Below are 144,179 nucleotides of genomic sequence, written 5' to 3'. Positions count from 1 at the left end.
CGAAGCAAAAGGCTCATCTCCCTGACCTGCAGAACTGAAAGATTGAAGAGGTCATTTGTTCCTGCTGCAATCGTTTTATATAACACTTGTTAAAATGTATTTTTGTGTTCATCTTTTTTGTCATTGGGTACGTTTACATGGACAAATTCAAACGGTTTCAGAAAGGTTTGGTTTAAATCAATCTATTTGAAGATTTCAGCTTGAGCGTATACATGGGTTACAAAGTAAACTGGTTGGGTGTGTTTACATACACCGACGAAACAAACGCTTCGAATGTGCCCGCAGCCGTGAGTGATTGGTTACTATGGTTACAACAGTATTGATTATGGAAGTGCTACAGCTGTGCCGAAATACATCGTTTGTTGAGCGCAGTCTTTGCTGTTATAATATTTCTCTGTATTAAACAGCAGCGTGGCATGTTACTAATTTTAGCAGGAAAAGAAGAGAGAGCGTCTTTCCACTTGATGTCCGAAAATTCACGCAGAGAGAGGAGGAGGAGGAGGAAGCGGTGCGCCGCCGGTGTTGTGCCAAAAAGAGACTACCTGCAGAAAAACGACTGCCCGGGCAGGTAGTCTCTTTTTGGCACAACACCGGCGGCGCACCGCTTCCTCCTCCTCCTCCTCTCTCTGCATGAATTTTCGGACACCAAGTGGAAACAGAACTTCCGTATGACCCGCCAGTCCGTTATGAAATTTCTTGCTCAACATTTTCCCATATTACACGGACATTTTCACTTGAGTGACAGCCAGGCAGGCACGGCTCGTACGTGCTCAAGCGTGTCCTGAAGTCCTGAACGAACACAGCCAGGGATCAACCCGTTTCAAGTGTATACATGACAGACAGATCTCTTTAGAAAAGGTTTAAACCACCCCCTTCAATCTGGTTGGAATTTCAACCCAGGGCTCCAGACTAACTTTTTTGACTAGGAGCACAGTGGCCCCTAACTTAAAATTTTAGGAGCGCAAACAAAAAATTTAGGGGCGCACACCGAAATCGACTTGCAAAGTAAATTTTCACTTTTCCTCTAATTTTCACTATATTACTGATAAATATTGCATAAATGCATATACTATAATGTTTTAAATTCACGTTTTATTGTGAAACAGTTTAAATATTGAAAATATAAAGTTAACGTTGACACATCACTTGTGGTGAACTCATCCTAGAACCCACCCCCCCTTCCTCCTCCTCCTCCTCCTCCTCCTCCTCCTCCTCCTCCTCCTCCTCCTCCTCCTCCTCCTCCTCCTCATGGGGGATAAGGTGCCTGCCTGTGTAGGCCAGCCCTTGTTGGCCTCCTTGTCTGTTGACCCTGACTGAGCCACATGTGCACGGACTCCTTGGCATCAAACTCGTCAACACCCCCGCTCCCCCGCACGGCCAAAAAAAAAAATCTATCGATCAACAATCAATCAATAATCGTTTCCGTATGGGAACCGCTCTGTGCAGCGCTGTTCTGCAGCGCGAGTCAACCTGCTTCGTTGCCTTGTGACGATTTGAGTACCGCTGCTGAGAGCGCGAGCATATTATGGGATGTTTAAGGTTTGTAGCGAGCCGTCGGAAGAAAAAAAAATATCGAGGGTGATGTTCAGCACACACACACGTGCAGGTCACCGGTCTGTGTGTCTCCTGCTGTTTCACACGGAGCTCTGCTGTGGAAAGACGTCTCCTCCGCTCCGAGATGTAGAGAAGAGAAACACAAGTTTCTTTTCACACATGATGAGCCAATCACAGTGGTCATTAAAAAAAAAAAAATCGGCAAATTTACTGGTCGCACATGCGCGAGTAGATGAAAAATGTACTCGCATTGTATCAACTTTTAGTCGCAAAATGCGACCATTTAGTCGCAGTCTGGAGCCCTGCAACCGGTTTGGTGTAATTGAAACGGTTTGAGGTGTTTACATGAAGTATTTTCAATCGGTTTGGTCTCCCAAACCTTTCTGAAACCGATTGAAACTGTCCATGTAAACTGTGTTGTGTGAGCTACTGGACTAACTTGAATTTCCCTGCTAGGGATGAATAAAGTATTCTCTATTCTCTATTCTATTCTATCTATAAATAAATGTGTTACTGTTTATATTTGAATGTACCTCCCTGATGACCTATGAGCAGAATGTGGGAGCAGCTTCAGAACAGTGACACTGTGACCTCACAAACAGGGTTCCACTTTAGAACCCAAAACCACCCAGTCTGAGCTCAGTTTCTCAGTCTCACTTTGTGCCAAGAGGATCAACCACGTTGTTCTCTCAGCCTTTTTGTCGTATCGACCGTTGTGGACTTTCGTTTTGTTGCTTTGCCAGTTTGGCTTGTTCTGTATTGTGACGTACAGAAGTTGAATATGGAGTTTGTGGAGGGAAGCAGAGGAATCTACAGACCCATCAGGGTAAGACAGCTTGTTGGTTTGTTTCTACTGGACTTAGACTGTTCAGGTGTGTTTCATCAATTTAAAGCTGATGACTAACATGATATTGTTTGGTGAACAGGTGTTGTTTGACACACCAATCTATGATCGGGCTCTTCAAATCTGCTGGAATATTAAAAGCTACAAGTGTCAGGTAAGAAGTGCAATCCTTCACAGTCCACACAGACACAGATACACCAGATAAATCCTGATGAACTTTGAGTTGTCCTGCTTAGAGGTGACATTGCTCTTCAATGGTTTCCAGGTTGCACTTATGATGGAGCTCCTGAGCCTCCAGCAGGAAAACCAGATCCCATCTTGGGTGACTGCTGAAGACATGATCCAGCTCATCTTGGAGAAGAGCAAAAGTACTCTGAGAGAGCGGTGAGTGGCCGATACCTAAACACAGTCCACCGCTGCATCTTCAGCTCTTCTCACGTCACACCAGTCTGTCTGTAGTGATACAAAGTAGAAGCTAAAGTTTGTGTTTGTGTGTGTTTGAAGTCTTTGGGAGTATAAGCTGCAGGGCTGTGATGAGGATGATGATGAGGACGAAGCCAGGCCACTGCTGACACTGGTAAGACAAGAATCCAGAGTCGACTAGAGATAGATGCTTATCATATCATGTCCATTTTAATCTCGATTTATGCAATAACTGCATTTCATATGTAATTTGTTGTTTCAGTTGTGGGCAGTGAACGTCAGTAATAAAATGAGGGATGTTGAATTTGAGGCCAGAATGCTCCTCAAGTCCCCAGAGGCTGCGCCTCCTAATTTCCGGTAACATTATTTATGGACAGCTAAACTAAATTGGTTTGAATATGTCTGTGATTTTCTGAGTGGTTGTAATTTGAATGTTATTGTTTTCAACCCAAAGACATAATACAATCCTCAACGTGGCACAAGAATATGCCAAGATCCTGTGTGATGTGGAGGCCCCCGGCTCCAAACTGCTGTGTCCACAGGAAGTGGTGCTAGAGGTGGTTCCCAGAGTCCTGCAGGGCTTCTGGGTGCTCCCCCCTCGAGCCCTCTTAAACATGCCCTCCCAGCTGCTCAGCAAACTCTCTGTTGGTGTCGCCAAGGCCACTTTGGACCGTGTTTGCCATGTCCTCACCGCTGTGGGACATCAGGCCGACTGCAGCCGCTCCATCAGGGACGACATGGTCCTGTCCATCCAGACAGAGATCAGGCAGACGTGGCCACATGATGTCCTGGTGAGCAGCATCAAGAACTTCTCTCCAGCTCTGTTGACTGAAATAGCAGATGTTGCATCAAGGCACATTTGCGAGATGTTTCAACCTAGGAGCCGTGAAGTAGCGGCTCTTCTGATACCTGAAGTTGAAACGCCCGAGGAGCAGCAAATCAGCAATCCAGAGACAAACTCTGCTGAGGTTGAAGGTCCACCATCACCTACTGCTGAACCTGCAGCCAGCATCCAGGCCAAGGAGGATGGCAGCGAAGAAGCCAGCCTTGAAATGGACAACTCCACTGAACTAGACACTGCTGCTGTGGTGACACCTCTGCTGCCACAACCTGTTGAAGCTACAGCCAAAGTTGAGGCCAGAGAGGACGGCAGCAGAGATCCCAGCCCTGAGGCGGAGCCACAAGTTACTACAACACCAGATTCTGTTGTAGTCCAGAAGTTGAATATGGAGTTTGTGGAGGGAAGCAGAGGAATCTACAGACCCATCAGGGTAAGACAGCTTGTTGGTTTGTTTCTACTGGACTTAGACTGTTCAGGTGTGTTTCATCAAGTTAAAGCTGATGACTAACATGATATTGTTTGGTGAACAGGTGTTGTTTGACACACCAATCTATGATCGGGCTCTTCAAATCTGCTGGAATATTAAAAGCTACAAGTGTCAGGTAATGTGCAATCCTTCACAGTACACACAGACACAGATACACCAGATAAATCCTGATGAACTTTGAGTTGTCCTGCTTAGAGGTGACATTGCTCTTCAATGGTTTCCAGGTTGCACTTATGATGGAGCTCCTGAGCCTTCAGCAGGAAAACCAGATCCCATCTTGGGTGACTGCTGAAGACATGAGCCAGCTCATCTTGGAGAAGAGCAAAAGTACTCTGAGAGAGCGGTGAGTGGCCGATACCTAAACACAGTCCACTGTTGCATCTTCAGCTCTTCTCACGTCACACCAGTCTGTCTGTAGTGATACAAAGTAGAAGCTAAAGTTTCTGTTTGTGTTTGTTTGAAGTCTTTGGGAGTTTGAGTTGGAGAGCTTTGATGAAGACGAAGCCAGGCCACTGCTGACGCTGGTAAAACAAGAATCCAGAGTCGACTAGAGATAGATATTTTATCATATCGTGTCCATTTTAATCTCGATTTATGCAATAACTGCATTTCATATGAATTTGTTGTTTCAGTTGTGGGCAGTGAACGTCAGTAATAAAATGAGGGATGTTGAATTTGAGGCCAGAATGCTCCTCAAGTCCCCAGAGGCTGCGCCTCCTAATTTCCGGTAACATTATTAATGGACAGCTAAACTAAATTGGTTTGAATATGTCTGTGATTTTCTGAGTGGTTGTAATTTGAATGTTATTGTCTTCAACCCACAGACATCGTACAATCCTCAACATGGCACAAGAATATGCCAAGATCCTGTGTGATGTGGAGGCCCCCGGCTCCAAACTGCTGTGTCCACAGGAAGTGGTGCTAGAGGTGGTTCCCAGAGTCCTGCAGGGCTTCTGGGTGCTCCCCCCTCGAGCCCTCTTAAACATGCCCTCCCAGCTGCTCAGCAAACTCTCTGTTGGTGTCGCCAAGGCCACTTTGGACCGTGTCTGCCATGTCCTCCCCGCTGTGGGACATCAGGCCGACTGCAGCCGCTCCATCAGGGACGACATGGTCCTGTCCATCCAGACAGAGATCAGGCAGACGTGGCCACTTGATGTCCTTGTGAGCAGCATCAAGAACTTCTCTCCAGCTCTGTTGACTGAAATAGCAGATGTTGCATCGAGGCACATTTGCAAGATGTTTCAACCTAGGAGCCGTGAAGTAGCGGTTCTTCTGATACCAGAAGTTGAAACGCCTGAGGAGCAGCAAATCAGAAATCCAGAGACAAACTCTGCTGAGGTTGAAGGTCCACCATCACCTACTGCTGAACCTGCAGCCAGCATCCAGGCCAAGGAGGATGGTGGTGCAGAATCCAGACTAGACCTGGACCCTCAACCCTCCTCTGAACCAGACACTACTGCACTGACAAACCTGCTGTCAACCCCTGCTGAACCATCAACCCAAGATCAGGCCAGGGAGGATGGCAGCGAAGAAGCCAGCCTTGAAATGGACAACTCCACTGAACTAGACACTGCTGCTGTGGTGACACCTCTACTGCCACAACCTGTTGAACCTTCAGCCAAAGTTGAGGCCAGAGAGGACAGCAGCAGAGATCCCAGCCCTGAGGCGGAGCCACAAGTTACTACAACACCAGATTATGTTGTAGTCCAGAAGTTGAATATGGAGTTTGTGGAGGGAAGCAGAGGAATCTACAGACCCATCAGGGTAAGACAGCTTGTTGGTTTGTTTCTACTGGACTTAGACTGTTCAGGTGTGTTTCATCAAGTTAAAGCTGATGACTAACATGATATTGTTTGGTGAACAGGTGTTGTTTGACACACCAATCTATGATCGGGCTCTTCAAATCTGCTGGAATATTAAAAGCTACAAGTGTCAAGTAAGAAGTGCAATCCTTCACAATCCACACAGACACAGATACACCAGATAAATCCTGATGAACTTTGAGTTGTCCTGCTTAGAGGTGACATTGCTCTTCAATGGTTTCCAGGTTGCACTTATGATGGAGCTCCTGAGCCTTCAGCAGGAAAACCAGATCCCATCTTGGGTGACTGCTGAAGACATGATCCAGCTCATCTTGGAGAAGAGCAAAAGTACTCTGAGAGAGCGGTGAGTAGCCGATACCTAAACACAGTCCACCGCTGCATCTTCAGCTCTTCTCACGTCACACCAGTCTGTCTGTAGTGATACAAAGTAGAAGCTAAAGTTTCTGTTTGTGTGTGTTTGAAGTCTTTGGGAGTTTGAGTTGGAGAGCTTTGATGAGGACGAAGCCAGGCCGCTGCTGACGCTGGTAAGACAAGAATCCAGAGACGACTAGAGATAGATACTTATCATATCGTGTCCATTTTAATCTCGATTTATGCAATAACTGCATTTCATAACTAATTTTTTGTTTCAGTTGTGGGCAGTGAACGTCAGTAATAAAATGAGGGATGTTGAATTTGAGGCCAGAATGCTCCTCAAGTCCCCAGAGGCTGCGCCTCCTAATTTCCGGTAACATTATTTATGGACAGCTAAACTAAATTGGTTTGAATATGTCTGTGATTTTCTGAGTGGTTGTAATTTGAATGTTATTGTCTTCAACCCACAGACATCATACAATCCTCAACATGGCACAAGCATACGCCAAGATCCTGTGTGATGTGGAGGCCTCCGGCTCCAAACTGCTGTGTCCACAGGAAGTGGTGCTAGAGGTGGTTCCCAGAGTCCTGCAGGGCTTCTGGGTGCTCCCCCCTCGAGCCCTCTTAAACATGCCCTCCCAGCTGCTCAGCAAACTCTCTGTTGGTGTCGCCAAGGCCACTTTGGACCGTGTCTGCAATGTCCTCACCGCTGTGGGACATCAGGCCGACTGCAGCCGCTCCATCAGGGACGACATGGTCCTGTCCATCCAGACAGAGATCAGGCAGATGTGGACACTTGATGTCCTGGTGAGCAGCATCAAGAACTTCTCTCCAGCTCTGCTGACTGAAATAGCAGATGTTGCATCGAGGCACATTTGCGAAATGTTTCAACCTAGGAGCCGTGAAGTAGCGGTTCTTCTGATACCTGAAGTTGAAACGCCTGAGGAGCAGCAAATCAGCAATCCAGAGACAAACTCTGCTGAGGTTGAAGGTCCACCATCACCTACTGCTGAACCTGCAGCCAGCATCCAGGCCAAGGAGGATGGTGGTGCAGAATCCAGACTAGACCTGGACCCTCAACCCTCCTCTGAACCAGACACTACTGCGCTGACAAACCTGCTGTCAACCCCTGCTGAACCACCAACCCAAGATCAGGCCAGGGAGGATGGCAGCGAAGAAGCCAGCCTTGAAATGGACAACTCCACTGAACTAGACACTGCTGCTGTGGTGACACCTCTACTGCCACAACCTGTTGAACCTTCAGCCAAAGTTGAGGCCAGAGAGGACAGCAGCAGAGATCCCAGCCCTGAGGCGGAGCCACAAGTTACTACAACACCAGATTCTGTTGTAGTCCAGAAGTTGAATATGGAGTTTGTGGAGGGAAGCAGAGGAATCCAGGCCAAGGAAGATGGTGGTGCAGAATCCAGCCTGGACCTGGACCCTCAACCCTCCTCTGAACCAGACACTGCTGCGCTGACAAACCTGCTGTCAACTCCTGCTGAACCATCAACCCAAGATCAGGCCAGGGAGGATGGCAGCGAAGAAGCCAGCCTTGAAATGGACAACTCCACTGAACTAGACACTGCTACTGTGGTGACACCTCTACTGCCACAACCTGTTGAACCTTCAGCCAAAGTTGAGGCCAGAGAGGACGGCAGCAGAGATCCCAGCCCTGAGGCAGAGCGACAAGTTACTACAACACCAGATTCTGTTGTAGTCCAGAAGTTGAATATGGAGTTTGTGGAGGGAAGCAGAGGAATCCAGGCCAAGGAGGATGGTGGTGCAGAAACCAGACTAGACCTGGACCCTCAACCCTCCTCTGAACCAGACACTACTGCGCTGACAAACCTGCTGTCAACCCCTGCTGAACCACCAACCCAAGATCAGGCCAGGGAGGATGGCAGCGAAGAAGCCAGCCTTGAAATGGACAACTCCACTGAACTAGACACTGCTGCTGTGGTGACACCTCTATTGCCACAACCTGTTGAACCTTCAGCCAAAGTTGAGGCCAGAGAGGACGGCAGCAGAGATCCCAGCCCTGAGGCAGAGCGACAAGTTACTACAACACCAGATTCTGTTGTAGTCCAGAAGTTGAATATGGAGTTTGTGGAGGGAAGCAGAGGAATCCAGGCCAAGGAGGATGGTGGTGCAGAATCCAGCCTGGACCTGGACCCTCAACCCTCCTCTGAACCAGACACTGCTGCGCTGACAAACCTGCTGTCATCCCCTGCTGAACCATCAACCCAAGATCAGACCCGGGAGGATGGCAGCGAAGAAGCCAGCCTTGAAATGGACAACTCCACTGAACTAGACACTGCTGCTGTGGTGACACCTCTACTGCCACAACCTGTTGAAGCTACAGCCAAAGTTGAGGCCAGAGAGGACGGCAGCAGAGATCCCAGCCCTGAGGCGGAGCCACAAGTTACTACAGCACCAGATTCTGTTGTAGTTACACCACCTGCTACACCTGCATCAGAGGTCCAGGTCACAGAGGAGCTCCTTGAGGAACAGTTCCAGGAGAAGGAGCCTGAAGCCTCCAGTGAACCAAACACACAAGTTCCTCTTGAACCTGTGGTGATTGTGACGGAGCACTCAGTCGTCAACTCGTCTGTGAGGGAGAGAGTGAGGCGCTTCCTCAACCGGCTTCGACCCCTCTTCTGTTGTTTCCCACAACAAAACCGGAATGACTGAATAATGAATAATGATAATGTGATGTGTTGATGTGCTGAAGTTAATTAAAAAAAATCTAATGTATTAAATGATTGTGATGAGTGAAATTGATAAATGTTTAAATATTTATAAAGACCAGGTGTACTGTATCAGCAAAATGTAGGCTCCATCATGTAGCCTATAATGCACAGCAAACTAAATTAAAGCTGCTGAATGATCTTTTTTTAAATCTTGTTCTGCATTATAGTTCATTTTACAGCTTCTTTTTCTTTCTTCCTTTTTAAACATTTCCAGGAAGTCATATTATTTTCTGCTACATTACAAGATAAATAGCAATTTCCCTGAATGAAAACACTTCATTATATAATTTCATATTGGTGAAATTGTACTCTGTCTTGTTGCTTATTTTACATTATTGCATATTCCCCTGAACTCTCTGTGCACTGACTCACTGCGTTACACTTGCAATTAATTGGTAATTTGATTTAATTGATAAGTAACTTAAATGTGTGCCAACTAGACCCTTTCTTTATTTCCCCTAAAGTGGAGCCAAAACACACAGTTCCCCCCTGGAAGCTTCTGTAGCTGCTGCTATTGTTACTGCTGCACTAAATATAAAATCTGCTCTTAATCACAATGCAGTTGTTACATGTTATGAAAAAAATGAATCGGGGAGAAATACATTGTGGCGAGGCCAGCAGGAATCAGTGACTACAGACCAGTAGCCCTGACTTCTCATATTATGAAGACTCTGGAGAGACTACTACTTCGCCACCTTCGACCTCAAGTACAGCATTCTGTGGACCCCTTGCAGTTTGCATACCGGGAGAACATTGGGGTGGACGATGCAATCAGCCTAGCGCATGTTCTTCACACCGTAGACCAGTCAACATCAGACGTGTTACCGCAGAATAAACAACACGAGCAGCTCCGTGTTTCCACATTCGGAGTTTTTTTTTTTACATTCAGAGTTTTCTCCTCCACTTTCTTAGCGGAGTGACATCACGTTGCTCTAGCTGCACTCTGCTCTACTCCTCACAGCAGCAACATGAAGCTGCTGGAGCCTCCTCTGTCTCCCCACTGACCTGCTGCTCTACTGGACACTCAACCCTCCGCCTCCAACACTAATCAGAGTAGCCTACGTTGCTGGGTGTCCGGTGCAACGCTTCAAACACATGACGACCCGACACAGGCGAACAGACCGGGTCGGACTCGTCTCATGTACCGCTCCACACGCACCGTGTTCTAGGCTACTACACAGTCGCGACAGGCGGCGGTGTGTCAGACAGCAGACTGACAGGCAGCTGTCGCATTAATTTCTGCCGTGTGATATCAAGGAAACATGTCCATAGCTGATAATCATAATCGCGGTCCCGATTAGAGATCGTTTTATCGCCCAGGCTTATTTTTTATACATATAATATCTTTAAAAAAATATTTCCACAAAAATCATACTATTTTGAAAATGATTTGGCGGCCCACTTGCAATACCGTTGCGGCCCACCAGGGGGCCGCGGCCCACAGGTTGGGAATGACTGTACTAGACTAAATACAGAACATCTTGAAAAAATGGCCGCCATTTTGAATTTTTGCATGGCCAACATCTTTTTCCCAAAAAGTGACCCTTAGAGAGTATTTGTGCCAAATTTCATGCTTTTATACCAAAGTGAACGATTGTCTCACTAATCTGCTGCACTATAATGTTGATTTCATTAACATTCAACTGAAATCTGAAGGCCATCAGGATCCACACAGCTCTGACAAACAAAGATAAAACCTTGTTTGGACTAAATCCAACTTAGACTAAGTGTAGTTAAAGCAGCTCAGGTCTTGTTTTCCTGCCACAGATGTCTTGTCTATGTATGAACCTTATAAAACTGGACTCTGATGGGCCGATCCTCAGTGTCTGCTCAGATTTTGTAGAAGGTTATAGCCTCGTCCTGTGGTAGCACATAATCAGAAAACTAATGTAAACTTTGTATTCTATGAAATGTCAGACATGAAAACTGGATGCTCTGTTAACTGTACACTAGACCTGAGCTCTGGCTGTGGTGTTCGGGTTGAAGAGGCTGGAGGTGCGCTTTAGCTGATGTAGTATAAAGAATGACAAAGTCAACAATGGAGGGTGACGTCAATAGATGGCTCAACAGAAGACAGCAATATAAATTGTGTTCAGTTCACATTTAACAGTAGCAGGTATTATTGTAACCATGACAACAAAGATCATGTAATGTTGAGGAAGTAAGTCGACTTATTCTAACCCAAATCAAAATCCTCTTCAATACAGTCTGCGCATTCGTTACTGTAACCATGACAACTGAGGTCAGGTGTGCCTGCCACCATGGCGGTGCTGTTCAAGAGACACTCCTATGTTGTTTAGGCTACAGGAGTTGTTGGACTGATCCTGACTTCCTTCACTGGAGAAAATGTTGGTACTGAACAGTATAAAGTTTTCTTTTTAAAAAGTATGTGACAAAATCAGAAAGAGAGAGACATGTTTTCTATGGGACTGGGTTTAGATTTTTCCATCCATCAGATGGTAAAAATACGAAATATTGTGACTGTAAAAATCTTTTTAAAGTGACTACAACGACTTTCGGAAAGCGGAAGTGTTTTCACACTACATTTCCCATGAGCCTCCACACGCACGGTGAAATTCTTGGACCGGTGCAAAACGGACGAAAGCAAAAGCTTTTTGTTCTTGATTAATATTTTCATTAATCAAGAATGAAAGTCGGAGGTTCGAAGACGATCAGATACCGTTGTAGTTCCAACCATAAACGATGTCAACTAGCGATCCGGCGGTGTTATTCCCATGACCCGCCGGACAGCGTCCGGGAAACCAAAACTAGGAAATGCTGGGTGAGCCGACCACTAAATAATAATACTGTATCAAAATAACTATAAAGACAAAACGATATATTTATAGAAAATGGACCCATTAACAAGTGTGGATAATATAGTTTCATCCACATTAATATGAGACTCTTTTATAACTAAAGCAAACTCCTCGCGGTCTCTTTAAGAATGTTATTTGTTATTTCACAGGACAGAAGTACATGGAAGACACTAATCCTGATCAGCAGTTTATTTTCTATCTTTATATACCTCTGGTAAATAAAAATACTTCAAGTTGACTGATTGCCTAACTTTGAACAACTTGTCAGCAGACGACCAGAGGAGCGCTCACAGCGTCGTCAGCTGTGTTAACGGCTTCACGCTGCTGTTATGGATGGCAGCTAAAATGTTGCAGCTGAAGGAAATGAGCAGCGGCTGGAGGTTGATAAATGGACAGATCGTTTACTCTTTGGCGACAACGCGCCTAAAAGCCCATGATTCTCAGCTGCACTAACGGCCCGTGTCGACATAGCAAAGTGGATGGAGGGAAATTAAACTGATGGATATGCTAAGTACCAAGAGACTAAGATGGAGATTACAAGTGTTTAACGTGTGGCCACCGAGCCAGAAATCATAGAGGAGTCATTATGGTAGGAATCATTAAGAAAACTACACTTTAGTTAGATGCAACACACTTAAACGACAACTAAGAATGACCTGCTGTTGATGTTGTTGCAGGGGAGGATGGATGTAGTCGACCCCCGCCACCTGTTTTATTGGAGCTCTGCTTTTAACACACTAAATAGAGACTAATCTTTAGTGCAGGTGAATGCTGCTGCTTCCTCAGAGGCAACCAGGCAGCACGGTGACAAGCCGGATTACAACATCATTTGTATCTGCTTTAGGCCGGAGAGAATGCCTCTTGACATGAACCAGTCAGTGTGGTGGAAGCGGGGATGATTCTCACGAAGGTGGAGATCTCTGTGGATGAGTCAAATCTGAGGAGTGGGCGGATGGATCTCGCATCTGAATGAAATCGTTTGTCCTCTAGTTGCAAAGCACAATTTTGTGTAATTTTCTGGCCTCATCGTGTCGTTAAGTGCAGATGAGATTTCACACTGTATTGACACTGGAGATGTTGTTGCTGTGTGGAAAGTGGACTAATGCCACATAATGTGCTCTTCCTGCGGTCTGAGTGACAGAGGTGCTCACAGGCTGTGGTTACATGGTGTTTTATGAGGACTGTGGTCACGTGTGACATCATTTGGGTGGCAGGTTTTTTTCGTAAGGTGCAGGCAATTTTTTCTGGTTACTGTCAGGACACCACTCTATGGTATATTTCACCCAAAATCAATAATTCACCAATTTTCTACTCACCATCATGCCAACGAAGGGTTTGGAGAACTTTCAGAGTTATCAAAACGCTTTTGGACTTTCAGGGGGGGGGGTCCGGCTGGCAACGGATTTTCATATAATGGCAGTGGATAGTGCTCACCTTTGAATTGTCCATAACACACACTATGAAACATCCAAATACCTCCATACTGCTCGTCTGTACTGACCCAAGTGTCCTGAAGTCGCCACATGAAAAAGTTGTTTGGAAAAAATTAATTTGATCTCTGTTTTTAGCCTTGTTGTAGTAGTAGCTCCCAGTGGCTCTGTTGATGTTTGTGCGCATGTGCGAGATTTGCTGCAAGATGTTTGTTTGTCGTTGTAAACCATCAGATGTATGATGTTAACATGGAAGAACATATTGCAGCAAATCTCGCACATCTCGCGCAGCCACTGGGAGCTACTACTGCATCAAGGCTAAAAACAGAGATCAAATTCATTTTTTCCAAACAACTTTTTCATGTGGCGACTTCAGGACACTTGGGTCAGTACAGACGAGCAGTATGGAGGTATTTGGATGTTTCATAGTGTGTGTTTTGGACGATTCAAAAGTGAGCACTATCTGCCGCCATTATATGAAAATCCGTTGCCAGCTGGGCCCCCCCGGAATTGCAAAAGCGTTTTTGATGACTCTGAAAGTTCTCCAAACCCTTCCTTGGCATGACGGTGAGTAGAAAATTGGTGAATTATTGATTTTGGGTGAAGTATCCCTTTAAGTTTCCTGTGCCTGTGTGTAGATTCTCTGTGGGTTCTGCAGCTTCCTCCCACAGTCCAAACCCAGTGTTGTGCCACTTCACACTTAAAAAGACCTGGTTCATACGGATGAAAATTAACTTAATCCCATTCAGAGTTCAATAACTTTGAAATTTTGGACCATGTTCACAGTTCCAAAAATAAAATGGTTCACATTTGTCTCTTTTTTTGGGGTTTTCTACTAAATAGGCTGTCATTCTTTTTCAACAGAATTTCCTCCCATCGTCCATCACCAGCCCAAAATCACCACCACTCCCAAACTAGATGAATTATTGTTCCACTAAAGCATCACCGACATGAGTCACAACATACTGAAAAAAACAACAAAAAACTGTGGTAAGATGGAGAATGTATTTTAACACTTGAACAATGTGTCATATTCTGCTGAAAGTGATAAAAACAGGTGCAGGTGCATGGAAAGACCTGCTGGTGCAATTTGCATAAAAACACGTCTGTTTTTTCACTCGTCTTCACTCATTTGTTCATAAAATGGTTTCAAATAAACGTCTCCTTCATCAGTAGATCTTTCTGTACTGTATGTACTGCAGCAACATACTGTTAATGCTGAGCCGTGTCTATGGAGATGTCATGTGACGTGCAACATTTAAAAGCAATGTGTATAATGAGCTTTCTCCGACCTTGTTGTCTTTGTGAGCAGCTGTTGTGCCGTTAAGTTCTGCATTTTAAAGCTGAGAAATCTGTGCTCTTACTTTGTGCCGTCGCTCGTCCTCATCTGTTAAATATTCTGCAACTAAGCAACCGACTGTAAAGTAGACACGTTGTCCCTGGTTACACTGGCCAGTGAATATAATGTGTTAGTATGGAGATTTTTCTTCAAAAACACTCATTTGTTTTAAATCTGTCTAACATCTGATCGACTGAGCCCTCGTTGTGTGTCGCATTAACTTTGTGGAGATGTCACCGTGTTCCCAGATGTCTATAGAAGTATCAACTACAAATATCATATAATTTTCGAATATATCCGAACGAATTACGGGTCATTCAATAATCGTTCGAACCTCATTTTTCTAAAAACTGACAGCCCTATGAGACAATAACGGAACGTTACGAGACAGAGTTGTTTTTGAGGTAAATTCATGCAAAACAGCTGATGCGGGTTCACGTCGGGGGCAGTTTTTTTTTTTTAACTGCATCTTTAAACCCAAACCTCTAAAAAGCACAGTGTCTGTCTTCATCGTCTCCATCTTTACCTCTGTTTTTCACTTGTTAGCTGCTGAAACACTAATTAAATGTAGCTTGCAACCTGTTGTTGAAGTTTGTGTCGCATAGCAACAGCAGTGATGCAAAGCTCCCCGCAGCCTTGGGGCTTCTCAAAGTTTCTAATGATGCCAGTTTTGCTTTGTGCCGGAGCTGGAAATAAAGCCTCCGATCAGAGCGCAGCTTTATCAGCCAGCGAGACCCTGCATCTAAATGATGTCTATGAATTCACTTTTCATTACCAGGAAACTGAAAAAGCAACTCCCTCTCCTCTAATAAGGAGTAGAAAGCAGTGAAAGCAGAGCAATAGCTGCTGTGTATATATCAGATCAGATAAGAACCCAGCTGTGCATGGCTCGCTGTGCTCAGCTCCCCACCAGCAACAATAGATGGCTAAAAGACTGCTAAATTGCCCAGTGATTGCTTTTTCCCTCCACTGTCCTTTTCCATAAATGGGGTGTAAGCGTTGGGTGACACACACTGTAGCTTCTCCCTGACAGTCCTGGTCGCTCCTCACACTCCCACTGGCTTTTTCTCCCCATCCTTCCTGTTGTCGTGTTGGCTCAGACAGCAGCTGACAACAACAGGAAACAGCAATAATGTGTTAAAGTCTTTGTCCCTCTGTCTCTGTCCGTACCTCACCTCTCTGTCAGTGTGTCCAAGTGTCCTTAGAAAAGGTTAAAAACCAGTAATAACCAAGCAGCTTAAAGGTCCAGTGTGTAATATTTGGCAAAATCTGAAGTTGTATAAGTGTATAATCGCTCTAAAGAAAAACTTGTTTGGTTTTCGTAGCCTTATAACTCTTCTTTTATAGCAAGAGTCTTGCTTTAGACGGCATAGCCATCTTGCACTGCCATGTTTGTACGGCAGCCCGAATGGAATATCCAGGGAACCAGAGAGCGTGTTTCATAATATGATACGTGGTCGATAGAAAGTCGACAGGTTTCATTCATCCATGTTTTGTCAGACAATAAAAATAGACATTGATAATGAGAGTTTAGCTGCACTGAACCAATCATGTGGCTGCAATAGGTAGGTTAGGTTGACGCATACAGCACAAGAAACAACAACACGTGCTATTGTTTGGGCTGCTGCAGAGGTACAGTACACTGCCAAAAAAACGAATAAATAAAAAAAGCGAGAATGAGTGTTGCTTCAAAAGAAAACGTGAAGGAAAACTCGGACAACTGACCGTGAAAAGACGCGTGGTACGTCATGTTCACATGACCCCCGGTTGATGAAACTCTGATAGGCTACTGTACGTAACAGAGACACCGGGTAGATTGAGTGGACCGATTAGCTGCGTTCACACAACAAACGGTAACAGTTTCTGTTTGTAACATTACTTTATACACAGCATAAAATCAGTGAATGTTCTCAAATGAATGCATATGTAACACAAAAAGACATTTTTTTATTTTGGCCGGTAAAAGATATGCTTTGCCGGTGTATCTACCAGTCCACTTGGCCAGTGAGTCAAAAAGTTAAAGGGGAACTATGCAAGTCCGCTCGCTTTTCTGCTGTTTTGCTAACCCTCCTCTCAGCCATGTGCATTTGTTTACAACAAAGCCGGCGAAAAATCAGTAAATTGAGCGGTGGATAACGTAATATACCATATACAATGTTACGACGTGTGTGTTTGTGTAGTTTTAACCATCATAAACAAAAGATTACGGGTTACGGAGTGTGTTTATGTCGTGGTGCGCAGAGACGAGAGCTGGGACACCGGGGCGGCGACCGAGTAACTACACTGATGTTGCAAGGTTGGTTTTCAGCCGTGAGACAGGTGGAAGACAGAGAGCCTCCGTTCTCACTCATAACAAGTCACAAGTCATGTAGTTAAATCACAGTTACTCTGGAGCTTTTTAATTAAGGTAAAAATGTAGCATAGCCACGGGAGAAATCCTGCTTAGTTCCTCTTTAATTTCGGACACTTGCTGTAATATGTATGCCAGGCCTGTAGTGGTGCTGTAACACTGCCACAACAATACACTAAAAACAGAGAAGAGTGGAGGCTTGCACACTGTAAATCATTTCCAGAAATGAAATAAGTCGACTGAAAACGAGAAGTTGTGCCAGAACAAATATGCTGTTCGATGCCGCATGGACGCGTTCCAGGCGCGGTATCTGAGGGACTTAACGGAAGTCCGCCATTACTGTGAAGGCACAAGGCCTGGTGATAACAACATTTTCAGGCAAACTTTGCAATGTGTTTATCGTGCATGTTAGGATTTTTGCATTTTTTGTTTTCGGTTTTTTCTGTTATGACATAAGTGAGGGTCATTGTCTAACTGACGAACCAACTGTGATATTGTTTTTTTTTTTTAATAAAAAATTGAGCTCATTTGTAAATTATCATCTTATTCTTTTAAGTCACATTTCTGACCAACTTCATACACACATTTCTCTGTGTTGGCCTGTGTGTATGAAGAAGAAACTAGTGTTGGGAAACCCAGGTGAAGGTGAGCCTCAGTCTTCCTCCTTTTATCCTCCTTCAGCTCGGTATTTCACATGTTCAAAGTCTTTTCTGAGACACTTTTTTCAGAGAGACTTAAATCTGGCCACAGAAGATTAGAGAGCCACTAAATTTCACCAGGAGTTTTCTCTTCCTCTGCATTGTATTTCCCCCTTTCCCACCTTCACACACACACACACAGACACACACACACACACACACACACACACACACACACACACACAGCCTGACTCGGTGCCAACTGGAAGAGGCCCAGATTATCTGAAGGCTCTCTGCGAGGCAAAGTTGCTGCTCTCAAAGCGATTATGTTTCATTACAGTGGAAATGAGAGAACAGGGTTTCCTGGCGCCTAAGGATCAATAACCCCACCTCCCCCTCCCCCTCACCATCACACACACACACACACACACACATATACATAAAGCTGCTTTACCTTCATGTCTGGCTCCTTGATAGTCTGTTTATAGAGCCCCCCCCCCTCCCCTCTGCGGTGAGGAGAGGATGATGGCTATTGTTTACTCTGTGCTCATATTTATGTGTATTCATCATCTCCTTTCATTTGCATTACTCATGTTTACTGATTGAATTTGTGACTCTTGTGTATCCGTTGTCTTGTCATTAGGAGCTGCAGGCATGAATGTGTTGTGTATGTGTGGACGGAGGCAGAGTTGCCTTGTTGATCCAAAGGCCCGCGGTGACTCAGCGTTTGTTTTGTTGCTGCTTGCATCTCATTCTGTTTGGACTCATTGTAGGATGGAAGCTGTGTGTGAGGCCAAAACCGGAACCCACTGGGGAAACATGTGCATTAGACATTTAAACATACATGATCTGTTTTTGTAGTTTTATTAAAATCAAGTTTTTTATTTCAATTAAGTTACTTTTTTCCCACTATTTGAAAAACTTTCCATTTAAAACTTGTTAAATAACACCTCGTCTTCTTTCTATCTATCTTTTTCTTTGTGTGTTGTGTGTCCCAGTCTGGTTCTGACCTGAAGTGGGTTTGTGGGTGGGACTGGGTTCAGAGGATTTGTTGACATGCTGTTGTAAATGTCTTTTCCCCACTATTGTAAGAAACCACTACATGTCATTTTGTTGGAGAATCTCAATAAAAAGATTTGGGGGAAAAAAACTTGTTAAATAACCTGATAAAGATCAATAGATGAGGACTGCACTGTATCTCGGCTTCCAGTGAGTTTATAGTTGTTTGTCTACACAGCCGTCTCAATTATTCACTGCTGTGGAGGTTGAGGGTGGTGAGGGTGTCTGTGTGTGTGCTGTAATTAGCGCTGTTCTTTAACCCACCATAAGGCTCCGACCGCCATTGAGTACATTAGGGTTTATCTCCACGCCTGCTTCTGGCGATAATCCAGCAGATAATTAAGAGCAGTAAAAGATGGATTCTGTGAATCACAGCTCTTACACTTTTAATTCTGTATTAAACATCCGTTTTCTTTGCACTTTATTTCCCAGACAGGATCTGACTAATGAATGCTGCCGAGCTGAGAGCCTGTGAAACGTCGTCTCAGGGCGAAGGGCGCGGCGCAACATGGACGTGACATCTGTCATGTCTGCACGAGGCTGCGGAGGGGATGTTTTGAAACTTTAATTTGGGTTAAGTGCTCAGCATCTTTTTCACTTGGTGGGAGACGGAAATTTCACCAGAGCTGCAGGTGACAGGCTGAGACACCTGTCAATCAAGCAGACACACCCACAACTATTCCACTTGTGAAGGCTTAAAGGGATAGTCCAACATTTTGGCAAATTGGCCCATTGCCATAATCCCTATAGTTTTAGTTTTTAGTTTGTTACCTTTAATTGTCGGTGCAAGCTATTTTTAGAACAGCAGAGCAGAGCCGTGAGCTGCTCAGAGCTACGCTACAGAGGCTAATGGGATTTCTTGGTTTCCCTCATCAAACTCATACACAATCCAACAACTCCAAAACGTGAGGCAAACGCAGAGACTACTTGCCAAAAAACTGCCCCCGACGAGAACGCGCATCAGCGGTTTTGCATGAATTTACCTCGAAAACAACTCTGTCTCGTAACGTTCTGTTATTACCTCATAGCGTGGTGAATGTGCAGGTCACAACTTGACAGCGAGAGCGTTTTGGAGTTGTTGGATTGTGTATTGATGATTTTGATGAGGAAAACTAAGAAATCCCATGAGCCTCCGTAGCGTAGCTCTGAGCAGCTTGCGGCTCTGCTCCACCGTTCTAAAAATAGCTTGCACCGACAATTAAAGGTAACGAACCTACTCCTGAAACTATAGGGATAAAACGCATCGGACTCAGTGTGTAAGGTGTCTGTGCGTAACAGTTTTTGTCAGGTGACGGATTATAAATACGCATACGGACAAAAACAGACTTGGTGTGCAAATTAAAGGTGTTATGTAAGGAGCAGCTCATGTAGCTACACTTCACCTTTTTCAACCTCTAGACGAGAGTTTGTTCATTTTCAAACTTGAAATCTTCGACTCTGACAGACGCCAACTCAGGACACATCATCTCTTGGGGAGATTTAACATTTATCATATTTTAGCCCCCTCTGGAGCTTCAGAAGACTTTATGCAACTTTTCACATAGACTACCACATATACTGTCAGATTTTTGCAGAACCTTACAGGGTCAACAAACAGAGCTGATAAAGCATTTAAAGTTATAGTTTGGAGTACCTTGTCAGTATTCTTCCTTTTAAATGTTTAACAGAAGTTTTCCACTCTGAGCCTGCACGTCTGCTATTATGCAAATGATTATCTGCTCTCTTGGTTCCTGATTTATTTAAACAGACCTTTGTCCTGACACTCTTTAAAAAGTTGTCAGTCTTTCATCTCACCGTTTCTTACAATTTCAGGTCAATTATCTGTAGCTAAGGTTCCAGAGAAGGTAGCAGCAGATCAACAGCTATATCTATCCATGAAAACACATTTCAGTGTGTTTTCAGAAAAAGAGGAAAAACTAGTAGAGAAATAAATGACTTCTCCAACTTATCAAAAACTAAGCTGCTAAGACTTTAGTGTTTTATTTTGTGAGCCAACATAAATCCACCCAGGCAGAAAAAAAACTCAATTTTCTCTGAAATTTCTCTGAAAGGACGTCAAAACTTAAATTACAAACAGGATTAAATAAATTACAGCCATCCTGCAGAGTCGATGAACGTGACCTACCTATGAATAATTTCATCACACAGTCAATTACAGCTCTTGACTTTGGGATGAGGAGAGATGCCAGTACCAGGCTATAGAGTAGCATATGTGTTCCAACAGAGGAGCCTCTTCATACACACTATAGCTGTGTCTCAATTCAGGAGCTGGGTCTTTCAGAAGACTAAGCCTACACCATCTACGTAGGCAAGTTAGGCAACAGCTTCGGAGGCATCGCGATATCAGCCTTATCAGACAGGTTTCCAGGGTGCCAAGTAGCCTACTCATTTCAATGTAACAATTGCCGATGAGAACCTGTGTCAAAAAGGGAAAAAAAAAATTTATCACGGACTTCATGATCGATTAGCAAGGCAACAAACAAGGCTCCGAAGCTTCGATTTTTTTGGGTCAGTACACTGAAAATATCTAAGCCTCAGTCCACAGAGAAATGCACACATTCCTGTATTCAGAAACCAAGCCTGAAAACCTGCTGTCAGGACTTGTGTGACTTTGTGATGTCACAAAGTGGTATACTTAATAAGAAAAGAGTTATTACAAAGTGAACAGAAAGGCATGTGAAGAAAAACAGTGATGCAGATGACAGCAGGCTATACGAGTCAGGATAATCCTGTAAGTGAGAGCAGCTAGAGTCTGTGCCGACTGTGTTATAGTGAATACAGATTGTATCTACCACAGGGACAGACTGAACAGAGACACTGGTCTGAGCTTTGTTGAGCAGATATCATCAGTGGCTTTGAGACGTGAAGACATGGAAGTGAACAGTGTGTTTTATTCAGTCTGTCCCTGCTGGGTAGCTAACATTAGCTAGGGCCTGTCTGCTGACATCAGGTTGATGTCTTGTCAACACAAACACAGCGGATGAATTAGTGAGCAGACTCAGTTTGTGTCCTGTTTGTGCTCAGTGATCATTAAAGTTGAGTCTGCTGAAGCAGCTGCTGCTGATGCTGTGTGTGTGTTGCTGTTTGACAGCATTTGTTTTTTTTAAATATGCAAAATGATGATGATTATGATAAGTGGTACAAACTGCATTTCATTAATCCTGCTGAACTGTTTTGCACAAGACGGCCTGAAAAATGTGGAGAGTTTCAGTCATTTGCTGCACTCTGTTGAACTTGCAAGAACAAATGTATTTGCTATGTTTCTGTACTAGATCTGGATCAGAGAAATGTTTTCTTACAACGAGGGAAATCGGAGCCTAGATCCAGCCTGTGGCTCCCAAAGTGTTTGCATTATTATCCCTCCAGATAAACGTATTGGAGATACTCTGCCAGGATTGATTTTGTTTAAAATGGATTTATCATCTAAAACATCACGAAAGGAAAACTGTGCCAACCCTAGTCGCCTGTCTCTCTTTCTGTCTCTGCCTCTCCTCACATCATGTCGTTTCCCTTCAATGGAGGGAAAATTGAATTTGGGCTGAAAGTTTTATTTACAAGATTAAACTGAGTGTCTCTGTCTATCGATCACGCAGCACCTGTTGACACACGCACACACACACACACACACACACTTAACACAAAAAACAGTGCTGTCCATGGTGCTGTGACCCTCAACCCCTGAAGTCGGCTACAGGCAGTTTTCATACACACTCGTTAATCACAACACAAGCTCATTTTGGCTACGTTCACACTGCAGTTACACGTGACCTGAATCTGATTTTTCTGCTCAAATGGGACCTATATCTGATTTGCTTTTGACAGTGTGAACAGCACAAGTCGCATTGACTGACATTTTCGAATCAGATTGAGGCCACTTTCAAATGTGGTACTGAATCAGATTCAGATCCGGATTTGAAGTGACTTTTACGTCACTTTACAATGTTTACTCTAGGCTCAATAAAACGGTGTGTGTTTACCGACAACAGAACAGCTGTAGTCAGAACGTGAGGCTGGAGGAGAGGAGATTATAAATAAAAAAGGACACGTGGTGTTAAACTTTGGGTTGTAACAACCTTGTTGACGTAATGTTTCTTAATAAATCGAACGCTGTCCAGCGGGTTGAGACACTTAAGGAGGTTTATTCCTATATAGGTACAAACTAAAGTAATGGTAGCCTACAGTAAATGAAACTAAAATACAGAGTTTGGCTCTTTTTCTTCATTCTTTTCCTCCTCAGCAGCTGCTCAGACATTTTCCAGCTTCCATTTCACAGACACTTCGAAATAAAAGAGATCAGCAAAAGGGTGGATGGAGAATGTCCTGTTATTAGCTATCTTATGCCAACTGAAGAATTAAATTAGTTGATTGGGGTGTTCTGGTGATTTTCTCCATGGTCGAAAAAGATGCAAATGAGGTCATGAATTGATGAGGGGGAAAAAAAACTTGATTCCATGATTAGTCAACGAATCAGATTCAACTAAGTCAGGGACCCCCTCATTTATTAGCCTCATTCCCATAAGTAGCCTAAATGATGTATGAAAGCCTGGCTGTGTGAAAATCTGTTTATGAGACTGTAACTGATTTAGTGGAAACACTCAGACGTGGTGTCCACTGATTAGTTCACTCCTGATGTCTAGTTGTATTATATAAAAACATTATGGATGTTTGCGTGGAGACATTTATTTCCATCAGAGAGGACCTTGTTTACCTGCGACCTCTCATCACATTCTGCATGTCAGGTAGTTGGGATGAGTTTAATTTTCCCTGAGGCCTCATGAGTCTTATCTGTTGATTTGTACGTGCTGGACGAGCAGCTTTCATCACTATGAGTGGGGGCCAGATTCATGTTGTGACCTGAGAGCCCTCCACAGACTGACATGCTCAGACTCGCCCTGCCAAACAGCAGTTTTGGACATGACTAAAACATCAGACACTAAAGGGGCTGCACAGGTTCGCTGGCCGCCGTGCAGAGGCTTAACTGTGACATCACTGGAAATGCTCATCAACCTCGGGCCAGATCAGAAAACCGCCATGCTAAATTTTGTTCACTCTCACAAGGGCCACTCGCTACGCCTGATGCAACGGTGAGCGCTGGCTTACCTTAGCCTGACTGGCTCATTAACACACCGCTGGGCGCGCGCAGCGTATGATCTCCCTCCGTGTAATAACACGGAGGCAGCTGAGCTGGATAAGAGGCTTCAGCTGATCAATGGAAAACGTCTGACGTAAAATATTTAATACTCCCCCTCTCCGTCTGCTTACCATCAGGACTTTATGGCTTAGCATGCAAAAGTGTTGCACTTCGCTGGAAAAACTCTGGATACCTGAAGAGTTTGGAAATTACTCGGTGTTGTAAATCTGTCCCATTTGGTCAGATGCCACTGAGCTCTGGTGCTGCTCAGTAGAGGCAGTGAAAAGTCATCTCCACAGCTGTGAAGTGAGGGGAGCTCACGTGTGAATTAGGTGATCTTCTGTCAAGTGACACACCTGACTTCATTACACAGACATTTACCTGATCATAATGTTCCTGTTCTGTCTGTTTCTCATCTGTGTTTACAGTCACAACGACACACAGCTCAGATCTGGCAAAGTAAACCTCTGCATATAAACCTAAAGTATGAGCTTTATGTAACATAAAGCTAATCTGTGTTTGTAGAGCTCGATCTACCCTAACGTGAAGCTGAGTATTTTCAGATACTGTGTGACAACAGGCAGAGACACAGCTGCTCTGTAGACACAGAATCCTGCTGCACCGGGATCCATTCAGACAGTGTCGCCCTTTCTTTTAAAACAATAGCCTAAGTCACCACATTTGTTTTCAGTCAGACAGGTGGACTGTAGAGGTTCTGATTCTGGTTCTGGTGGAGCAGCTGCTCCGTTGGAGGACGGTGGATTACACCGAGACTTCTGTAGCCCACCCACTCAATTCAGTTTTGAGACAGGATTGTGGTACACACCTTTACACCTGTATACTATAGTCTATTTTAGATTGAACATTGGTGGGAGGCTGAAATATAGGCTAATACTGGGATGTGTCTACAAATGTAGGCATATGACACTAACTAGGCTGCAGAGAGGCCAGGCCAGCTGTGAACAGCTGTTGTGAGCTTTCACTACCATGCATACACTGCTAACCAAAACTATAGCCCTTGTTTTTAACCATACATCAAATCACTGTCACATTCGTTAGGCTATGTCAAACTGCAAATTTATATGCAAATAATGTAAAAAAAAAAAAAAAAAAAAAAAAAAAAAACATTATGAATGAGCTCATTTGTAAACCTCAATGGAAATGTTTCTGTACTCACTGTGCCTCTGGAAACAGACGGTTGTCAGTAACAGTCAGTTGGTCAGCCTCTGTCCAGCCTTTAGCCAGGTGAGGAAGACACGTCCTGGTCCGTGTGCAAAAACACAGGTTCCTCTGGCAGCAGGAGTGGCAGTGTCCAAAGCACACTATCAATGAAATTTGTAAACTCCAATAAACTATATGTTCACCATAAATATTCATATTATTCCACTTTTCAGGTTTCAAACTCACCCAGAAGCTTGGTAGAAAAGCGTGTTCCCCGCGCGCGCACATCCAGTCTGTTTTCCAGTCAGCAGGGGCTCAGCTAGCTACGTAGCTAAAAACAGGCTGTGCTAATTTAACAACATTACTGACAGACAGCCCATTCCCTATTTCAAACACGGCTCACGTCTGCTTTACATGGTAGCTACACGAACTGTGCCGGCTGTTAATCAAGATGAACGACAGTAACTTAATTTACGTTAGTAATGTGTAACTACTCCATATTTTTGACCAGTGTCCTTCTTTGTGCTTTTGTGGCAATTTTTTCCCACTCTGTGATTATTAGTCCCGCCCTCCCTAGAATCCGGTAGGCTACCATGCGCACCTTCGACTGGACTCTGATTGGCTGCCTGACACCTGGCCATAGCACCTGGCCAACCAGGAAACAAACATGAGAAGTTCATGGTCGACCTAAAACAGAGGAAATTTCTACAGTTTACCAAAATGACACATTTCTCAATTTTAATGCAAAAACAAATTCCAAAGTCACATTGACCACAAGGTGACATTTAGACGGGAACTATTCATTCATATTCACAGGACTGTAAAGCTTTTATTCAGATACAGGTTGTTCGCTTTGAACACAAAAAGCAGCTTTGAGTTCAACTCCTATGTCACCATCTTGGCAGCTCCCGACTCCGCCCTTTACTGAATGATGCTGAGACTTCGGTGCATGCAGTTTTTGCACCAGGCTGTAGATAGGTAGGCTATGTCTATTTATAAATGGCAGTGGCACAGCCCCCACTGCACCTGTACATGTTTAAAATAAAAACATGGTGTATCATTTGAATAGCCTATTGAATGCACAACAAGGTACTGTACATTAGGCCCAGTTTAATATAAAACACAATTTTATACATATGGGTCCCTGCTCCATCTCTCCTCCAGTTAGGGGGTCCTTGGTCTAAAAAACATTGAAGGCCCCATTAGACAATAAAAGCAAATTTGGGGAAATCAGGAATGGATTTAAAAAGCTTGTGTGTGTGTAGAAAGCTGCCAGAACTGCTTTGGTATCCATGCACACATGGAATACAACCATCAACACTGGCGACACTGGCACAAGCTCTGTGGTGTTTGAATTCATGAGTCTGTGGTTACTGACACAGAGAGATGTTCTTTCAAAAACCTGAATATCAAATATGTTTTTTTTGTTTTTTTCATATCTTTGTGGAGCTGCCTTGTGATTATTTAGCTGAGCAGCTTCTTTATTTCCTTCCCACAGCTCCAGCTCACTCATGAATCAGGCATGTTTGTACTGCGCATAATGGGTTTTATACATTCTTCAGTTTGTCAGCGTGTAAGTGTGAACACATTACATATTTACATCCGCTCAGAGTCAGTTGAGTATTCCGGGAATTGTGACGTCAGTAAACGCAAACAACCAGGACGGCAGCATTGGAGTCACATTATTTGATAATGAAGCTTCTCTCTTTTCTTCTTGAAGGTGTTGTGGTCCATGTGTGTCCTTCCTGCAGCTAATGTCTCCAACAGCAGGAAAACAGGCAACTCTGGGTTGTTTACTTGCTTTGTATAAACCAGCTGAACTTCACAGTCTCTTCTCCAGATTATTGTCTATTCACCATGTTCTGAGCTGTGAGTTGCAGGGACCCATTATCTGAGATGACAGGCGCTTCACTGTCTTGGTACCTGATATAACATACAAGCTGTATAGATTTTAAGAAAACTTTCATTGCCTCATATTAAAGCAGAAGTAAGCGATCCGGTCGTTTTGGCTAATGCTGCGTTCCAGGCACGCTTTTGAAACCGTAAATTACAGCTTCAAGTCACAATACGACTTTGTAGCGTTCCAGGCAACCCACTCGTGTTTTTCCGACCTGTTTTACCTGTGAAAGTCACTATAACGGCTACTCGTAACTTCCGACCCGTGAACTCGTACCAGATCGAACTGGTACGACTTCACAGGTCAGAAAAACACGAGTTACGGGTTGCCTTGAACGCACCATAACAGTCCTCGTCCCTACGTCACCACGTTCACGGCGTCCCTTGGCTGCACACACAGCCCTTCATGCCGTTCTCTCTCCTCATTGGATACAAATTGTAGGATACGAGAAAAGTTTTCTCCTCGGCTCAGAGCAGAGCAGAGTGACTGACAGACCCATGTTTCGGTCCAAACACTCTGCTGTCGGAAGATATAACTATTTAAGACTTATACTAACACAAAATATTGCTTAATTCTGCTTGAAAGCAGTTGTACAATCTCCTTCCGTGCCGCCGTGAAAAACACGACTATGACAATGACTATAAACCAACATTATGAAACATCTTTAATGTGGCGGAGAACATTTGCATACCAGATCCTCCCTCAGTCCCTCCACTGCAGCTAAATAAAGGATGAAAACTCAAAACCATGGAGGAGTACACATCAGTATCCCACATACTTACAGCAGTGAAGTGGTGGACAGGATGGCTGAAGGGCCGGTTTCCTGTGCAGGCGATGTGTGGACTCACTTCCTGCTGCAGTTGGAGAGTCTTTCCAGTGTAATCCTCCTCCTCTCACCTCTGCTTTTTTAATTTCTTTCTTTCTTTCTTTTTTTATTTGTTTGTTTATATGTTGTTTAGTGTTTGTCTGTTGTCAGTCAGAGCTGACATTGGTATTTAGAGCTCTTGTGCGTCCCGGCACTTAGCACGCACCACTACAGGCTGCCCTTCAGGTTGTCAATAAGGGGCTCCATGTCAGTGTGTGAGTAATTTAGAGCTTCCCTGTGGCTTTTTGAGTACGTACCTGGAACAAAGCCTGTAAACGGAGCCCCCTCTCTACCGCCTGACTCACTCTGCCCTCGTCAATGACGCCAGTCTCATTATATGGCACTTATCAGGATTTAAATGCCACACTGCAGTATGACAGCTTCAGGGCATCTTGTTTTCATGAATACACTGTGTATAAATATACAGCGGTGTCATGCCAGGTGTGCTTTTATTAAAACATCTTAAAGGGGCCCCGCTGAGCTGATATATATATTTTCATATAAATATATTTTAAGTGTCTCCACTCAGAACTGGACCTTTAATCCTGTCACTTTCATTTGAATATGCCCCGTATTTTCTCCAGGCTGCATGTCTCGGTAAAATTGTTCATGTCACATCAATTTCTGTTTACTTCTTATAGGGACTTTGTTGGTTTGAGGAGTTTTATATAATGGAAGAAGTTCAGTTGCAGGAGCTGTTATAATTTTAGTCAATGTTTTACAAAAATTGCTTCCTTTCCAAATGTAATGTGAGTAGACAGTTGCATGCTGGGAGCTACTGTAAGTATGGTACAATTTGTCAGTGGGGTTGTGATTTGGTGAGCCACCCTTAAGGTTCAGCTTCTGCACAGACAAGGCAGGTAAGTACTCGAGGCCCCAGGCGGTTAGAGGGACCCTGAGGGCCGACAAACTTTACCCCATGGCAGTGTCACAGAGACAGAGGTGAGGTTGACATGATGTCTCCTGTGGACGTTCAGGAGATGTTTTTTTCATATCTTTGTGGAGCTGTCTTGTGGTTATTTAGCTGAGCAGCTCCTTCATTTCCTTCCTACAGCTTCAGCACACGTATGAATCAGACAAGTTTGTTTTGTGCAAAATAGATACTGTACATACTTGAGTTTGTCAGTTTATGTGTGAACACATAACACATTCACAACCTGCTCAGAGCCAGTAGGTATTCTGGGATTGTGATGTCGTTCTTGAACTCTTGACCTTTCGTCTGGCACCACCACCCTCAGGCCAAGGTTCGACCACAGAGTGAAAGTTTTTCATCCGTTTTTTTCTGTTTTCTTCTGGTGTCAATTTTAAGGCCAAACTTGACATTATTTATTTTTTTGCTCTCTCGGTCATCGAGCGGCCCTTTCCTGCGTGTCATTCCCTCCCTCTCTGCCTCCCCATTTCCTGTCTCTCTCTCGACTGTGCTTTCAATTAAAGGCCAAAGAAAAAAAAATCCTCAAAACCACCCGTCAGGACTTCCTGTGACTTTATGATGTCACAACAAAGCAGTCGCTCAGTCATGCTTTAAGCCCCGCCCACCTCAATCCACCATCCGACCCAACAGGTGTGTGTTCAACTGAAATCAGTCACATAAACATTGATCCAATCCGAAGAGACACTCAGACGCCCTTCTCTTGTGATTGGCTCACAGAACTGCAAGTACACTGAAATAGTTTTGCTTCTTAAAACCCTAAATGTGTCTTTTGATGGATCAATACTTTAAATCTAACACAATAGACGAGGGAAACATGAGACTTTTAAATGATATACGTGGTCTTTGTTTTTACAGTGGGAACTAAAAAGTGAAAAACACCTTCTGATGTAATATTCATGTCACGAATTTGGTATTTTGGATTTTCAGCAGCTGGCACCATGCACCCCCCCGCCCCCCTCCCCCAGGCAGCGAGGTGGAGGGTGGGTGGAGAAAAGGAAGGAGAGAAGAGGGGGGGTGGGGGGGCTCTGGCTGTTTACATCTCTTTGGCACGTCTGTGGCTGTTTCCATGGTGATGGGAGTAAAGATAGTTGGGATGTCTCAGAGACTGGTACAGTGTGCCGAGCGCCGCTGATTGCCGGACGTGAGCTGAATGAGCAGAACACGAGAGTCTCGGCCTGAACCTGTGGGAGACATCAACACCGGCCGCCAGACAGATGCAGCTACTGTTGTCGGCAGCGGCTGCTTTGTTTCCCCTTTAGTCTGGATGAGAGAGGACGAGCTGGTCCAGCTGCACCAGGCACCTGCTTTATTAGACGACATGATAAAGAGCAGCTGAATACATCACCTCACTGCTAATTGAGACGCTACACGTTACTGCAGCAGTCACTGTATTCTCATTCCTAATCTCAATCTGCTTTCTAACCAATAAAATGAGATTACATTTTGTGTCCAACATCTGGTTCGGATCTGTTGCTATAGGCAACAGCACCGTCCGTGATTGTTTCACAGATCTTCTTCTCTAAATCATAAATTCTAAAGGGGCTGTGTGTGTGTTGTTTTCCCCACAGGTTGAGCAGGCAGAGTTTTTTTAAAAGACCAATGGGAGAGATCAGAATCAGAGCAGGGCAGCATGTTGACGCACACACACGTGCACACCTTGCAAACATAGCCTTGTTGTTGACTTCCTGTGAATAAGTGATAACTGAGAGGTTCAGTTTGCATTCAATTCTATTAATTGCTAATGTCACCTGTCTCCTTTCATAACAGGTAACACAGGTCAGCTGAAACTTCACATTTCAACACAACGTACTGTGTGTGTTGAATCCATCTTCCACTATGCATGTGTGTGGATGGTTGGGGAATTTTCTTATTACATTTTTTTTATGGAGCCGTTTCTCATGGAAATCATCAACTGACCTGGAGCCAAACTAAACATAAAAACTGTGTCAGAGGTTTGTTGGGGAAATGGTTTCTTGGAAATTGGGTTACATTTTCACAGTGCTCCAAAATGACATTCAAAATTGCCCAACTGTTCTCTGAGGGATCCAATAAAAACATACAGTAGCAGATTTCTGATAAACACTCAAGGAGAAAAAGATCCCGCAGGGTTGGATGGTGAGTTCAGGAGGGCGGGGCTTAGGACATGTCTGAGATTGTTGTGACATCACAAAGTTACAAAGGTCCTGACGGCTGGTTTTAAGCCAACATTTCTGAACACAGGCTGTGCTCATTTCTCTGTGGACTGAGGCTTTGATACTTTTGATACTTTCACAGTATTAATACAGAACATAGACCTGATTTATGATCAGACTACACATGATATCTACATTGATACAATACAGGACCTTTAAAGGGATAGTTCAACATTTTGGCAAATTGGCCCATTGTCATAATCCCTATGGTCATAGCAGTAGGTTTGTTACCTTTATTTGTCGGTGCAACTATTTTTTGAATGGCAGGGCTGAGCCGCAAGCTGCTCAGAGCTACGCTACGGAGGGCTTTCTTGGTTTCCCTCATCAAACTCATCAAATACACAATCCAACAACTCCAAAATGCTCTAGTGGACAAGTTGTGTCCTGCACATTCACTACACTATGAGATAATAACGGAATGCAACGAGACAGAGTTGTTTTCGAGACAAATGCAGAGACTGCTTGCCGGAAAACTGCCCCTGACAGGAACACACATCAGCTGTTTTGCATGAATTTACCTCTAAAACAACTCTGTCTCGTAACGTTCCATTATTATCTCATAGTGTGGTGAATGTGCAGGTCACAACTTGTCCACGAGAGCGTTTTGGAGTTGTTGGATTGTGTATGAGTTTGATGAGGGAAACCAAGAAATCCCATTAGCCTCCATAGCGTAGCTCTGAGCAGCTTGCGGCTCTGCTCCGCCATTCTAAAAATAGCTTGCACCAACAATTAAAGGTAACGAACCTACTGCTATGACTATAGCGATTATGGCAATGGACCAATTTGCCAAAATGTTGAACTATCCCTTTAAGATATATTTGTGAAGCTGGACAGCGTGTGACAGCTTGTTAAATGCAGGCAGATGTGTTGATATTAGATTACAGATGCAGAAATACACTTCATATCACAGTGAGGAAGAAAACGGGTCAGACGAAGAAAAGAAGGAAGAAACAACCAGTTAAAAGATAAATAGTTTATGTGAATCTCTCACATAGTATTTACCTTTACTCTATACACATTGTTTTGACTGTGATATACAGTACAGTATGTCTTTTTTTTTTGTTTTGCTTTTTTTTTTTTTTTTACAATTTGACATAATGTTTTTTTTTTTCTCTCAGCATGCACTTTAGAATGCCAACAAAAGGCTCCACAAATACAGACTTCAAACTAGAATTTTCCTCACAATAAAACATACAAAACATGAACTTGGATCGAAAGCCTGACAGTTTGAGGACACAATGGAGAAGCACAGCATCAGACTACCATGACTTTTACAGGTAAGAGCAAAATACTCAACAATAAGACACAAAAATACATGTTCTGGATTAAAAAAAATAAACACTTTTTTTTTTCATTAAGTTACAACGTCATCCTAGAAATACACAAAGAACGGTACCCCTTTGTAGATTCAAAGAGTAAAGCAGCGTGTGTACTACACGAGGAGGATTGTGGGTACAGGGTGACATTTGAACAGCAGGCCGCAAACCAACGCACAAGTTGTGCCACCTGCCCGTCCTTTCTATCAGCGCTCACCGGGTTTTCTCTCTGCTGCTGAAATCACAGTGTGGATCGGTGCTTTTTGTTTTTGGGTGCTTATTGCGAATCCGATCTGATTGTTTGGGGTCATGGGGGTTTGCTACTGTGCAGACGTAGCCATTCTAGAAGTCCCGCTTTTAACTTGGTAAACTTCTGCTACACTTTTGCTCCACGCCCCCACGAAGGGGAAAAGTCTGGAAGAATCAAGTTATGCAGTTTTTTTTTTAGCCACCAGGAGTTATGAGGAATAGTTTGGTCAGAATAATTTGGTTTGTGTAAAGACAAACATCTGCAGCACTAACGCAGGGTAGTTGCATGTTCAATGCACGGCTGAGGGAGGCGGGGACTTCTACAACGGCCACTGCATCACAGGGGGGAGGGGGGGGGGGCTCTGTCTCATTCAGGTTTGTGCTAAAAACTATAGAGAGTGACAGCATCAAGTCTCGGCTGACCTGGCCTTTTCAAACTGCAGATCTTACCCTGGAGTTTTTAGGATACACACACACATTAACACACAGCAGAGCAATTAACCTACTGAAAATTACCAAGGGAAACGAAAGCAAAGATGACCATAATGTCACATTTATTCAACTTAGCACGTTTGTCTCTCTATACGGTATATACTGTATGTAGAATTTCATATATGAATACACTCCATTTTTAGAACACAAAGTGCCTCAACTGATACATTTTAATACACTTATTGCGAGGAGGGATACCACAGCAAGAAAAGTGACTCACATTGAGTGTCACGGCGCAACTTAGCAACCAACCACCTTGTTACCTGACTCGCCATCAAAAAGACAGATGTGTGGACGGAGCCGCTTTGGCCCAGATGTGCTGTGTCGTTTTTATTTACAGGAGCGGTATCTATACAGTAGATAGTCTCTGTTTAAGGACACGTCCAGTTTGCTTTGCTTTCCTCTTTTTTTTTTTTCTCCAGAGTTTCAGAACAGGAAAACAAAAAGGAGAAAATCAGGAGAAGGTAAATGCTTATCAGTCCTCAGTGGAGAAAGTTGCTTTGCGGCACGCAGAGCCGCGAGCCAGGCGTCTGTCTGTCAGTCAGTGTTTTTTTTTTTTTTTTTTTTTTTTTTTACGTGTGTCCTCGTCCATATTGTCCTGAAGCAGTGGACTTATGGCTCCAGATGGGGTCCTCCCACTGCAATAGGTCCTCACACTGATGACAGTCTTATCCCACCGTCATTCAAATAGGAAATGAATTGTCTAAATAAAATATAAACACATCTCTAAATATCAGAAATGCATCATCTGTCTCTGTTGAGCATCATTTCAGACGACCCGGCCATGCACACACTGGCTATTTTAAATAGTATATACACAAAAATGACAACATAGTACAAATCTATGGTGCTCTTTAAGTATATCCACAATTATAAAAGCTCTGTTGTATATTGCAGTGGTTCCAGTGTGGGGTGATTCAATAAATCAGTCTACAGACAAAAGAGAAATGTTTGCGAGAGCTCTTTTTTTTTTTTTTTTTTTTCTTTTTTTAATTGTTTGACTTTTTGCCGTGCTATGTGTAAGATGCATCTAGCTGGGAGCCAGTTGCTAGGCAACCCTCTGCTACTGGTATAGACATACTGTAGGGATGGGTGAGGCACATCGCTGCATGGTTACGTCTGCTTTCCCCACACCTGTTGCTTGTTTCACAGAGGCAGTTTGTGGCCGTCGTGAGAAAAAAAATAAAAAAAACTCATCAATAATAAAGAAGGCAGCCTCTCAGCACAACAAACGGGGGCTGCTTCAGTTTCATCAGAGATTCACAGACGCTGTTCAGGACAGTCTGTTTGGTCTGGGGGATGTGAGAGCAGCTAATAGCCCTTGGAGACGGCTGATGTGAAGTGAAACTGTGCAGAAAGGAGTTATGTATCACTTGCATAAGATAACATAACACAACTAACAGCTGCAGCGACGTCTGGTCTCACTGCGCCGCAGCACTGAGAGGTTCAGGAGCTCCGTTGTCTCCACTGCCACCAAGGGCTACAACACCTCAACCAAGGGAAGTGGCACATGACCTGCACTATTGAACTATAACTACAACTATACTTGAGCTGCTGGACAATTGGACGATTAAAGTATCGATCTGTCTGACAAGATAACAAATCTGCTTTTTCAAAATTTGGGGTGTAAATGCAAATTAGAATCAGTATCTGGCAGCATGGCAGGATGGACTCATTAGTTTACAGTCATTACACTTATGTCTTCATGTGAATGTAGTGATCCACTGATTACAATGCTACAAGCAGCACCTTCACTGGTGCCATCAAGAGTCTCTGCTTGTGTGTGCAAGCATGCACAGGTGTCTGTCAGGATTATTGAATAACCCCATTTCTGAGTACACGCACACAAAAACACAAATCACAATTCATTACCAAGAGGGTGAGAGGTTCCTGAACTGAAATCTGACCCCTCACACCCGGTTCAGAACAGTTACCTTTCCGCCATGGCGGCGCCTTCCCCCAAAGCCATTAAGATAGAACGCTGCTCTCTGCTTGTGTGAAACCAGTAAAGACAACCTCTTTGCAGTTATCTGTGAGTAAACAACCAGAGACACAACAGCTTTGGTGGCGCTTGGTCAAAGAAGAAAAGGAAAAAAAAATACATAAAGGGGAGGAGGGAGAAAGTTAATCGCAAATAGCAGAGACATGCAGAGAGAAACCAACACCCAGATGGCGTTCTGTGTTTTTAGTCTCCTCGGTGGATTGTTGGTGAAGCCAATGGCAAAATGAGACACATTACAAGTTGAGAGTACCCCTCCGAAGCCCATTGTTAGAATAATTTAAGAAATAATCCTTCATATATTCAATGTATATATATATATATATAAAAATGTATTTTTTTTATAGCCTTAGGTTCTCCTCACTCTGCCTCGTCCCTGCTCCCACACTGCTCCCAGACGATGGTTACAGGATGATCCATGCAAAAACATGAGCAGGCCCAGCAGCCGGTGAAGAGTGACAGACTGTACGTGTGCTTGTGTGAGTCAAAACACAGTCCTGAACGACAAAAACCGTCCGTCCCGACAGTCATCCCTCCGGTCTCCGTCCCAAAAAATAAAAAGTAGCAAAACAAAAAAAGACAAAGTCACAGTTGTATGAGGTTCAAATGAAGTGACATCTCTCGTTCTTTCTTTTTTTTTTTTTTTTCTAAATCTTTTGGAAGCACGTCTTTTTCATGGTATCTAAATATAGCGACATCTAATATCCCTGATTATTAATATGTCCTTTATTAAATGTTATGGCTGCTACTTCTGAAGCCACCAGTCAAGAGTCCTTTTATTGCAAGTCTCAACAATGTCTAAGGGGAGCTCCAAGTGACACAGGAGAACTGATTAGTTACTTAAATGTTAGCTAAGCAGGTGTAAGGTGAGGAGAGGGGGGGTAGGTGGGAAGGGAGGGGGTGGGGGCCCAAGCCACTAACATTAGTCTTAGCTACAAGGTTAAGCACTTATCCACTAGCCACAATATCTAGAACAGTTCAGATATGACACCAAAGGGAGGAGGAGGTGGGGGGCTTGTTTGGGGGTAGGATGTGGGGCAGTTTAGGGCCACAGAAGACCCGGGGGGGGGGCCGGACGTCTCACAGGATGGAGGGGATAGGGGAGCGAGAGCGCCGCAGCGGGCAGGGCGATCCGTAGGGCGAGGTGACCGGGGACAACCTCAGGGCGTTACCAGCCATGCCAGTCAGGCCCGCTATGTTGTTTAAGCTCCGGGACTTCTCATAGCCTTCAGATGAGAGGAGGGGGGGCAACAGAGAGGTGGTGGTGGTGGTGGTGGTGGAGGTTGTGGAGGTGGTGGTAGTGGTTGTGGTTGTGCAGGAACGGGACATGAACACACACAGGCAGGCAGGCAGGCAGGCACGCAGGCACGCACGCAGGCAACGATCCGAGTCCGAGCCAGCCGAGTGAACCGAGACAGGAGACAGGAGTGAGATAGAGCAACAGTAACATACTGTATGGAGAGAGAGAGCATGCACACTCTGACAGTAAAGGCCGGTATTTTAGCTGGAGCTGCTCTGGAGGGAGAAATAACCCCAAGAGGCTGAGCAGGTAGAACCAGAGAACCAGCGTTTTTATGGATTATGATGCATCAACTCTAGAAACTGGAGCTAAAGACACATAAAATGATACTAGTAGTACTACACCACGTGGTGATATGGACTATAAACCACCTCAAAACATAAAAACAGTGTGTTTCTTCCAGTCCCTGCAGCATTTGTCTTGTACAATTTATTCATTAGTGGTTTCTGTCTTTACTTTGCATGTGGATGCAAAAACAGGGAAAATACGACCAAGTTAAATTTGACCTTTAACAAAAAGCTCAGAGCAACAACTTCAACTTTTTTGGCTCTCTCCAGTTCTCTAAATTCAAGATACAAAACACACAGACACACATCCAGGAGAGTATTCTGGGTGGGTGGTAAAGTGTGTTTGTGACACCAATATTCTAAGTGCTAAGTCTTGTTTTCCCAGCTGTAATCACTAGTTCACATGATTGACATTAGTTGGAGTAAGACGGTGATACATATAGCTGGCTAGGGTTAGCCTGATAGCTAATGTACGGATGGTCTAACATAACTAATGTCAAGGTTATGAATCATGACTTTAACTTGTAATATTATTTCATTATTTTCACCGATGTCTTTGTCATTTGATGTTACCAATCTGCTAACAACGGTTCTCTGGCTCCGCCCCCCTCATTTCACCACTCAACTTTAAACTCCACAGCGGCTCTGCCTCTGAGAAATTGCAGTCAGTAAAATTTCACTTCAGTCTGCAAAACTATTAGTCAAATAAACAATATTGTTTAAATGAAATAGTCCATTAGTGGTTATTCATCTTGTGGCATCATCATCATTACTATTTTCTCTAGCATGAAACTTTTTAAACGCCATAAATACTCCAATGAATACTGTTGAACAAATGGTCAAAAGTTTAAGAGTGTTTCCATAAATTGTGCTTTCACATTGAGACACATGGTTCAAATATATAACAGTCATACAGAGGCAAGTGTACAGATTAAAACTACCAGCATGCACATCATCGTTCAAATGTGTTTTGTATGTGTGTGTGTGTGTAGAAATCCACGCTGTAGGCTGCACATACTGATGATGATGAGGATGATTAAAAAAGACCGCGGTTATTAATGCTTTAATAATCCCCTAAACGTCTAAAATGCAGCATGTGATGTACAGTATGCTGGCAAATTAGCATTCATCACTTAGTGCAAAATAAACAAGCAAGCCAGAGCAGCCGGATCATTAATGGAGCATGCCAATCAGCTGGCGAAGACACTGATGAGGAGCGGCTAATGGAAACGTGGCCTCATTACAATAGCCGCATACGGCACCCATTTGTTTCACCGAGAGGAAGGGTGTAAATGAAACCAGGGGCTGTTTCAGAAGCAGCCGAGCGGGCAGAACAAAGGACGGCCTGGGTCCGTGCCAACAGGTAGCAGAGGACTAGAAAGGACCCTGATGTTTTATGCATCAGCGTCGGCGCGGCGGCAAACTGCAGCAGAGACGGAGGCACAGCTGCTCAGATGCCTACGTCAAGAAAAACAAGGCTGGTGAGGTGCCTCGCTGCGAGGGAGATCACCATCATGGGGCTCTCTGGAGAATCTGGAGCAGATGTCTAACCTGCTAGATTATCTCAGGAAAATCATTAACACCTTATTTTGATTTTGTCACACCACTGAGTGAAGCTCGGCGGCGGATTCGTCGCAAATGGGGGCTGAAATTCAAATGAACGAAATCTTCAATTTACAAGTGGCACTCTAATGGTGCGATGGCATTGATTTACCTGCGCTGGAGTGAGTACAGTGGCGCTAGGAGGCTGTAGAGAATATTGAGAGCAAGACTTTTAGATAGCCTCCTGAAGAGGCAGTTAACTTCTGATACGAGGCAATTAGCCGAGGCTTAACGCTTACACATCACAGTTCCGATTAACACAACATTAATGCCTCAAGATGCTCACGATAAAACTGAGGAATTAATCTAACAGACATGCTCCGGGCCTTATGTGGCGCCTCAGTGTTACTGTACTGGGTCAGACAGAGAGTGTAACTGAAAGTATTTCCACTCTCTAATCAGCTGCAGCGTGATCTCATCTCCGCTGTGCGAGCTGCTCCCTCTCCACGCTGTATTTCATGACCTTTTCTCATTTTGAAATCACATGGAGCGCCAACAAGGCTCTGGAAGTTCAGCAGATGTGAACTTCACCGCGACCTTTAGCCGGGGTCAGAGCGTCCGGAAGGTCGCGCCTTGTCTGAGTCTGACCTTTCCACCGCTGCACTGTGACGGGACTCAGGGTGACCACCGACTCAACTCATAATGTGGGCAAGTTGACTTCTTCATCATAGAAACATTGACTGATTATTGTTCAGCCATGGCAGAGCAGGCCTGTGAGGTGCTGGAATAGATTCACCTCTGTGTTAATGTGTTATCATTATCATAGAAGCAACCTAACCCAGCCTTACTGACAAAGGTTATTTATTAAAGGGATAGTTCAACATTTGGCAAATTGGCCTATTGCCATAATCCCTATAGTTATAGTGGTAGGTTAATTACTGTACCTTTAATTGTCGATGCAGCTGTTTTTAGATTGGCGGGGCAGAGACGTGCGCTGCTCAGCGAACACAATTTTGAGTTGAACGGTACGGGTCCCCTGTCCCTCAAAAATCATCAAATAGACAATTCAACAACTCCAAACGCAGTTGTGACCTGCACATTCACCACGCCATGAAAATATAATGTAACAATATGAGACAGAGCTGTTTCCGAGGCAAACATATAGCTGGAACTTCATTCCACACGGCTGCTGGGCGGAGTGATTTAAAAAACACAAGTAGTTCCGAGTATTTGCTTCATGTGTCATAATGTTACGTAATTATACGTTATTGTTTCATAGTGTGGTGAATGTGCAGGTTATAACTTCTTAACAAGAGCATTTTGAGATTGTTGGATTGTGTGTTTTATGAGTTTTGAGGGAAAGGTAAAAGTACTGTTCCGTGAGCAGCTTGTGTCTCTGCCCCGCTGACCTAAAAACATCTTTCACCGACAATTACAGGTAATGAACCTACCCTAAGATTGTAGGGATTATGGCAATAGGCGAATTTGCCAAAATGTTGAACTATGCCTTTAACCTCTCCCACGACTGGCAGCTTGCTGCTCCTCTTGCTCCATGAAATGTGGGCGAATTTACACTGAATTGATTTTTGGGTGCTGTAAGGCATCAGTGTTTTGTTTTCAGGACCGTCTGAATTACAAAGTGACAAGACTGTTACACATAGTTTCCCAGTCGTGTGACTCAGATGTTGACAGGAACGCCATTCACAAGTGGGAAACTGGTAGTTATGGTAACTCTGATATGACATAATGAGGCTGTAGTTGGTGAACAGGGCTTATGGGAAATGGTGTTTGCTAAAGGCTGTTAAAGTCTTAAATACATAAACAATCACTGTTTTAGAAACCGACAGCCTTTATCTAAACATGTGAAGCCTCGAGACACTTGACGTACTGGTGAGACAGCTACAGTAGTCAGATGTGCAGCCTGGTGATCAAGATAGTTTTAAGTGAAGAAAACTAAGATTTCCACAAACTGACAGGTGACAAATTGAAGGAGAAGCCTAAGTGGAGAAACAACACAAAGCCCCGCCCACAGAGAACAAGGGGTTACTGGATGAGTTGATGAGTCTGAAATTATATTAATTTTATGATGTGGCCTTAAAGGGAGAGGAGAGTTCAACATTTTGGCCCATTGTGATAATCTCTATAGTCATAGCAGTAGGTACATTACCTTGAATTGTCGGTGCAAGCTATTTTTAGAACAGCGCAGCAGAGCCGTGAGCTGCTCAGAGCTACGCTACAGAGGCCTAATGGGATTTCTTGGTTTCCCTCATCAAACTCATCAAATACACAATCCAACAACTCCAAAACGCTCAGGTGGACAAGTTGTGACCTGCACATTCACCACACTATGAGATAATAATGGAACTATATGAGACAGAGTTTTTGAAGCAAATGCAGACTGCTTGCCGAAAAACTGCCCCCGATGGTAGCACGCATCAGTAGTTTTGCATGAATTTACCACGAAAACAACTCTGTCTCGTAACGTTCTGTTATTATCTCATAGCGTGGTGAATGTGCAGGTCACAACTTGTCCACAAGAGCGTTTTGGAGTTGTTGGATTGTGTATTTGATGTGTTTGATGAGGGAAACCAAGAAATCCCATTAGGCTCCGTAGCGTAGCTCTGAGCAGCTTGCGGCTCTGCTCCGCCGTTGTAAAAATAGCTTGCACCGACAATTAAAGGTAACAAACCTACTCCTAAAACTATAGGGATTATGGCAATGGGCCAATTTGCCAAAATGTTGAACTATGCCTTTAACAGTCACTGAATCTCCACATCACCCAGAACAGTTTGTTCCCCCAGTACAGTTAGAGACACACTGGAGGTGTCACCTGCCTGTTTGTGAGATCTTGCAGCTTTTTCTTAGTTTGGTGTGTGATGTAACATGAAAAAATCAGTAGGTACGTATATTCATTTGATCAGAATGGAAATGAATTCTCTGTATAAATTGATGATTAGTTCAGACATTACTTTCTACAAATGTGATCCTGCTACGATGTTACAAATGAAGAAGTCAAAATGCATATGAGTTGATGGGATTCAAATCTATCACTTTCACCATTCTGATTAGTGCATCATCGTCACCCCACAGAGGCAGATGATGCAACGGGCAGTTTATCTGGGAGCTGTAGATGGGCAATGAACCTGGCAACAGCCGGGAAAAGTGAGGCACAGGGTCAGAAATTTATTCAAGTGTTTCCAGGCAACAAGAAAACATGAATAAATTGTGAAGAAAGCAGCAGTTCTGAGTCGGCTGCATGGACACTTATGACCCTCAGAATTGCCCAAAAAAAAGAAAAAAAAGAAAAAAAAATGTGTGCGTCGTGCCCGAGCAGCACGTCCACAGGTTACGTTACCTTATCTGACTAGGCCTGAACAAACAGCTTTCCCCCTTCCAGGGATGTTGGTGTCCCCGTCACTAAGGATACGGATCAGCTGATGAGGATTTTGACTGAAGGCTGTTTTTAAGACCTTTTCTAAGAACATGTTCTGACATTTGTGTTTTTCTAGTGAAATACCTCACTGCTTCAACTGTTAACTCAATTTATTACTTATGACTTTTCCACACATACAAAAAAACAAAAAGATGGCTGTCAAGAACTGATGGCTAATTATCAGAAATGAGTCAATGAGTAACAATGCACAATAGCAAGCATGAACTTCAGAATGATTCTTTATGCCTTTTACAGAAATAAAACATTGATGAAATGACTGAAATAATAGGTTCATCCGTACTCTCACATATCTATTCAAAGTCAAAATAACTGGCATGGTGAAACTGTTCAATTTCCCCCATGCAGTTACCTGTTTTTCGTAACGCTCCGTCTGCAGGGCAGGTGTAGTCACTAGCAGCGAGCAGGAAGCACGTGCCCCCGCTGTGACGGTCCTGTTCCCTGGTGCTGGACCTTCGCATGGGGACCCTCTCCTCTGGAGACATGGTCACGTCACTGCCCACGCTGCAGTCCGCTGACAGAACTGAGAGAGCAAGTTAGACAGAAGTGGTCAAGACATCCAGCTGCTTGTTTGTTTTTACTGGTTCCAAATAACACATTTTACAACAAGTTTCTATGGTTCACAATTGTTTTTTTAAATGTTACAGTCTGACATAAATTTGAAGTCTTGAGTCCTGAAAGTAAAAAACTGGATTCATGAGTAAATAAATATCTCAACAGCAAAACCTGGTATGTACCTACTGTGGTACACAGTTTTACAAGTGGCTTAAATTATTTTCAACTGAGAGTAATTCATTAATGTTAAAATATATATGTTAATTATTTCTCTCCCTTCATTTGTCCAGTCAGTTTTTTTTTGTTTTGATATTTAATTTCCTTGTGTCTCCCCATCATATGTTGTATGTCATATATCAGTTTAATGGTGTATAAATCAACTACTCTTGTCTTGTTTTGTTAATTTTTTTGTAAGGTAATTGGATCTCTTTTCATCAGCTTCATCAGTTAAGCACAGAATGAAATAAAATACAGCTACAACATCTAAATAACAGATCTATATTTAAAGAAGAGCAACTTTATCTATCTTTGTACTAATACCAGGTAAAACTAGGATCAAAGAGGAAGACTGCATGTATAATAATGTTATTTAACAGACGTCACACCATCTTTTGCAGTAGCTAACAAAAGCTTAATGCTGTCATTGCACTAAAAAAATTAAACAATCTCACATGTTAAAAGCCTGCACCAAATGCATAACAGAGGTCAAAGGTGTCAAAGTGTGTGGAGCTCCAGCAGATAAGAGTCACCGTTTCCTCAGTTAGTCTTATACTCAGGAAAACAGGATTGCTGGTGCCTATGAATACTGATTTGTATAATGTCAAAACGCTGATAAAGCCAGAGAGAAATCCATGGAATTGTATTTGGAAGAAAAATTCCTTTATTACAACAAAGGAGGCAAATATAATAGACTCCTGTGGATCTGCTTCCCTAGGCATTCTCTATTATACATGGTGTTACTGAGCACAGATTGAAAATGTAAACCGTTGTCCTTTGTTATGAACCAAATTGACTATTTTTGTTGCTACACCTCTCATGAAGAGTACTGTATAAGCAGTTTACAGTGATAATAGCAGCAGATTAACTACTGAAATTCTTAATAGATTTTAAACCAGCAGGATTTAAAAAAGCAGCTCATCACTACTAGGTGATGACCGTTTTGAGGATATGACAACCGTTACCGTTATTTTATGTTTAAACTAACGTTCGCTCCATAAATTGAAAACCCCATCACTGGCTGAGTTTTAATGGTACCATCTGATTTAAAATGACAATCTTATTGTCTTCAAGAAGTTGTTTCAGACATTGTACTGTACAGTACTTGTACTGAAAGGCTGAAAGTAGATCTCATCCATTTGCTGAATAAGGCTAGTTAACATAAGATAAGGTAGAATAAAAATGCAAAATGAGACATTTAATTTCAACTCGGCTCCTGGCTCCTGCTTGTCTGTTCTTTCACTGTGTTAACATTAAACAACAACAAAAAACAATCATGTTTGATACTGCAGCCTCATGTTCACCACTTTAACATCCTGATAAATCTAAAGCTTAACACTGCTGCTGTGACTGGTCACCTTTGTTGAGGTGACATTGGGCAGATTTGTGGTTTGAAAATTGCCAATCATATTAGAGAGACACTAACATAAAACTATATAGTAATTATACAGTTGAGTACCATTAAATTGCAATAATCATACAGTGATGCTGAAACTATAATTTATTTCTCTACAGAACACCCAATGGCTGAAAGAAGTTAATTTCTTCTTCCAGTTACTGTAAAGGTTTTTTAATAAAAGGTTTTATATTAGTCTCAGTTCATCTAGTCCCAGAACACTAAAACACTAAACACTGGTGTTCCCTGTCACATGTGACTGAAATGAACATCCAGCCTATGTTGAATTGAACCTTTCACACTGCAACATGAATCATGAGGTAATCTAAAGGACACCGAGGAGGAACACAAGCTGTGTGTTTTGAATGACCTCTAAGGAAATCACACAGGCAACTGAAGCAGATTGACCGTGCATTCAGCTCAGGCATGAATTATTCCCTGCCTATTAAATATATAAGGTTCTGAGACCTAATAAACAAACAGAGTGTAGGGAGCTCAGAGAGCGCACCTGCCCTCAGGAATGTCTGCGCTAGAATTCAAAGAAAGTCAGTATTCAGAGGTCGACACTAATTTCCATCAATATCAGCTGTGTCAGAGTAAATTACTAACATGGGCCTAGAGGGAAAAACAGCCACCTACGGTCTTTACAGCAAAAGAACAATCCCGACTCAAAGCAAGACTCGGACATGAGGACTGTGAATTTCTTATCTAACCATCTCCTACTCTTGTTGTCTGTTGTGTAGCCTTCCTCATCATCAGGGTGGCATCTGGAGATGAAGGCTACAAGAAGAAGGAGCTCAGTCTTGTGTAAAGGGGGTTGCCGTGGTGCTGGAGAGTCTCTGAGGGAAAACCATTTTTTTGGTCTTGAGGGGAATCTGTCAAATGGCTACTGCTTTCTACCTGAGATGAGCTCCCTTATGGGTTTTTCTCGCTGTCACTTCATAAATAATGCCCTTCAGTGTAGCATGCATGAACTTTACTCCTGAGGTAAGGCTGATGTGAGTTGGCCTGGATTGACCACATGGACTTACCTGAACGGTTGCGTTCTAGGACCCTCCCTTTGACGTGGCACAGGTCACCTTGAGTGCTGTTGCAGGTGGTGTTGAGATTGGCTTTGCAGTAGGTGGGAGACCCTCCCTGCACCGCCTGAGGGATGTGTTTCTTCCTCTTTTTGGGCAGCTTCTGCTTGGCCATGGCAAGAGAGTAGTACATCCCAAAGTTATTGACGATAACGGGCACAGGCATGGCTATCGTCAGCACGCCGGCTAAAGCACACAACGCGCCCACCACCATGCCCGACCAGGTCTCTGGATACATGTCACCATAGCCCAGCGTAGTCATGGTTACCACGGCCCACCAGAAGCCGATGGGGATGTTCTTGAACTTGGTGTGTTCGCTAGCGGTGGGGTCATTGGGCTGGGCGCCGATCCGTTCGGCGTAGTAAATCATGGTGGCAAAAATTAACACTCCCAACGCTAGGAAGATAATGAGCAGCAGGAATTCATTGGTGCTGGCCCGCAACGTGTGGCCCAACACCCTTAGCCCCACGAAATGACGCGTTAGCTTGAAGATACGCAGGATGCGTACAAAGCGCACCACCCTGAGGAAACCCAACACATCCTTGGCGGCCTTTGAAGAAAGGCCACTCAGTCCTACCTCCAAGTAGAACGGTAGGATAGCCACAAAGTCGATGATGTTGAGCACACTCTTAACAAACTCCAACTTGACTGGGCAGAAGGTGACACGCACCAGGAACTCAATGGTGAACCAGAAGACACAAACGCCCTCCACGTAGGTGAGGGCAGGGTCGGTTTCAATCTCGTACTGAGGGCCCGACTCCAACACGCTGCTGTTCTTCATCAGCTCAGTCTTGTTGATGATGGTGTTGAAAGCCTCATGGGTCTCCAGGCAGAAGGTGGTGATAGAGACCAGGATGAAGAACAAAGACGCAAAGGCAATGAACTACAAGAGAAGAAAACAGAGAAGGAAAAAAAACATGTTACTATCATGATGCCATCCCAGAAATTCATTAATTTCAAGCATGACCTTCGATACAGTGGCTTATCAACGCGCAACCACCAGGCTCAATCAGTTCATTTACTCTGGAGGAGGAGATTTAACTCAAACAAGTTTAATTAACTTGCATCAATTTGAATGGACTCCAGAGAGGGGAGCAATCTATTAGCAAGAACAACAAATAAACACACACTTCCCTGTGATCCTGGCAGAAATGTGGCATGGGAATGCAGATGCAATCAGATTTAATTTACCGCTGCTGGTATGTTGGACAGTCAAATAAAGTGAACAGGAAAGAAAGCAACTGAGCATAGGCAGGAAGAACACTTCAGAACAGCAACACAAAGAGTGTTTCACACCTTTTTGGAATATATACACTGTACACAATATATTGTGTTTTTGATCTATATCAAATGTTTTACTGACTGTTAGGATATAGTATTTTTTTTAGTCTTTTGTTACTTCCTTGTTCCCCACATCATTATTTTGCAAATAGAACCAACAGCGGATGGCAAAAGTAAGAGAACACTTGTTTTTCTTAGCAACGCTTCACACACAATATTAAAAAAGGTCATGATTGTGTCAAACCCGGTTCTCTCAATCAAAATACAACAGGTTCTAACTGTCAAATTTCTGATATTGTGACATCTTACACTGTTATAATGTTTAGATACAAAACCTCACCTCTGCAAAGGTTGCATGGTTGTGAACAGGTCAATAAATCAATGACTTTATGCCTCCATGCTGGTGTCCACCATGGCTGGAGGCTTTATGTTTGCAGATTGTCCTTCCCTATACATTCCATTTTCATGCATGGTGATACGTATGTCCCAGGAGACACCTCGAGGGTTTCTTTAAATGTGGCACAATCATTCACTCAGACTCGACGGTGAACTAATCGGATTTTGTTGATCAAAAGTCAAAGGCACAATGACTTGTGACCTTTTGTAAAACAAAGATTCCAAAATTCAAGAATGAACTTTCATACTCTACTTAGAGATTTCCATCAATCAGCATTACCATGAGTTACTCACTAATTAACTTACTTGAAAGTGCATCTAACCACGATTTTGAGTTGTGCACATTTCCACAGTGTTATGGTGGTATATTACAGAAACTCTTCCATGTGTTTTGTTCTATTTTCTTTCTTCCCTCACCTTCTTAACATTGTGGGTAGAAAACAGAAAACAGCTACTTGGGGCAGGGGGGTGGGGGGAGTCTGGACCATCCATCAGTGCTTTGCAGTGCTGCTGGGCACAGATGGGTTTTCACCAGCGCAATCAACATGTGATCATCTCTAACTCTATCTGCAATCACTTATGAGCGTCTCAGTTTACAGCACCACACAGGGATTACACAATGCCAACTGGTTTAAAAATGAAAACCATCTTTTCTCAGTCGTTGCCCTTGTCTGTGGGCAGCAGTGTCTAAAGGCAAAGTCAGCCAGTCACACCTAAATACTGTAATCCTCTGGAGAGCCATTTTCCAGGCCACTGTCGACATGAAAAAATGCATAGAAATAAAAACTTTTCATTGAGGTGCTACATACTCACCTGCTTTACACAAGGTGATGGCATAACATTCACTTTGTTAAAACGTTATTGGCAGCAAGGGAAAACAAGAGACATTCAGTGGTAATAGGAAATGACAATAACAATTCCAGAGCAATGATGAATCATGATACAGTACAGAGCAGGAGGCATAAATATCACACACTAAAACAGTTTAAATTATAGAAAGTCAAAGTGAAGTAACTTCAGTCTTTGGCTGTAAAATGACAGTGTGTTGCTACAAACTCAATCTGTATACTAACTGTATTAAATAATGAGCCACACACAGATTTTATTTTGGTTTTTTTAGCCTGACAGGTCTGGGAATGGAACCACCTGTCAGATGCAGCGCCGACATCCAGATATTCCACTTCCCCGGAAGAAGCTCAGGCTGAATTTGCAAACATCCATGTTTTCTTTTCTTTCTTTTTTTTTCTATTTCTTTCTTCCCCAGAGCTAGACGGAGCAGATTTTCACACATGCAGCCTACTATACTCTCTCTACCTTCCTCCCACAGTCCATCCACTGGTGCGCTCTGCCTACTGAGCTCTGAAGAAGTCGTTTTACACCCTGCCTTGTTTCTGGATTGTATGACTCACACACTCTCAAAATATTGCCACTATTTGGGTCACCCTGCTCCTGAACTGTGTGCTTGTGTTTGCGTGCATGCGTGTGTGTGCGTTCTCTCTGCTGTTGACATGCACTCTCTTCATTATACACGTCTTCATCATCCTGTTTATTCACTGACTCTTTGTAATACATATTAGACAATGACAACTTCAGTTTGATGAGCTTACCCAGCTGTCACTGAGCACCATCAACACCATTTCTTTTCTTACTGTATGAAACAAACATTATATGATAACATAGAACATGTTTCTGCCGCTTTTCTCTCATCTTCAACACAGACATTTCTCATTCCACCCCTTTTATTACAGTATGTCTACCTGCATTTGCTGTTCTGCAGCACACAGCAGGGATGTAGTGAAAGTTGGAGCTTATCAAGTGTAAGAGATCCAGGTCTCCATGTTTCCAGCTTTAACATGGCTTGTGAGTGGACTGCACTTGGTCTACAGAGGCCAAATCGAGCTTTATTTCCTCCTAGGCAGCAGCATCTCACAATATGACTACTGTAGTCATAATGTAATACCGCAGCAATATGACCACAAGTTGCTGCAGAACCTGTTGCATGTCAAAATGTGACTGAACTAAAGCTGAAACTTCTCACACACAAGAGGAAGAGACTCTATTAAGTCATTGTGGCCTCCACTACCAACAGGAAAAAAAAATGTCTACTTATACAGCAGATTTATGTCCTCTTATCATCATGTGGAACAATTGCTTCGGGATAGCGCTGGAGAAATGAAGGCAGGGCTGCTGAGCTGAATGCGCGGTTGAGAATCACGAATGTCACACCGGATCCATGCACTAAAATCACACATAGGTGCACAACACATCACATGAAAGCAGCTGTTATTACAGGAAGGTTAGAGCGAACCACAATCCCACATGGATTTGTATTTTCCGTCGAGCTGTGATGTTCAGCCTATGTGTAAATGTGTATACTTATGGGAAATAACGCTTGGTAAAGGCTGCTAAAAAAGATTAAAGGTCCCATATATAGTACAAATGTACATTCCCATGTGTTGTGATCATAAAGCAAAAAAAGAGCTAAAATAGAATAGGTTTTATATTAATACTGTGAAGCCTCAGTCCACAGAGAAATGCACATACAGTATCCTGTATCAGAAACTGAGCCATTAAACTACCTGTCAGGATTTCTGTAACTTTGTGATGTCACAACAAAGCAGTCAGCACCCTCAGCCATGCTCCAAGCTCCACCCACCTGAACCCACCAGTTACTAGAGCTCTAGAGAGAAGATGTAGATTGAGATCGAGAGGATTTATCTTCTTATGACTCAACACATAAATCACATCTCTGTAAAACCTCCAGTGGAAGTGCCTACAGTACAAAAATGTCTGACAACCTTTAACGCCTCAATTTAGTCAGAGGCTTTAATTCAAGGTGCTTAACCACAAAAAATGTATACATTGTGATACAGTGCAGAATTTTTAGCTTTAGTTTGGAAAATATACTACATAGGAATACTCTTCATCTCTTTCAACCCCATAATTTGTTGAGTTACTGAGTAGAAAAGGAAACGGTGCACTTCAAAAAAGTAGCACATGTATTAAAGGGCGGATTTTCCTTTTCAAATGCAAAAATTCTGCTCCTCCGGCTCAGTTCAGACTTTCCCTCTGTCTCACTCCTCTCCGTCTTTATCTCCATCTCCCTCCCATCATGACATTGGCTGAAGCGAACAGCAGGACTACCTGAGCCGTTTCCTTCGGCTGCTCGGATGCTGCGCCGGCTAATGACAACTGCCGTGTCGTGCTGGGCTGTAATTTCGTGGCGTTCACGTCTGCAGAGCGGGGATATATCATCTCCCCCCGTGCACACCAGCTTGCAACGGTTGAATCATGTCACATTAAACTAGCCAGACACCAAAACGCACAAGCATGCGCTGCGCAACAACATGCAGGGGTGCGCCCGCTCGTACCCGTGTTTGTACACACACACACACACACAGCCTTGCAAGGTTATTTATGATAGACATTAAAAATGCAAAGTTGCTACCCTACCATGTGATTGCAACAGGCACATGCTTCTTGACATGCTGATTTCCTGCACACTCACTCTGCATGCTAAATAAGGCCCGTACTTCCATAAATGGCTCTTTGCAGGCAGAGCAGCAGCAGGGCGGATGTGGAGGAGACAAGACATCTCCGAACAATGCCGATCTAATTTACCCCGAGGACGCACCTCATTCTTCAGCCGTCTTTTTCATTATGTGTGAGGCTTTTAGCATTAGAGTTTCTCACAGCTGATAAAAGCCAAGGTGGGTGCCACAGAGGTAAAAACAACCTGAACGACCTTCATGTCAGATTCTCTCAGCATGTGCTGCGAGGAGCCACGTGCACGCGGCTTTTCATTGGTAAACAATCATTACAGCAGCTGATTTCGCTGATTACCACAAGCTACAGGAGGAGGCTCCGCAATCTGTTATTCACCCGTGGAGACGAGCGAAGCGGCTGACAGACTGTGGGCGGGGAGGTGGGTCACCGCTGCTCGCCCTTGCGTGGAATCCGAGGGTGGAGATGTGCTGGTTGGTAGATCTGACATTTTGGTCCAGAGCAAGGTAGAAATACTAGTCAGATGGCATTTAAATTAGCCGTAGATATCAATGGTCCCCCCTGAGGATGAGAGCCTGATAATCAGGTTGGAATGCCACATCGTTTTCACGGCCAGTGTGGCGCAGGTCTGCGCGTCACGAGACGCTCTAATTAAAAGGGCAGCGTTATTTTGCTGAGTAGTGACTCATTTGAAATCCACAAGAGAGGTGTTAACTGACATTTGTCACGTCAATCAATGAAGGATTCCAGTTTTAAAGATCATAGGTTGGTGTCGTGACAATAACATCTTGGCCGATCTCTGAGACGCAGGCACGTCTTGGTCTTGCATTGGCAGACACAGGAACCGTGGACTTGATGTTCTCACCATGTGAAAATAAAGATATAACCTGCACTTTGCTCTTAAAGCCGTATTATTTCTGTCAGCTTGTGTTTTTCCAGCTGTGGAAACATTCATCAGTGGACATGACACCAGATCAACATCAGACACAGAGTTTGAACTGGACCTCTTGAATACTTTCTGGTGTTTCTTTGAATTTTCTAGAACACAAAATATCTAATAATTTAATTGGAGGTTTGCCGTGAAATTCATTGAGCAGATTTATTGCTTCCAACTCATTTCATATGAATGACATTATTACCTTTCTGTTCAGTGCATCCCTAAAGGCACGGTTGGTCAGTTTCAGAACGATAACAGTTGGGCGTCTCGTCTAAGTTGTGTCCTTGACTCAGTTTTTTGTGGCCGGGTTCGAGCCGCCTTCTGTGCCATACTTTGCCGTCCCTACTGTTGTGCAGCAAGCACACATGCATTGTCCAGTTACAGTAGGATTAAAGGGATAGTTCAACATTTTGGCAAATAGGCCCATTGCCGTAATCCCTATATATAGGTACACTACGGAAGCTCATGGAATTTCTTGTTTTCCCTCATCAAACACATCAAACACAGATAATAACAGAACGTTAAGAGACAGAGTTGTTTTCGAGGCAAATTCATGCAAAACAGCTGATGCGCGTTCCCGTCCGGAGCAGTCTCTGCATGAGACTCTCGTAACGTTCCGAAATCTCATTAGCCTCCGTAGCGTAGCTCTGAGCAGCTCACAGCTCTGCCCCGCCGTTCTAAAAATGGCTTGCACTGACAATTAAAGGTAACGAACCTACTGCTAAAACTATAGGGATTATGGCAATGGGCCAATTTGCCAAAATGTTGAACTATCCCTTTAAGGTGTATACATGCAGAAGAAAACCAGTTTCAAATTGCATTATCTGGGCGTTTTAGTCAGATCTGAAGAAGTTCAGTGTTAGTCGGACTAATGCTCTTTAGTTGTTCAGTTATAGATGGATTAACGCCATAATTTGTTTTTTTCAAACGTACTGACTGATGCAAACGCTAATTAACATCTAGTCCTTCAGATATTATACTGGCTGCAATATTAAGGATCCTTTTCTCACCTCATTCACTATAAGCAACAGCTGTCGAAATGCTTCAGAGTAAACAGAGGAAAAATAAAACCATCATTTTGTCTTTCTGGTGACTGTTTCACTGTTATCTCATTGTGCCTGAGGTGAGTGTTTTCATATCAGCGCTGCATCACATTCCTATCAGTCACTCCACGCCCACAGGAAGTCTCTTCCAAGAAAGAGTCCATCATGAACACAGTTCCCTGCACACATGATTATCACATCCATCCTGTCTCAGCCCTCGTTAGCCAGGAGAAACCAGGCCGAATGATGGCACATGACGTGCATTTCAAAATAAAAGGGGGATGTGTAAAGTAGATGCAGACACCAGTAAACAGCGCATAATTCCAAATGACAGCAAAACTCCTCCGATGTAACACACACAGAGTGATTTATTGGGTCTAAACGGATTCAGTCAGCAGTCATGTGACCACTCCAAACACTGATGGGATGTGATCACTGTACGGTCCTCAAGCAGGAAGACCTTCCTCTTAATCACATCATTTTTCACAAGACTCGTCTCCCACTCCCTGGAAGTCAGCCTGTCCACAGCCGGGGGAAGAGACGGGAGGAAAATGCCAGATCAAACCGTTTCCATCACACCATCCCCCGGCCGATTACATCTGCCACTTGGCCTGGAGTCGCCGGCGCCGACAGGCCACGTCGCAGACACTGGAGCTATGTAGCCTCAGGGTATAAACAGTACACCGGCACAGGCAGCACATTATGATCTAATGGGAAGGAAAAACTTGGAGGGTTGTTGGGAGAGGACTGTCAACAAGCAGTGATACATCAGAAACAAAATCTATTTATTTATACTTTATCTTCTGTAACGTGTAGACGATGATACACAATGCTCTGCGCAAGCACTTCCACGTTTCTCAGGAAGCAGAGATAATAATGTGAGCATATTTCCTGCAACGTGGCTGGCTGGTGGAGGGATACAACCGCAAGGTGGTGGTGGAACTAGTTTCCCTCAGAGCTTACCTAGTTCACTTTATTATGTCAAACTGGCCCAATCACTAAAACTGCCACAAGTTCAGCAGTTTAGTCATTTTGAGCAGCAGTATCCAAAATGTAATATCTCTACAGTACAGCTCAGTGACATACAGTATTATTTCACTGAGGGTACAATCTGCAGCAGGGCAGAGTAGACAAAAGAGGGAAAAAAATATTATAATAATAAGGATGTTCAATATTCAATGTATTATATACAGCGGGGAAAATAAGTATTGAACACGTCAACATTTTTCTCAGAAAATATATTTCTAATAGAGCTATTGACATGAAATTTTCACCAGATGTCGGCATCAACCCAAGTAATGCACACATACAAAGAAATCCGAACATTAATGTCCATAAATTAAGTTATGTGTAAAAAAGTGAAATGACACAGGGAATAAGTATTGAACACATGAAGAAAAGGAGGGGCAAAAAGGTATGGAAAGCCAAGAAAACAGCTGGAGTTTGTCAGTATTTAGAATGTAATCCTGTCTCCTATCAGTACAAAGTAATATCTGCTGGTTTAGTCCTGATTGATGCCTTTTAAAAAGGTTTCTCACCACCAAGGTGTCAGACAATAAGAATTGCATGGTGGGCAATGGCAAAGAGCTGTCTAAGAGGTGTCTAAAGACCTACGCAGCCAAAGATTTCAAACAGAAGAGTCAAAACAATAATCAGAAGGGTTCCCTAACAGTCCAGGACACTGGTGGAGAGCTTCAGAAAGATCTGGAATCAGCAGGTACAGTTGTTTCAGAGAAAACAATAAGTAATGCACTCAACCATCATGGCCTCCATGCACACACACCATGCAAGCCATGGCAGTTGAGTGCATTACTTATTGTTTTCTCTGAAACAACTGTACCTGCTGATCCCAGGTCTGTCTGAAGCTCTCCACCAGTGTCCTGGACTGTTAGGGAACCCTTCTGATTATTGTTTTGACTCCTGTTTTGCAATAGTAAGGTTGTGTAGGTCTTTAGACAGCTCTTAGACAGCCCTTTGCCATTGCCCACCATGCAATTCTTATTGTCTGACACCTTGGTGGTGAGAAACCTTTTTAAAAGGCATCAATCAGGACTAAACCAGCAGATATTACTTTGCACTGATAGGAGACAGGATAACATTCTAAATACTGACAAACTCCAGCTGTTTTCTTGGCTTTCCATACCTTTTTGCCCCTCCTTTTCTTCATGTGTTCAATACTTATTCCCTGTGTCATTTCACTTTATTACACATAACTTAATTTATGGACATTAATGTTCGGATTTCTTTGTATGTGTGCATTACTTGGGTTGATGCCAACATCTGGTGAAAATTTCATGTCAATAGCTCTATTAGAAATATATTTTCTGAGAAAAATGTTGACGCGTTCAATACTTATTTTCCCCGCTGTATATTCAAATATATAATCATAGCCCAAGCCTATGAATGGTTCTGATCCAACATAAACACACAGAACGTTTTTGCTCACTTGACTTGAAAATGAACATTTTACTTTATTGTGTGTCCCCTTGTGTGGAGTGACATGGATGTTACAAAAAACACTGATGATTTTAATTTTAATGTTGCTCACAACACTTAACCACATGAAATCCTAACCAAATCACTCTTCGTGATCTGGGATATCATGTTTTTAAATTGTTTAGAAGACGTGTGACAGAAATTAGCCACTAATCTTGGAGAATTTGATGTGCCCGATATTTAATCTCACATTTAATCCTCAGCAGAATCTGAAACATTCAGTGGTCAGCCCAGATCGCTCCAGCACTAACTCAACAAAGCTAAAAACAGAGCGACCCTTGATGGTCACACATATTTCCATACGTCCCCTCATCTGTTGGCACGGCAACACGTTGGATGGGCAAACCTTGGCATCTTCCCATTGAAGAATCCCCCCCCCCCCCCTCCACTCACACACAACCAGTCAGCCCACCGCTCCACCCAGGCTCCGTTTCAGCAGCCGCCCTGCTGGCTCGGCCAATCAGAGCTCTCGCTGCACCCACCTCCTTGGGACCGCCACCATCTGTTTGACACTATGAGTGGAAGCTGTGCGCTCCGATCTTGGCCTGAGACCACAGTCCACCGTCGAGGCGCTTCGGCCCTCTGTAAGCCACCGTGACATCATCATCATGCTAAGGGGACCCCGGAGGTGCTCGCACAGACCAACAGAGTCTCAGAGATACACTCAACACACACACACACACACACACATCCGCAGCTACACACCAACATAATTAAACCTGAGGGGTTTGGGGGTTTGAGCTTGTATGTGGCTCGCCTTCTGTTTCTGCTCGATTGCTCGGTTATAATTTCAATCTGGATTTAGGGCTTTTCCACTGTGTACACACATGGAGTCTGCAGACGTGTTGGAGCGCACGTCCACAGGAACGCTGCCATCACTGTTCACTATGCAAACACAGCACATACTGTATGGAATACTGTGTGGAGATGATCCAGTATGAATCATTTGATACCACTTTCCAATAACTCAATTCTTTGTTATTAATAAATTGTTTCCTAATGCTTTAAAACTATGGATCATTTTAGGTCAGCAGGTTATTAGTATTTATAACCCTAACCCCGACACTTTGTCTTCAGCTCGCTCAGCTATAGGCTGCACCAATGACCTTCTGAAAAAGGTCGTCAGAATATCCAGACCATAATCCAGGCATCATGAACAACTGAACTGAATCTTTAAGCACCTTTCAGCTTCTTGTTTTCTTTTGATGACCTGCAGTTGTTTTCCTACGCGCTCACAGCTCTCATCAGCATCATGTCTCCATGCATTAGCAGCTGCTCCACAAACCCACTGCAGACAACACGTCTCTGAGTAATTGCCGATTTTGTCGTGATGGATGTGTAAATACAAAATCATTTGCTGACTCATTCGTCAAATCAACTTTTTCTTTTTTCTTAGATGGAAATATGTCAGTGTTGTGTTTCCACTTTGTTGCACTGCAGCAAGCAGCCAAACAAGTAAATGAGTGTAGGCTAGATACATTAGTTTCCGCTCACAAACGAGGTCTCATTCGATCTTTTATTTGTCATATTAAAAATGAGGTCTGTAAATTAAAGGGATAATTCAACATTTTGGTTAATTGGCCCATTGCCATAATCTCTATAGTCATAGCAGTGGGTCCATTACCATTAATGGTTGGTGCAAGCTATTTTTTAGAACGGTGGAGCAGAGCTGCGAGCTGCTCAGAACTACGCTACGGAGGCTCATGGGATTTCTTGGTTTCCCTCATCAAACTCATCAAATACACAATCCAACAACTCCAAAACACTCTTTCACCACACTATGAGATAATAATGGAACGTTAGGAGACAGAGTTGTTTTAGAGGAAAATGCATGCAATAACGCTGATGCGCGATCCCATCGGAGGCAGTTTTTCGGCAAGCAGTCTCTGCATTTGCCACGAAAACAACTCTGTTGTCTCGTAACGTTCTGTTATTATCTCATAGTGTGGTGAATGTGCAGGTCACAACTTGTCCACGAGAGCGTTTTGGAGTTGTTTGATTGTATATTTGATGAGTTTGAAGAGGGAAACCAAGAAATCCCATTAGCCTCCGTAGCGTAGCTCTGAGCAGCTCGCGGCTCTGTTCGAAAAAATAGCTTGCACCAACAATTAAAGGTAACAAACCTACTGCTAAAACTATAGGGATTATGGCAATGGGCCAATTTCCCAAAATGTTTAACTACCCCTTTAAAGGAAAATAAATTCATTAGAAACTAGATAAATGATTAATGTTTCCATAGGTCACAGGTCACGCTTCTTTTTTCATGACTACATCATGTCTGGTTATAAATGTATACAGAGATAAGGATGCAACAGTCAGAGCTGTCCTCACTCGGTCTCTCCCACAGACTCAGAGCTCAGCTCCAGCTGGAGGCAGACCCCCTCCCCGGGCAGAGATATCCCTCTGTCTGTCACTCAGTGGTGTTGTGTCTCTTCAAAGTAACACCCCCCTCCGCCTTGCTGCCACCAACCCATGTTAGTGTACACACACCAGGGAGCGACACTGATCAGCTACTTAATGATATGAGCTCCCACCCCCCTCCCTCCACTCTTCACAGTATTAACATAGAACTTGGACCTGCTTTATAATCAAAGCTCAGCCAAGCTTGAAATTCAATGTTGAACCAAAACATTGATCTGTGTCTGAACCACAAGGCTCTGCACTCTGTTCAACCACCCTCCACCTGCTATGTCCTTCATGCCACTTATCAAAATCCAAAACAACCACATTTCCCTCAAAATGCACTTGCTACTGTAAAACAAATGAGCAGTGTTTTATGCACTTTTTAAGAGGCAGTATATTGACTGAGGTTTGTTCACAGCCTCCTCCCACTCTTCTACACAAAGAAACACACTGACATCTGTGGTCACATGGCAGCTCCTTCTGTTGTCTTTGTCACCTGCATGTGTCTTACACTCTAAGGAGGAGAAGTGATGAAAGCCACACACACACACACTAACACACTCACACATACTCACACAGTCACTCTCACACATTTTATAAATAGCTTTAAATCCCTGAGGCAACCACTACATACTGTATCTACATGCTCTGCAAGTGTCGTTCACAATCAACGACATTCAACAGTGACACATGAAAATACAATTGAGCCCATCAGCAGTGGCAGCGGTATCCCAGAATGCCAAGCGGCAAGACTTGACAGGTAAATAGTGGATCTTTTTCACCAATTCCACATTATCAGGTGTGGACACAGCCAGGGAGCAGCACAAAGGTCAATAATAACATTTCTTTGATTTTTACACGTGTCAGCCATATAGATCTTATTCACTTATTTGACCTTTGTGTGCGAGTGAAGCACAACATGGCTTTAGAAGTTTGATATTGTTTTTCTTCTAATGCACTCATCAACAATGCAAAGGTGCCAAAAACTGCAGTTCCTCTGACGACCACTAGAACCGAACTGCAACAGTGTCGGTCCTCATAAGCCGCGTTTTTACTACTATTGCTAAAATACGTCTTTAACCATTTTATTCTCTATTTTCAGCTTTGTAGACTTTTATTTAATAATGCTGAGTTTTAAAAAATGCTGCTTATTTCGGGGCTTTCTCTTGACATTACATCCCTCTTTGAGTATACCCAATCAGCAGAGAGTAAATCTCAAGCCCCATCCGGGAGTTTTTCAGGGCCAGGGTATCGTTTGGCCTCTGTAAAAGTTCCAGGAGATGGTCCTTTAGGGGCAGTTCCTGCAGTGGAGACACGCACCAACGGCCCTGGCCCCATTAAATTACCCAGAAGTTCCTGCAGTGGAAACGCCCCCATAGATCCATATAACAGAAATAAATATACAGTTTCCTACAAAGCTGGTTTGGCTTGAGACTTATGCATGTGTAGCTGTTAGCTGTGTGTTAGGCATCACTTAAGGTAATTCAAGTCACTGACCATGACCTCTGAGCCATGTTTGACTTGCTATACATACTGAAGCAGCAGAAGTCAATATTTTAGTTGTGGGTTAGCTCTTCAGCTCTACCCAGAAGCCCATGTGCTCACCATAGTAACCAAAACAGCAGGTTTTAACTCCACACACGCTGTTTATGGATCAGGTGGAGTCAGGCACTTCTTGGAGAACCTTTTGATGACGCTCTTCTAAAGACTCTGGGCCATTAGCTACATGTACATCCTGTATCTGCTCAGACATGCTGTGTGATAACTGAGCCATCCTGTAGGAGGAGAGCAGTGCATGCTGGGAAACAGCCATGATGTCTACATTTGCAAGTTCTGTCATATCAAGCTCCCCATTCTAAAATTAGGCTGCGGTTAAATCAACATTATGCAGCGTAGTTAGCTGAATGGCTCATTTAAAGACCTTCGTAGTGCATACATAATTAAACCACCAAGTAATTGATTTCCATCTCAGTCTTATTCTATAGAGACGGGGCTGGATGATATTTCTTTTATTAAATAAAGCCAGATAAAAATAAAGTGGGTGCCTGGGAGGACAGTGATGAGTCCCAGGGAATATAAGAGACGGGGAAGAACAGAGTGCTGCTAATGAATTGCCCTACATTACAATGAAGTCCCCGAACAATAGCATGTTTTTGTCATGCACTTTTTTTTTCTTGATCAGCTGCCGCCATGGAAACAGCACCTTTTCCTATTTTTTTTGACAGCTCAAGATGGTGAATCGCACGTGTGAAGAGGGAGAGTGAGGTGGAGGAGTGGAGGAGGAGGCAGCGGGGGGGAAGATGAGTGGTTGTGCTCTTTGGCAGGAAAAAGGGTTTCCCCTCGCTCTCCCTCCCAGTCTCTCCCTCTCTCTCTCCCTCCCTGAACATGATGAGAGGATGACGTTTCTGTTGTCTTTAGCGCAGACAGATGACAAAACAAGAGCAGGATTTGCTGTCACTTGCTCAGCTGAAAGAATGGGTTTCCAAAAATTATTTCTATGGCTAATTTAGAATCAGCAGCTGCCAGAGGACGGATCCAGGCGGGCAGCACCCAAAACAGATCCCCCACTCCCAAACCAGAGAGAGAACAAAAACACAGAAGCCTTTCCACATGACGGGAGGATTTGCTGTTCCCCTCGTTCTGTCCATCACCGTCTCCCCCGCTTACACACACACACACACACACTTCCTAACCATCCTCATTATACAGCTCGTTGTGACATGGCAGCCAGCTCGCTCGGGGAACCCGTAGCTTCTGGCAACCAACCAGATGCTGGGAGCTAAAAATAGCCTATCAAAACTTCCCAGGCGTCCTAATTTGAATAATTCATTGTCACTTTAAGTGACACTGAAATCAGTGTTGGAGGGGAGGATGAGCTGCTGAGGTACAGACTGATGAGTCCATGCCAAGCCACTGTCGTCTTCATTTAGACGAGGGGAAGGCCGATTTAAAAATCATGAACTCCACAGCTGGGAAAGTTTGACATTTAGTTTAGTATTGATGACTGCAATTACATAAGTAATGAGTGTACTCACATGGTGTGTGTGATAGCTCACAGAATGAAATGCAGAACTATTCATATGATGAAACCCTGCTTTTTAAATACAAAGTAGTGAAAATAATATAAAGAGGAGGGGGATATGAGTCATGTGACTGGAGTTAACTCACACTACACTGGAGGAGCTGAGATTTGTTTGAACACTGACCAGTTACTGGCACCGACTTACATTGAAGATATGGTGACTCAGTTGGAAACTGGCAACCTACTGGGACAAAGTATAGAGGCTGACACACAGCAGTAGTCTTAGTCTTTTTTTTTTTTTTTAATGAGTTGTCTGTATTTTTTCTTTTCTTAAATCTATGTCATCTTGATACTGTTCCCTTGATTTAACTAATTAATTATTTACTCATTCTAATACTACTAGTATGATCATATATGCTGTTCTGTTCTGGGGCTTGATGTTTAACTTGATACATACAGTATCTGGGAGTTGTGAAACTGAGATGTACATGCCGGAATGAATGTATTTAGAGAGAGTTGCCCTCTGGGATAACATAAGTTGTATTGAATTGAACTGCTCAGTCCAAAAACGCTAAAATTAATACTAGAGGAGGAAAGAGGACAGAGCACAGTGCAGGATCCACTCAGAGGTGTGTAGTAATAATAATAGAACGGCGCACATGGTTTATATTAACCCATCCCACACATTTAGGAATCTGATACAGATTGTATTAACATGGTCCATGGCCTGCGGAGTTCAGTGTAAGTGGTTTCTGTAGTTTCTGGGTAATCCTGTGGAAAATTAAGCTAATATGGGTAAAATCATAATCTCCTTGGCAGAGCTAATGATACTGCAGTGCTAACACTAATAATCCACAGTAGATTGTGCTAATGCACTTCAAGTAGCAGAGATGTTAATGGAAGTATTTCCAGGGGACACTAAACACACTTGTTCATGAAGACAAAACCATTGAACAAGTCTTGTCCGTCACTTTTAACTATCCCCTGGAAACACCTTTGTTGATGTCTGTGCTACTTGTAGGGCACTTCTGTATTTGCTTGTGCTGTTGTGTGTATTTACATAGTCACAGTGTGTTGCCAACTGATTAAACTGTGTCAAAACGCACGTTGGAACACTTAGAGATCTTGTTCTTGCTGCATTGATTGTGAAAGAGTGAGGATGCGGAGGGGGATGCGGGGCAACGTGGATGAGTAATACTCGTAACTAACAATCCACAAGATGCGTGTTAAGTATCCGTCTCCTGTCTCTGGTCCTGTATAATTCAGAAAACTCCTCAGCTGGTGTTGGCTGTCAAAACTGTCCCAGAAAACCGGCTGGTAGAACAAAGAGTTGAAGACAAAGATTAAAGTGAGCAGCAGCTTATCGTAACATCACTCAAAATAAAACAAAAGCTGTTTTCAACCTCTCCAGTCTGACAAAAATAGTCGCGCTTGAAGGTCCCACGGAGACTGTGATACTAAATATAACACCACGCCTCTCTCTCTATCTCTCTCTCGCACTGCCTCTCTCTGTCATCTGCCCATCAATATTTCAGCTCTTTGCCTATAGCTCAGATGCCACTGACTCGTGAAAGCTGATGTTTATGAAGGGACGTCTACGGCGCAGCAGCATAAATATTGGCGATGACTGTGCTGATGCCTTCAGCGAGCCTCCATTCATAAAGAGTGTGTCACCACCAGGATGTGACAGGACAGACTGGAGGGTGGTGGTTTTATATGGAGCTCTAAAAGTGACTAAATGTGGTTACAGGTCATCACACAAATCCAGCATCTGCCTGTGTATCTAAAACAAAATGTATATTGTTGTTTTTTTCTCATATTCTGGCTTTATCCTGTTTGAGTCTTGGCACATATTTAATCATCGGTGTAGTCCCTGTTTTATCCACACTGCATACATTGTTTGGCTCTCAACCTTCACCACATTGCAAATATTCCTGATGCACTTATAGAGGAGATGGGTTTATTTACACTGAACTCCATTTTCATCTTTGATGAACATACAGTAAGATGCACTTGAAGATGATGTTAAAAACAGAAGCACAGTGTTTCTGAATTCCCAGCTACCATTAGCTTGTAGGCTAGAATGCAAATGTATACAGTGATACAGAAGTATTACACAAAGTTAAATATTGTAGAAACGTTTAAAGCCATTAATACAATACAATATTATACCATCTCAACAGCAACTGTACAGCTGTTAGCTAGAAGATAGCACCTGGTGTATACGGGAGTCAATGTGTGCTTGTTGTGTTCAGTTTATAGCCTCCATGAAAGCAAAATAAAACTGATTCTTCGGCCCAGTCCATAAATATGGGTCGACGACTCTGACTGTTATCCCACAGTATTCAAGATTCAATATTAAACAGAGACTCCAGCTGTGTTGCCATATATTGACCAGATCTGGTTGGGTCTGGGATAGCTACATACAAAAGATTTGATCATTAATCACATTGGGGGCATGAATGTCATGAAAGTTTGTGAAGCCACTTCGTGTCCTAATGCATCGTCATCTTAACTTTGTATGTAACTGCACTGGGGCTAATTTGTTTCCATTTTTGGGGGGCACTAATATTATATTCAACAAACAGTACACAAACTTTAGACCAATGAACTTACAGAACATACCCATTTTATGATTAATGAATAAATACAATTTGAAATGTGGTAAAGAGAAAAAAAGGGAAATGTTTCCTTTAGAGGAAAAGGGAAAATTTGTAAAGACCTAAAAAAAAAGAAAAAAAAGAAAGAAAAGAAAACGGTCACTGATTGAATCCAAAGCACTGGAATAAACTGCTGTAAATGTTCAGCAAATTATCTTCTGGATTGTACCAAACTTTAAAAGTTTAACATCAGCAGACAGGAAGCTTTTATCCCTCCTGTCCTAAATATCACAGAAGGGATTGGAGCATCCATCCTCTGTCCTCAAGCCACCCCAGTCTTTAAAGGAACTTGTCATGTCATGCAAATCATCGTTAATCTTAATCGCCCCAAAGATGCTATTCCCCACTGAGGACACTTACTGTATATTCCCTATATTCCCAATAAAAGCCACAATTCTTTGTTTCCTTATTTAAATCCCTCTCCTAAATCATCAGAGACTAAATGTGACATTAATCACATTTCAAGGCTGCGACACATCTGAGCGTCCAAAACCAAAATCTGAAAGAGAGGAGGATCAGAAAGACGAGGCTGAAATGGACGACAATTTGACTTAACAGCCTCGATATCTCCGTGACCCCATGACATGTTGGATTCGGCGCGGCACACATCGCTCTGGGCGCAGCTGTCTCTTAAGCTGAGGAAGTCGGGTTTGACACCAGGATCAGGAGAGGTTGTGTCGGCTGAGGTGGAGAGTGAGGGGGAGACACGGAAACGTGTGGAGCAGGTTTAGTTTGTTTCCAGTGAGATGCTCAACACTGACTGCCTCTGTCAGGAAAATATTGACAAGCTGAATAACCAGGTGGCTCAGACACGCTGTGAAAATCAGACATCCAAGAAGATTGATTTTGGCATAAATCCCCATTTCTCACTACTTTGACTAGCTAGTAACTTGAAAAAGCAAACAGAAATAGCTCTGACAGATCCAAGCAAGAGTCTCAACAATACACAACAAAAAATAGAGAAGAGAAAAATATAGACATGAAGCCCACCTGTGCCATGTGATTAACAAATAAACAGGCTTATTCAGTGAGCAGCGTATTCATGATCTATCAGTAAGTAAAGGAAAATACAAACACTACACAACAAGAGGAACGCTGCACACTCCAGCTTCTCACCACATCTTATGATCCTGCTTCAAGGTCACAATCAGAAAAACATGTGGAACAAGAAATAATAATGAAGACAGTGACAGGCAATGAAGGCACACTACTTCAACTCTACACTATTATAATAAAATATATAAACCGATGCATTAACACGTCTTGTTTTCCTCTCTCTGAAAAACAAAACACGCAACAACAAAAAAAAATAATAATAAAAGAAACATTTATTCCGTCACTGTCGGTTTAATGACGGTTTAATGACCTTTCTACAGGATCAGGATTTCACTTTTCTTTCCTTTGCAAAAGCAGCTTACATTTACAGTAGCTGTATCTGCAGCAAGTAGCAGCATAATACAGTGCGTCCCGTATTGTATGTGTGCGTTTGCGTAGTGATACAGTACGTTACCTCAGGGTCATCCCTATGTTCTCCGGGTCCAGTATGTACTCTGCTTTGTATGTAACCGGGGAACATGGGACCCTTCCCCGCTTTTCCCCAATCAGAACCAGGGAACATGCAATTTTTGGTCCCATACCTGGAAGTGGAGTTGTCCCATTGGTTGGGTTTAGGCAATGAAGAAAGGAATTGGTTAAGTTTAGTAAAAAGACCAGGTAGAGGCTATAGACAGGCCAGACAGATAGAAAGAGTCCATCGACCGGCAACAGCGGGCAACAAAGGACCCGGGGAACATAGGTACGCTCCCTGTTAGCTCAACAGGTGGGAAAATGTAGTTCCAAAGGAAGGGGCCGCCTGAGGCTGAGATGGAGCGGGTCATATACTGAATATAAACCCATGTTAAATAGGCCAAACTTACACTTTAAGAATTGCTATGAGTTTTCCTCTGTCATTCTCGTTGACGAGTTAAGATCTTGTTTATATTCAGTTACTTAAAACTTTCTTTTTCCATCTGACTGCTTCAACCTGCACTTATAAGTTTTATATAGGTACTGTACACGGCTCAGTGACAGGAGGCAGAGAGACAGGAGGTCCAGAGTGAGACACATTTGTTAACACAGCATCATGTGATGCACACTGGCTCAAAAAGACTTTTTCCCACAATCTCTCTACCTCTTGGTTTCACCAGGGTTGAAGTGATAGTAATTAATTCATATCTGTCATATCCAGGGGAAGTTTTTAATGTAACCCTATAAGCCCACAAACCCAAAGCCCATGGATGCCTGAATAATTCACAGCAAATGAATGTGCTGCTAACTTGGACATACTATTCTGCTCTTTTCATACATCCATTAATGGAGCCAGAGCCTTGGGAATATCAGTCCAGCTCAGTCACGTTGGGTCAGGACTGGAGTCTACCCAGAACTTTGGATTTGCCTCCACTGACTTCAGATTCTTTAATTGCCAACATTTGCTCGCATAAAGAAGACGACCATTTGAAATGTTGTGAGTCTGTGTCGTTGGACGTCGGGAGAAGAACGAGCTGCATGGTCGTATATTCAGCTTGGTAAAACACAGATGCTCCATCCTCCTGTCATCCATTTGTAGACAAGTAGAGAGGAACATATGATTTGTGTGTGTGCGTCTGTGGGGTGTGTGTATGTGTGTGTGCCTCCGTGCTGGAGTGTAAAAATTGATGTCAGTATCCGGGCTTTTTTCTGTTGTGATTAAAAGCCTAGTTGGCAGGCATTTGCTCAGCCCTCCCAAGATTTCCTGAATACATGAATACATTATTGTCATTTAAAAGAAACAAACATGCAATTATATGGAGAGTGGGAATAAAAGAGAGAAACAAGCCTAGTCAAACCGCTATACATACCCCCTTTGTGTGTGACAGTCCACACACACACACACGTTACTTCCCGCTGAGATCTGCAGCCAGTCCCTTCAATCACTACTGTACCTTCACTGCTAAATGAGTCTGTTATGTGTCACAGTGCTGTTATATGTGTGCTGCTGGTGAGCTTCCTGTTCCAGATTTCATCTTCAACTTAAATTTGCCAAAAGCTGCAACAAACTGGGTCACACACAAATAGCTGGTGGGGCAGGGTCCAAAGCAGAGCAGTCTGGGTAAAAAAGTTTTCCCCTCGTCATAGTGCGTTTAGCACCGGCAAGAGTTGGCTGTAAAGTTTGCTGTCTGTCAAATCCAGAGACTGTACAGGCTCTGATGAATTAACCATGGGGGTGTGATGTCTCACACTGGTTCCAGGTCAAAGCTGATGGAGCAGGGGGGGCAGCTTGATTTCATTTAAATCGTCTTCGCCTGAACAGGAACAGGAACAGGAAGCAGTGTGAAGTGAAGTAAGGAGGGTGGAGCATGGATGTATAATAGATCCATGGGGTGGAAGTGAGGGAGTCTTTAAACACCAAGAAACATCTCAGTGTAGTTTCACATCTCCTCTCTCAAGCTTCTCTCAGGAGGGCTCGTAACAACAGGTCAGCATCAGCCAATCAGAAGAGAGGAGGCTCTGATTGGCTGACTGTTTTCTGAGCGATCTAATACAGCAGATTTCAGGTAAGACTCGGAAGCTGCTGCAAAGCTCTTTCAAATGCAGTCGACTGCTCTTTCCCACAATGCACTTCAATCCAACGTGCAGAAATGTCAGAAGTGGAGACGATGTTAAACGTTAAACTCCATTTCCATGTTTTTTGTGTTTTTTAATTAGTGTTTTAATTTGAGTCCGTTCTAAATGCATCGGTCTAGTCTGCCGAGAGTTCCCACTGAGTGATCACCTGAATGAGCTGCGACTGTTACGGTTGCTAGGCAACAGGAGGGGCGCTCTGGGCAGAACCAGAACCACAGTGGACACTCACTGGACACAGATCTCATTGACCAATACTCTGTTCCTGTCCACATGGTCTACAGAGGACAAAGCCTTCATAGACCACCGTCCACAGGTACAGGCCCTGAACAGAGACACAGCTGGAGACGCTAAACCCTGCTGGTTGGATGGTGGGTCCAGGTGGGCGGGGCTTTGGGCATGGCTGAGGGTGGCGACTACCTTGTTGTGACATCACAAAGTTACAGAAGCCCTGATGGAGTGTTTTAAGACTCCGTTTCTGAAAGGGGAACTATGCAGGTCTGGTCGCTTTTCTGCTGTTTTGCTAACCCTCCTCTCAGTCATGTGCATTTATTTTCAACAAAGCCAGCAAGATAGCAATCCATAGCGCAGTAGATTACATTATTTATCATATATGTTTTACAATGTGTATATTTGTGTAGTTTTATCTGTCATAAACAAGAGATTACGGATTATGGGATGTGTTTGTGTAGCGGTGCTACAAAGCTGAGAGCTGGGACACCGGGTCCGAGGCTCTGAAAGTTGGTTTTTGAGAGATGCTATATGTGGAAGGCAGAGAGCCTCCATTCAAGTCATTTATTTAACCACCACAATTACTCCGAAGCTGTTTAACTAAGGTAAAAATGTAGTATATTTAAGGTAAAAAACCTGCATTGTTCCTCTTGAATACAGACTGTGAAAAAAAAATGGCTGTCAAACTTTTTGTATATGAATTCATGTCAGTCCAGACAAAGGCTCTGTACCTCCATACAGTAGGTCCACAAACACAAAGTCTGAATAATGCACAGCAAATGAATGTGGTGCTTTCTTGCTGCTATGACCACAACGTCCACTTAGCCACTTGCTTTAAAGCTTGTGAGTCACACAGTCCTCATGAGCTGCTGTTTCCAAGGTCAAGACTGAACTGTGACGCACATCGTGTCACGGAGGGCAACAGATTTTAGGTGCTTGAACTGAGTTGGTGCAAAACATAACATGTGCTCTTAATGTGCTCTACAAGTGCCTCAGAGGTCAAAACAGGGACTATGGAAACTATACAGTAGAAGATACATTAAAGAAACATAATCTGTTGTAATCTCAAAATGCATTAGAATATGATGAAGGTCAACAGTCTTCCTCATAATAGTGGAGCTACTGAACCAGGCTCAGATACTGAATTTTGGTTGCATATATATAATATAATATAGTTTGACTATTTGAATTGAACTACTGAAATAAAAAATCAACTCCTGATGATGATGATATTCTAATTTATTGAGATGTGCCTGTGTAGTACAGTATTGCTGTAAGCAGCCTACTCTATTCTTAAAGGATTTGGACTTGTAAAGCTTTCTGAGTTCATAATGTGAACTTTTCATGTGCTGCATCCCAGGGCTCCTATCTGTGCATGCACCATCACCACTTTCACAACAAAAGGCTCGAGTCACATGCAATCAATCATAAAAGAAGCGTGATGAATAGAAATTAATCATGTTGAATGGTGGATCTCTTATTTTGCTCCGTTCTCCTATTTCCCACAGCAGTTCGGCATTATTCACCATCTTCAGGGCCTTGGCTCTCAGTGAGACACGAGGTAGGGAAAGCCACTGTTGCTATGGTGATGAGGAATGTGAAAGTGGCGGCTGAGAAGCGCTGTGACAAAAGACAAGGCCAGATTTGACAACACAGCGCTGATCAGCCCTGAGCTGAATGCTGATGTGTTTTGACAACACGACGGGCTCGAACCAACGTTCAAGCAGAGACTCGTACCTGAGACGGTTCACTCTCATTATGTCTGGCAGCGCTCGGTGCCCATTATCATCACCACAAACACACAGCATTTAGACATGCAGACAGAATACAGCGGGATATGACAGTCTTTACCAAAATAAAAGTCCCAGAAACTAAATCAAGATATCTGCAACACACCGGCACTGCTGTGTGGAATCCTGGGACAGCGCAATATTTCATTACATGAAAATATCATGTGCATATGTACAGATGCTCTGATGCTACATGTACATCTTTGCTCAAATTTTGTTTTTTTTGTTGAGTATATAAAAAAGTATGGCCTGTTCAGTCTTAGATGAAAGTATGTGGATTTTAAATTGTCACAGACTGTAAATAAAGACCCACAGGTTTCTGAGGAATGGTTTTGAAGCTCAGAGTGAGCTTCTCTACTGTCACCACCTTGGCAGTGGCTGGCTCCGCCCCCTAACTCCCAGATAATCCAAAAAAGGAGTGCAATCTGTGGCACCTGCCACTGAAAGCGATCCGCCCTTAATTATGAAAAATTCTATGCTTTGATAAAATGTAAATGGATGAGTTATAAAACATCAGCTTTTACAGTCAAAGCTGTAAAGGCATTTTAATACAGGAGTCTATAGGCTCACTTTTGGAGCCAGTCAGTTGAAGAACTGTGGTGCAACTAGACTGAACTAGAAATGGATCCCTCTTCAGTCCAGTCTACCCCAAGAAGTATTGCATGTCAGTAATGAAAATGATATGGCAGTAACAACACCAACAGAATCTGAGTCTCCATCCATCCATCCATCCATCCATCCATCCATCCATCCACCCACTGTCTATACTGCTTATCTGTGCAGTGTTGTTTGGGGGGTGGGTGGAGCCAATCCCAGCTGACATAGGGACGAGGGCGGGATACAACCTGGAAAGGTGACCAATACAATATGTAGAGAATGAACAAGAGACACATTACTACAGGCCTAACCCTACAGGCACAGGGAGAACATATGAACTCCACCCTGGACTGGGGAATTGAACCTTCTTGCCGAAAGGTGAGGGTACTAACCACCACACCACCGCGCCACCCTCCTAAACCTTTACTTTTTGTAAAAAAAAAAAAAGAAAAAGAAAAAAAAAGTAAAATCTTGTCAAGGTTGCCAGGCGACAGGAGCAGCTGATGCTGCAGCAATGCAATGGTAAGGACAAGCACAACTAGTCAGCAACAGTCCTCTGTAGGCCAGAGCCTGTCATTGTGGTTCAGCCCTATGATCTACACTGTGTCCTCTGAAGGACGCTGCACTTCACTTTAAAGGTATAGTTGAACATTTTGGCAAATTGGCCCATTGCCATAATCCCTATAGTTTTAGGAGTAGGTTCAGTACATGCACTGTATTTGTCGGTGCAAGCTATTTTTAGAACGGCGGAGCAGAGCTGCAAGCTGCTCAGAGCTACGCTACGGAGGCTAATGGAATTTGTTTTCGAGGCAAATGCGGAGACTGCTTGCCGAAAAACTACACCCGACGGGAACGCGCATCAGCGGTTTTGCATGAATTTACCTCAAAAACGACTCTGTCTCGTAACGTTGTGTTATTATCTCATAGCGTGGTGAATGTGCATGTCACAACTTGTCCATGAAAGCGTTCTGGAGTTGTTGGATTGTGTATTTGATGAGTTTGATGAGGGAAACCAAGAAATTCCATTAGCCTCCATGGCGTAACTCTGAGCAGCTTGCGGCTCTGCTCCGCCGCTTGCACAGACAATTAAAGGTAATGAACCTACTACTATGATGATTATGGCAATGGGCCAATTTGCTAAAATGTTCAATGATCCTTTGAACAGACAGGTTTTCATACATACTCTTATTCTAATGTTATTTCTTTCCAAAGCCTACGTCATAATGAGTGATATGAGACTTAATAAACCCCTCACTAACATATGCTCTGCTAGAAAATGCACATTAAATCACCAGGTGGACAGGACTACCCATGATCCTTTGCTCTTTGATGTGATCTCCAGTTGCGAGCATACATAATCATATCCGTTCAAAAGGACTGGGAGCCATGTGTGTCTATCTGCTGTTTTCCCATGTGGTCAAATGCCACTAAAAGAAAAACCATCTGAGAACAGGCTCCTTATCAGTCTGATGAAACCACTCAGCGTGACCTGTGTTATCGCCTCGCTCCCCCGTGTTTCTGCCCCCAGCCGGACAGCAGGGGGGGCCCTCCTAAAGTCAGATTGCAGGGCAGAGTAGGTGTTGGTGTGTAACCATCTCTCCCACCCCTCAGGCAACTTGAAATTGCAGGTCCCACTTTGCTATTATGCTCAGCAAGATGGGCGATTGGGCGCCCACAGGCAAACTGCGAGCACGCCATATAGAGCAGTCTGGCCAGGGATATAATCCTTCGTGGGATTTACTGTTGACCCACTAAAGGTCACACAGAATGTAATACAGGCAGAATATAGAGTGTCATGATGGGCTTGAGTTTCAATATTGATGCCTGGGTGAAAATATGGGTCTGAACAACGTCCAACATTCCATGCGTGTGTTGTTGTTGGTGTGGCAGACTCCCTGTGTTGGACACAGTACAACATTATGAGCTTATAACATTTACACATGTCCATTCTCTAAACAAGCAAAGAGGGTTGTGCTACTGCTAATACACACACCCCTCTATCCACTCTGACCTATCACAGTGCTGTTCTCTCCACACGACCATGTTCCACTGGTTTACATGTTTGAAAAGTCACTGCTCTGGTTTGAACCAATGGGTGTAAGGGTGTTTCATGAGCGGTGTCCAACTTCTCAATTATCAAAAGTATAAATACCATCTCAAAAATATGCATATGGAGGGTGTTTAAGTTTAAATACTGTCATCCATTCACTACCGATAGACAAAATCAACCTTTATACTTTAATATGATACCAAATTAAATGTTATCAAGATTTTGCCACTGTGGTAACTATCCCCATCTGTGGGATAGCTAGTTGTTTTGGGCCTATCACCACAAATATGTTTTCATAATTTCATAACACATTCATCATAATGAAGTCTGAAGTCTGAGTCTCATGTTGCTGCTTAGACAACTGTGCACTGTACATTGGCATGTGATAAATAAAACTGATTATACCTGATTTATACCTGAAACACTCAAAAATATAATTTTTTATTATAAAAAAACAAACAAAAAATAACTGACATATCACAACAAATACGCCCTTTGTAATATTGTCCATATTGGGGATTTTATCCATCAACAAATTCTCAATTGCCTTTCCACAACTTCTCCACAACATAATACACTGAGTATTTTCCAAACGCAGGCCCTTGGACAGCGAAGCCACTGTAGAGTTGCCTCCCAACAACTCCAAAGTCTCCACACCCACTCACCATGTCACCTGATTTCAGTCCTCCCATCTAAATCACATGTCTCACCTCATTTCCAACAATTCACTGTGACGCTGCAGGGCTCACAGATCCAACACAACACGCTGACTCCTGCATGTAAACCACAGCTAATGTTAGCAGGTGAGCTACCAGGGCACAGGTCATGTGTTGAGTTTCATCAGGTGTATCTCTTCCCCTCCCCTGACCTGTAACCCTGATACCCACACCTCTGTACTGAAGTCAGACTGCGCTACTGGGATTAATAATCTCTGCATTTCAATTTGCAAACCCTACCACTATATGCATAATCAAATGACTCTGACACTGTATGTGTTAAAGGTCCTCTCTCAGACTGCTTAAAGGTCGTCGTTCACACCCAGACACAGCCGCTGTAACGACAAAACCATTAGCATGATCGGAATTTTCACTGTCAACCGCCATGAATCACGTTTTCCTCTAAATTGGAGTTTGATGTCTCTGCCAAATGAAGAGGAGCGGGGCTGATCCTACAGGTCTCCTGGGCTCCACGACCTTAACAATGAATAAATTCATCTTACACACTACCCTCTCACCCCTGCCAGCCCCTGGGACTCACTCACACACTAACAGAGACAGGAAGCCTGAATGTTAATGCAAGTGAAGGTCAAGGTGATGGTGTTTTTTTTCTTCCCCCCTTCTTCTTCTTCGTCCCAGGCCTGTGCTGGTCTCCGATGTGGACCCTGTGACTGATGAGAGGCCCCCGGCTAAATGTGAAACACCTTCTTTTACATCTGACACACCTCGTTTCCTGTGTCACAGGGAAATATAGCATTCGGTTTGTCTCACCCATGGGAGCAATGTGCAAAATAATTGGCCTAGAGATGAATTATTTATCTGTTGTGCTGTCTTAAGACCTTGTACTGAGGGTACATATCCTTATATTATAGTAGATGTCTTCCATTGGTATGCACCAGTTCACCATCCTGTCCGTTTAAGTGCGATATCCTGGTGATACGCTTGGAAAATTTCTGTTGTAAAAGACAAAAATTAAAGAGTGTCTTCAGACAGGAATCATTAAAGGGATAGTTCAACATTTTGGCAAATTGGCCCATTGCCATAATCCCTATAGTTTTAGGAGTATGTTTGTTACCTTTAACTCATTGAGTGCCGCGCTCCTTTCCAAAGTTTTAGTCAAGTGTACCGGCAATTTAGACCATTTTTGACGATTTTTGTAGAGCCACAGTGTATTCTATATTATTGCCACCAACACATACTGTGGCTCAATTGAAAGGTTTAACTTTATGCTTCAAGTGGCCACAAACCGTTTGTTTCTACGTGCCTCCGTTCCTGAGAAAAGTCAAGCTAAACATGGCTGGGTTTCACCAAAATCCCTCCTTTTTTTCTAGTTAAGGAGATAGAGCGTCTTTTATGAAAGCTGCTCTGTTTGTGTCTGTCGCTCTTCTGACACTCGCATTTCTGGATCAAAGGGCTCGTATAAGATAAATATATACAACAATTGTTGTTCTATTCACAAAACCACCATCGGGGGCGGGGGGGGCGCCACTAAACAACAATAACACAGACGCACCGTGCCGTGTCACAGCTTCTCCCCGCGGAACGTGAGGGTCAGTCGGCCACCGCGGCTCGGGAAGACCGGTCCCGCCGGTGGTCGCGGTCCTTCTGTGGTACGGGTCGGTGATGCCGCTCTGCTTTGGCCCAGAGACCATCAGATTTTACCGCGGGAGGACTTTGGGGAGGACACGGTGTTGCTCCAGATGAAGACCGGGCGGACTGTCGGCTGAGAGCTTCCTGTTTCTGCTCCGAGCAGCTCGAGCAGCTGGAGCAGCAGCGCAGGTGAGAGCAGAGCAGCTGCGCTGCATCTGCATGCAGAACTCCGTTTGCAGAAGCCGAGTTATGATAAAAACTTCCAGATCATGAGCTGTCATGTGACTTTGATCGTCATCTATTTCAGTTCTCCTCGTCGTAGAGTCCCCAAATTTACATATAATGTGTATTAAAGTGTCTATTTTCATAATTTAAAAAAAAAGCAAAAAACGTAAAATTACGTTTTTGGCACTCAACGCATGGGAACGAAAAACGAGAAATTACGTGGTTGGCACTCAATGAGTTAATTGTCGGTGCAAGCTAATTTTAGAACGGCGAAGCAGAGCCACAAGCTGCTCAGAGCTATTCAAGGGAGACTAACGGGATTTCTTGGTTTCCCTCATCAAACTCATCAAATACACAATCCAACAACTCGAAAACGCCCTGGTGGACAAGTTGTGACCTGCACATTCACCACGCTATGAGATAATAACGGAACGTTACGAGACAGAGTTGTTTTCGAGGCAAATGCAAAGACTGCTTGCCGAAAAATTGACCCTGTCAGTTGACCCCGTCAGCTGTTTTGCATGAATTTACCTCGAAAACAACTCTGTCTCGTAACGTTCTGTTATTATCTCATATCGTGTTGAATTGCCAAAATGTTGAACTATCCCTTTAAAGTGAAGTGCAGCGTCCTGCTGATCTGTTACATTCTTGGATGTCTGATGCAACAACCAGGACGTTTTTTTTTTTCTTGCAGCTGCTTATTCTTCAAAAAGGATCAAAGCTTTACGTCTACTGCCACTACAGTAAATCTATTTGTGGCTCGCCTGCTGAATTATTCATATCAGATGTGTATTCTGGTCCTGACTGATCACGAAGGAAACACTGTCATGTTGAAGCTCGTGCTGAAATCGCAGAAGTGTAAAGGTGAATTTCGGGATTTATTTTTAAATACCTGAAGTACTATTGTTTTGTTGAGATCAAATTATTAGCAGAACTTCTGTCATATGAACCGTATCCCAGCATTTCTGCAAACACCTTTTATTTTCAAGTGGCATGATATTTTATACATTTTGAAATGTCTTCCTCATTCCCAACTACTGCTGAGGTTTTGTTTCAAGTTGCCCATTAGTAGGTGTCACAAGCAAACATATCAAACTTTTTATTGTTATCACGTTCTGCCCATTTGGTGGGTTTGACAGATCCTGAGCTGCAGGGCTTTTAGTAACTGAGACCCAACCCAAGACCTGATCCACATCTAAAGTATATTCAAACTGTGATTGGTTCAGTATTTGTCAAACCAAGTATCTAACCATCAGAATAAAAATAGACAACACAATTCTTCAAACCTCCCGAAAACCAATAGGATCTACAGGTCAGCTGTCAAAGTGTTTTAATTATCAACTGCATAAAGTACGTAGTTGCACTTTGCATGCTGTGTCTGAAGAGTTAATATGATTTTCTTTAAGTTGACCTTGTCTTAATCCAACAATGATCTAGTTAATTGACTGTGAAACAGAAATTCAACACAATCAAGGCCAGGCCAACCAGCTTCATCCACCTTTCAAAGTCACACTGATCATTATTGAGGTATCAAAAAACAACCTGTAAACTAGCACGGCTACATTAGTAGACAGTGTGGCATGGTTGGTTACATTGAAGTCTAACATCATGGTATGTAGTCAAAAATTAAATTAGTTAATTTACTTTGCAAGGTGTCTCTTTAGACCACAAGGGCTGGTCTAGTTGTACTGCCTCAGCCCTCAGGTCTAGATGTCACCAAGCACAGCAACAAGGGCAACAAGTAAGTTTCATCATCCATCCATGACACAAATGTATCTAACATCTGCCAGTGCCTATGAATCCAATCTAATGTAAATAGAACCACATCGACATAAGTGTCCATTCTGAAACAACAGATCCAACCTAATCACCTCTCATTAAAAAGCTATCATCATGTGTTGTGTAACTACACAATACATACAACATACATCTTTTTTTTCTCAAACAATTTTGCTGTCATGTAAAGGTTTCTTGATTATTTGATCATTGGTTGATTGCAGCAGCTGAGAGCTGACACCATCTGAATGTATGACTGAGACAACTTTGTCATGTGTCTGCTACTGTAGTGTTGTCCTTCTGTTTGTCTGACAGTTTACAGTATAAAGATTATGAAGAAAGAGAGTCTAGAGAACAGCCATAATCTTTTCTCTTCTCCTTCTTGAATTTAAGAGATGTGATTGAACACGCATCTCTAACACTTCAGAAAACTAGCCAAACTCAACAGAAAGAAGAATTTCTTTCGCACCCATTTTACCAACATATTCTGGAAGAATCTATGCACGTGAATTGGCCAGATAACTGAGCACATTCACACAAACTCCTCTCCATTTCAGACCTTCAGTTGAGCTTTTCTGAAGCACTATCTTCAGGAGTCAATGTCCATTTGTGAGGCTTTATCCCTCTTGTTTGTGGTAGGATGGATCTAATTTTGGAAGAACACTTCATGGTTACAACGTCTTCATGCCTAGGTGTCATGGCAGCGTGCCAAAAAGCTCTCTGGAATAAAATATACCATTAGCACAATAATTACATTTCTGTCAGAAGGCTGATTAGATAAAACCCCTCAGGGAGAAAGAGAAAGAATGAGCCAGAGATAAAGAGACAGCGCACGCAGGAAGGAATAACTCCTGATGATAAAAGGGAGGCATGAAGAATGGAAGAGCGAGGGAAAAAATAAGACAACAGAAATTATGAAAGAAGAGGCAGAGAGAGGGAGAGAAAGAAAGACGGGGAGTGATGATAACGAATGTGGCTGCTCGCTGTGGCTCACACGCTATGATCCCAACCATCCATCCTCCAACCATTCCTCCTTAAATAATACAGATAAGATGGAAAAGCTCTCATCGTCCACATCCATTTAGCCAAATCGCACTGTATTGTAGGGAAAAAAAATGTGCTTAATGATTCATGAAGCAGCTCCCATTACCGTCACACCAGCTTACCCAGGAACTGTGAGCAACACATGGAGAGAAGACGGAGGAGGAGCCGAGGCGCAGCAGCTGCGGAGCTCTGACTTTCATTGGAGGGAACAAGGCCGGGGCTCCGGTGGACAGGTGCACACACCGCGCACACGCCAGGTCATGGACTGGAATCAAATATTTGACCTTCAGTCTGTTTTCTCTGCCGCACTCTCACACACAAAAAAGGCACAGCGGTGTGTTTTTAAAGGCCAGAGGTCAGTGCTGCAGCATCAGTGTAATCAGAAAAAGTGGAGGCTGTTGAAATATTTCTTCTAATGGTGAGGACGATTTTACAGCCAGTTATTTCACTTAAAGGGATAGTTCAACATTTTGGCAAATTGGCACATTGCCATAATCCCTATAGTTTTAGGAGCAGGTTCGTTACTTTTAATTGTCGGTGCAAGCTATTTTTAGAATGGCGGAGCAGAGCCGCGAGCCACCCAGAGCTACGCTACAGAGGCTAATGGGATTTCTTGGTTTCCCTCATCAAACTCATCAAATACACAATCCAACAACTCCAAAACACTCTGGTGGACAAGTTGTGACCTGCACATTCACCACGCTGTGAGATAATAACAGAGAGACAGAGTTGTTTTACAAGGTAAATTCATGCAAAACCGCTGATGCACGTTCCTGTCGGGGGCAGTTTTTCGGGAAGCAGTGAATGTGCAGGTCACAACTTGTCCACAAGAGCGTTTTGGAGTTGTTGGATTGTGTATTTGATAAGTTTGATGAGGGAAACCAAGAAATCCCATTAGCCTCCATAGCGTAGCTCTGAGCAGCTTGCAGCTCTGCTCCGCCATTCTAAAAATAGCTTGCACCGACAATTAAAGGTAAGGAACCTACTCCTAAAACTATAGGGATTATGGCAATGGGCCAATTTGCCAAAAAATTTGAACTATCCCATTAAAGATGGCCATGAAAATGATGAAAATACACATTTTCAACATTTGATTGTGTTGCTCCTGTTCCTTTGTAGCTCAGAGCTGAGTCAGCCCAGTGAAGCAGCTGAGACAGGGCTCGGAGGAGGCAGCAGGGAAAGTTACATAAAATTACAGGATAAGTGGCATTAAGAAATCTCATACAAGATACAGTATGCTACAATATGTCTCGGTACTCTTCCTATCATCTTACCATGGTATATTATCATTAAAGGAGAAGAGCTCTGAACTTTAACCCCCGCCTCCCCCCACTTCCCTGTAAAATGATCCCACATCCACAGTCAAATCCCAACAGAGCTGTAATGCATGACATCGTAAGTGCTCCAACACATAATGTTCACAGGGTGAACATACAGAAACCTTCCTCTGAGCTTCATTTGTTCCAGGATACAGCTTTGTATTGCCTCTGCGCTGGCTGGCTCTGTGGAGAGTTAACATGCTACTGTGTTTTGGCTGGGTTCAGTTCATTGTTTCAGTGTAAACCTCAGTCACTCACCGACACTTCGACTGCTTTTATGGTTTCAACACTGATTCATTGTTAATTCAACGACAGCGTGCTCACAGACTGAACAGCTCAGCTTCCTGCAGTGCTCACACTTCAAATGATACTTTGAGCTATTTCAGTGTCTCAATCAAAACTGCAACAATATTTTGACTTCAACACAGTGTTTGTTTGCACCTGTAATCAAGTACACTAAAGAAAATGTCCTAAGCTCTTTCAACGAGGACTTTAAGAACCTTAAGACCTGCTTTTCTGTCTGTACTTCAATTCCTCTTGGAAAATGTGAACTAATGAGCCAAAATGTGACAAAGCAGAAAACAATAATCCCTTTAAGAAGTCAACAAAACACATAACAAACTTCTTTCCTCACTAGCATTAACCTTTTCGTGCCATATTGCGCCAACCAGACAGCTGCGCAGCTTCATCAGTCAGACTACAGCAACTGACATAATGTAATTTATTATTTCCAATATTAATCTTACATAATAAGGTTTTGAATTATGATAATCTAGATACAGAGTGAGCAAATCCTCATCAGTTTCATTACAATGTGGCTTCTCATCAAATTAGCGTGTTCGCTCAACCTCGACATGCTGCCAGGCAACCTGCACGGCACAAACTGACATTTGGGAGCAGCCAGCGTTGGGTGTAATAGCGCTGTACCATGCAGACAGTCTGGCACGCAATCGCAGACAGACACACACAAAAACACATGACACTGCAACCACTCGGTAAGTGCGCTTGCACACACACACACACACACACAAGGTGCATAGGCAAACATTTATCCTACTGCCACTCCTACTCAGACCCACACACACACAGTGAAGAGCAGCCCCCAGCAGATAGATATCAACGCTAGGCATTATGGGTGAACCTATCTGGCGTTTCAGATTGAGTTAGGGCCAATTAGCCTGTAGGGAGTGAGAGGAGCCGCAGCATAAGATGTTACTGAGAAGAACAGCACATGGAGGACTGAAGACGCCCTGCAGCAGTGGTTAGAACACAAACACTCCTGCAGAAACTCAAATCCTTCAAATCTAAGCCAGAAACTGAAGTTAACAAAATCCAAATTAAATAATCAATACAATATAAATACATATTTATATCATATGATAGAACATCCATTTGGCTAACAAAGTAGGTATTTAACAATACAGATCAGATCACCTTCTGACCAATCAAACACATCAGATTTCCTCTCCCCTCTCTAAAACCTGCTGCTGTTAGAGATCATGTTACACTTCTCATGCGTTTGTGAAATATTGATCCATAGATATGATATCCATGTGGTTTTAATAACCAAAAAATTAGTTTTTACATCTACTATCTCGGGCTTCTCTCTCTAACTCTAGTGGCAACAAGTCAGTGAACCAATCAGAGGAGAGGAGGCTCTGATACTCCCTTCTGATTGGCTCATTCAGTGAAATATAGCAGAGAGAAAGCAAAACCTGCAAAGTTGATCAAAGTGGGTCCAGCTGGAACAAAGTCGTTTTTCTGTGGACTGAGGCTTTGATACTTTCATTATGTTATATAACCTAGACCTATTTTATAATCACACTACAAATTCACATTAACCTTCACAGCATGTGTGACCTTTAATGTGAATGTGTGAAAAATAAATTTACAGGTTAAAATTGAAAAATGACAATAAAAGGGAGCAGAACAATAAAATATAGTGGGAATCTATTTGAGCATTTTAAATTAATATATGTGTTGACTGGTTTATTGTGGGCTGAGCAACTACAAATATAGCACCAAAGTGTTTTGTGCATAGAAAGATTATGATGGTGAATCCTTAGTGGGTTCGAGCCATTAGTTTAAATGCCCCACGGCCTCATAGAGCATCTCTACAATTACCTCAGTGTCCATTCAAACATCACCATGAGATCATCTGTTAACATCGCTGATTCATGCCTTCACATCTGCAACAACCCCTCAGCAGGACAGATACAGCACTTGCCTACACCTACTACATTGCAGCGTGCAGGGATCCACACACACACACACACAGTCAGGTGGAGGTGATCTAAGTGGCGAGGCAGAAGGGAAACATCATTTGTTTTCCCTGAAGGTGACTGAGATAAGCAGAGCAGCGATGGATGGATGTGTGGAGTGAGAGGGCAGCCCTGCAGATTGATGCTGTGTTAACATGAAATGAATTGCCAGAGGGAGGGAAACCGTATAGCGTTCTGGGATATGATAAGAGATCAAGCATGAGATGGATGCAGTGGGAGTGTGTGTCAGCTTTTTATGTGTGCGTGTGTGAATGTGGGTAAATGTATTGTTTGTGAATGAGCAGCTTGGAGAGTGAGTGGCGTGCTGACGTGGATATGGATAATGGTAGTAGCAGACTGTAGCACACTGCTGCGTTTACACCAAACTCAAGGGAGGAGAAAGTTTAGAAACAGATTCAGAGAGAGAACTAAGAATATTCTCACATTACCCACTCTCCATCTGGGCTTTTTTTTTTTTTTTTGACTCCCTCTTCCTCTAATCTTTCTCCCTCTCTGTCTCTCTCCTTTCAGTGGGTTTAGGTATCGCCCTCTGTAATGAAAGCACACACTTCTATTCCCCCTGTACTCACTCCCCAACTTCTAAATGAGACCTGGGATCTGGCAAGAAAATCGTTGACATCCATCCCTCCCTCGACTCTCCAACAGGTTTATGATTTCCAAATTCTCTGCTTCCTCAAGGTCAGCGAGTGCTATTCGTGGCGGGGCGGTGGCGGTGGGGGGGAGTGAACGGATCCAAGACTAAGGAAGACAGACAGGAGTTAATTGGCTTTCACTAATCTATTCTCCTCGACATTGATCCAGATCAGGAGAAGGCATTTGATTTCCAGTGAAATAAGGGTTCAAGTCTGAAACGGCACCGCATGCATATTTCACTTCACTTTATTTTATTAAAGCATGTTCATAACAAATTTATAGAGAAGCCCATCTACAGGAAAAAGACCACTGTGCTGCCCACAGGATATAACAAGATAATCCACACTAACTCTGACCTCCATTAACCAGCATGAATAATAAAATAATTTTCCAGGATAAAAATAGTTTTCAAGTAGGATCATACAGCAAGAAAACTGCATTAGTTATTGATTCATTGATTTAATTTCCCTATCCACCATAGTGGGCAAGAAGAATCTGCCTGAGAGCCTTGATCAATCATTACAGATGTGGTTAAATATAAAGAAATAAAATAACATATATATTCAAGGTTTGTGTGATTTAATGAGAGATATAAGGAGCTAACACTTCAGATCATAAAACACAATGAAATGTGTGTTTATGTTGCAGCTCATAAGTGTTACAGTCAGTGTGGTTTGACACAAGTGAATAAAATGGACGTGTATCTATTCTGTGATCAAAGCTAGTGATGGATACTAAAATTGCTTCCAGCATCACTTTCAAGAGTCTATAGGCATGAGACTGTAGCTCCAAACACAGTGGTGCTTTCAGCATCTGCAAACCACACATTGCATTGCTTCACAACGAAGCATGCAACGTAGAAGGGATGGGGAGTCCTCACCAATATGGTGAACCCACAGGCAATCAGATAAAGGCCCTTTTCATCATTAGCACTCCTTTGAACCATTGTAGCCATAGCTAGCTAGTGACAGCCAAAAGGTGAACTGACATTATAGCCTGTTGGCTGATGTGAAAAACAGATGCAGGTCCACGATAACCACCATCTGAATAAAAGCATCTTTCCTTGACTTGAGATATTATTGAAATATTAAGAGCTTAATGAGGAACTATGCAGGATTTTAACCCGAACTATGCTACATTTTTACCTTAATTAAACAGCTTTTGAGCAATTGTGATGGTTAAATAAATGACATGTAACTTGTTACAGGGAGAATTGATGTTCTCTGCCTTCCACCTAGCGTCTCATGGCTGAAAAACAACTCGCTGTCCCAGCTCTCGTCTCTGCGGCACCGCGACACAAACGTGCCCCGTAACCCGTAATCTCTTGTGTATGACAGATAAGACAACACAAATATACACATCGTATATGATAAATAACATTTTGTACCGCTCTATTGATTGATTTCTTGCTGGCTTCGGTGTAAACAAATGCACATGGCTGAGAGGAGGGTTAGCAAAACAGCAGAAAAGAGACCAGACTTACATAGTTCACCAATACCACAGGTGTCCACATTCAGTGACTACCTTGATGGCTGTGTACAATGTAGGTGAACAGTAAAGTGGACAATCCAAAGTCAGTATAACTGAGGAGCTCAAGAGAGATCTTCATGGGGAGGAAAGCAAGAATGCCACGTGGAGGGCCATAGTCATGGATTAAGGGGACGGGCTGGATCATGTGATTCAGTCTGTGCATTGACTGATATGGTGGTGGTAGAACTTCCACGATTGTTCACAACAGAGGGCACATTTTATAGTGAGATACAGGTGACGTTTGAAAGAGAACTAAAAATGCAGTAACTGCAGTAATACGAGTAGTAGTCATAATTACAGTACCTGCAGAAGTGAAACCACAACAGTATTAGTTGTGGAAACATTAGCAGCAGCTGCAGTAAGTGCAGTGGTGATAGTGGAGGTAGGGAGTGATGGGAGTGCAGCAGAGGGCAGTTTGTTACAGGGCCCAGGTTCTATATCTGCACATAACATGACGAATGACCACTGACCAATGGGCTTCTTCATGTGTAAATGGTGACCAATGAGGCTGTCTGTCGGTGGAGTGGATGCTGCGCTTCAGTGCACCTGGAGTTCAAAACACCTCACATATCATCCCCAACACCTCCTCCTTTTTTTCACTCACATTCAGTTCATTATATAGAGCTTCTCCACTGGTGGTCAGAGCAGCAGGTAAAGAAAACAAGAAGACTGAGGGGTTGCCCTTTCGCCACAAACTATGTAAGCAGTCACCAAACCCTCATTTTACATGCAAATGAGCAATTCACTCAAATGTTAATAAAGGATTGTTGCAAGTGGCATGAATGCACATATTTGTGTAATAATTTATGTCATAACATTCAGCTCAACTGCCCTCATACGTTTCCTCGTCTAAGCCCAGCGGCTCATTAATACCCACGATTCAGCTGTTTTTCTGTCTGGACTGGCTGCGCTCCATTGGACTCAGTGTGACGAGATGATGTCACATAGTCAATAAAGTCACAACGCTGAACTGCAGTGGATAATTTTCTAAATGTACTCTAACGACATTTGTACATTAAGCTGTGTATTGAGTATTTGTGATTCTTTTTTTTTTTTTGAACAATTTATTTATTGAAGAGTATTTGTGATTCTTAATGATTTTGAAGTCGTCATTAGAGTGAAATCGTCTGCTGCCACTGTGTTGTGTTGATTATAAAGAGTGAGGAACAACACTTCTTACTGAGATGTTGTAAACTCTCTTCTCCTTCAGGCAAATCCTTTTTTTATTGACTTCACATTTATTGTCGAGGAGATAGACATCTAAGAGACAGATATCTCAAACCCTGTACCAATAAAACAAGTGGCAGGACGAGATGTGTGTGTTTTTTAAATTAATTTCTGGAAAACCGGCCCATTTCATATCCCATATCTTCAGGGCTACTGGGTTTGGAGAAGAGGTTAGGGACTCTGCACAAATAAGTCGAACAGCCATTGGATGGACAGGAAAAGGAAAACTGAGGTGGTGGAACTCCTGCAATCTGGAGGACAAAATGAGAACATGTCTTGCTGGAGGCTCTTTGTGCACCGCGGGGACTGTTGGCACTTTATGTACACTATTGTGCAATGCTCACAGGCACTATTATACAGCTAGGAAAGACATGTTCTCATGATGGAGGATATTTATGTCTTTACATTTGGTGGACAGTGCCTTGGGGGCCACATGTGACTGGAAATGATGAAGGGGACCCTGGAAGAGATGGAGAGCCTGGCTCCCCAGTTTGGCCTGCAAAAACACTGGGCCCTCTGGTTCCACTAGATTGGCTTCTGATGACTTGGCACTCTAAACAAAGCTATTTCCGTCTCTCAAGCTGGCTTACTTCATCCTGATGACAAATGACCAGTGTGTGACCTCCCGTGGCAGCCATTTTACACCTTAACTCAATTCATTAATGTTCCAAAAATACCCACATTCAAACAACAGCACACCTCCAGGGGTGTGAAGGTGTGAAATCAGAGCAGCCGTGTGAGCAGAACGGCTTTGCTGCACAACAAACACCTGAGAAAAAAAAGAAGAAGAAGAAAACATAGAAAGGATTTCTGGATATACATCCAGGACTCCTGTTGTGTGAAGCAGGAAAACACAGCCAAACAGGCATTCTCACAGGGATCTTTGGTGTTTTATGTGTCTGTGTGGCCGGGGAGGGAGGCAAAGCCGTGCTGTCTCGTTAAAAAGTGTGCAAAAGCTTTTCCTTCAAAGGAGACTCAAGAACAGGCTCTGCCAGCAGGATCAATGCCAGGCAGACTGGGAGCGATATGGCCACCCAGCTCGTCTTACCCTGCTTGGTAGGGGGGTAGTATGTACTGTTTCACTGGGGATTATACAGGAGCTAAAGAACACGGGGGAAGAATAATGAGGAAAGATGGGAGGACAGAGGAGACAGCACAAGCGGAGTGAATCTATATGTCTGCCAAGAGAACAGTTCACTGCAAGTTTATCAGGTGAGGTGGGATTTGAAGAATCGGCTCAATTTAAAGCTCCGACTGTGCTGGCAGATGCTAGAAAGAGGAATCGCAAAACTGCCCTAAGCACAGAAAGATATTTAATGAATCTATTAGGGTTGTCACAAGAACCGATACTTCGGTACCAAGTCGATGCCATCACGAAAAAAAAAAATTTGTACTTGCTTTTTTCTGGTACCGTCAGAACCGAATATACAACTTTTCCCTCCTCACGACAGCACCCGCTAATGGTTGAAACAGCAGTGTTACGTGCTTCCACGTCGGAGTCTCCAAACCAGAAACGTTTGTTACATCGGAAAAAGTTGCTTTTGACCAAAAAATAAGAGAGAGATCTGCCTGCCATGTAAAAAAAAAACAACAACAAAAAACTGACAACGAGTGAGTGTCACGACTTCCTGTATCTGGCCCTTCAAATTAAAAGCCCTATAGCTTTCCAGACATATTGATTTTGACTTCATTTTCACTTCATTTTCTCAAGACACAGCTCCAAATGTTTTTGTTTTTTTTCCTGCGACCAATTGACCAATGACATTTTGGTCGGCTAATGGTTTTTTGGTCGACCAGTGCTTAGTCGACTATTTGGGGGCAGCCCTTTTAAATTCTGTGCAAAAAGATGTTGAAGCACAGTGATGTTAAATACTTGACAGTTTAAAAAAGTTTTCAATAAAGTAGTGAATTCAAAAGTACATGGGTTCTGTTTTAATCGTGGTATCGAATTAGTATCGAGAATCTTGGAAATTCCCAGGTATTGGTATCGACTACTGAAATTCTGGTATCGTGACAACCCTAGTATGTATACACAAAATGACAATCCTAGCAATGATGAGATCCCTTTCTCATTGAAAGCGATGAGGATGTGAGAGAGAGCAGGTGGGACATGAACCCAGAAACAAGGAACCTTCAAACTTGGGGAAATTGTGTCCACTCACAGGCGCACCACGACCTCCCCGACCTGAAAAAAAAAACCTGATGTTCTAAGGATAGTCCGAGTCTCAGAATATACTGTTTATGGAAAAAGGTTGTGAATGTAGGTCAAAGTCAGTGAGACACCGCAGAGAGAATACCAGGAGACTTGCCCAGGCTTGAGTTTGTCCCTGGTGTGTCTGTGTTTTCCGCCCTGGTGTTCTTCCTGTTCCTGACTGATCACCCCTGCTTCCTCCACAGGTACCGCCGCCTGCTCCGCCGCTCTCACCGGTGCGCGAGCTGGGAATAAGTTCATCAGTGGAGCAGGAGCGCTGGGCAAAGTCAGACAACATGCAGCTAGAACAGGGTATTAGAGAGCAATTGTGCACAGTCATGAGTGAAACTAGTGGAGCTAAAGGGTGTGGGACACTTTCAGGGCGAGAAAGGTCATCTCTCCAGCCAATTTCCCCTCAAACTTGAAACTTCCCAGCATCCTCCATCATCCTAATGACTTCTGACAAATCACTTTAGTACAGAGCTACTAATGTCTTGCTTGCTTGCCATAATTTATTTACACCTTGCTTTAACTTCCTCCGTTAATGCCTGTTCCAATTAAAAGATCATGCTGGTGGTTTTGTGGGTTTTAGTCCATTAACTTTAAATCAGGTTTTCTCTCCACTACAGGAGAACATTTTTCAAAGAGCTCGTTGAATGTACCTTCAGACAGGCAGGGATACTGTATCTGTTCAGTGCACAATAAAAAACACAGTTGTAGCGAGTGAAGGGACAGTTGTTTGGGAGAGGTGATCAAAGACAAAAAGAATGTATTGGGTGTGTTGTTTGAAACAAATTAAGGCAAAATTGTGCTACTTTTAACTCATTAGAAAGTCACAAGAAGCTGCTGCTTGAGGCCAGAGCTCCAGAGAGCCGGAGGATGTTCAGGATCATGTCATTACAGGTCATAGTTAAGATTAGCATTACTGTACCTCGACATGGGTACAAACAACTCCATCTACCTCAGTTAATCACTGATTTACAAAGCCTCCTGAAGTCAGCTGGGACTTCTGTGTTTACTTTGACACATGTACTTTCAGTGAAGAGTGCACAACCTTTCTACTGATTTGTGATCCCTGTTGTTGAGACTACAAAGCATCAATGCATTTTCAAAGCAAACTAGAATCAGAGGAGAATCTAGAGTTGAGGACTCTGGAGATCTTAGTTGCTGGTAACTATGACAACAAAATGACTGCTTTGTAATGGACAGAAGAAATGATTAACCAAGATGATGCTGTTGTCAAGAATTCATCCTCATCCTCACGAAAACTTTTAATCCAAGAGTGAAACATACATTCTATGGTAAAATTAAAAAAACATTAAAGGTAGCCTTTAATATAAATGAGTCAGTGTTCAGCCCACTCACAGACTTACTGTACATTCAGAGTGAAAGTGGTGAGAGTTAAAAAGTTTGCTCTGGCTATTGAAGGCTGTGTCAGCTAGCAGTTTGTTCAAAAAAGCTTGGCCTTGGACACATGAGTTAAAGAGACTGAAAAGCTAAAGACTGACAACAGGGTCTAAGTTAACAGCATGAAAAGTCTCAAAGCAACAGTGTGTTAGTTAGCATACAATGACCACTTATTTTCACAAAATCTATTAAACACCTGAACTTTAACTTTTTCTGATAGCCACGTTTCTCAAGACACCAACAAACCTGCCAAGAGATGCTGGCTCGCATAGGAAATCAATGACTTATTGATGTTCTCACCAACTTGAGTCTACGGGGTGAAGTTAGCTAGCTACAGCTACAAAATGTGCCTGCAGCAGATCAGGACATTTGAACAGTTTAACAGCCATCAGCTACAAATGTGAAGCATGCTATGTCAAGACTCCACTGTGACAAATATACTATGAATTGGAGAAAATAGGAAAGCTGCACAAACGTAACAGAAACTAAGGGAGAAAGGCATAGCAATGGTTAGCTGCATCTAGTTTGCCTTTAGGTTTTCCAGTACAGTATGTAATCAGTGGCTATAAGTACAACACTGCATTTTTGGATTGTTGTCTGCAAATGAAATGGATTTATTATTTACTTTTAACAGGCTGCACACTACAGTTTAAAGGGATAGTTCACCCCAAATTCAAATTTCACTCATTATCTACTCACCCTCATGTCGACTAAGGGCTGGGAGAAGTTTCAGAGTCCTTCGTGCCTTCTCGGAGTTACAGCGGGGCTCTGTGCAGAACTGCACTGCCATATGACAGTTGCGAACGGAGCCCCGCTGTAACTCAGAGAAGGCACAGAGGACTCTGAAACTTCTCCTAGCCCTTAGTCGACATGAGGGTACATCAAAAATTAGTTTAACAGACAGAAACGACTCCATCAGATGAGCTTTTAGATGCATTAAGGTTGTAATCCCACACACCGATGATAGGGGTGGAGGACATCCCAGAGGTTCTGGAACACATCCAGCTTTCTAAATGCCGCACAAATGCATCCGTCTTGTCACAGCAGCGTACATTATTTTTCCATTACACAGTGATAGGAGCCTGTAACAAACAAAAATTGATAGCACTGGCAGATAATCTTGGGCCCGTGGCTTTCTCTGAGCGAATCAGGAGAAGGGTTGAGCGGTCACACCTCACAGGAAACCAAGGGGTGCAGATAATAAACACCATCTTCCTTTTGTTCTTCTCCCAGCCACACAAAGGTGCTGCCACAATAAAGGGAATCATGCATTTCTACTGCCATTCAAAAGACTTCACACTCAAAATATATTTTATGTTTGTAGAACCACTGAGACTGTGTTTGCTCAGTCAGTCAATTCCAGCAAATAATGAGTACAGTCAACCTTGTATACGAGAGATTATGTCGATTTATTTTCCTCATCACTGTGAAATCCACATGCTAAAATACAGTGGGGTCTAAAAGTCTAAGACCACTCTCCCACCAGAACCTCAAGTTCTGTTGATGTTGAACTGGTTCTCATTGCAGATTGGTAATCAGCCATTGATGACTTTAAAGTCCCATGTCCCAATCACTTTTCTCTCTACTTTATAACAAGTGTCGGTCCTTAAAACCACATATACATCTTCTTATGGATCAACACTTCTCCCCAAAATTACATTTCCTGTCCCCCAGATTTCAGTAAAGAGTTAACAAAACAAATCCTGCAAAGTTAGATAGTGTGTCCATGTGGCCAAGGTTTGGTGCATAGCTGAGAGCAATGACTGCTTTGTTGTGACATCACAAAGTCACATAAGTCTTGATGGCTGGTTTTAAGGAAGTCTTTGAATATAGGCTGTGTGCATTTCTCTGTTAACTAAGGCTTTATAATCACACTACACATGGACATCTACCTATTAACAATAGCTACAGGACCTTTAACCTACAATAGGAAAGAACTGTCTGCAGTACCATCTCTGTATCTAAATGCTGCTGAAGTGGAATTAAATATACAATGACCCTGAATTAAGTGGAAAGGCCAGGGGGTAAGTTTAGAAGCTGCTGACAGATGAGGATTCCAGGACTGGGACCAGCATGAAGATAGAAGTGTTATTTTGCAATAGCATTTTGTACTTGGCACTGCACAGTGGCTCAAATGTGGTTCAGATGCAAGGCCTGCAGGCCTCCTTCTCTGTCCCGTGATGTGAACTTCCTGTGCGCCATCCTTCTGCAGGCTCAAACTCTGCAGCTCTTCTTTATTTACACTCCTTGAAATAGAAGATCGAACTGAATTGACCTCTGAGATAATGCTCAGTCTTTGAGGAGAGGAGTTTGGTTTCAAAGTGAAACCCACATGAAAAAACTGATACCTACGGAAAGAATTCAATATCAAAACAAATGAGGGTGTTGTTCATATTAAAGGAATATAAGTAATCTAATTCCCTGCTTGAGAATGAAATTGCATAGTGGAAATTCTTTTAGAGACAGCGAATGATGGAGGTCAGTACACCAGCACACATTCCTGAAGAGTTGAAGTCAAATAAGATCAGATGTACAAATCTGTCCAGTGACAAATAACAAGAATTTACTCGGCCTTGTCAGTATTAAATAAATCACATTGATTATAAGTCTTTATCTCTGAGGACACATTTATTTAAATTGCAGGTATTGACAAAAAACTCGGGAAGAATAAAAGAAAACAGTGGCTCAAATTTCCTGCAGAGCTCCAAAACATAATCAGTTCTTGCCGACCAACATGGCAGACAGGCTAATTACACTGCACCTGAAGCAACGATATCAGCTCCTGCCTCCATCCAAGTCTGATAACAAAACAGGTGGCTGATAAGAACAGGTGTAGCACTTGTTAGCCGTGTCATCTGGCTGAAACTGATGCAGTCAATACAACAACCCTGAAACAAACCCTCCAGTTGTTAATGAAACTCTTACAGAGGATGTAGGTTTTTGCTGCTGTTGAACTGTATTGCATTAAAGGTGCATTAATTTGAATGCGGTGGGAAACACCAGCACCAAATGACCAAGGTCTTTACTTGAATTATTACATTATGACAAATTGATCATAAGAACTTTTTCTCATATGTGCAAAACAAAATATATTATTATAATAACCAGTTTTAATTTCTAACATGACTCACTTTTTTTTCTGGTTAATTACATTGACCATTGCTACCTGAAGAAACACGAGAACCCAACACACTGTAGTTGGTTCTACATTATTTACTGCAGCTGGGTCTGATCAGTTTATCACACTTTACTAGTACAGTAACAGTGATGTCTTTAACCACTATGAGGTACAGTTACAGCAATACAACTCTTGGTTTTTTTAACCTGAGCAATGTAGCATTGCATTTGAAGAACAAAGATGCTAGCACAGTAAAAGCAGCAGTTAGCGAGCATTTAGCCGGTGTTTGATCCTTTGCTCCTCCAGAGCTGAATCACAAACCTTAAAGTCCCACTCCCGCGACCCTTTTCGGCCATTTTAAAACCAGCTCATTAGCCATGCACATTAGCAATGCACCTCTGGAGGGTGGGCGGAGACTGCACTGCTCTGCACCCGCCCAGCCACCTGGGCGGGTGCAGCTCCTCGCACCCCACCCCCCGCTCGCTGACAGCTGGACATTGTACAATTACAGATTCAGCGCGTTTAGCGCTCCTCACTGGGATTCGATCCCAGACTGGAACATAGTCCTTGCTCACAGTGCAAGCTGCTCTACCAGGTGAGCTATACCTGTTACACCTTGACAGCTACACCGAGCTGCCAAGCCTTTCACCTCTGAGCCAGATGCAGAGCGGGAGCTTGTAGCACTAGTGCCCTCCCCTGGAGCTGTGACACCCTCAACTCCAGTCTCCCTGAAACTGCCAGTTTGCGTCTGCCATTGGTTCACAGCAGTTTGAAGGCAGAAAAACTCAGAAATGCAATTTTGCACTTCCCTTTCTGCTGATATGTGCTCTAACACAAGAAAAATGCCACAGGAACATGTGAAAAGCTCAAAAAACACGATTTTCACGGGAGTGGGTCTTTAAAGGGACAATGAGGAGTTTTGGAAAGTGAAGTGTTCTCACACTACATTTACCATGAGCCTCTGCGCGCACTGTGAAATTCTTTGACCGGTGCAAGACAGACGTCTTGCCAAGAATGTTTTCATTCATCAAAAAGGAAAGTCAGAGGTTCGAAGACGATCAGATACCGCCGTAGTTCCAACCATAAACGGCGATTCGGCGGCGTTATTCTCATGACTCGCCAGGCAGCGTCAGCGAAACCGAAAGTAAGGAAACGCTGGTCGACTCGCCCAGCGTTTCCACCACCACTAATAATAACAAAATAACGATAGAGACAAAACGATATATTTATCGAAAATGGGCCCATTAACAAGTGTGGGTAACGTAGATTCATCCACATTAATATGAGACTTTTTTATTGTCGCGGAATTTTTGAAATTTTTCTGCCGATGGAGAAACTCCTCGTTGTCTCTACCTGTAGCAGAACCAAATATGCTAACCCATTATTGAACCATTTAAAACAAGTAAAGTTAAGCATGTGCATGTAAACCTAAATCAATCAACCACATTTAGCAGCCAAGAGTGTTCATTTACACTGTAGATAATCTAAATCTATAAAATCTAAACTAGCCTAGCATCTGAACGTCAACATCGTCCATAACATACTGTAACTTTCCTGAAAACAGATGAATATTGAATTAATTTTCCAGGACAAGACTATTTTCTTAGTCATTTTACTTTACTTCCATGACTGGAAAACTGTTTTCCTGGTTTTCCAGGCTGTGTGGGAACTCAGTCTCAACACAAACTGACCACTGTGACCTTCATGAAGGAGGATTTATTGAAGGGCTGTTGCATTAGACTGCATTTGTTTTAGCCAAGTGTTGAACTGACAACGGAGGACATTTGGAAGTTGTCACAACAGAAAAAGGCTGCGTGACTGTTATTATGGGAGTGTCAGGGTGAGAGGGACAAGTCGCTGTGGTCAGACAGTAGGTCGCTGGATTTGCACCCTTCTCCATAATCACCTCTATTTGGAGGGGTTAAAAGAAGGGCCCATAAAACATGACCTTTCACCAGGCTCTAATCGCTCTCCTCTCGGCCAGCCACCTTCCATTTCTAACATGACAGTTTTACACGTCCCTTCTGACACCATTGCCGGGTTCAGGGACAATAAACACGCACAACTAAAGACGAGCAAAGCGAGGGGGGAGAGGGGAGGGAGGCACATGAAGGGCAAGAGAAAGTCCTGGCCCGCGGTCAAAGTCACTATCAGAAAGATCAGGAAGGAACACGAGAACAACACACTGATTAGCATCAGCCCAGCTTCAGAAAGCTTTGATCTCATTCAATTAACTCGAGAGCATTTGAAGAGCATGTGTTGAAAGAACAACACAAAAACTTGTAAATTTATAGAAAATATTAAAGTCAACATCAACCCTCTGAGGCCCACACTCAGACTTTTACGATAAACTCTCAGCCGTCTGTACACTGCACACATTTTTGCATTATGCTTATTTGTTTGAGAAGTATCTCTGGACATTCAAAACTTCTCACAGAACTCTTAATAATACAATATTGATGGCATTTACTTTGGGAATCCAACCAACAAACAGGCTAGCCTCTGAAACAGACACTCTGTGACACCGACTCTCACTGGAGCCAAGTGTCCAATTTGGTGATGTTACTCTAGACGTCACGAGAAAACATAGTGGATCAGAATCGATCGATAAACAAACAGATAGAAAGAAGCAACACGACACGCTAAGAGTAAGACAACTTTTTTGAGAGTGTGTACAACTTATTTGGGAGTGTTGCTGACTAACGGACCGACTGATCATACTGTAGTTCTGTCACTGTTAAAGGGATAGTTCAACATTTTGGCAAATTGACCCATTGCCATAGTAATCCCTATAGTTAAAGCAGTAGCCTATACAGTAGGTTCGTTACCTTTAATTGTCAGTGCAAGCTGTTTTTAGAATGGCGGAGCAGAGCCGCCAGCTGCTCAGAGCTACACTACGGAGGCTATGGGATTTCTTGGTTTCCCTCATCAAACTCATCAAATACACAATCCAACAACTCCAAAACGCTCTGGTGGACAAGTTGTGACCTGCACATTCACCACGCTATGAGATAATAACGGAACGTTAAGAGACAGAGTTGTTTTAGAGGTAAATTTATGCAAAACAGCTGATGCGCGTTCCTGTCAGGGGCAGTTTTTCAGCAAGCAGTCTCTGCATTTGCCTCGAAAACAATTCCGTCTTGTAACATTCCATTATTATCTCATAGCGTGGTGAATGTGCAGGTCAACTTGTCCACGAGAGCGTTTGAGTTGTTGGATTGTGTATTTGATGAGTTTGATGAGAGAAACCAAGACATCCCATTAGCCTCTGTAGCGTAGCTCTGAGCAGCTCGCGGCTTGGCTTAGCAATTCTTTAAAATAGCTTGCACCGACAAATAAAAGGTAACGAACCTATGCTATGACTATAGGGATTATGGCAATAGGTCAATTTGCCAAAATGTTGAACTATCCCTTTAAGCCACCACATTTCTATCAGGGGGCATTCACAGCCCGCAGTACTGTCAACAGTGATCTGGCAGACCACAGTAGTTTTGTGGGCTACGACGGCCTCTTGAGGTGTGCTATTAGGTTAACCTGTGCATTGTGAACAAAAAGCACTGTGCTTTTGTATCATTGCACACTTGAATAACTGAAACACTGATAACTGAATGCTGCAGACAGTGAAAGGTTTTGTGGATACTGTCTTCATGACAGAAACACTAAAGATGGCAGAGGGGCCAGGAAAAGTGTTACATTTTGGTGAAAAGGAAAAAAAATGATGAAGCAAAAGTCAGAGAGTGAGTGAAGCGGGGCCGGGGAGGCTGCGGTGGAGAGCCTGTTGCCCTGAGTCCTCTGCTGAGGCCTAACTGGGTCTGTGGGTCCTCTTTTCTTACATTAGAGAGATGTTCCCATTCACCCCTGCGGCGTTCTCCCTGTCCTCTTGCACTACTTTACCATAACCTTTTAGATCTACTCCCAGAATAGGTTCATTATAAACAGCTGCCCAACACACACACACACACGGGGAAACACACACTAGTCTACCATGCTCTCTGAAGGGCATTTCCAACTTCCACCCTGCGTTTTGCACCTTCCTCATTCCACTGATGCGTCCTGTTACACTCCATGTTAAACTAGACTTAAACAGGACCGCTACAAACTGTCAGTCACAATGATTGACAGCTTCAGCAGAGACATGAATGGTTGGGTGTGAGACTTAAAAAGCACAATTCCTCTGAGGAAATGGAGTAATATCTATGCAAATTCACTGGTATTTCAATACACATGACTGAACACATTAACATGCATTACAACTGACATCTCACCTGAAACCCAGTGTTATTTCAGCCCAGTGCAGGAACGTTACCCTCATTTTAAAAGTATGCGATGATAAGACGGCAGCTGTGAGGCTGCAGACCCAGAGACAGGTCAGCCTCAAGGTGAAAGCAGCCTCTTCTGACGGCTGTTAGTTTATCAGGAGATCTGAATCACGTCTCCTCGCTGGAGCATCAGCTCAAGTCTCAGTGTTTCAGATGGAGACCATTAATAGAAAGCACAGATCCAAACTGCGTAGGTGTCAGCACCAATACTGACCTAATTAAACAGCAACTCCACCACCTCCTGCATGTGCTTCATTCTGCAGTTTGTTTTTTACCCCCACAGTTTCTGAACATTCAACTTCTATGGGTGTTATTCATTCTGAATAATTCTACTGACGAAATACTGATGAACCTTTAGCTACAATAATTAGCTGGTTGGTTTCAGTTTCAGAGAAAAAACAAGGCCATTCAGAGGTGAAGCTGCTTGGTGATGCAGATTTATTACTGGTTGACTGAGTTAAGATTCTGGGAGAAAACAGCCCTGCTATGGATTATTGAGTACCTCTCAAATCTTCACTTAAGGTTTCTGTATCTGGGCAGAATGTCAAACATGTGGACAAATATTAGTTCAGTGCACCAATCAATGTGAAAGACACATAAATATGACATGTGTTATGATAATGACAGGCTGTCATGTTGCCAGTTGGCATCCTATTGGCAGAGCTAAGGAGAGTTAACCATATAATACTGGCACTGCAAGGTTTCCAACCTCACTCTCTTTCTGCTCCTGGTCCTTTGACCGGGCTGCTGGGTGTCAGAGTGCCCAAGGCACTTCCATTTCCTGCCTTTCTCCTGAGTTACTTCTCTTGTCACGTTTCCTTTGCAGATTTTAAAAGGGGCATCCAGGCAACACTTGACTATTCACTTGACTTCTCACGTGTCATTCAAGCTCCTCATGTAATGTTCATGAGATGTTGGAAAGTCTCAGTCTCGGTCCCTGGCGCCGCTAACAAAGACCAAAGTCAGGTCTAGCAGAAGACTAACTGCAGAAACACCTCCAAAATGCCAGGGTTTATGGGTTCACAGGAAGAGATGTTTACATGAGGCAGCCTGCAGTTTGTCACAGTTGGAAAGCCATGCACAGCAAAAAGAGCTGAGCTACAGCAGATTAGACTGATGCATATACTGGACTCAGAGCAAAGAAGGCAACAAGTCCACGATTCACCAACAGTCTGCCCTGATAACCCTTTTCACCCTTTTATTTTAAGGTTATTTTACATGTAGATGAACCTGCTGAAAGGACATTTATCATTTCTACACTGCCAGCTGGGTTTGCATTCTGCTCACACTGTTTACACACAACCACAGAGAGCAGAACTCTATTTGGAGGCTCTGGCTCACACTGAGCCCCATGCAGCCACAGAGTTTCTGGTTTGACGGCACCGTGCTGGGAGGGTGACTGGTCTGTTCACCCTGAGAGATGTTAATGCAAATCAGAATTGAAGTGACAATTAGCGTGTTCAACCAGCTGTTGTGTCTACTGCAGAGCTGAACGTACCCTTTACCACTGGACAAAAGTCAGATGTGCAGTCTTTTCAGTAGAAAAGAAGCTCAATACAACTAAGATACACACATTTTTACTATATATATATATATATATATAGTATAGTATATATATACTTATATACACACACACACTATATATATTTTTTTCTTGCTTTTTTCTTTCTTTCCTATCTATCTATCTATCTATCTATCTATCTATCTATCTATCTATCTATCTATCTATCTATCTATCTATCTATCTATCTATCTATCTATCATACTTAAACAAAAAAATTTTTCTTGCTTTTTTCTTTCTTGCTTTTTTACACTGCCCGCAATATGCTTACGAGATGTATGGTTGTATATGTATGTGAATTATGTGGCTGTGTATATGATTTAATGTGGGTATATTGTAGAAGAAAAAAAAGAAAAGAAAATGAAATAATAAAAACTTGATCCAAAAAAAAAAAAAACCCAAAGAAACTAAGATACTGTACACACAAGTCCATGTGGTCATGACGACAGGGTCCCATATAATAAGACAGTCTATTGTAGCTTACCAAAAGCAAAAAGAAAATAAAGAATGATGGATGCAGTCAAATGTTTGTTGAATTACTTTACATTATCAAAATTAGAAATTGCACTGACTAATTAATCATCTAATGCAAAAAACAAAACAAAAAAGCACTTCAGGTGACATCATGGTGACATCACCTCATGATGTTTGATGAGCTCATTTCCACCGAGCAGATAAGAATATATTTCTATCTCCTCTTTGTCTTCGAGGAGGCGTTAAAGCTAATGTGTATGACGTGTGTGGAAATGAGGACTTCAAAGGCTAAAATGGATATTTTTAGATTTCAATTGCTGACATCCATTTCCATGGTGAAGCATTTAGTGTTTCCTGCTACAGTAAACTTGTTTTCTCGTCAAGGTGGAAACACCTCCAAGACAGCGTTTTGCCTATAACGGGACACTCAAAACTGAGTCATGCTTCGAGAGCTGGCAAGGCACGGCCGATGACTCACCCCACATATTCACCGAGAGGAAAACTCTGGGATAGATTTCATCTTTCAACAAAAGAAAAAAATCTGAGACGTGTAGAGGAGGAAAGAAAATGTTTTCTTTGCTTGTTCTGTTCATTGCTGGTTGGGTTTTCATGTTGCTGGTCTGGGAGGGATCACCAGAGAAGATCACACTCAGTAGCCAATATTTATTTAAGTAAGGGATTCCTGCATCCCACTGTCTCTCCAAGCACTCTGTGTCAGAGCCGCAAAAGGCTGCAGAGACCAACCTGATGGGCATAAATCCATTCTCAGACCAATCAGAACATGCCAACAGAGCTTTGTTGTCAATGGATCACACATCTAATTATAACTAATCGATAGCACATTGTCTCAAGGAGGTTTTGAATGGAGCAGCTAATTGTATAGAACGATACAAGCAGGTCTGATGTACTCATGTCTAGCAGCATCTTCATTTAATCATTAACTAGAGTCAGACTGAAGGTTGTATGAGCAGCTGCCATAAATCTGATCTATACATACTGTAAATGTATGCTTGTGTTTACTGTATATGCACGCCTGTGTGTTGCTGCGGTGACGTCAGCGTCCTCATGTGACGGCGGCGGCGTGGAGAGCCAGAGCTGCACAGATGGTGTGAGGGCAGGGCTCCTCCAGTGTCACAGGCCTCCTGCCGGCAGCGCTCACAGACAGGGAGCAAAAGATCAAGAGGAAGAGCCAGACACCGCACAGGGCAGAGACAGCCTCGTGTTCTCAGCTTCAGCTTCATATTAAAAGGTGTTTACCATGAAGCTGCTGGGAAGATTCTAATTCAATCTTCAAGATAAAAGACAAAATATTCAATAAAAAGCAAACATGAGAGGAAAGCTAATGAAAAGACATACAGATCATAAATACATCTACAGATGTATTTAGAGGAATTCTATATTCCAAGACAAGAATTTTGTGTTCCTTCTGTAATGAATGTGGGTAGGTAGAGAGATAGATAGACATATATAGATATATATTGAGATATAGATATAGGTTATGTAAATATTAATATATATAATAAGGTAGTAATACATCAAATACTTTTTATACTTCAACTCAATAACCAAATATAATGCCATAATATTCAACTGCTACATTATATTTCACAATACTGAATAGTTGCCTGGTGATTTCATTTCTGTTGAACTTTTATCTTGTAAGAAGAATAAAAAAAACACATCTTGAATCAAGCTCCAACGTCTGCTGACGGTGAAGCTCTCATCTGCATCCCAGAGTCTTTCTGGACATATGGTGTTTGCTCAGTTGTCAGGGAGATGACTCGGTTGTCATCATATGATCTAACGAAGGAACCTCAGTCATGTGATGATACCACATTAAAAATTCAAGACACTGTTTTATCTTATGCAATATGCAGTAAAGCAAAAATTCAGATGAACAAAAGTCACCTCCACTGTCAGCTGATTTTTTTTTAAAATAAACTTTCGCTCTTGAACTTATAAACATTTTTCCATCGTTTGTTTATATTGTTATTATTAACCTTGACTCTATATCCACAACTACAGTTTACTGAGTCCAGCTGGTGTTTGTGTATTTACATTTTTCATAAATTCAAATATTTAAATAAAGATTGAAAAAGAAATCACAATAACATATGTATGTAAAAACATCTTTTTTTCATACTCCATCTGCTGATAAAGACAATGAGATGTACTGAATATCTAGTGAGTGAAGAATTAGTTTAGATTATTTTGTGGAGCTACTCCCAACAAGTTCTTGTTGTTGAAAAGTGTCAGTATCAATGTAAATGCTGTACTGTATCTACTGTACTGTGGGTATCAGATGTGAGTGACTTCCTGGTGATGTGTTGGATAGAAACCAATCGCCCACCAGGAAATCAGCACAAATCTGAGTCATGAGAAATGTGTCAAGACTGAGACTGGAGTCAGCTAGACTGGTTCACAGATGCAGATGGATTCACTGTCGCAGAGTGTGATACTGATGCATATATTTCTTTTATTTTGAAATTAATGTTATCTTTATTTTTTTTAGATCATTAACTTCTTATTGTGTTTACATCAAATCTACAGATTTATCAGTATAAAAACAAACCAGACTTAATGAAGGTGGTGATTATTTCTGAGTGTGAGAGGGAAAGGAAACTTTGCTGTGAGTAATCGAACTGAAAGCTGAAGTGGAAGAGACAAGATGAAGATGGGACTTCCTCTCTCACTAACATTAAGATTTCTCTGCATTTGGAAAGCCAATTATACACACTACTACAAGTGTGTGTCTCTATGTACGTGTGTGTGTGTGCACTTGCTTGTGAAAATGAGACCCTCTCCACAGCTCCACTAGCCTCCTCCAGCACGCTGCTTAAGTGACTTCTAATGGGAAGAGAGTCATGGTTTGAGGCAGAGCTTGGCAGAGAGTGAATAGCATAATTGCCTGTGTCTAAGGAGGGCGGGAATACGAGGGTGCTACAGAGGAGAAGGTTATATTTACATGCTGGGTTGTGAGCGCGAGCAGACACACCACGGCATTTAAATCTGACACTGCAGCCGGTGCTAAACCTGCAGATCTCACGCAGCGCCTGATTGTTTTTACTTCCATAAACGCTCGCTGCATAAATAGTGGAATTATGCTGCGCTGAATGGCACGTACCTTTGCATGCAGCGCCGGCACGATAGGAAGAAGGAGAGCAGGAGGAGTCCCATGGTGCTCATTTACCATGTGGTATTAAGCTTATGGTTTTAGTCGGTGATTGTGCAGGTAAAGGTTTCGTCTCAGTGTTGTATTTGAGTCACAAAGCATCTGACCAAAAACCCTAAAAACTGAAGACAAGACTAACCAAATATTTGCTGAGAGTAATATGTAATGGAGAAGGACATCAATATACTGTATCAAAATTATGTCATTTTAAAATGTTGTTTCTGGGGTGCTCGGTGGTCAAGTGGCCATATGCCTTAGGCGCTGATCGCCAGTTCGACTCACAACCGAGAGGATCCTTTGCTCATGTCATTCCCCCAGCCTGTGTCCCTGCTTTTCTGTCTCTTTAAACTGTTTTATCAAATAAAAGGCAGAAAATGTCTAAAAAAAAAATAAAATAAAAAAATCATGTTGTTTAACAGTTTGATCTGCCATCATCACAGTTGGGCTTGTGGTAAAAAGAATGGTAAAGTTAGTTAACTGTAAGGTGTAACAAAAAAAAAAAAAATTGAAGCCCTTGTTTTTTTTAAAGGGATAGTCAACATTTTGGCAAATTGGCCCATTACCATAGGAGTAGGTTTGTTACCTTTAATTGTCGGTGCAAGCAATTTTTAGAACGGTGGAGCAGAGCCACGAGCAACTCAGAGCTATGCTGTGGAGGCTAATGGGATTTCTTGGTTTCCCTCATCGAACGCATCAAATACACCTGACGTGCACATTCACGAGACTGCTTGCCGAAAAACTGCCCCCGATGGTAACGCGCATCAGCGGTTTTGCATGAATTTACCTTGTAAACAACTCATGATCCTAAATTCATGCAATTCAGCAAGCAGTCTCTGCATTTGCCTCGAAAACAACTCTGTCTCGTAACGTTCCATTATTATCTCATAGCGTGGTGAATGTGCAGGTCACAACTTGTCCATGAGAGTGTTTGAGATGCCATGTAAACCCCTTTGAGACAAACTGGCTATACAAATAAAATCACCTTGCCTTGCTTTTTGGAGTTGTTGGATTGTGTATTTGATGAATTTGATGAGGGAAACCAAGAAATCCCATTAGCCTCCGTAGCGTAGCTCTGAGCAGCTCGCGGCTCTGCTCTGCCGTTCTAAAAATAGCTTGCACCAACAATTAAAGGTAACGAACCCTCTCCTAAAACTTTGCCAAAATGTTTAACTATCCCTTTAAGAGTTGGGGGGACTTAAAGCCCCCCAATACTGCTGTCAGTGTTAGTGTAAACTGCCATATTATATTCATTACTGGTGCACAATGAATCTTGGCACAGGTTGGGCCATTAAGGATGCCCCTATCAGCCACATTTGAAGGAGCCTTTAAAACGGGACAGTCTATAGTTTAATGTAATTGGTAGTTCAGTGTCACGTTAATGCAATCAGCAAACATGCAGCCTCCATGGGACCAAGCAAAAGAGTCTACACAAGCTGTTGATGACTTAGCAGGTGTTAAAATAACTTGAATAATATAGTGCTAATGTTAGCTTTATGTTGCTTACCGCTGTTGTTTGAACGGAACACAAACTTAAAGGATAAACATTGCACAGGTGTAAATGTCAGTGTACAACCAACACTATGTGAGTTTGTTCCAAAAGTCAACTGATCATGTTTGTGGGCTGTACAATACGTCTTCATCCAGTCAGTAGCATACCACAGAACACCACATAATACCAAATCATGTCTTTTAGCAAAAGCAGCTCTGAAATCGGAGGTTTTAACTGACGTGACCTTTGACAAGCGCAGCGTGCTAACTTTCCTCCCAGTAGTCGTCTAAATACCCCGACGGCGTCCTTGAGATCCAGTCTCAGTGACTGACACTTGAGCATGGCTTAGTCTAGCAAGAGTTCTGGCTTTTTGCTACCGCAAGCTTCAAGTGTAATCCTCCCAAAGTCAAGCTGTTTACCTCAAAATCAGACCCAGTTCAGCATCTGGGTGAATGTGATATCCGAGGTCATTTAGATAAAACTCAAGACACAGTGACTTTGCTGTTTTTCCCTCCTTCCTGCTATCTGTCTGTTTCATCCTCTCTTCTCTTTGCTCTTCTTCTTCTCTTCAGTTCTCATTAAATAACCAGGAGGCAGCAGATGTTTTAGGTGCTTTAGAAAACTAACTTTGCTCCGAGTCAACTTTGTTCACTAAATATGTTCTTAGTAAAGACTGCAAGACAGTTTATTGTCTGAGAGAGCGTCTGGATCAAAGTCAAAATGCTGTGTCATTAAGTCAGAGCTCTGCATCACTAAAATGGTCATTTGTGATTAAAAGAATGTAATCATGTAATGATGAATCACGGTATATTAAAATGAGATTGTTTTAATAATTATAATCTTGTTATCAGATGAATACTGAGTTTAAAATATTTAATCTCCATCTCATTTAGTCTTATATTCAGTTATTTCTAAAAATCATATTTTCTATGAGCCTCTATGACGTCAGCGTAAAAAAAAACACTTCTTCCATGTCAGCTGACCCTTTCCCAGACCCAAGTCATCATCATTACTGCAGGTCCCTGGGGACAAGGAAACAAACTGCACATCAAAAGACAGACATTATAACCAGAGATGTCTTCCTGAAAGTTTCCTAAAGGCTTGATCTTATTTAGCAATTTTGCAGTTTTGCAAGATACATGACAGATCTGCAGTTTATAGGCTAATAAGGTTAAAAGATAGTGACTTTCCCTTTAACTGAGTGGTATTTGACATTTATCCAGTGTTTTATATGAAGTGTTGATCTATAATGTGGCATAAGAACTATAAAAACATCTCAAAGTAGTTGTACATGTCCTCACACATGCGGCATGCGCAGCATTTGCTGCCCCCTCTTCATGCCAACAGTGGTGTGCAATGCACTCAGGTCTCTCTCTTGTGATTGATTATCTGTTTTCAGAATGCTCAAATAAGAATATAGCAGAAACATGCTGTATTTAGCAACACAAATGAACAACTGGAAATCTCACTTTAAACAATATAATGGAACTTGTAATATCGACTAAGAACCCAGACTGAAACAATCAAATGATTAGGTAGGCTATGTGTGCAATATCAAACAGTGTTACTTCAATGACCAATAACACAGTCTCCAGCTTGTTCTGCTTCACCTGCGACACCCAGGCAAGAGCCAATCACAATCATCTTCAGTCCAGAGGAGAAAGAACAGATAAGCTGTACATCATGCACAACAACAAACGACACATGTGGCCTACTGAAATGCACTTCTACAAACTCTGCGTGAACCAGCACTGAAGCGAAGTGCGGAGCGAGCTGGTAAATTAAACAACCGTTTAGCTGAGACACGTGGCGACTTCAAACAATCCCAGTCCCTCCTGACAGTAAGCAGTGATTTAAGATACATCACATGCCAGGAGGCATTAGCAGCTGGCACACAGCGGTACGCATCTGCTCAGACAAAGACTCTCACACATGCCAGAGCGTGGAGCCTGCACAGAGCAGACCAGGAGAGACAAAGTCATCCTTGGACAACAGCAGACGTGCCACCGTCAGGCAGCAGCTCTGTCGCTCGAGCGGCGCCCGAGTCGAAGCTCTTAAAATGGCTCCTCAGCCTGCGGGAGCAAATGCTCGGTCTACCCTGCACGCCGAGCCGAGCCGAGCCGATTCCCACAGAATCCAGGTTAACTGTGACAGAGCAGTGATGAGGGAACAGGTGGGGGAGCTCAGAGCGGAGGTGAGCGCCACGACGACGTGCTACGACCTCTGACATGTTTGCGTTCGGGTTTTAAGCTTTTACATAACAACAGCAGCTTCTGAGAGATTCAACTCATTTTCTTTTAATACAAGCAACATGTTGTGTGGAGGCTGGGAGCTACAACCTCCCCAGTACACAACACAAGTTTAAAGTGCTGTGTGCCAAATGTGCTATTTCGTAAATAAAACAGCCTTTACACCAAATGTTTCACACCACAGATCAGGTAGAGTCACTGCCACCACCCAGCTGTCCCCAAAACCTATGAAGCTGTAGTACTGTGGGTAGTGTAGGCAGGTAAGTGGCACCAGGGATATTTCTCTTTTTGGGGGGCATTTACCAGACAGGACAGTGAAGACAGGAAACATAGGGACGCTGTGTGGTGTTAGCAATCAGATCATGCTAATTTTCTACAAGGGTATCTTAGAAAGCTTAATCATATGGAATCACAGCCTGGTTTGGTAACTTAAAGAGACCCCGAGGAGTTTTCTTTTGGTTATAGAAGAGTCTCATATTAATGTGGATGAATCTACATTATCCACTTGTTAATGGGTCCATTTTAGATAAATATATCGTTTTGTCTTTATAGTTATTTTGATTTAGTGGTCGACCCGCCCAGCATTTCCTGGTTTCCCAGACGCTGCCCAGCAGGTCATGGGAATAACGCCGCCGGATCACCTGTTGGCATCGTTTATGGTCGGAACTATATGACGGTATCTGATCGTCTTCAAACCTCCAACTTTCATTCTTGATTAATGAAAACAGTCTTGGCAAATGTTTTTGCTTTCGTCCGTCTTACACCGGTCATAGAATTTCACCGTGCGTGCGGAGGCTCATGGGAAATGTAGTGTGAAAACACTTCCACTTTCCGAAACTCCTCATAGTCCCTTTAACAGTACAACTGAAAAACAGATTGGCTAACATGCACAGAACGGCAATAAAGATAATTGGTATGAAACAATACAAGTCCATAGATCATTTGTATAACCAGTCAGTTTGACACAAGCAAGAAACATTTCCTCAGACTCCACTCACCCACTGTCCTCAGAATACAAACTTCTCCCATTAGGAAGAAGATTCTGTATACCAAAGTGCAAAACAAATCATCTCAAATTATCATGCGTTCCAGCTTCTATCAAGCTGTTGAACAATGCAAAAAACTAGTGCAACGTGCACTTTAGCACTTTAAATTGTCTAATGTCTCTGTGTTGTCATTGTAATGTGCCTCCTGTTTTTTAGTTCTGTTTTAGTAGTCAATGTCTGTTTTTATGTGATACTATTGTACTTCTTTTCTTTCTAATCTTTTCTTTCCTGTGAAGCAGTAATGTAGCACGACGTCCAAGACAAATTTCCCTAACGGGACAATAAAGTTTACCCTGACCCTGTCAGAGAACTTGCAACCATGTATCTTCACCACTTGATTATTAATTCAAGTGGCAGCTTCTATTTATGTAGCCTCAAAATTATCCCATACGTTGCTGCATTACGAGTCAAATGTAACAGACACAGTAGAGTGTGGTCAGTGTGATGGAGATTCCATTAGATTTTCCTTTGATTGACCCCATAAAACACCAGCGGTCAATGATCTTGTCTGTTGTCCATGTCAGTAGTTAGGTAATTCATAGGCCAATAACTGAAATCTTGCTAAATTAGCTTCATCCACAGAATCTTTCAAATATCACACTGGTCAATATCGATATTCGATATTCAACTTTGTGAAAATGTGTGAAATTTATGGAAAATGTAAAAAGTTCATGCCACAGTGATATTATGTGAAATCAGAGTATTTAAGTTTAAGTATGGGATGGTAATTCCTTCATCTCAAATAATTTAGCGAAACAGCTAACAGCAGTGGTGAGTATACAGTACCATAACAAAACATGTCAATGTGTCAATAAGTTGTCATGTGACCAGAGGACATTCACTTCTCTGTGTTTCTGTGACTCTTCCAGTCTCTCTGTCTCTGTCCAACCTGCTGATGACACTCTGAGCTCAGTGGACACTTCCCTCTGACAACATCCCATCGTCTAGCATGGTCCATCGTGATGTCAGAATGTGAACAGCAGGATGAAGAGGATCGAGTGTTTCAATACAAACTGTGATTGAAGCAGAACATTTAGTGGTGGATTCATGGATTAGACACTTTTTGTTGTTGTGATGTTTGTGGTTAATCACCTTGTTAGAGAACAGCATGTTACTGTATATTATAATTACTGAAACACTGAACAGCTGGACATGTGCATTCAAAAGTTTAGAGAAAGTCAAACTAAGTTCACCTGAAAAGGTTATAGTGCATTTTAGGTGAATTCCGAAATTTCATCCAAAAGCCGAATATCCTTAACTTTTTGTGAGTAGTTTATCACAAAACTTAATCTGCAAACTGGTGAAGCAGTAAGTCACGCTATAAAACAGCTGAATCAAATAATGCTTTCACATGAGTGGATTTCATATTAAAAACAACATAAACACACACACTGCTAACTAGTGGCATTTGTGGTCACTCGCTGACAGTTAAAGAAACACTGAATTTAAAATGTGACATTTGAACTAATTTATCCATAGACCACCAGGGTCTACTTGCAGACCACTGCTGCTTTAGACCACAGGTAGGTTTAGTTCTAGTGGCTGGATAGAAACAATGTCAGATGTCGGCTTGGTGTAGATAACTGCAGTAATGTTCGCGAAAAAAAAGACACTGGGATCATCTTTTACTTCTACCACTGGGTAAAATCCAAAAACTATTAACAGGCAAAAATCACCTGACTAATAATACATCAGCAAACAAACATGTGGCTCACCTGCAGTGAGAAACTCTCTCTGTAGGACGGTGATTCAGTGTTTCTAAAAGCCAGCGCCAGGTGGGACAGATCAGTGAAATGACCTGCAGCAGCCTGGACGTCTCTGTGGCACATGGTCGGACGTCACCGAGTGAGACGGAGGCATTTGTACGGTAAATGACTTTTAGAGTATTATCGCCAAACAGATGAGGTTAATTTTAGAGTCATTTATAGAAAGGGGCCCGGGGTAATGTTCTCATCCCAGCTTGATTCCTGCAACACTGAAGATTTGTGAGTCAATGACAAAATTGCTGGTGTGGGAGTGAATCAGCATTGTACTTTGACACCCTCTCTTCTCGACTTCCCATCACTTTAGGTTGCAAAATATTTATGCTAAGACTGAGATACACTCAAAAGAGCAGTTCTCATAATTCAGTCAACGTGTTTCTCCCACTCATGTTTTGAAAATGAATAATTTTCCTGATGATGTTCATTTTACAGACTAATATGAGTCATATCAGCACATAAACCAGGCAGATGTGAGACGTGTTAAAGGAGAAAATCACTGTGTGTTCAGTTCAGAGTGGTCTTATAGTGATGCCTCCACCTTGTCCCACTAAGCTTATAATGAAATAACAGAATTACACTCTGGTTTTGACACCAGTGTAAATAAAAGGTGGTTCAAATCACTTCTGCTCCGTGGCTCACTCCAGTAACAAAGAAGAAGCAAGTCATTTTATCACACATACTGCTGCTGACCCAATAATGCAGGTTATTTTTGTCACAGGTACGCGCTGTGCTGGCTCACAAAATGTGGACATAGACTCACATGGAATCATGCACTGTCCACTCAACCAAAACCAAACAGTTTATACTGCATATCAATAATTTATAAAGAATATCTAAGATTAATTGTGGTTCATTACAACATAGATTCTTAATCTCAGTCTCTGCCTTCAACCCATCTGTAATCAAATTGTTCCAGTTAACAAGTCAACTGGTGTAAAGTGCTGAGATTTAGCAATGTAGTGACTAGGGCCTGACTATATGGATTTTTTGGGGATGATGTCAATATTAGGGAATTATAAACTCTGATAACTGATATATAGGCCGATATATATATTTCCAAAAAAGAAAAAAATGTAAGTAAATAGTTGCTTTTGATTACTTTAATAATTACACTAACTAACTATAATGTACTAACACTTACAACTAAAATATAAATTGAAAGTAGAACATTGTACTATTTTCAAATACTTTTATTTAAAAAAAATTGTGTGTGGGGAGCAGCATATGAACAATTATAACTTGAAATGTGTCTGTTACGTCTTACTACAGTATGTTCCTCAGGCCAGTGGTGCATTTCACCTCTACTGGATAAATAACAGCACAAAGCCTGTGAGCAGCTTGCGGCTCTGCTCCACCATTCTAAAAATAGCTTGCACCGACAATTAAAGGTACCGAACCTACTTCTAAAACTATAGGGATTATGGCAATGGGCCAATATTCCAAAATGTTGAACTATCCCTTTAACATCAGCGTCTATCAGTCAATTTTCTGGCTGCAATTATCCTCAAAGGGCTATAATTGGCTGATTAAATCCTAATAGTGACATCACAAAGTAGCAATATAGGCCACTTTCCCATACAACCATACCAGCAAGTATACAGGACTTTTAGAACACAGTTTGGTTGGAATAAAAACTACTTGGAGATCACAGTGTGAGTTAAAATAACACAACTATAGTTCGCTAAACTCATACTTATCTGGAGGACAGTGATGATTTATTGTGCCGTTGCTGCACTCCACAACAGTGAAATTGTAAGTCAGAACCTGTGTAAAACCTTTTCCTTAAAGTCGACTTCTTGCAGTCAGCCCTCTCTCACTAGCTGGTTAAAGTAGTGCGATGTTGTTATTCTTTCTGCGAAAACCTGACAGCTGTCATAGAGAAGGGAGGGGGGGTATGATCAATCACAGAAATGGGGCATTCACGGTCTTGTGCTCTGACAAAAACTGACAGAAGTAAACAGGGAGACAAGTTGAAATCATGTCTTTTCAACCACCACACCAAGCGAAACCTACAAATTGCTGCACACATGGCAAACCATGGTCCGGGGGAGCCTGGCTGGTGTGTAAAAGAGCGTGAGGTAAATGTGTAAACTGTGTGTCTGGCTTTAGTGGAGAGCTGCTGCAAACATACAGCGAGAAGAGAAGAGCTCTCCTCAGGCGTGGGCCCTTTAACCTCTTCATTGAGAGGCGGGACTCTATATCTTTGTAGCAGCAAACCCCTCGTGGTTCTTACTGAAGAGCAAACGCACCCAGGCGTGAATATCCTCCTCTGTCTGCGAGCCCGCTGAAGAGGAGGAGGCTGCCGGAGCGGAGGGGCTCCTCTGGGTCCCCAGGAGCCCGAATCCAGCAGAGAATTACTAATAGGATTGGTTCTGCCAGGTCGGTATCAGTGAACCATAGAGGAAGACTCAGACAGACAAAGACTCTGGTGCTGCACCAGGGGACGGGGTCAGCTTGCTTTCCCTTCATTCTGTCCGCCAAGCCCATTCAAGGGAGCAGGACATTAATAGTTTCTCCGTTTAGAGATGTGATTCCTCCTCTTCCCTTATCAGAGCCGACATATTCAAGTCGTCAGGCACATTAGAAATAACCTTTGAGCTGACCCCTGAGGTGGGGGCTCCTCTTCTCTCAATATCATCAAAAACTACTGCATGTTACAACTTAAATCCCTCCCCCTCCCAAAAAAAAAAAAAAAAAAAGTTCCTAGTAGAGTTCCTACTTCCAGCTGAAACCAAAGGCACAGTTGTGCAGTGGCCCCACACCACAGCTCCCTTTCCCAAGGCTCGTACAGATAGAGAACCATGTCACGCTTGTATTAAAAATAAATCTGAGGTATATTCTTTATTTAATATGTTCAGCACACACTGTCCTCAGTCTGCAGGCCCTGATCCCCACATGAAGAGCTCACTTTTTCCTCTCATTCACTTCAGACTTTCAGTGAAGAGGAAAATATCCAACAGTGGAAAATCTCAATTAAACTGGTGCCGATTCAAAATATTTAAAGACTTGCTTCCTTTTTCAGTTTTAGATGCACGTTTTTATACTCTATGCACTGACATAGCTATCCATCCACCCATTCATCAATTATCTATACCACTTGTCCATGCAGGGTCCCAGCTGACATATAGGACAAGGGCTGGTGCAGCCTGGACCGGTCTCCAGTCTATCAGAGCTGATATATAGAGACAAAGAATGCACACACACTCACATTCACACCATACAGGCAATTTAGAGTCACCAACCCTGCTAACCACTGCACCACTGAGCTGTCCTGCTATTATTTCTTTGCATTTTAGTCATAGAAAATGTATTGCCATGTCAACCAGTGACAAGGAATTTGTCTTGGTTTGCTCTCCAGTACATACAACACGACACGACCCCACATGAAAAACACATGCGGGGGACAGAATAAATTACAAAATACAATACAATTTACAAATGACAGGGAACAGTACCCAGCGACATCGTGTACACAGTATGGTGCAAAGTGCAATAGTGAAGTCAATGTGAGTTCATGAGTCTGATGGCTTGGAGATAGGTGCTGTCTCTGAAGCGTGATGTTTTACTTTTGATGCTTCTGTATCTCCTGCCTGATGGGAGGAGATTAAAGAGATGATGTGCCGGATGAGAGTGGTCTGCTATGATCTTGTTAGCCTTTCTGACGAGTCTGGTTGAGTAAAGTGATGTGAGTGTAGGCAGGTTACTACAGCCGATGGTTTTCAGCACATTTGCAACAAATAGCAGTGATTGGTTGACTTTATTAGCGGTAAACTGTTGAAATAATTCAGTGTAGAACAGCCAGGGAGTTTAAAGAAGCTTTTTCATTCCAGTGACAGGCAACAGAACAAGTTATTAGCACATCGCTGCTGTTTTATCACCTTAAAATCTATATTCTGCAAACAAAATCGAGTGGCTGCTTGTTTACACAGCAGTTTCGGAGCAGGGTTATCAGTCATTTGGAGTCGTATCTGCAATTGAAGTTTCTGCAACCGGCAATGCTGGTGTCTGACCTACCTACGTTTAATGTTTAATTTCCTTTTAGGTCTGTTAAGGTTTCCGCCCATTTCTGGGGGAAAAAAATCTGACACTTTAGCTGCTAAGTTCTCTCCTGTGTTTCTAACTAGCTGCTTCCTTTGAGTGTTTGATGTTTGATGCTAGGAAGATGAGTTTTAAGATGTTTTTTCCTGTGAGTGCACTCAGTCTGAGCCGATGATCATTCGCTGTGAGTTTTTCCACTAGAAAGAGGCTCGTCAAGTCGCCCTTTGTTCTTCAGAAAATATTGATTAGTGCAGCCTTAAAAGTGGACTTCAAAGCCAGAAGGCAAATTTCAAGCAAGTCCATGTAAGCAGTAGTTATTCTGATGAGTAACTAACATAAAAGCTGTTTGAAGACAGATTTATAATGTGCATTATCGCGTTTTGCTGCAAGTGTGAAGCACAATGGAGTTCATTATGTCTACAAATTGCAACAGGTTTCCTTATGTGTAAGACAAGAGGTTGTTCTTTCCATACCTTGACATGTTTCGACGGATTCTTCCATCTTCTTCAAAAGAGGAGAGGTCACGTTACCATACACCAGGGGCATCACAGAAAAATACAGAGAGCCATGAGAGAATACAACATCAGTACACAGGTGGAGCCACACATTAAACTGAGGCAGTTACCTGTACACTCAAAAGACAAAATCGAACAAAACAATAAGTGTAGTTCCATGCCTCTCCTGTAAAAAATCTGGGGGGAAAAGGAGATGTTTCAACACATGGAGGAAAGAAAGCAAAAAAGAAACGGGAAAAAGACAGACACGAGTAACAATGGGCAAGGCACAACAGGAAAAATTCAGCCATCATGGACTACTGCAGAGAAAACCACATCCTGGACGATGAAAAAAGCCAAAATCATCCGTACGGAAAGGAACATGGAGGTGATCGAAATAAGGAAGTGGGCCTACAAGATGAAGAACCAGGACCAGGGGTTATACACCCTGAAGGAGCCAACTGACAGCTGGAGATATGTAACATCAGCTGATAAGACACATCACACCAACACCTAGTGACGCTTCTGAAGAAGATGGAAGAATCCATGGAAACATGTCGAGGTATGGAAAGAACAACGTCTTGTTTTACACATGAGAAAACAAGCTCAAGTGTGAAGCAGGCACAAGAGGAACAAGTTGAGTCTGTTGAAAGTATTTCAGCACGTACAGAGAATTAAGGCTGAGCTCTACATCTGAGACGTTATTAACACCGTCTTGTGTGTTGGTGGATATTTTAATCAAATTCCCGTCTTATTTTCGATATTGTCAGCTCTACAAAAAAACAAAAAACAAATCTGTTCTGTCTCTGGAAGATTTCTTAACAGAAAACTTGCAGCAGCTACAAAAAGAAACATTTACCAGAGCTGGGCTTCGTGGCTGACAGTGTTTTAGTGCCAGAGGGCAGAGGCAGCGCTCTGACTCTTTGTACAGTTAACTTTTTTTCTTTTTTTTTTCCAGAGAGAAGACCTCCGGGGAGGTTTGTGTTACTGACTGCAGTCGATATCAGGCTGGCAGAGACTGCATTACCATATGTCATCATCATCAGCCGGAGAGACCCCTGACAGTTCGGAGAGAAGTTACATTAACAGTATTTACAATTACACTTCCACAGAAAAGTGGCTGCTGCCGTACTTGAGTCTGGTCTCGGAGGTGCCTCACAGAGCTCTGAATCTTTCATGTGGCTGCCATCTCTCACGTTCCGTAGCGCACACCAGTCATGGATGAAGACACATTTAAGTGAGAATAAATACAGGGAAGAGACGACTTATTGTTGGAGATAGATACCTTGTTATTACAGGCGGTTCTGCCTATAATACGACAACACAAAGTCACAGCATTTAACTGTTTAACAAGTTAAGCCAAAAGACAAAGATAGCTAAGGGCTGTTCTGTTGTTGCTGCTAATTTTACTGTTAATTCAAAATGAGACAATCCTCTCCAGTGTGACTTCATAGCAATATCCTGATTATGTCAAACTTAGACTTATCAGCCCTGTCATTCAAAGAGACATGCAGTCTTATTATTCACTCATCTGGTGTAAACAGCAGTCACATACTTCAAACTAAAAGGTGGTAATGTGGACACAGCCTGAGACTGAGTGTTTGCTCATGTGTCATTATCAACAGAGCGATTGTGGTTGAACAGGGTGGAGGCATGTGACTGTTCACACGGGCCTGTATTTTTAAGCATCGAGATCATGAACACAAAGCAAAGGTACTGGGCAAAGTATTCACCAGCGCTGGACAATATTATCAAAATCACAATATGGCCAACAACAATATTTTTTTTAATTTTTAACCTAAAAGGGTAAAATTGTGTCGACACAGACCACACATGAAGCACTGTGGCGCTACAGAGACAGCAGCACACAACAACACTTTCTCTGGAAGTAAAGGGACATGTTAATTACTACAAACAAACAATCACATGGTCATGATATTTGCTGATGAAATTGAAAAATGACCATGTGACAACGACCATATCCATCAGAATCGCTGCATTGTGATTTTTCTTTTTGGCATATTGTTTAGCCATGATATTACAGCTGCCTACTACCATGTATTGTTTATATTCTAACTGCAACCATTTGATGCATGTTGCCACAACTTTGCTAAAATTTCATCACATAGTTGATTTGTTGATACACTAATAGTATAGGGCTGCAACTAACGATAATTTTCATTATTGATTAATCTGTCAATTACTTAAACGATTAATTGATCAATTGTTTGGTCAATAAAATATTAAAAGATATTGAAAAATGTGTTTCCCAAACTACAAGATGACGTCCTCAAATGTCTTGTTTTGTCCACAAACCAAAGAGATACTCAGTTTATTGTCATAAAGGAACAAGGAAACCGGAAATATTCACATTTAAAGGGACATTGTGTAACTTCTCCTGTTATCTATTCACGAAAATCGATTATTTCATTCAAAAGTCTGTTTTTCATTAATCAGTAATCCCCCCCATCAACAAAGTGAAGTGTTCCTTTCAGCTCTGAATTAGCCGTTCATATCATTCATATCTACATGGAGCGGGTAAGCTCGGTGCTGGCTGCCATGTGGTGTCGCCATGTTTTTACGTTCAGTGGCAGCGTGACGGTAGGAAACCACGGAAACTCAGCGGAGACGCCGGAGCTGTCGGCTCAGGTGGAGGTGGCGTCTGTGAAAAGTCACCGCGGTAACGCAGTGAGGAGGAATGGAGCGTTACACTGATGCTGCATTCACCTGCAGTCGGGCAGACGGCCGTCGGTAACAAACCAGATATCATTTTAGTCACAGAAGTCCAGAGAAAGCCAGTAACGACATCGCCATGACAACATATTGTTACGTGTATTGTTTTGCCTCGTGCTGACAGGCCACTTGTTTACATAGAGGCTTGTTTATGCCGTTACGTGCAGCGGCTGTCGTCCGTCTGCCGTCTGCCCAATTTCAGGTGAATGCAGCATGAAAAATACGATTTAGTTGCTTGCGATATACAACCGCAACGCTAGATGGGAGGAATTCCTACACAGTGTACCTTTAAGAAGCTGAAATCAGAGAATTGACTTTTTTTTTCTTAAAAAACTACTCAAACCAATTATTCGATTATCAAAATAGTTGACGATTAATTCAATAATCAATTATTGTTCGATTAATCGATTCATTGTTGCAGCTCTATAATAGAACAGTATAAGGTTGACACTATTACTTCTATTTTTAAGGTCAGTTAAAAAAAAAAAAACAGTCATAAAAAAAAAATAGACTCAATGATTTCCTACATCTGGGTACAGTAGATTTAACATTATCCAAACAGGAAGGATCAGTGATTTGTATGGACGGTCTTGCGTGGTGGATTAATCCACATTTGGTGCCCTACTGAGCAGCAGGACAGTGTGTGTGGGATTCAATTAAAGACAATGTACAGTGAGAATGATCGTGGTCGTGAAGGAACGCCGTGTGGCTCGCTGATGTGTGTTAATGGTTTTACATCAGGCTTTGGATACGGCACACACAGATAATACTTGTTGGTAGAATCAACACATTGTTGGTTTTGGATTTGGTTTTCAGGGGATTTGTTAACAAGAAAAAAAGAATATTGCCAGATTTACATGAAAGAGAGAATACATCGTGTGTTACTGGTCCCCTGACCACATCATTGAAGACCACAACCATTCAGCCTGTCATTTCTATAAAAGAATGATAGGTATATCTAAAATAAAATTTTCTAGTGTGAATATTAAGACATCTAAGTCGACATCAGCTCCTCTGTGTTTTCTGTGGTTGCCATGATCACAGAACAAGCCACCACCATGAACTGTATAAATTCAGACCACTGTCAGCTCAGGTGGCAGTGGAAAATAACTGTGGTGCCTTAGTAACCACCTTGTTTACACTGAACCGCAGAGGTAAATACTCCAGATCATAGCATAACATTTACCACTACACATATGGAGTGAAATTAGATTGGTTAATCTGTTATACATCTTATTCTTTCCAATCTTTCAATATTCTTTCCAGTGTTAAAAGATCCCTATTTTACACGTTACTGTTTTAATCTTAACCTGTAAGAAATATATTGTGCTTTTAAGAAAAAAAAACACCTCAGTGTTTGCCACCTGCTCTCTCAGGCTTCTCTCTGGAGATCTGGTAACAACAGGTCAGTGTCAGCCAATCAGAAGAGATAAGTCATTGGCTGCTTTCTAAAAAGAATAAAAAACAATTTCAGGTAAGAAAAAAAAAAAAGCAGAGAGAGGGGTGACAGCTTTGTTGTGACATCTCAAAGTCACCAAAGTCCTGACAGCTGGTTTGAAGTTTCAGACTGTGTATTTCTCTTTCACATAGGCCTGTTGTATAATCCAAAATGACATGGGTATCTGGGGGTAACTTAATACAATATGGGACCTTTACTAAACATTGTAATTTGACTTTCTTAACACTCTTACTCTTCATGTCCAAGTTTAACATTTTGAAACGTTGCCACCTTTGTTTTTCCAGGTTGTGAAGCACCATATTCAGTTATGTAGTGCAGTGCTAAAAATATTTCAAACTGCAGCCACAATGCTCCTGCATGATGCACTGGTTGAACTCTTGTACAGCAACACAGTAGATGAGTTGTTATCCTGAATTGCAGTTACTTCTTTTCACTATTAGTCCCTCCAGCTGTTCTCATCTGGCTGTTTCTCGGTGTGTTGTTTTGGCTCAACGTGTCCTCTAATTGAGCCCCGCTCGCTCAGATGCAGCTGCATTAAACAGTGGATCCTCTTTAAAGCCCCGGTCTTTGAACCAGCGTAAATGATCAGCTGGCAGAGCTGAAAGCCAGGGGTTGACCCAGCGGGGTAACCAGGCACACAATTAGTATCAGACAAAGATACCAAGAAGAACCGCAACATCCAGTTCATTACCATGCCACGCTATGTAGGGACAGAAAAACCAACACGTTTTACCGCTTCAAACGCAACCAAAGCTGTCGAAGAGGGTCAGGCCGCTACTAGTCACCATCATTACATGCTGACAACTCCTTCTGTGCACATCGCGCCCCCGTCATCTGTTTTGGTGCGACATTTTCAGATGTCTGATCCTCATCTGTGTCTAAGAGTGAAGTTTCCCACCATGTTTGTTTGGGATCAGATTTTCAAATCAAAGCTGTGAGGGCAGCTGAGCCGTCTGCTGTCACCCAAGAGCCTACCGCGCTGTGAATGTGAATGTAAGACAGAGTATGAACACCTCTCTGAGAATGTGGCTTGATCTTTCGCTGTCATGTCTGGAAGGCTCTCTGGGTACATTCCTACCAAATGCGAGTTAATCTAAGCAGTGAGAAAGACTTTCAGGACTTACTCTGTGGCTTAGAGGGAAAAGGTCTGAAGGATGTTGCAGTCTAATAAGCTGCACAGCCTTCAGTTGCTTAGTGACGGGTTATCAAACCCTAGACAAAGGACTCACACTGACAGATATTTTTGTTTTATTTAAGAGTGTAACTATCACTCAGGTCAAACTCTGCATTGCTGCAATTTTCACTTTTCAAGAACAAAGAAAAACATCTTTAAGATAAAGTTGTATTTAGACAATTCTACTTCATTCATGTACGTCTTCATGTGAGTATGAAGCAGGTTATATCTAGATAGTCAATGAGCCTCGGTTTGATTTGGTTTATTACATAACCACATACAGGTAGACGCTTTTATAATTTAAAAAGGGATACTTCACCCCAAATCGATAATTCACCAATTTTCTACTCACCGTCATGCCAAGGAAGGGTTTGGAGTCATCAAAACGCTTTTGGAGTTCCAGGGGGGGTCCGGCTGGCAACAGATTTTCATATAATGACAGCGGATTGGGCTCACTTTTGAATTGTCCAAAACACACACTATGAAACATCCAGATACCTCCATACTGCTCGTCCGTACTGACCAAAGTGTCCTGAAGCCGCCACATGAAAAGGTTGTTCAGAAAATATGAATTTGATCTCTGTTTTTAGCCTTGTTGTAGCAGTAGCTCTCAGTAGCTGTGCAAGATCATATTGCAGCAAATCTCGCGCATGTGCACAAACATCAACAGAGCTACTGCTACAACAAGGCTAAAAACAGAGATCAAATTATTTTTTTCCAAACAACTTTTTCATGTGGCGGCTTCAGGATACTTGGGTCAGTACAGACGAGCAGTACAGTATGGAGGTATTTGGATGTTTCATAGTGTGTGATTTGGACGATTCAAAAGTGAACTCTATCCGCCACCATTATGTGAAAATCTTCTCCAAGTTCTCCAAACCCTTCCTTGACGGTGAGTAGAAAATTGGTGAATTATCGATTTTGGGTGAAGTATCCCTTTAAAGTTGCACCAATGGTGTAAACATGTATTCTACATAGACTGAATTCTAAAAACACTTAAAAATGAAATAGGAAAGCTATGTGAGATTGGAACCATTTTCAGATGTATTTATTTACATACCGTATAAAATTAGCAACAATCTAACTTGGCTCTGGCTTAAAAAACAAAAAACAGCCAGACTTTTATTCTGAAGGCTAAAACAGATATAATCTATCGTCTATAGTCTATAATAGACTAGACGTGTCAGGGGATCAAAAACATGACTTCACATGATGATGATATTGCGACAAGCCTGATGTCAGTGCTTGTAGTCGTGTGAGCAAAAAAAGAGTTGCTACAGATTTCACAAAAGACAACTCTAATCATTTGAATACAAATAAGTCACCAAGATTATTTTTTATTCAGATCATGAACATCTGATCAACAAACAAGATTATAAATCTGACCAGACAATCCACTCCAGTGCAAAACTGTGCATATGATTCTGTGCTACAGACTCGTTTCAGTTTGTACCAAAGACGTATGGAGCTTCATTACTCTGCACAAATAAAAATATAAACAAGAAATTAAAGGTTTAAACTTGGCTTAATGTCTGACAGTTCATTCTTGACCTTCAAACAGCAGCTGACAATGTCCAATAACTTGCTTGAACGTGTTAACAGTTTGAACGTGTACAGCTGCAGTTTATTAAGTCATCCTACTGATGAAGACAGTGTGATGTGGTTGATAGCTCCAGCACAAGTAAGTCAGTAAGTGGACCTTGGATGAAAACAATTGTCAGCAGTTTAGATGTACCACCCAAACGAAAACTAAACAAGTGATTAGTAAGAAACTCTAGTTAAACACTAAATCCAAATGAAGAGAATGTAAATAAAACATCGTTTTCTTTTTTTTAATAAACTGCAACAACAGTAAAAATGGAAATTAATAGAAATGATGGAAACCTGAGGTCTCAGTCGCTTGAATCCACACTCGGCCTGCTCCGGCTGAATTCACACCGCACTTTGTGAGACAGCGACTCAAGCCAACCGAGGCAGAGAGTCAAGACACACAAATCAGCCTCAAAGTCTGATTTATTAATTACCTTTTAATGCGTGAGCCTCTGGGCTGAGCAAACGCCGGCTGAGTAAAATAACTTTCAGTAAATCCATTGTCCTTGGGAAGAGCTCAATCTTTCAGAGTGAACGGATGAGCATTAATTATTCAGCGTGGAGCCCAAACAAACGGCACATCTGTTACAGCTCACGGAGGCTGAGGGCCACAGCGGGGACCCTCCTGCCGGTCGTCGGGGCGGTGCACGGAAGACGGGAGGAGCACACCTTTAACATGCATGCCATCACATCCATAAATGCATGACACAGAACTCTCATCTAACCCATTAAGTGCACTTCTGACAGAAGAGAAACCATCCGGTGTCTTTCAGAGCGTTCTGCTGAGATGGACGTCGGAGAACGGGACCATCTTTTCTTTTCTCCGCTCCAGCTTCAGCAGTCTGCCTTCAAGGTGACGTCAGCTTCTGTTTGCAAATTGAGCAGTAACGCTTGTCCAATCTGGCAGTGTAGAGCACCCACCGTGCCTCCCGGTCTGATGCGACTGCCACTCTTCCTCTCACATGTTTCCAGGACATACACACATTTTTAACACTTTGCATGATCTGATGAGTAACCCCTCGTGCCATTACTCGTTTCAGATGAGCACCAGCGTGGAGGCCTGGTTGCTGTGGGGAAGATGGTGGGTGGGAGTGGGTTAATAAGTGCTCCACTCAGATGCTCTGTTGAATTAACACCTGCAGAAACCTTTAACAAGACAAAGAGGAGTGCTGCTGTTGTGGAGATTCACACATGCACTTATTCTCATGCTTCAAAATGCTTCATTCAGAGTCAAATGCACATCATGCCGACCGGTGTCCGGAGTTGCTGCTCCTTTTGCTTCCTATTCCAGCAATATAATCCATCACTCTTTGATCCTTCAAAATGACATAATTCAGCCAAGATAAAACAAATATTTGTGTATGTATAATCGAAGCTAGGCACCAGGATGCTGAGGTATTAAAATTCACAATTCACATTATTCTTTAAAGGGATAGTTCAACATTTTGGCAAATTGGCCCACTGCCATAATCCCTATAGCCATAGCAGCCGAGCGGCGAGTTGCTGAGAGGTACGCAACGGAGGCTAATGGGATTTCTTGGTTTCCCTCATCAAACTCATCAAATACAGAGAAATATGGAGTCGTTTTAGAGGTAAATTCATGCAAAACCGCTGATGTGTGTTGCCTTCAGGGGCAGTTTTTCAGCAAGCAGTCTCTGTATTTACCTCGAAAACAACTTAATCTCGTAACGTTCCGTTATTATCTCTAGCGTGCTGAATGTGCAGGTCACAACTTGTCCACCAAAGCGTTTTGGAGTTGTTGAATTGTGTATTTTATGAGTTTGATGAGGGAAACCAAGAAATCCCATTAGCCTCCATAGTGTAGCTCTGAGCAGCTCGCAGCTCTGCCGTTCTAAAAATAGCTTGCACCGACAATTAAAAGGTAATGAACCTACTGCTAAAACTATAGGGATTATGGCAATGGGCCAATTTGCCAAAATGTTGAACTATCCCTTTAAAACAGCTTTCTAACTGCACTGACAGTTGGAGAAGCTCTAAAGGCCACACAGAGAGAAGAGTATAAGGCCTCAGAGAGAAATTGTCATCAACATGTGGGCCAAATGGCACTTGTATGTACTGCGTAATAATTTAAAAGTCCCTTTGCAAGAAGGAGGCAGTGAGCATGTTTCTCACTTTGGTGGACAGCTGTGGGAATGTGTTTGTGAAAGAGTGAGACCAACAGACAGGGAGAGAGCAAGGCCTGATGGGATACTGTATACAGCAAGCAACTACAAGTCGAGGGATCCAACCATGCATGCTCAACGACTCTCCTTCATTAACTATCCAACTTTTTTCAGTACGCACACAAACAAACATTCCTACGCTTTGCACTTCATAATTTTTTGTAAAAGGTGTCTGCTCGCTGCAAAATCATTTGAACATCTACCCTACTCATTGATTTTGTCCATTCATGACAAAGCAATACTATAACTGATCCTGTGGTAGGATGTTGTGTTTGTCAACTATAAACTGAACCAAAGAGCCCATGAGTTGGTTTACGCAGCAGCTTCTGCTATGGCTAAACCACACAACCAGCAGTGCAGCTGGTTTTGTGGTTTGTTTGGAGCCAATGTGGATAATAATTCCATTTTATTACAAAGTGGTTCTTACTTTCATACTCGTGGCATTGTAATTAGATTTATACATCTATGAATGGATTCAATAGCACTAAACATTACGGCCGGGTGATCCATTGAACACAACTGTTTTTAGAACCCTCCTCTGGCAGAAACCTTCCTGTCCATCCAGAACACTCTCTGAATGTGTAAGTGAGGAGGTCTGTGTGTGTGTGTGTGTGTGTGTGTGTGTGTGTGTGTGTGTGTGTGTGTGTGTGTGTGTGTGTGTGTGTGTGTGTGTGTGTGTGTGTGTGTGTGTGTGTGTGTGTGTGTGTGTTTCTGGAGCAGCAAAGGTTAAGTGCCAAAGTGAGTTTATCCTTGTTTAGAAACGGTAACTCAAGATGGAGGCAGGTGAGTTGGTTCAGAAACAAACAGCATCAGACACCGTCACTGCTGCTGCAGCTCTGGATTTCTACATGTAGTTTGACTTGACCTTTATTTACCCTCAGAGTGAGACAGACACAAAGAGTGAATACATCAGTATAATCCTGCTCCTCACCTGTTAAATTAAACATAAACGTTGGCTTTCTGCTATGGTTGCCTCCGTTTCTCCTATATTGTATTTGTTTCTGTCAGATTCAGAAAATCAAGTCCGGGTACTTTTTTAGCCTGAAGTTTCAGTTATAATATTCACAGGAAGTTAATCAATAAATGTCTTTGTCTATTTTTGATGCTGAATCACTAGCTCACACAAATCAGCTGTGAAGCATCAAAGGTTAAATCATACATTTATAATTCACAATAGTCAAAAATGATCACAATATCACTTGCAGCATAAACATATTGTCCAGTTCAATGCATTGATGAACTTTATAGTTTCACATCTAGATATAATTTTCAATAAAATAAGGTTTCCCTGAAATTAATTCCTCGCCATTTGAAACAGCAGCAGGCCTGTGTGCTGTGCAGTCCCTGACAACTGCTTCAGAGGAGCAGAGAAGAAGAAGAGTCATAATAATCATGATGAGAGTTTCTGCTTGAACCTGCACATCTTTTCTTGCCTCTATGATGACAGTCCATGAAATAACTTTGACATATTTCTTCAACTGTCTATTTGTCTGAGAGCAGCATAGCACACCTGCAGGAGGAGTCTTATTCCAAAATAAACTATTCACTCTAGATGATCTAAACAGCATTTGTAAAGGAATAAGTGTGTTGCATATTCATTCTTTGTCAGATTTGGAAAGTCACACGTGGTCTTTTACCAACAATCTATCAATCACTTGGACCTACATACACACACACACGCGCCATAAATTCATGTGGAAACGCCCTTTAAAATTTTAAAGATCACAGACAGGAAATTAATGTCTTCACTCCAGATTAAGCAGTTCATTAAAATCATGTGTATAAATCAGCATTTGGTCGAGACTTTATAGACTGTTGTAAGGACGACAAGATACGCAGGGAAACCTGAACAAACAACGCACTCCTGTAAGTTCACGTCTCCTGTTTAAACTCTTTATGACAGCGGCAGCTAGTAAACTGAGAACAGAAAACACAGGTTTCCACATTCCTTATAATTTACCTATGCTATGTGCGGAAAATGGCATAAGCTTGTTTTTTTTTTGTACACATTCTTTACACTACTGTAGTGTGGGCTACCTTAATCACAAGAGAGTCATTTTGTCAGTGAATGCCCATTAGTTAGACCACAATATATACTTTAAATTTGCAAGCGTTGGCTCTGCACCATTAGCTGCAGACTAAGTGCAGTAGCAAAGTTACAGTTTAGTTGAGGAATGTAGCTAGGCACGTTTGATAATGAATTTAACTTTGCTTAGAAATGACCTGAAATATGATTAGCCAACTTTCTATTATTTATTTTGCCCATCTGAGTGAATAAACAGTCATAATTGTCTCCACAGGTCGTTCCCTCAAAGACTTCTCTGAGGCTACATTAACTTAATACCATCCACATGCACTTAAACTTCTCCTTGTACACATATAGGTCATTTCCTACATTCAGTCTGTTTGGGAGTCTAACAACAGAGACACAGTCACATCACCAAATAAGAAGTCACAGTTACCAAACTGCACAACTGACAGTGCAAAATGCAATGTCTGAACATGGCAGTGATGAGCACTCGCCACAAAAATGTTAGAAAAAAAAAGTGACAGCGGTAAGGCTGTTAATGTGAAAGTCTTACTCACACTAACCTAATTACGGTAGCAGCAGACGTCGGCGCTGCTCCTGTACACCGAGCTATTATAACCAAAGCAGCACAGGATGATGATTGGCGGGGCATGTTAACGTGACTGGCAGCGGCTACAAACATGCCCAGCGGCGCGCCGTCACCGCCCACACCCGGGCAGCTATTTGCCCTGCTCTCCTACCCGGCGTCAGGTCTGCTGCTGTTTACACATCAGACTATTTACTCAGCATGGCCTTGTCATCTATCAGCTGCGTTTCCTGGCCTCCTACAACCTCAGACTTTGCAAAATGATTCAGCGGGAGCCTTCCGATGAGCCCTCGTGCACCTGTAGCCCCGGTCTGGCGGGAACAAAAAAAAAAAAAGTGAGGATGCTGATGCACACCTCTTCAATATGAGCTCAGACAGCAATAAGAAAGCAGTTAAAGAGACATGCACACACACACACAAAGATCAGTTGTGTTAGTGACGCTCCAACGCCCACTTTTTTGCATCGCTGCTTCAAGACTAACAAGCTGGCACGCAAGGGGTTACTGAGCAATAAGGGTTCATGGTCGAGCGGGTTTCTGAAATCAATCAGTTTCACAGACCGGACGGATCTCAATGAAAACAGGCCATGGTGATGAGCGATGATGTTGCCATGACAACAGGCAGGCTGAGCGTGCAGCCTGCCTTTGGTATCTTCAGGCGTGCGGCAGGCGGCACCCAGACGGTTTGGGTTTTTAACCTCTTAAGTGGCAGAAAGCAAGCTGCAGTCTCAGATGGGATCATGGGAAGAGGGGAGGGGATGCATGGGTGAGTGGGTGAGGTGTGTGTCTGTGTGTGTGGGCTGGAGGGGGGGGCAAAGTCAGGCATCAGTGAAAACCTCTGCCTCAGAGCACAGACATGGGAAATGAAAAAGGTGGTGGGTGTTAGTTTATTTTTTCTCTCTTATTTATTTTTTTGTTTTGTTACCATCCCAATCCAGCAATGGCCGACTACAGAGACAGGGAGGGACAAACAAACAGATTAACACATAGAAGAACACATACACTTACACACAGTTTCTTACTCACAGGCATAGACATTCAGGTAAAGTTGAACAGATATGCTCACTCTCCTGTCTCGCTGGGACGAGTGAACACAGTTAAAACACACTGCATGCAGATTAACAAGGCAGCATTGAGAGTGAGGAGCAGGATGGCTACAACAATAGAAACAGCGTGGGGAGCCCAGAGAAACACGCCTGCTACCGCTGACTGCTGGCACACGAGCAGTCGTGGCTGAGCTGGTTGAAAGAGACGGGAGCAGACTGTTTGAGTTTTGGGCTTACCTGCAGAAACAAACCCATGAAAGCTTTTCCTGACAGCTGAGCCGACACCGAGCTGTGTCCCACATCGATTATTAAATATTATACAGGAATGTGAACATTTGATGGGGCCTCCCGGTGGCCTTACAGGGTTGGAAGCTGTGAACGGCAACATCAGTGGTTTGTGAGCAGCTGATTTTTTTGTGCTACACTCCCTGGCACTGCTGCCATTACTGTGGCAGCAGAGTAGAGCGGAGCACATTTACACTGACAGCCACAACAGAAAAGACATGTCTGTTAAAACAGACTAGAAAAGCTCATTTAGACCCTTCCACTTAAAAAAAGACAAAAGAAATTGAAATCCGCATTTTATTCTGTATCAATATGACACATGATTTATTTTTTGATGCCACACATTTCAAATAAAACAAAACAAATGCACTCTTAATATGACTGGTACCCGTAGCATTATATTTTAGCACATCCTTTGAGGTTCTCACTTCAAGATTCTTGTAGAGCTCAATGAGATGTATTCAACACTTCTCGGCTCCAGTTCTCACAGGTATGATGTGAACACTTCTTCTAACTGTGAGACTCAGCTCTTCCATAGTCCTAAAATCTGAGGGATTAAAATAAAGACTCCTAATGTTTTCTTCTGATCCACTCCAGTGCTTTTAAAATGTAAGTTTTGGGTCATTACTGCTTTGCAACAGACTTAGCAAAGCAGCCTCATGACACAACTAAGCCTAACCCTTTTCTTAGTAAGCTTCTTTTTTTTTCTCTCTGAGAAAGGATTGAACATAAATCATCAATAATACTTAATAAAATATTTGTATATGGTGTCAAATTGTAGAAAAAAAAAACAGAATAAATGTCCAGAAACAATGAAAAGTGATGCTTCCACACAGGTGCACGACATGGAACAATAACATCCAGTCATGATCTGTAGCATCATGTATAAAAAATGCTGAGTCAGACAGGTCGAGTCATTTTGTGACAAGATGCAAGAGAAAAAGATCTGAGTGACTTTGAAAGAGGGTTCGTTGTTGGGCCACAGATGGCAGCCGCTCCGGGCCAGAAAATGCTCAACTGGCTGAAGTGACATCTGCATTTAGATCTATAAGAAAGATGTCAGTCAACAGGGTCGGACATCGTGGTCAGTGTGCGTGCTGCTTGAGCATTAGTGTGAGATGAAAGAGAAAAAAAAGAAAGAGCAACCAGCTCCTCAGGTGATTTAGATTGTCAGCGTGTTAAAACTGTCAGCAACAGCGCTCTGTCAACAGTTACATAGAAAGGGATATTATAGTAAAGCTGCAGTGCATAAACCATCATTACAAAGATAAAGCCACATTTGTTACTGGGGGGGGGGGGCATGGACAGATGAGTCATCTTTCACATTCTCCACAACAAGCATGTGTGGTGAACACCATGGAGGACGCTGCAGGCCTGAATGCTGCCCCCTGCAGTGAGGGAAGCAGGTGGCTCTGTTACACTGTGAGGGGGGGGGGCATGGTTTGGATCGACCCATCCTCTCAGAGGAAGGGGTCACTGCAAATCAATACAAAGTTGTTCCGACTGATCACGTCACCCCATGACATCAAATTTCTATCCTGATGTGAACGGTCTCTTTTTGGGGCTGATGATGGGCTCTATGCACAGCTCCACTACTTCCTGAACTTAAGGCTGCTCTTTTATTTCCTGTGTTACATTATTGGACAAACTGATTAATCCAGGTGTGTCTGAGTAGTCACAATGGCCAGACACACCTGGATTAATCAGTTTGGCCAATAATGTAAGACAGGAAATAAAAGAGTAGCCTTAAGTTCAGGAAGTAGTGGAGCTATGCATAGAGCCCATACCACCGTCATTAAAAACAGCAGAAGATGGAAGATCTCTGAGAAGAGTCAATGTCCATCATTTGTCACTGGTTGGTTACTCTTGTGTTCTACTGGCACACTGTGTTACTCAGTGTACATGTATTACATTTAAAAAGCTTAAGCACAACTGATGTGACAACTAAAACAATATACATTTTGATATTTAAGTGTCTGCAGCATTAGCCATAGTGGATTTGCTTATTGTCTCGAAATTGTCCTTTATTTTGAAAATCTTAAGGGTATATTTTGCCTATAGAACTGAAGGCTCGTCCATGCAATAAACTACAACAAATGATTAACTATGAAACAGAGGAGAACCCACAACCCATCTAAAGAGCTGGCCTAGCTTATACGAGCCATATGACATCCTTAGCACCTGCTGGAGCAGCTGATTTACTATTCCTGCACATGGTGACTGATGGCTGAATGATGACCACTGTTCAGAGGACGAGCACGACTCGCACCACCTCCTTTTTATTCATTGCTATGTTTAATGTCATTGCTGCAGTTAAAGGCCACTCCACAGCTCCATGATGTCAGGGTCAAAGGTAAACTGTGTAAGAGGAGTGAGATTTCCACTGGCACGGGTCGGCGAGCTGAAATCACACCTTTCATTTCCATGGAGGATAATTCCACATTACCCTCTGCTGACGCCTTGTCAGGGGGCGGATTAGTGCCCTAAGGGCCCTCTTTTAGTCACACGCTGCCTTTCACACACACAGCTTTGCTTCTCAGTGTTTCATACACATACAGAGGCTTTTCCATCCACAGGTTGTGCATTAAAAAGCCTCTTTAAAACCACCGGCAAAAGGAAATGTGTGGACATCAAGGAGCACACCGAAGTAAGGCCCGATGTGGCTGACGACGGCCTCGGCACCAGCATGGTTCACATCGCAGACGACAAGAGTTTAAAAAAGGAACTTACACAACCAGGCGCCTCTGTGTGGAGCTGATGCCGTGACTTAATTGCCGTGTGTGTGCAGGGAGACTGATGTATGCACGTTGTAAACAGAAGCATTCAGCTTCATCAGCATCGTTCAAACCGACTCAGTATTTACCTCTGTTACACCTCTGCCCATTCCACCATGAAAAGAAACATTTAACAAAAATGATCAGCAAAGTTTAGCAGTGAAGCAGAAGACATTTATATTAATAATTTGGTCATCATATATTATCATTTAAAAACCTGTGTGTGTTTTTCCAGGTCCTGCATGGGTGGGGTTTAGGGCATGGTGAAGGACAGTGACTGGTTTGTTATTACATAACAGTCCTAGACATGCTTTATGATCAAATGGAAGAGATGGGTAGTTTATTTTATAAATGGGCTGACAAACTGAGCTACAGGGGTTATGCACATGCTGTATCACCAAGTTTCAGAAGAGCTAAATGTTCAACTCCTGAAAGATTCTTCCCCTCATAAAACAAACAAAATATATCAATAGTCTTCTCACACACAGACGAATCCCTGCCCCCATCCTGACTGAAAGTTTGCTGAAGGATTGTGAGAGGAGGACAAGTTATACAGAGTAAGATCAATGCCAATACAACTCTCACAACACACACACACCTCAAAGTTCAGCCAATCCCTTTTTCCTCAAAAACTAGAACACACAATTCCAAGAATGAGCAAATTAACGCTCAGTTTGTCTAAGTTTTTGTAAAACTTTTATCTAACTCAAATTCAAGTCAATTTCACCTCTTCAAGAAATAATCTACAGACGATGGGCATGTCTTATCTCTTGACATTAACACAAAAACAATCTGATTTTCAAACTAAAAGTCCTAAAAAGGTCATATCTGGTTGATTTGGGGTGTTAACGGGTTTTTCTTCTTCACTGTTATTCAAACCACCAACACTGCTTCCTTTCCTTAAACCTCAACCTCATATAAAAGTCCATGTCATCCTGTTCACACTACTGTACCACTCAGACTATGAGGAAGAGGAATGATGTCATCACAGTACAAATGACATCAGTCGTGGGGCTTGTGTTCTCTGCTCAGTGAATGAAGAGAAGTCTGCTCGTCAAGAAAGAGTTATGTTTGACATTAAGTTTCTATTATGAATGTTAAAGATATCTTCATCATCTACTTTCACAGCATTTAAACCATGAAGTATAAGTTTAATACAATAGTTTAATTGTCTGTCAGAATAACCTTACAAGTCTGATCTCTTTAAGGAGATGTGAAATGGAACAAGTTCAGGTTGTACACACTGAACATCTGATATAAGCCTCTGGGTAGGATACTTCTGCCCCACTAGTGGCAGGATGCTATCATGACAGAGAGACCACATGAGGTTGTGTGTGCAGGTTGCTATGGGCTACAAGATATGGAGGATGTAATAGATAGTATCATTTTTGTAAAGTTCACTACAGCACTAATCATTTCCCCCTGCATCTTGATGCCTGTGAGTGAAATGAGTGCAAAACTAAAAGGGACACACCACAAGGTAATTAACTGATGTGTCCTTTTGGTTAAAATATGTGTTGCCTGGTCACATTCCTATGTAAGGTAGAAAAAATAAAACCAGCCAGACCTTTCAGTTTCATTCAGTCCCCTCTGGCCACACAGATGTCATGGCAAGAAACTTAGACAGCATGTTAGCTTCAATATCCCAGCATCCTCTCTGAGAGCTCTGTTTCATCTGTCTGAACTACATGCTGCCTGTGACATCATGAGGTCATTCCAGTAGTTGCATTAATATCCATTTACACAACATTACTTCATAGCCAGCAGTCATTCAGCCTGCCAATGACTGAATGACTTGCAATCCATTACCCAGAATTCACCAGCAGCCTAAGGGACGCTTAGCAGAGCCCCTGTCCCTCACAGGTGGTGGGGGTGTAAAACGAAGTGGCTGAGGTGAATCAAGAGGCCACACTGATTTTAACAACATATGTGTTCTTTTATAATATCTGAAGCTACTCTGTGTTCCTCTGGTGTTATTTTCTAACAACTAACCAATTGTAGCATGCATGCCTATTGAAATACACCCAGATAAAACATCATAATCCAAACTTGTCACCTGTCACATATCATGCCACTGTGTCTAAGTGTAAAGAAACCTAATGATCAAAATATGACAGGGTGCCACATTCACAGTGGACTCATAGTACTCAGACGCTGTTGTCTCCCACACTTTGTTATGTTGCCATTTAATGTCATTTTTCCTTCATCAATCTACACTTAATAACCCACAGTGACAAAGTGAAAACAAAATTTATTAGTAGGACAAACTGTAAACCGTAGCAAGTTAAGTATTCAGACCCTTTATGAAGTTCTTTGTTGACACATCTGGCAGTGATTATGACCTTGAGTCTTCTTAGGTATGTTCAACAACTTCTCCTCACCTGGATTTGATACTCTACACCCTTTTGGGTGGGGATGGGCAGACATTTGGACAGTACTGTATGTCTCTCCAGAGATGTTTGGGATATGTGCCACTGTGCCAGCAGGAACATTCAGAGCTGTCACCACGCCTCTCCAGTGCTGTTTTGTCTGTGTGCTTTGGTCATTGTCGTGATGGAAGGTGAACGTTTGGCCCAGTCTGAGGTCCAGAGTGTTTTTGGACCAGGTATACATTCTTTAGACTCTGCCACTGAAATATGATCACTATGCTTCACAGCTGCGAATGTATTGGGCAGGTGATGAGCAGTGCCTGGTTTCCCTTAGATGTGAGGCCAAACAGCTTAGTTTTGGTTTTATCAGACCAGAGAATCATGAATCATGTTCTCAGGATCTCTGGAGCTCAACAGGAGAGACCGTCAGGTTCTTGGTCACCTCTTTTTCAAAGGCCTTCTTCATTCTTGTTGAAATAATGGAGGCCAATGTTCCTGTATCCCTCAGATCTGAGCCTCAACTCATTCCTGGAGCAGCTCCTTCCCCCAGGTTTTTGGTCAGATGTACAACCGTCAGCTGTGAAGCCTTATACAGACACGTGTGTCTAATCAGCTAAAATCACTGCAGGTGGACTAAACATCTCAAAGATGATCAAGAGAAATAAGCAGGCAGCTCAGATAAATTTCAGTGTCTGAATACTTATGTCAAGGTGATATTTCAGTTTTAATATTATAATAAACCTCCAAAAAATGCCTAAGATTTTGGCTCCACACTGCCATTATGAGATATTGACTGTAGCCTGACGAGGGAAAATTAATTTAAACAATTTTATCATAAGGCTGCAACATGTGAAATCTGACATCTGAAGATTTTTCACATGTGCTGTACGTTTGCATCTCCCCTACTCCCAGCACGTCAGGCTGCATTCATTTTGGAAAAGATTATAACTCTACACCTTTCTTCTGTGTTTATCATAAATTGAGGAAGTCGGCTGTGGGCTTAAAGAGGCACTGAATAAGATCTGAAGGGGTAACTAACACACGGTGACATTTCTAGAGCTGTGACCCAATAAACAAAGTCTGTGCAACTGGAAAACTGGAGTAAGACGGATATAGGATGCTGGGTTAAAATAAACAAATAGCAGACTGCAATAACTGTAGGCTCCAGCCTCTGTTTGGCACAAACCTACACACCTTGAATACAACAGTGCTATGAATATCCAGCCCAACATTGTTAACACCTTGTTTGCTCATGACAAGTGGAAAATTCTGCTTATTCTAAAGTGAGATAGTTGCACCTGTTCTCTCATCACACTCTTGAACAAAACTGAAATGAGTCCGCATAAGGAACAGAGAAATACAATGCATCAATATAATTTAAATAAAATGACCTGTTGAAAAGAAATTATCTCACACCAAGACCTTGCAAGAATTAAGTTTGAGACTTTGCCAACTTATAAATGACTTTTTAAACGCTTTCTGGGAGGATTGTGGTTGAGATTTTAAGTTTGCGTGCGTGTTCCTGTTTCTGTGGTTGTTGTGTGTGTTTGGTGAGCCCCAGATGCAGCGGTGCGCCCTTACCCTCGCCGCCCTGGAGGAGTAGGGATCCTCGAATAGATTCCAGATGACCGGCTGCCACTTCCTCCACAGGCTGGTGTTCCCGTCGGCGGCCACATCCTCGATGCCGAGCCGCTTCCCGACCTCGTCGTCGTCCTCCCCGTTGTCGACGTTGAGCTCGAACACATCCAGAGCCTCCTCCGCGTCCCGGTGCTGCCGGTATGTCATCCAGCAGCAGGGCTCCACGTCCGTCTCGTCGATGCCCCAGAAGGAGAGCTCCTCCTCGAACAGCGGTCCGCACACATCGGCCGGGCAGTGGAGCTTCCCGGTCCGGTAGTAGTTGAGCACATAGGCGAACACACCCGGGTGGCGGTCGAAGAAGTACTCGTTGGTTCGCGCGTTGTACTCGATGAAGCCGGGGACTTGTTGCAGCTGATCCAGCACGGAGTCGATGTCCGAGTCGGAGGCGAGCAGCGCCAGTCGCGTCCCCGGCAGGGTCTTCAGGGTGGTTTTGTAGGTTTCGTGCCTGGTGCCCCCGACGTTGAGGATTATCCTCTCGTTGTCGTCAAACTTGCCCATTGCTCTGTATCAGACATGACTTGATGGAAAGCGGGGGAAGTTGGCGAGTGCAGTCCGGAGGTAACGGTGAGCCCGACGCGCACACACCCACAATCCTGTTCAGAAAAGCTCCAGGATTTTGGCCATGGTGCGCAGCATCTTTGATTTCACTCACCCGACGCTCCCGTGGCTCTCTGGGGGGGCGAGGGGGATTTCCATCGTTTTTTGGGGGGGGTCTCGGGGAGGCGGGGGTCGTCGATCTGTATCCCTCAACCCGCGCAGACACTCGGAGTGTTGAATGATCTCAACCGGTGGCTCCAAATAGACTGCGCTGCTGCTGCCGTTGCGCGTCTCCGGCGTCCCTGCCCTCTCCAAGACGCACAGCCGCTCGTCAGCGTCGGGCTCGTTATTCAGAATATGTAACAACCGCGATTCCTTTAAAAGAACAAAGTCAAGTGATGTCGGCGCTTAAACCAGCACCACCGAGAAAAGTCACAACAACCGTGCGAACGTTTCTTCGTCGTTTCTTTGTTTTAGAAAATCAGTTGAAGTTGTATTCAGGGAAATGAAACAGCGCTGCTCTCCTGTGCTGCTCTCACTGTTGAGCTCCACAGAACAAACTGGCTGATTGGACTAAAGGGATTGTTTCGGTTTTAATAAACGACAACACAAAGAACTAAGTGAGTTTGGATGCTGAGGAAAACTGGACAATGATGAATTTAATTAAACTAGCCTACTGTACAAATTAAAGTACAGTAGTGATATCAACAGTTTATTGTTGATTCAGCCTTACATCTCTCAACAGGTCGGCCTCCCATGACCTTGTCACACCTTAATTGTCATAGGTGTTAATCCTCTCAGCATAACAAAATAAGTTTTGTGTAAATGCTGGTGCAAGTAGAGGCCACTGAGACTGTGACATCAAGAAGCCACTGGCCAGTGGCCCCACACCATCGCTGTTGTTGCATCCCCCCCACTGTCAGAAAAATTGCTACACAACAAGATCCATATGATTCCATATTCACATTTACATGAAGGAACGTATAAAGCAGTCTGATACACTGCAGACCTAACCCATTACATGTCTGATCTCATTGTTCCTTGCCAGTCCTCATATCTCCTGCTTTTATCCACCTGTGACTATTTGCTTACTGGCTTACAAGGCAGGCAGTATTAAGAAGTACAGACCTTGTTGCTGTATTAGTAGAGGCATGCAATACCTCTGCAATGCAATCAATGTGCCAAAGGGGTCAAAATATGAACTGTGGGTCCCTTTTGACCCCTCACTCTTCCCAGTCTTTATCTATAGTATATTTATCTTGATGCATTAAAAAGGCTCCATCAACTTCAACACAACTTTTCTTTACAAATAACACATTTTGCATTCGTTTTTATCTGCTATTCTCATTGGTTTTAAGTCAGAAGTCTCGTCACCTCTGACTATAGGTAACAGTGCTGCACATTTATTTGATGATCGCACAATGTGAGCATACTATGAAATAAATAACAAAAAGTTGCCACTACGAGACAAGCCCTGAAACTACTAGAGCAGACATTATACAAGTGATATTGCACTTTAGTCTTGCATATTACACACAATATAAGGAAGAGCCACAGGAACTTGGGGCCATGGGACACCGGTTTGCAGCTGTATCAACTTTATCAGCAGCAGTGGTAACAGTATATAACAGTAGGAATAGGAGTCATAGAGGACAATACCAGTTGTATTACGAGTGGTGTAAAAAGCAGAAGCATCACTCATAGCAGATGAGACAGGCAGGATAGCAGCAGTAATGCAGTGGAGCTGAAGTACACACAGTAGTACGTATAGTATTACTGTAGTGGTTGTAGTGGAAGTAGTGCCTATGGAATTAGGTTGTCAGACAAATACCAGGAATATTAGGAGTGACAGGTAATAGAGGCAGCAGCATTAACAGTAATAGTAGCATGTGTAGAGGTAATTGTAAAGGCAGTGGCATATGTTGTTAAGTCAGGGGTAGAGCTCAGAATAGCAGCAGAGACTGTGGTAGTAGAACTGGATGTATAGGCCATGATATTAGCAGTGGAGGCATGTTGTACAGTGTTAGTGGTGAGAGGAAGTTGATGAGACGAGAAGTTGTTAAACACTGTTCTAATTTCATGACTTTACAGTCTCCATGATGCTGTTTGCATCAAGTGGTGCTGATCAGTGACAGAGCGGAGCTTCACTCTCCATAGTGCTGAGCAGGCTGAATGATCTGCACCGCCTCAAAGCATGAGCAGAGAGGCGCAGCTGTCTACGAGAGGACACGTCATCCCACAGTCGCTCTCCACAGCGAGTGTGAGAGTGACATCTTTACGGGACCTGGGCACGGCTCAATCAGCCAGGAGGCACGGCCGGCAGCTCGCCCATGATTACATGCATCATTATTCCCTGATGCAAGGCTGCTTTGTAAAACTGCAACCTCTAACTAACCTAATTATTTCCTGCCTTGATCAAATCTGCCAAGGAATTCATCTGCAGTCTTAGTATAAGAGAATGAGCAGCCACCACAACCTACTGACTGACTTAAGCATTTATATCTCACGACTTCCTCAACACAGCCCGGTGCCAGCAGAGTTACAAACACCGAAAATATTCATGGGTTTGTTTTGATAAAGGTCTTGCCTTCAAAAGCCACGCACACCAGAGATGTTCTGAATTCAACAGCTGCTGTGGATACGTTTTGACACACAACACACAACCTGGGTGCCAGAGATCCTCTTATATTATCTAATCAATCTGTCAATCAAAAAGCATAATTCAGGGAATAGACTAGTGCCACACCCCCAAATTAAAGATTGAAATACTCGACACAAATAATGGGATTCATCACCTAATCACTGACATTTTACAAACAGGTGACATTAACAATTTACCAGGAAACAGTTCTAAATTGCTGGTGGCTGCACAGTACAACGTCCTTTGAGCAATTAGGTGAAGAGTTTGTGGAAAAACTGTTTTATCAGGGAGAGACTGGTTTGATTTATTAATAAATTGCTTGGTCTCAGATCAGTGTTGATACCTGGTTGAGTCAATATCCAGTTCTAGTTCTTTAAACTATGGTAAGACTGCTGTAAACATGATTAAGAGCAATGGAAGAGCTAGCTAAATACATATTGAGTTGCAAGCAGTTATTAAGGGATCAACGTGAGCTCAGGAAATATCAACCCTAATATGCTGAAACAGAATCTTTCCCCCAAATTAATATTACTGTATTATCAGTATCGATGCATCAATCCGATATTAAAATCTGATATCAGCCCTGAAAATGGGGCTGATCCATGATGCTGTGACGATCAGTTGCTTCAGTTCTATGTTTGTGACGGGTACATCAGGTGGCAGCAGCAGGTGCAGCACGCCGGTAACAAAACACAGAGCAACAACGTTTTACAAAGTTAGGAAAGTAATGTTAAAGTTGAGTCGGATGCCTTCACTGTCTCCAATATACAGTTTATTAATGGTATCGGATCAGTATCAGGTATCAGCCGAGCCGATATACGCTAAGCTATCAGTATCGGCATTGGGACTGACAAAGCTGGATCGGTGTATCCCTAATTTTCAGTGCATGACAGATGAGTATGAAGCAAAAAGAATGAAGTAAAGTCATGTCCAGTAAATGGCAAGTCACTATATTGATTAAGAAAGTCAATTATTACTTATTTCAATATGATAAAACACTAACTCAAAACTTAAAACAGAATTTTGACTTATTTTTTATTTTTATCATGCATCTTCCTAACCCACCCCTCTTGTCGTCATCTTTTTCACCATAGAAAAGCAAGTCCACAGCCAAAGCCTTCATCTACAAGTGTGACAAACCATGCAGGAAGAGAAGGAGCAGCAGGATGATTGCCTGTGCACCTGCTGCTGTGTCCTGTTGCCCCAGGGAACTGTTCCTTTGAGATTCAAACATTTTTCCCCCCCCATCACATTTTCAGCGCAGGTTTACATTGTGCTTGACTTTATTGGAATTCTTACATATCACCAGCAGAGGTCAGTTCAGGTCACACAGAACACAAACTCTTTGTAAAACCTCTAACGTAGTAACATCAGTCATTTCCCTGCTTCCCACTTGGATTTAAAACGAACCAACTAGTGAATTCTGACCACTGGGATACCAAGTCCCAGTAATGTTTTGTTAATGAGGCTATTCATCACAGAAGATGAAGGATTGGGGACTTTAGTGGGTCAAGACAGTCCTTGCCTATAAACAGCTATCCTTGTACTGACCAATACAGGGAGAAAATAGCATCCAGACTTTTCTCCCCTTCTCCCTCCTTTTAATATCTTCACTAAAAATAGAGCAGGTGGATTGCTGATCCTTATCGGGAACAAGAGAGTAAAAAAAAAATTGGAAAAGGTCCTTGGCTAGTCCATTTTCCCCAAGTAGAGCCACAGTATCAGTCCCAGAGGGAGCGAGGGGCTAGACAGGCAGCCTTGGCTGGGTACAATTCAGGTTCACAATGGCATCAATCAGAAATGCAGGAATGGGCTATGATACAATCATGTTCAGTGTTAGGGGTGTTAGGGGACTAACACTGGGGGACAGTATGTTTGAGAGGAGGATGTGTGGAGAAAGAAAAGCTCCAGTGTCTTCTTTCAAATTACAATAAATAGGAAAAATGATTCCCAGTAAAACAAGAACATAATCTAGGCCACAGCAGAGGGCAGGATTCTCCAGCTGGAACTGATGCAGAAAATAGGACAAAAGGCATTTTGTCAACAGAAGAAAGTCAACAAGTAAACGATTGTATCACCGTGTGAATTTCAGAGAAATTGACGGGATGAATATTAATACTGGAAAGTATCACTTTCTCAGTGCCCTTGGTGGCAGAGGTTGGGATATTTTTCAGTCTGAACTTTCTGCAGCGTCCTGAACAGACTGTCTGCTGGGTTTATATCAGATGAAGCACAATACCTCTGCCTCTGTCCCAGAAGACAACACAATCCTGCTGACTTTGAAGACATCGCGGGAGCAAAAGGACAGATCTTTGTCTGCGGGCTGAAATAAAAACTTTGCCATTTCAAATGTCCCTTCAAATAATGACAAAATGAAATGCTGAGATCTTATTCTGCAACAACAAGAGCAAAGGTGGCACTACAAGGCCCAGTGAACTGTGTAACATCTATCCAACAAATATATCAAGCAAACAGATTGCTCACTTTCAGTTATATCCAACGTCTCATCAAATAACTACAAATACATTTACATAGTCTTGGAACATGTGCAATGCGCAACTTCCAGGAACACTCAGACCTATATTTTACATGAGTGTCTTTTCTTTCAACCGTGCCTGATAAAACATCCACTAATTTTAAACGCCATAAATCCAGCCTAACAACAGTCAATAACAGTCTATTTTTTCAGTACATTTTCATTCCGTGTTTTCTCCTTAAGTGTCTGTGAAGCTGGAGCAGCAGAGGAAAAGTAGAAAGGAAAAAGTCCAAAAAATCCCAAACTCCAGCAACATGTACAGTAACAGTCCTTCTAACAAAAAAACTGTGAATCTGATATCAATTAGATAAAATTACACTGGATTACATGCTGAATGGTTTCCAGTGAATCACTTGCGCGTAGGCAGGTAATCTGAATCACAAGGGAATGGCAGACTCACTAACAATGAATGCTACTATACAGAGAGTTGATTACATAACACACAAACAGAGAATGACTATAGCTTATCATGAACGGCAGCAAAACCTGTGTAGACTGAATGAAAATATTAGAGAGATTATGTTCAACCATATTATGTTCAGAACCACTGAGAACCAACCAGAACTATTCTTCTTCCCTGTGTTTTGCTTTGCCTATAGGTATAGTATACAGGAATGTTTATTACATCGCCTGCTTGTTTTATTCTAAGCCAGATATGAAAAAGTGTTCATCCATGAGAAGATAAATCTAAAAACAATCTCCACTCTCAGGCTTCTGAGCTGGCTTTTTAGCGCTAATAACAACAGGTCAGTGTCAGCCAATCAAAAGAGAAGCTTGCAATCTCCTCTCATGTAATTGGTCTATTGTTTTCTAAACGAGAACCAAAGAGAAACCAAATCTTGTAAGGGCGAAATGTGGGCAAGGCTTGGGGGCATAGCTGAAAGCAGTGACTGCTCTGTTGTGACATCACAAAGTCACAGAAGTCCTGACAGCTAGCTGGAAGGGTTCGTTTCTGCAGCTTTCATAACTCTAATAAGAGACATTGATCTGCTTTACAAGCAACAAACACACGACAATCTACTGCACAATACGGCACCTTTAGCGATAATTTCCTTTAAGAGCGGGCAGTGATAGCTTGTGTGAAAAGCAGGATCAAGACCAGTTTCAAGACGAGTCCATAAAATATAAGCAAGAAAAGCACTATTTCTCCACTTATTCCTCACAAATCTTAGAATATTTGGGGATAAACAGCCCATCACTGAAGCAGTTACTGCAGCCAACGTGACATGACAAAGCATGTAAATTGTGTCAATAAACATATTAAGCTCTTCTAAATGTGCTTTAAACATACAAACATTTTAAACAGCCTTGAGGATGTTTTTGGGGAGATTAGAAGTCCAGCATAACCCTGGAGGAAGTGATGGAAGGAATTAAGTTGTTGTTGTTGTTTTTTTTAGCCCACTCCATTCACAACCATACAGTACAATAAAAAACAAATTATCCTGCTAACCACAGACCCATGGATGGAATTAGGCAGAAATCCCAGTGGAAGAAAATTGAGCTGATTAAATGTTGAGAGAGAGACGAGCTAATTTGCTATGAATCCCAGATCTTTTTCCTGCACTGCATGAGATGAAGTCACTTATGAAGTCTGCATGTCTAATTATAAGTTTTGATTAGAGGGGGGTGGTTTATTCACCAGGAGACATTTTCAAAATACTTACAGTAAGGTTTGCTGGAATTAATGAGCAGGGGAGCGTTTATTACAGTTCGACATTAATTGCTCATTGAGGATCTGTGCTAAATGATTTTCTCATTTTTCTTACCTTTAAATTAAGCTCTTTCTAATCTGTTTTCCACATAAAACAAATGAAGTATTTCTTATGTTGCTATATGCCACAGGAATGAGAATCAAACAGAGATGCAGAGATTTAAAAAAAATTGATCTTACTGCCTTTGCTGCAACCATGTTCCCGTGGCGCCATCTGCAGGTACAATGGGGAAGCTTCAACACCGCCTGTAGCTTAAATCCACCTTGGGGACCGTCGGCTGCCTCTGGCTCTGCTGATGCAAAGGAGAGCACTCAGAGAGCATGATGACAGACTCCTAATAACAGAGCCATAATTTGATTTTACATTAAATCCTACAGGGCTTGCGTATATGGATGGTTAAAGAAAGCTGCGTGACAGATGGGCAATTTTATCTTAAAGGCCTGACAGAAGTTTGCATTCCTGTGTTTAATTGAGAACTTAAACCTTTTACACAGCAGCAGACATTTTGACAGAGGTGCAGCTACTCCCCAAACCAGCACAAACAAGGATCTATGATGTCATCAAAGAGAGGATTGCAAAAAGCAGCTGAATGGCATCCAGTCGTTATGAGCTAATTAATCACACCTGTGCTTTCATCAGTCTGTGTCCCAACACACTAACTTTTTCTGCTTAGGATGGTTCCTAATTGAGTGAAACCACACAGAGGTATCCAAGCTTCAGTGCTGTGTCTTCTTTATCATGGGAAACACTTGATCTTTTGTTCCAAAAGGGATGTAAATTATGTAGTGCCACCATTCCTTGCTTCAGCAAGATTTAAGATGATGAAGCACCACTGTAGTTTTACCAAGACAGACATGTAAAGGGCAGTAACAACAAAACACTTGTTTGATGTTTGTGACCCCCCCCCCCCCCCCCCCAAAGAAATTTCCAAATTCAGTTTTTTTTCTCCCCTCTTTCTTTGTAGTCAAGAATATAATGTCCGTTACAACATACTATAAAAGCAGTTTATTTCAATAGCTCATTATTCCTTGGCTTTCTTACTTTTTTTTTTTTTTTTTTTTTTTTTAATTTCCTGCTTGTTTTTGTAGTTGGGGAAAACGAGTCTTTATGTTGGTTTAAAGTTGGTTGGCTTATTATGAATTGTCAGGTCTTATGAACTTTTCATGACCTCATTATCCTCAAGAAAAGGGGGTCATTCCTATGTTCCCACAGCCCTATGTTCCCTCAGCCCTATGTTCCCTCATTTCTAACTTTTGTTGCTGAAAATTAGGCCCTATGTTCCCTCAGTCCTTTGGTCCCACCATTGGTTGGGTTTAGGCAATGAAGCACGGACGTAATTTTAGGGGGGGACGCAGGGGACATGTCCCCCCCACTTTTTCAAAACGCCGTTTTTGTCCCCCGCTGTTTTTATCGTCCACAAACAATGTTACACTGTATTAACACTAGCACCGCCATTGCACACTATATACCTATAACCGCCATGAGTCGTTCATTGGACGAACTGTAATAAAGCGTTAATTAGTGCTGTATAGGTGTTACATTTGTCGTAGTCTTTTAACAGCTACTCTGGGCCATGAAGTAGGCTCCGCAGCCTCCGCGAGGCAGGGGGGGGGGGGGGGGGGGGGCATACCGTAGGAACCCCGCCCCCGCCTGTAAAGCCAGGTTTCCACCGTATAAACGACCTTTTTTTTCTCTCTCTCTCTCTCTTTTACGGCAACATCCATAGTCCTTAGTGATCTTTGTTTGATATGTCAGGTGGAGCTGCTGCCCATCATACCGACGCAGGATTGCCCCCCCCCCCCCCCCTCCGCGTGCGCTCACGTCGGCCCTTACATGATGAGCACAGCGACTCTGTTTTTACACCTCCTCCTCCTAAATACTGGCTTTATAAAACAAATTTCGTTTTCTTTTGATATCATATTGATATTTCCCCCCTGAATGTAGGCGACACCTCTTCTACAACCAGTCTGTCCAGTCTGGAAAATAATTTCTGCACCGTGCGTGTGTGAAGTGTGGACGTGAGTGTGCATCTGCGCAGCCTGCGCACGTGTAGCCTACACACAGAGACACACACACACACACACACACACACACACACACACACACACACACACACACAGAGAGAGGGGGAGAGAGAGCGCATTAAGCCCAATAATGCCGGCGCAAATCGGTGAATTCTCTGGTCGTCCAATGAACGAACGTGGCGGTTATAGGTAAAAATGAGAAAACATGATCGATATTTTTTTGTGTGAGTAATATTGATTGTATTTAACAAAACGGGGTGCTGCCCAACATCATTTTAGGAAAAGTCACAGACTGGTGGACTTCAATGTATTTTTTAAATAAAGTTATGCACAAATGAAAATCAAAGTCGTCCAATGAACGGCAGTTGGCGGTTCTAGTGTTCATAGTCACAGCCATAGTCATTGTTCAGTCATTGTTTTATGGTATCTGTGCATCCCTAGTAGAAAACTAAAAGAACTGCTAGAAAACTGTAAGAAACTGAAAGAGTTTGGGTTTTATTAAAAATATGTCCCCCCCACTTCTAAAATCAAAATTTCGTCCATGCAATGAAGAAAGGAGTTGGTTAAGTTTAGTAAAAAAAAAGACCAGGTAGAGGCTAGACAGGCCAGATAGGTAGAGTCCAGATAGGTAGAGAGAGTCCAGAGGGAACATAGGGCTGTGGGAACATAGGCACGCTCCCAAGAAAAGAATCCTTAAGAGGACTCTTGTTTTGCCCAAACATTTGACCACGTGTTAATTTGTTTTACAATTAGAAACGCTTCGCTTTTGTTTTGTTTTGTTTTGATCGTTTTGTTTTGGATGCAACAAGTGGTGGTCATAAACAAATAAGCTTTAAACCAAATGTACCTGTCCAGCAGCCTGTCGTCAGAGTTGCTGGACAGTGACACAGGGTTAAATGTGTAATTATTAGCTAAATACTGAACTTACATTCAACAGGTGGCTGAAAACACGTCTCTCTACCGATGCTAATGTTGCTTCCTGTCGCTGGTTAAGTTTGGTAACTGTTTGCTAACACATTTAGCCATTACCTGACTGGCTAACAGGCGCCATTCGTATTCGCATGATGCGTCCACTGACCTCACGTTATTTCTAGCGTAGCTCTGCTTAATCTTGGATCAGAAGGATTCAGTTTACGTTTAGCTGCCTGGAAATACAGAGTTTAGTTGTAGTATTGTTCCAGCTGTGAGTATCTTGTAGTTTGTTGTTGTTTTATAGAGAACCTATTTCCCAACAAGGCTAAAACTAGGAAATGATTTGTATCTTAAAACTCCTTCATGTCGTGAACGCAGCATCAATGCAAATTAGATTATCAACACCTGTGTTCCCTCAAACTTGAAATTCACACCTTGTAGTTATGTCTGAACTGGTTTATGTAGGCTAGTATGGTATAAATGCAGGACAGGAGGAAGGTCAAACTAACGTGTCCAGTATTGTGGACTCAGTTTTATGAATCTTTAGTTGTTGAAGCTGAAAAACCATTCAGGGTTAGGGTCATAAAATAAAACAGACAGCGCTACGTGTTTAATTTTTTATTTATTTATTTATTACTATGGCTAGATGAGGTTCACCACTCAACTCCCATATGAAACATACAACGTTGAACACAGACAGGTAACTACAGGTGCATCTCAATAAAGTAGAATATGATGGAGGTCAGCAGTCTTCTCCATTGACAGTGCAGCTGCTGAACCAGGCTCAGGAAACCTTTGCAGGTGTTTGGAATTAATCAGCTGATTAGAGTGTGACGTCATTGGGTTACAATATTGAATTTTTTCACTTGATTTACTGAATTTTGTGTTTTCATTAAATGTAAGCCATAATTATTACAATTAAAAGAAATAAAGACATGAAACATTTTAGTCTGTAATGAATCTATATAATATCTGAGTTCCATTATTTGAATTGAATTACTGAAGTAAATGAACTTTTCCATGATATTCTAATTCATAGAGATGTGCCTGTATGTTTAGGAGGAAAAAAAATCCAACAAAAAAACATTTCCAAAATAATTTAAGGCAAAGATTTGTGGTACCGAGTCATGGCAACAATTTCAATGTGTAAAACTTAGTGTCGGAAGTAAAGACAGTGGAAATATCCTATGCACAATGTATCAGATCAAATAACCCAAACAAGGCAATGATTTGTGGGGTGCACAATAATAAGATTGGGTTGTATATTGTTAAACTACCAAGTCTACAATAAAGGGAATCTAATCTTGGCAAAAATTATAACGACAAATATTTAATTGTGATTTTACCATATTTTACTAAATACCTATTTGGGCTTTTATCATTTCCTGCAAAGTTCAGTGAAATTAGGAATTATTTGCAGTTTTTCTTTTTTCATGTGACAGACAGCAACATGTAATGTGAGATGAATGATTAATGATTCTCTGGTGCCACTGTAGCCATAATAACAGTCATGATGAATGTAGTGTTAGGTATTACATTAGGAAATTTAGAGATGTGCCAAGACAACCTTAAATCATCATTTTTGAATGAATGATTGAAATATAAGGCAAGAGTGACATCTGATTTCTTTCAATGGTATTGGTATCCAATAAATATCTAGCAAACACACCCAAAATAATTCTTATTTACAAAAAGTAATTGAAGAAACATTGAATGTTTAAATGTTTCTGACTGATATGATTGTCATTCTCTGTGTAAATGAATAAATGAAACTACCATGCAGTCACATTGCGCAGGCAAAACAGTCACAGAAAATAAAACATGCACAGATATGATAGGATGTATGAACATGCCACAAGCCTCAGTTGCACTTTGGAAATGTAGGCCTACATTATATTATACTACACTCTGAGTAAGCTCAGTGCATCCAGCAGCATTAATGTTAATCCTTTTATGATAAAGAATTTTGTAAATATTCAAAATCATAAAAGGAAATAATGCTTTTTGTGGTGAACCTTTATGCATTTAGTGGTTGTGTATTTTGACACTATTTGAAATGTTAAAATTCAATAGCAGGTGCAACAATGACAGCACATTTCCTGTAGACTAAACAGACGAGGCTGAGTCTTAAAAACACAACCAAGCTGACGTGGCTTTTAGTGAAATCATGTCAAAAGATCCTCCTCACAGCAAATATTTCCATTTGCTGCACCAGGAAATTAATAATAAAAAACTGTGTGTGTTTGACAAGTTGACCATGAGAAAACATCAGTAAAGGCAAATAACAAGTAACAGATTCCCTTGGATTATAGATGATTTACATGTTTGGCATTCTCTAACAGGTGCAAACCTAAACTGACAGTGAAAGTACTCGTAACCAAAACTGTACATAAAGTCATTTCATTTCAAAATCAGGCAAGTTTAAAAAGGTGATAACTAGTGTTATAAAATGAGGGAGAACAGGTAAGTACGGTTAATCAGGGCTCTATTTTCCTGCCAGCACGAAGTCCAAATACCCTGTGATTTGTATGTCTCCTCTATAGATATGTGTCCTGCATGTGCAAAAGTGAGAGGAGCAACAAGATGGAAGAGAATGAGGCAAAAAAGAAATCCTGTTTGTATGTGTGAGGGCCTGGGAGAAGATGTGGAAACAACATGTAAGCAGCACAAAAACATTTCCCCACATTCATGTCTAAAATGAGTGTGTGGTGAGATTGTGTGCACATCAAACATGCTTCACATCATGCACACCCATTTTTATAGTGATCTCTGAGATAGGCTTTTTTAAAGAATCTTATTTAGTCTAATCAGAAAAAAAAGTATCCATCAGGAGGACGACACCAGATAATTATCCTGCGTATCACCACAAATGACAGTTCTTTGACGTGATGAGCACAGGTATTAAAATGAATGAGATGATGAATTATTACTAAGACAGCATCAACTTTAAACAAGCCTGTTGTACATAGCACCCTGCACCACGGTGCTTGAGCTTGTATATGTGATCTACAGTTTGTTGTGCTGGTCCTTGTGAATGCAACAGGAAAATACAGCCCAGTGAGTTTAATTAGAGACCTTTCCTTGTGAAGTTATTGTTGCTTATTGATACATCAAGGCATATGTGTCCATATAGTGTTTTTTTTCTGAGTGCCAGCATCTGTTTCCAGTTGTTACCAATGAGGAGGGAGTAAATGCTGCCAGAACGCTCCACCTTTGTCATACGACCAGTCCAAGAGTTTCTGGATGAAAACTTTTCTAAAAAGGCACCGGTGTCATAGCTGCTTTTCAGGCAGCCTATCAAATGCAGAGGGACTTGTCACCCTGGTAACCAAGAAAATAAGGAAGAAACTTGTGTCAGAACAAAATGTTAGGCCTACAGCCTGGAGCTGGAGCTGGAGCTGGACTCCACGACGGGATAATTTCCGTGTTGCAAAGTGGAGATGCTAGTCTATCATACTATAGCAGTGGTG

General features: G+C 42.5%; 2 protein-coding genes across 9 annotated transcripts in view; both read right to left on the bottom strand.

Annotated features, from left to right (window-relative positions):
* Positions 1-34,067: 34,067 nt before the first annotated feature.
* kcnc2 (potassium voltage-gated channel, Shaw-related subfamily, member 2) lies at positions 34,068-130,845 on the bottom strand (the record flags this gene model as incomplete). 7 transcript variants are annotated; one of them, XM_084000036.1, is made up of 4 exons in its annotated part: positions 34,068-34,975; positions 41,877-42,047; positions 44,723-45,653; positions 130,291-130,845. In XM_084000036.1, the coding sequence occupies 4 exons, from the start codon at positions 130,843-130,845 to the stop codon at positions 34,914-34,916; spliced, it is 1,719 nt and encodes a 572-aa protein (XP_083856162.1). The 7 variants fall into 7 exon arrangements, with proteins under 7 accessions (XP_083856162.1, XP_083856158.1, XP_083856157.1 ...); XM_084000032.1 differs by lacking the exon at positions 34,068-34,975 and adding an exon at positions 36,025-36,170 and having other exon boundaries at positions 41,877-42,028; positions 44,713-45,653; XM_084000031.1 differs by lacking the exon at positions 34,068-34,975 and adding an exon at positions 36,025-36,170.
* Positions 130,846-142,970: 12,125 nt separating this feature from the next.
* The window catches only part of LOC311006343 (uncharacterized protein), a 9,484-nt gene continuing 8,275 nt past the window's right edge, over positions 142,971-144,179 (bottom strand). For both annotated transcript variants that reach the window (XM_083999156.1, XM_083999157.1), the window contains exon 6: positions 142,971-144,179. This exon is cut by the window's right edge and continues 601 nt beyond it. The gene's annotated coding sequence lies outside the window, so the exon portion shown is untranslated.

The sequence above is a fragment of the Trachurus trachurus genome (assembly GCF_905171665.1).
Source record: "Trachurus trachurus genome assembly, chromosome: 23".
NCBI classification, from domain to species: Eukaryota; Metazoa; Chordata; class Actinopteri; order Carangiformes; family Carangidae; genus Trachurus; species Trachurus trachurus.
This window is presented reverse-complemented; position numbering and strand designations above follow the sequence as displayed.